The 131,041-nt window shown below is 60.2% G+C and overlaps 12 protein-coding genes across 22 annotated transcripts in view; 9 read left to right on the top strand and 3 right to left on the bottom strand.

Annotated features, from left to right (window-relative positions):
* The first annotated feature begins 5,335 nt into the window (after positions 1–5,335).
* On the top strand, positions 5,336–12,516 carry FAAH2 (fatty acid amide hydrolase 2). Of its 2 annotated transcripts, none has more exons than XM_050310824.1 (11): positions 5,336–5,584; positions 5,759–5,841; positions 6,104–6,237; positions 6,516–6,725; positions 6,972–7,091; positions 7,572–7,707; positions 8,503–8,620; positions 8,955–9,074; positions 10,007–10,118; positions 10,757–10,951; positions 11,533–12,516. In XM_050310824.1, the coding sequence occupies exons 1-11, from the start codon at positions 5,336–5,338 to the stop codon at positions 11,706–11,708; spliced, it is 1,653 nt and encodes a 550-aa protein (XP_050166781.1). In that variant the 3' UTR covers positions 11,709–12,516. The 2 variants fall into 2 exon arrangements, with proteins under 2 accessions (XP_050166781.1, XP_050166782.1); XM_050310825.1 differs by having other exon boundaries at positions 5,336–5,536.
* Positions 12,517–12,629: 113 nt separating this feature from the next.
* On the top strand, positions 12,630–22,834 carry LOC126637495 (uncharacterized). Of its 2 annotated transcripts, XR_007628340.1 has the most exons (8): positions 12,630–15,220; positions 15,628–15,748; positions 16,520–16,692; positions 17,679–17,857; positions 18,290–18,443; positions 18,727–18,854; positions 19,178–21,068; positions 22,610–22,834. XR_007628340.1 is itself a non-coding variant. In XM_050310826.1 (7 exons), exons 1-7 carry the CDS (start codon positions 15,166–15,168, stop codon positions 19,958–19,960), a joined length of 1,596 nt encoding a protein of 531 aa, XP_050166783.1. In that variant the 5' UTR covers positions 12,630–15,165; the 3' UTR covers positions 19,961–21,739. The 2 variants fall into 2 exon arrangements, 1 of the variants encoding a protein (XP_050166783.1); XM_050310826.1 differs by lacking the exon at positions 22,610–22,834 and having other exon boundaries at positions 18,724–18,854; positions 19,178–21,739.
* A 1,482-nt stretch (positions 22,835–24,316) lies between these two features.
* LOC126637509 (chloride intracellular channel protein 2-like) lies at positions 24,317–33,118 on the bottom strand. The gene is made up of 6 exons (XM_050310848.1): positions 32,870–33,118; positions 28,219–28,328; positions 27,716–27,841; positions 26,643–26,749; positions 26,090–26,271; positions 24,317–25,944 (listed from the first exon to the last, which is right to left on the bottom strand). The coding sequence occupies exons 1-6, from the start codon at positions 32,918–32,920 to the stop codon at positions 25,783–25,785; spliced, it is 738 nt and encodes a 245-aa protein (XP_050166805.1). The 5' UTR covers positions 32,921–33,118; the 3' UTR covers positions 24,317–25,782.
* A 1,997-nt stretch (positions 33,119–35,115) lies between these two features.
* LOC126637499 (protein eva-1 homolog C-like) lies at positions 35,116–43,027 on the top strand. Of its 2 annotated transcripts, XM_050310832.1 has the most exons (8): positions 35,166–35,328; positions 37,782–37,981; positions 39,839–39,962; positions 40,156–40,308; positions 40,449–40,592; positions 40,751–40,822; positions 41,149–41,238; positions 41,922–43,027. In XM_050310832.1, exons 1-8 carry the CDS (start codon positions 35,247–35,249, stop codon positions 42,305–42,307), a joined length of 1,251 nt encoding a protein of 416 aa, XP_050166789.1. In that variant the 5' UTR covers positions 35,166–35,246; the 3' UTR covers positions 42,308–43,027. The 2 variants fall into 2 exon arrangements, with proteins under 2 accessions (XP_050166790.1, XP_050166789.1); XM_050310833.1 differs by lacking the exon at positions 41,149–41,238 and having other exon boundaries at positions 35,116–35,328.
* Positions 43,028–47,248: 4,221 nt separating this feature from the next.
* CCNB3 (cyclin B3) lies at positions 47,249–51,189 on the top strand. Of its 2 annotated transcripts, none has more exons than XM_050310860.1 (11): positions 47,249–47,567; positions 47,648–47,731; positions 47,895–48,013; positions 48,393–48,495; positions 48,773–48,874; positions 49,050–49,142; positions 49,400–49,537; positions 49,984–50,139; positions 50,435–50,584; positions 50,778–50,908; positions 51,061–51,189. In XM_050310860.1, exons 1-11 carry the CDS (start codon positions 47,349–47,351, stop codon positions 51,131–51,133), a joined length of 1,368 nt encoding a protein of 455 aa, XP_050166817.1. In that variant the 5' UTR covers positions 47,249–47,348; the 3' UTR covers positions 51,134–51,189. The 2 variants fall into 2 exon arrangements, with proteins under 2 accessions (XP_050166817.1, XP_050166818.1); XM_050310861.1 differs by having other exon boundaries at positions 48,776–48,874.
* Positions 51,190–51,497: 308 nt separating this feature from the next.
* Positions 51,498–71,297, bottom strand: LOC126637480 (diacylglycerol kinase delta-like). 3 transcript variants are annotated; one of them, XM_050310793.1, is made up of 30 exons: positions 71,021–71,297; positions 70,162–70,406; positions 62,275–62,385; positions 62,080–62,160; positions 61,787–61,891; positions 61,461–61,593; positions 61,159–61,265; positions 60,619–60,744; positions 60,370–60,472; positions 58,759–58,921; positions 58,554–58,662; positions 58,229–58,368; positions 58,010–58,091; positions 57,425–57,516; positions 57,071–57,170; positions 56,572–56,812; positions 56,193–56,291; positions 55,982–56,081; positions 55,412–55,519; positions 54,865–54,961; positions 54,679–54,786; positions 54,399–54,512; positions 54,071–54,205; positions 53,821–53,987; positions 53,583–53,700; positions 53,403–53,489; positions 53,175–53,291; positions 52,994–53,105; positions 52,371–52,498; positions 51,498–51,933 (listed from the first exon to the last, which is right to left on the bottom strand). In XM_050310793.1, exons 2-30 carry the CDS (start codon positions 70,357–70,359, stop codon positions 51,859–51,861), a joined length of 3,456 nt encoding a protein of 1,151 aa, XP_050166750.1. In that variant the 5' UTR covers positions 70,360–70,406; positions 71,021–71,297; the 3' UTR covers positions 51,498–51,858. The 3 variants fall into 3 exon arrangements, with proteins under 3 accessions (XP_050166750.1, XP_050166749.1, XP_050166751.1); XM_050310792.1 differs by having other exon boundaries at positions 52,371–52,501; XM_050310794.1 differs by lacking the exons at positions 70,162–70,406; positions 71,021–71,297 and adding an exon at positions 68,980–69,128 and having other exon boundaries at positions 52,371–52,501.
* Positions 71,298–74,918: 3,621 nt separating this feature from the next.
* On the bottom strand, positions 74,919–87,088 carry SHROOM4 (shroom family member 4). The gene is given in 11 exon segments (XM_050310785.1): positions 74,919–76,562; positions 76,641–76,913; positions 77,443–77,626; positions 77,708–78,130; positions 78,366–78,489; positions 78,492–78,961; positions 79,354–79,415; positions 79,624–81,571; positions 82,105–82,236; positions 83,358–83,509; positions 86,739–87,088. Coding segments are annotated over 11 exon segments (4,164 nt in total). The 5' UTR covers positions 86,865–87,088; the 3' UTR covers positions 74,919–76,292.
* Positions 87,089–90,090: 3,002 nt separating this feature from the next.
* On the top strand, positions 90,091–91,680 carry BMP15 (bone morphogenetic protein 15). Its single transcript, XM_050310836.1, has 2 exons — positions 90,091–90,415; positions 90,905–91,680. Exons 1-2 carry the CDS (start codon positions 90,091–90,093, stop codon positions 91,678–91,680), a joined length of 1,101 nt encoding a protein of 366 aa, XP_050166793.1.
* A 2,882-nt stretch (positions 91,681–94,562) lies between these two features.
* PHKA1 (phosphorylase kinase regulatory subunit alpha 1) lies at positions 94,563–114,286 on the top strand. 4 transcript variants are annotated; one of them, XM_050310787.1, is made up of 33 exons: positions 94,563–94,697; positions 94,800–94,958; positions 95,450–95,497; positions 96,045–96,213; positions 96,583–96,665; positions 96,848–96,928; positions 97,364–97,462; positions 97,567–97,713; positions 98,035–98,088; positions 99,350–99,472; positions 99,583–99,678; positions 100,420–100,527; positions 100,722–100,800; positions 101,245–101,379; positions 102,430–102,539; positions 103,067–103,211; positions 103,602–103,680; positions 104,081–104,256; positions 105,922–106,098; positions 106,392–106,486; positions 106,674–106,813; positions 106,939–107,095; positions 107,261–107,340; positions 107,540–107,618; positions 107,707–107,836; positions 108,206–108,307; positions 108,673–108,788; positions 109,104–109,142; positions 110,183–110,227; positions 110,465–110,635; positions 111,120–111,173; positions 111,315–111,515; positions 111,738–114,286. In XM_050310787.1, the coding sequence occupies exons 1-33, from the start codon at positions 94,620–94,622 to the stop codon at positions 111,909–111,911; spliced, it is 3,729 nt and encodes a 1,242-aa protein (XP_050166744.1). In that variant the 5' UTR covers positions 94,563–94,619; the 3' UTR covers positions 111,912–114,286. The 4 variants fall into 4 exon arrangements, with proteins under 4 accessions (XP_050166744.1, XP_050166746.1, XP_050166745.1 ...); XM_050310789.1 differs by having other exon boundaries at positions 104,081–104,160; XM_050310788.1 differs by lacking the exon at positions 109,104–109,142.
* Positions 114,287–114,354: 68 nt separating this feature from the next.
* On the top strand, positions 114,355–125,937 carry HDAC8 (histone deacetylase 8). 2 transcript variants are annotated; one of them, XM_050310663.1, is made up of 11 exons: positions 114,355–114,501; positions 114,864–114,916; positions 116,252–116,382; positions 117,003–117,144; positions 118,099–118,211; positions 119,204–119,281; positions 119,468–119,576; positions 121,075–121,247; positions 122,853–122,947; positions 124,813–124,918; positions 125,395–125,937. In XM_050310663.1, exons 1-11 carry the CDS (start codon positions 114,421–114,423, stop codon positions 125,415–125,417), a joined length of 1,104 nt encoding a protein of 367 aa, XP_050166620.1. In that variant the 5' UTR covers positions 114,355–114,420; the 3' UTR covers positions 125,418–125,937. The 2 variants fall into 2 exon arrangements, with proteins under 2 accessions (XP_050166620.1, XP_050166621.1); XM_050310664.1 differs by having other exon boundaries at positions 114,399–114,458.
* A 141-nt stretch (positions 125,938–126,078) lies between these two features.
* On the top strand, positions 126,079–127,784 carry CITED1 (Cbp/p300 interacting transactivator with Glu/Asp rich carboxy-terminal domain 1). The gene has a single exon (XM_050310665.1). The coding sequence runs from the start codon at positions 127,137–127,139 to the stop codon at positions 127,569–127,571; it is 435 nt and encodes a 144-aa protein (XP_050166622.1). The 5' UTR covers positions 126,079–127,136; the 3' UTR covers positions 127,572–127,784.
* Positions 127,785–129,079: 1,295 nt separating this feature from the next.
* The window catches only part of RPS4X (ribosomal protein S4 X-linked), a 4,072-nt gene continuing 2,110 nt past the window's right edge, over positions 129,080–131,041 (top strand). Inside the window, exons 1-4 of the mRNA XM_050310221.1 lie at positions 129,080–129,122; positions 129,342–129,419; positions 129,824–130,004; positions 130,433–130,530. Of these exons, the coding sequence (XP_050166178.1) occupies positions 129,120–129,122; positions 129,342–129,419; positions 129,824–130,004; positions 130,433–130,530 (360 nt within the window). The 5' untranslated portion in view covers positions 129,080–129,119. The remainder of the gene's footprint in view (positions 129,123–129,341; positions 129,420–129,823; positions 130,005–130,432; positions 130,531–131,041) is intronic.

Below are 131,041 nucleotides of genomic sequence, written 5' to 3' on the forward strand. Positions count from 1 at the left end.
GGCAGAGCTGACCCAGGCAGCCTGGAGGGCCCTGGCAAGGGTTACCCAGTGCCCCCAGGACACCTGCAAAGAAAACCAGAATCACAAGAAGGCAAGTCCTTGGGACAGGGACCAGTGCAGCACACAGCTCACCCCAGTTTGGCCCATGTGCTTGGAAAGGGGAAGATAAGGGGCAGTTAGATCATTGCCAGGACACAAGAATGGCTCCATGGTGAAATGGGGGTGGTGGTGTCTCTTTGGCGATGGTAGGACCCCAGCCCAGCCTCATAGGGTGCCACCATGCCCCAGGCGACCTGACCACCCTTTGCTTTGCCATGTGCTAAAGGACAGCTCTTGCATGGGGGCTTCATTGGGCCCGACAAGCCAGCTGGACATCAGCAGGTAAGTTTGTCTTGCCAGGGACAGTCCCCCAGCGGGGTCAGACACACTTTCCAGAGAGGAGTGGAAAATTCCTCTCACCGTGCAGGCACTCCCTGCAGCCTGGGCACATCAGCTGTTGTCCCGCAGGACTTGGCATGCCCCGGAGTGTTTATCAACACCATTTCGCAAGAGCCATGGCACACAGCCTGGCAGGGGCACGCAAACTGCTTGGGCAACCTGCTCTGCTGAAAGCCCATGCTCTTGGGAAACACTCCTGCAGCCCTTCCCAGGCATGGAGCCAGTGTGGGTCCATATCATGTGAGTGGCCCATAAGCACGTGAGTGGGCATCAGCTCCTGATGGCCATCAACATTTTCTTCTTCTTTCCTCTTGGTTTCAAGGATGGAACTGTGAGCTTTGCTCTTGGCTCTTCCTCAGTCCTGCACACCACTTTCCTTGTTTTCTTCTGACAGGATTGTAAAGTACCTCAACAGGCTGGTCCCCCCTTGCTCAGGCCATGCTGCTCTGTTCTCACAGGGGACATGGCTTGGCAAGGGGTCTGAAGGGGTCAGGAGGTACCAGCAGGAGCAACAGCATGACTATGATGACAACACATCTGGCTGAGGGCTGCCCTGCAGGCATAGACAACACATCTGGCTTAGGGCTGCCCTGCAGGCATAGACCAGCAGCTGCATGATGCCTGGGAGATGACACAGCAGGGCCAGCCTGTCCCCAGTTAACTCCAGATGTGCACAACTGGCAGACACAGTTCCCTCAGGCAGGGAAGGAAGCGGGTACATCCCAGACAATGCTGGCTGGGCAGGACAGGGGACGTGGAGTTGCAGTCAGGCAACCCCTGGGAGCCAGTGCGAGCCCTGCAGTTGCCCCAGCCAGGGCTGGCAATGCCCACCCGACCCCATGGTGCTGTACATGGCCACGATCAGCAGGAGCAGCAGGAGGGTGTCAAGAAGGCAAAGTGTCATGGTGTTCTGCACTCCTGGAGCCCAGGAAATTTCTTAGCTGATCCTGAATTCTCAAGATGCACCCCAAACCTCTGCTCAAGTGGTAGTGGGTTCATGGGGTGGGTGTCACAACCCTCAGGGTAAGGAAGCAAAGCATGACTGCCCCCAGCCTCTAAAAGGGGCCAGGAGCTCCCCTTGGCACCAAGGGGCTCCAGGGCTCAGCCCTCACCAGTAGCCAAGGCTCCTTGCAATGGAGATGGGGTGCAGAGACCGAACGGGGTGTTGCAGGAGTGGGGTCCATCCCAGGAAAGCCATCCAGCTTCTGAAGCATCACACAGACCTTGCCCCAGTTCCAGCGCAGCTGGGGCGGCAGCAGCGAGCAGGCTTCGTGCAGCCGCCAAGATGTTTGTTGGAGCAGAGGCACGCATAAACATTTTGTTTAATCAAGGACTCCGAGTGAACACAGTGTACCCTGGCTCGGTGCGGAGGGAACAGCTGCGGCCCCGCGGGGCAGGGGCCAGGGACAGCGAGCGGCGGTGGCAGAGCGACCTCCCGTGGCACGGGCGGCAGCGGGAGAGAGGAATCCCAAAACATCCGCCTGCCCTGTCCCGCCACCCTGCTCTGTCCCTCGGCTGCCAGCGGGTCTGGCTGCATCCAGGACAGTCCCTCCGGCTGCCGTGCAGTGCAAGGCTGGGTTCGGCACAGCCCTGCTGCAGCCGCGCCGGGATGGAGGGGGAGCTGGGAGAGCTCTGAGCTGCCCTGCCGGTAGGAGGGCAGTGACCCCATGGCAGCGTTGTACCCAGACCTCTGCCGTGCCAGCTGCTGTGTTCCCAGACAGGCAGCGTGGGATCCCCCTCGGGCCCTCCTGCCCCTCCAGGAGTGGGGTGTTCAGGATGGGTACCTCCTGTGTCCCGCCAGGTCCGTGACAGCAGCGAGAGCAAGGCGAGGTCAGAGCCCTTTCTCTGCAAGCCCCGGGCGTGCCTCACGGGCACCCAACCAGCAGCTGCCGAAGGCTGCCGGCTCCTGGGCCAGCGGGCAAACAGACAGCTGATGGAAATGCGGACCACAGCATCCCTCTGTGGTGAATCTGGACAAGGGCAGGCTTGGAAGAACTGCCGTCAAATTCAGGGGGGTTGGTTTGTTTGTTTGGTTGGTTGGTTTTGTTTTGTTTTGTTTTTCCTGGGATCAGCTGGGAATTAAACATCTGAGCTGCTGTGTTTAAACCTGAACCTTTAAACGTCCCTTCCCTCTCTCCCCACCCCAGCACCCTGCTGCACAAACACCAGGTTTATTCTGTAGCTTTATTTTAAGGAGAAGCTTTAAAGGACTCCTTTCACAAAGAATTGTGCTGTCAGGCTCTTTTTCTTCTTTTAATGTCACAAAAGGTGTGTGTTGTCCACTAGGGACAAGATCCAAGAGAGCTTTGGAGGGCACCGTGAATGCAGCCAGACTGATATTGCCTCTTCTTCCCACCTGCCTCACGCTCTGCTGCCGAGCCTGTTCTGTGGCTTCCCCAGGCAATTAGTGGTTACAACATGCATCCAACACAGTCAGCAAAACCACTCCAGCTTTCTGTGTGTCCTTGCTAACTGCTGCTTGTTTCTTAAGCCTCTGGAAATGATGAAATGACTGGGGATAATTATAATTATTATAATAATTCCTGGATCGTAAGACCTGGGATCACGTTATTCTTCTAAGCAGCTGGTGTCCCTTAGGATAAGGCAGTGGGACAGGTTTGGATGGGTGAGCTTCACTCTGTATTTCCAGTCCCCATGCTCTTGGCAATCACTTTGGAATTACCTGGCTTCTTAGCCAGGTTGGTGTTTGCTCTGTCAGATGGTAATTGAAAAGCAGTCCAAATCACTTCAAACTTAGGCTTTCAGACCTTATTGCTTTATTTTCAGAGCACTTTCTAGCCCACTTTTTTCCTTTTCTCATGGAAACAAAGCTCCACTGGGCTACCATGGGCCCAGGAAGCTCATCAGCTTGACCTAATGAGAGCAGCCTGAGCTGCTATCTTGGGCAGCACTGGTGTGCAGCAGGAGAAGCAGGGACAAGGGGAGCTCACAGATCAGCGACCCGGTAGCTGATCTGGTATGAATTTCAAAGCCCTGTTCTTTAAACCCTGAAAGACAAAGAGTAAGGGAGACACTTTCCTCGGCAAATAAACGCCAGAGCTCAGGAAAGGTCTCTGCAGAGCAGCAAGGAACCAGAGACCCAGGACAGAAGTGGCTTGGTTCCTCAGCAGGTGACTCTGGGGCTCCGTGAGCTGCAGTTGCAGAGATGTGGGTGTGAGGAAAGGTTTGGGCCCACAAACAATCCTGTTGTAGCCCGAGGGGATAGGCAAAGGCCACCTAAGGGCCTGGGTAAGGTCACAGGCATTCCAGCAGTGTTGGAGCAGCGGAAAAGCAGCTGTTAATCCACCTGTGCACCATCAGCCACCAGGCACAGCACTGCTGGGACCTGCCCCTGGGCTGGTTGGTCTCTGTGGTCAGGGACAACCTGCCAAAGGAAACAAAGACACTGGGGGATTAAAATCAGCAGAGGACAAGAGTTTCCCTTGTCCTTGAGAGAGCACAGGACACCCCAACCTTTCACAGCTGGGAGTGCCTCAGGCTGGTGACCTGGTGACCAAACCCAGGCAGACAGAGCTGCTGTCCGTGCTTTCCCAGGGCACAGGAAACTAACCCCAAGCAGGAAAGTGGATTTTTCCCTTCCCTTCTCTCCTCTCCTCCGTTTGCACCTGATAAGAGTTTGTGAAAAGAGAACTACTATCAAGATGACTTTGATGAAAGCTTAGGTTTCAGGGGACAGAGGTTGGTCGATGCCCTCTCAGGGCGTGTGAGCTGCAGATTGTCCCATAAATGCTGACATGTTGATTTCACAGTCATAAAAGATTTTCACAAGAAATCCCCTCGCCTGCCCTACTTTGCACTGATAATTCAATCGCCAACTCCGTGGAAGGGAAGCAGTAAGGCTCACTCAGGCGCTGCTTAAATCCTTGCTTTAAAAGGCACGATTTCCCCCCCAGCATTATCAATTCTTATTACTTTTGCCCTGAGGTTTGAGTATTATCCAATGCTCTTCCAGATTCCCTATTGAAGCACCTGAAAACCTCAGTGCATGTTTGACAATAAGTCTGCTAATAGTCACCTTTTATGCGGGGAAAGCTTGAGAATAAGGCTTGGTGTTTAAAATGCAAAATAAAGTTATAATTACGTGTCAACCTTAAACTTATCGGTGTTAATGTCCCATAGCTTGATAGCAGCCCACAAGAGTGTTTGTGTGCACAGCCTGACACTGAGGCCAGGTTTTTGGATGTGGACAGACAACCTCTGCATGAAAGGGAAGTGTCTCCTCCACAGACCAGCAGGCAGCCCAAGGGCACTGCGGGTGCACCCAGCGGTGCTGGGCTCGGCCCCGGTGCTCCAGGGTTGTGCCCAGGGGTGCCGGGATCAGCCCCAGAACCTCCGGGATGCGCCCAGAAGTGCCGGGCTCGGCACCCCGCACCTGCCCAGGCGAGGCTGTGGCCGCAGCCCCGTCCCGAGGGCGAGCTCCGCTGTCCCCGCACACCCCGCGCCAGCACAGCTCGGGCTAACTGGTGGTTACAACACGCATCCGACACAGTCGGCAAAACCACTCCAGCCTTCTGTGCGTCCTTGCTAACCCCTGGTGGGTTTTTCAAGGCTTTGGTAATAACGAAGCAATTGGGGTTCATCGCCGGAGCGGAGGGGCGGGACGGCCCGGGACGAGCAGAGCGGGTGCGAAGCCAGCCCGGCCGCGGGGCAGCGCTGCGCTCCCCGGGGGAGGGTGCGGGCCGGTGCCCGTGTCAGACCGGGGGAGGGTGCGGGCCGGTGCCCGTGTCGGGCGGCCCCAGGCACGGGCCCCCCGCACAGGCCGCGGGCGGGGCGGTCGCGGTCGCCATGGAGACGCGCCGTCACTTCCGGGCGGCGCCGGGGGCGTGGCGGGGCGGTGCGGCCGGTGCGGGGCGGCGGGTGCGGTGCCGCGGGTGCCATGGCGCTGTCGCGCGCCGAGCGGTGCCTGGCGCTGCTGCTGCGGCTGCTGTCGCGCGCCTGCCTCGCGCTGCTCGCGCTGCTCCCGCCGCCCGGTGCGGGGCCCGGTGCGGGGCCCGGCGCGCGCGCCGTCCCGCCGCCGCGGCGCGAGCTCCTGCTGCTGCCCGCGCGCCGCCTCGCGGCGCTGCTCCGCGCGCGGCAGGTACCACCCGGGGAGGGGTGGGGGAGCGGGGGGACACGGACCCGGCAGGTACCACCCGGGGTGGGGGACAGCTGGCACCGGGACCGGCCCCGGGGGGGGCAGCCACGGGACTGTCACCGCTGTGTCCCCCTCGGCGGCGGGAGGGGGGGGCGGGGTACCGGGAGCGTCCCGGCCGCCCCAGCGCGCCCCTGACGGCCGTTCCCGCCCGTGCTCCGTGCCCAGGTGAGCTGCATCGAGGTGGTGGAGGCGTACGTGGAGAGGATCAAGGAGGTGAACCCCCTCATCAACGCGGTCGTCAAGGACAGGTGAGCGGAAGGCGCGGGGTTCCCCTCTTGCCCCCTCCTTCAGGCCCCCAAACCAGGGCGATGCTCCGCTCCGAGGGCACGGGGAGCCCCGTGCGGTGCTCCCTGCGCTGGCTCAGCCGGGATGGTGCTCTCGCCTCCGGCAGAGACCAGGTGGTCTCACCTCCTGTCACAAGCTCTTGCTGCAGGTGGGGTCTGCCCACCCTGTGGGGACCTCGCTGCTCGCCTGTCCAGTGCCAGAACATCACCCACTGCCTCGTTGCAGGTTTGAGGAGGCCCTGCAGGAAGCCCAGCAGGTCGATAAGCTGCTTTCAGAAGGCCCTGGTGATGACTATCTGGAGGAGAAGTTCCCCTTGTTGGGGGTTCCCATCACTGTCAAGGAGGCCTTTTCTCTCCACGGTGGGTTTGCCTTTGTTCCTCTCCGCTTCACAGGTTGTGACTCACTCCCCAGGGTGATGGGTGGCTGTGGCAGATGCTTGGAGGGAAGCAGTTTCCCTTTCCTTGGTCCACACCAAGCGCTGCCTGGGCTTCTGTGTCCGTGCTCACTTGTAGCACACAGGTGCTGCAGAGTTAGTGGTGCCCCAGGGAGCAGCCCTCCCTGGAAACCTCCTTCCTGCAGCCCTGGGTGGTGTCGGGATGCTGGCCCTGACACCTCCCTGTCAACCTTGGCGCTGCAGGGATGCCCAACACCTCTGGCTTGGTCAACCGCCGCAACGTGATCGCCACCTCGGATGCCACGGTGGTGTCACGGCTGAAGCAGGCGGGTGCCATCCCGCTGGGTGTCACCAACTGCAGTGAGCTCTGCATGTGGTATGAGTCCAGCAACAGGGTCTACGGGCGGACCAACAACCCCTACGACCTGCAGAGGATCGTGGGCGGCAGCTCAGGTGAGCCCCGGCACCTCGGCACAGCCCTGCACGACCAGCGGGTTAAAATGCAGCAAGGGAAGGGTTGCAAATCTCTGCACGTGGCTTAATATGTCCCTGGGGGCTCCTGCAGAGCTCACAGGCCTCTTCCCTCGGCACTGCTGTGGACTGCCCCCTCCCCTCTGGGTCACTGTGAGGTGCTCCTGCTTTTGCTGGATGACTTGCACCATAAACCTGTGGGGTTCTGACATGTTTTCTCCTGTGCAGGCGGGGAGGGCGGTGTCCTGGCAGCTGCCTGCTCAGTCATAGGCGTGGGCTCTGACATCGGCGGCAGCATCCGGATGCCTGCCTTCTTCAATGGAGTCTTCGGCCATAAACCCACGACAGGTAAGGGGGCATGGGGGTCTCCTCCTCCTCCTCCCCAGCAGAAGTGCCATGAGGTGGAATGGGGGCTGTGGGATGAACCCGTTTGGGACACCCCAGTGCTGGTCTCTGGTGGGATTGCTGTAAGGGGTCGGGTAACTCCTTGCATGGGACAGTCCCCCTGCGGGAGCACAGCCGGGCTTGGCAGAGGGAAACCTTCTGTGGCAGAGTGCCAGGAGCGTGGGAGACGGGGAGGGGTTTTGCCCAGGTATTGCATCCTCAGCGTGGGATGTTTTCCCAAGGTTGGGATGCTTCTCCGGCACTCATTGTCCTGGCTGGGTGCTTTTCCTCCCTTCCCCACCCCGTGCACCTTGCCATCAGCACTTGTGAGGTGTGCAGTCCCTGGGGAGCCACGTCCCCCTGTGCCCAAAGCCCCACCCAGCAGGGCTGCCCTTGTTTGGAGGCGATGCTCGGGGTGGTACCCAAGGTCTGCTCTGCTCGCAGGGGTGGTGCCCAACGATGGCCAGTTCCCAAACGCTCACGGGGTGCGGACCAGCTTCCTGTGCACGGGACCCATGTGCCGCTACGCCGAGGACCTGGAGCCTGTGCTGAGGGTCATGGCCGGGCCCGGGGTCAGCAAGTGAGTTGCTCCCGCTGCTCCCGGCTGCTGAGCTGGAGTCAGCAGGTCTCTGGTCTGCACAGAGGGTCAGTCCTTTGTGCGAGACAGATCTGCACCCCGCCCAGTTGGTTTGTTACTGGTTTCCTTCCTCTGCCCCTGGCTTCAACGGGACCTTCGCAGCTGGGAGTGTCCTTCCCACCACCCACGTGCTCTGGGGAACAGGCAGCCATGGGCAGACTGTTGGTTCCCTCTTTACTTGCAAGCTACTTCCCAGTGCTGTCCCACATGGCCCTCCCTTCCCGAGGGTTGGCCTTGCTCCTGGCTGTTACAGGGCCTTTTTCCTGTTGCTGAATGATGAGTTTTCCATCCCACACCACAGCCAGTTTGGTTCCTGCGTAGGTCTGTGTAACCAAGAGCCTGCTATGTGCAGGTGCCCGTGAGGAGCAGAGCAGAGATGGGGCAGACAGGGCAGCCCTCCTTTGTGCCACAGCCTGCGAGCGGCTGTTCTCGCCGTTACCACTTCTGTTTTTTCCCAGCTCTTGTGCAATCCCAACCTTGACCATGGACAGGGTTTGTAATCACAAGGTTCTTAAGGAGAGTTAAGGATTTTCCCAACAGGAACTTGCTGGGACTGACAAGGCCGGAGAGCAGCTGGGTAGACTGTGGGTGGCAGGTGTCTGTGTGTCCTCAGGGTCTGACCTTGCCACCCTGGGAGGCAGAGAATCGTCTCCTGAGGACACGATTAATGTGTGTGTGAGCAGTTCTGGCAGCTGGGGAGGAGCCCGGGATGGGTTTGTGACAAAGCCCCTTTCCCAGGCTGAAACTGAATGAGAAAGTGTCACTGGAGAAAATCAAATTCCACTGCATGGATCATGACGGCGGGTCCGTTTTTGTGTCACCTGTGGACAAGGAGATCTTGCAGGCCCAAAAGAAGGTAGGAAGGAGCAGAGGTTGGTTCTCACTGGGGTGAGCCTGAAGATAGAACCTGGGGACACCAGTCAGAGGAGCCCTGGGGAGGAGAGGGAGCTGCTCTGTGTGTGGCTGCTGTGGGGGCTGGCAGGATGGAGGGCTGGGGAGGCAGCTTTCTGTTCCAGTCCTGTGCTTCCTGGGGTTAAAAAGTGGAAAAAACTTTTTCTTCTGTGCTAAAGAAGAAACAAGGAGAAGATCTTGTGAGCAGATGCCCTTGCCCTCTTCTCTGTACTTTCCATGGGCTGATGGCAGCGCTTCAGAACCTTATGGAAATAAACCCTTCCTGCTCTTCCCTTCAGGTGGTGGAGCACATCGAAAGTGACCTGGGGGTCCAAGTTCAGCATGTGTCAATCCACAAGATGAAGTATTCCTTCCAGATCTGGTCAGCCATGATGTCATCTAAGGACAGCAATGGGCAGGTGCGTCAGACCGAGCTGGCAAAGGCACAAATTCGGTGGCAGCAGGGAAGAATCAGCTGCCTGGGGCCAGCCGTGCAGAGCTGTAGGTTTCCCAGACCTGCCTGGGGGCTTTCCCTGCTCCATTTGTCCCCCCAGTCCTCCCTTCATCTCTTCCCAAAGACGCACAGCCCCTTCTATCTTGCTCTCCTGTGGGATGAGGCCGTGGCTCCCAGCAGAGGAGCAACGTGGTATAGGGAGGGAAAGGTCGTTTTGGCACATTGACCTTCATGCAGGTTGGTAAGTCAGCCAAGCAGGGAGCATCCTGCCTCACTCTTGGCTCTGTGCTGCGTCTTCTGACGTTGCTGGCTGGGATTAACACTCTTTAGGATGCCAGGACAAGCAGGGCATTAGCAGCTTTCCAGTACCAGGCTTGCCTGTGTTATTTTTCCCTTGAATTGCAGCCACTGTGCTGTGCTCTGTGCATGCAGGGAAGTATTTTACAGAAAAAAAAACCCTCTCAGGAGTGTCCTACCTTGTGCATTCCTGGTACATGGGGAGTGGTGGGAAACAACACAGCCCCATGCACTAAGGAGGGCACGTCTGGCTCCTCTGCTTCCTTCCTGGTCCCATGGCCATACCATATCACAGGAGTAAATGCCTCCAGGACCTTATCCAGAGCATCATCCCTTGCATCATGTCAGTTGGGTGCTGGAAGGTGCTGCTCTGGGGGCTCTCCCTCCTCCTTCTTGCTGTCTCTGGCAGGCAGAGGTGCTCCTGCTGCCACCCTGGATCAGTGCTAGAGCTGCGGAGCACTCCTGAAGGGCATCTCCTGTGTGAAGATGGGAAGGGCTCACATCAGGATAATGGGACAGCTGGAATTTCACTGTCCCTTTCAGCCTGTGCCTCCCTGCTGCGTGCTGGCAGTGCTGATGGGGGGAGTGTGTGTGTTACAGGAGGCAGAGCGATTCACAGACCTGCTGGGGGACCACGGAAAGCCGGTGTGGCCGCTGTGGGAGCTGCTGAAGTGGCTCGTGGGGATGTCTTCTCACACCTTCCCAGCTATTGGTGAGGCTGGGGGGAGCCTTGGGAAGTGCAGAGGCAGCGGTGGGGCGAATGAGTTGTTAAATACAGGTAGTCCCAGTGACCAGCTAAGGGACTTGGGGTTTGTGCTGAGCAGCTTCAGCCTGGTTTTGTAATGACATTCAGTGTCTTTGAGTCACACACAAGCCCGAGGGAGAGTTGGCTGGATCTTTGATGAATGGGAGTGGGTATCCTGGGAGAGGAAGTGAGGATGATGAGCTCCTGCTGTGAGCCCTGTCAGAACTGCTGGGGACTCTAGAGGGAGCCGGTCAGGGTCTGCATTGATCTGGTTTCATAGCAGCAGGAACCAGAGAACCCTAATCAGTGCAGTTGGGCTGCTGTCTAATGAGTGCTGAGGTGGCTCTGCCAGCTCTGCTCAACCCCAGCAGCTGGAAAAGCTGGAAGTGAGGAGCAGGCTGAAAGCTTTTCCCTTGGCAGAGTGGGGAGGATGCTGCCCACAGAGCCATGCCAGGGTCAATCTGCTGTGGGTACTGGTGGGCAGGGGGACTTGGGGGGTGCACTGGGACTGGGGGATGCTGCGTGTGACCAGGCAATGTGCTTTCTGCCCCACGTAGCCCACAGTCCTCTCACTCTATGTCCCTGTTTGTACCCTTTCCCTGCAGCCCTGGGGCTGACAGAGAAGCTGATGAAGCTCAACCACAGTGGGAACGCCAAGCTGGTGAGCATGGGGAAGAGCCTGCAGGAGGAGATGGAGGCACTGCTGGGGCAGGACGGGGTGCTCCTCTACCCCTCACACCCCACCATCGCCCCCAAGCACCACTCCCCCATATGCATGCCCTTCAACTTTGCCTACACAGGTGAGCAGCTCTGGCTCTTGAGGGGTGCAGGTAGAGCTGTCCAGGCTGGCAGCCAGGGTGTTGTACCCATTCCTGATGGTGGGCTCTAGGGGTCTGGCTGCTCCACAACAAGGGTTGTCACGCTTTGTGCCACGTGGCATCTTTCACCTGCTGTCCACAGCGGGGCAGGGCTGAGTGATGTGTCTGATCTCAGGGGCCACTTTGCCCCAGAGGTGTTCCAGCTGCTGCTGTGGTTTAGCAGGAACCTGAGAGCCAGCATATCTTGGGGTACAGTCTGGGGCTCCCTGCATGGCTTCCCTGCAACCCAAGCACCTTGGTGCTAGTGCTGGTGTCAGCGCTGCCTGGCTTTGGAGCGATGGAGGGGTGGTGTCCCAAACCAGATCTTGGCATGCCGTCCATCGTAGGTGCTATTTGCAGATACGATGTGGACACTGGGAACCTCTGGCCAGTGATATCCGCTTGTCACCACGTCCCTGCTCCACTGTGTCAGGCACCAGCTCCCAGCACCACCTGCCTGGGGTGTATCCTGGTGATGTATCCCGGTCCCTGTGCTTGCTCTGATCCATCCTTCTCTCTTCCAGCCATCTTCAACGTCCTGGGCCTGCCGGTGACGCAGTGCCCGCTGGGGCTGGGCAGTGAGGGGCTTCCTCTGGGCATCCAGCTGGTGGCAGCCGCCTACAATGACCACCTGACGCTGGCCGTGGCCCAGTACCTGGAGAAGGCCTTCGGAGGATGGGTTTTACCAGGGAAAGCTTAGCCTTGGGAGGCAAGGACAGAGAGGGTGGTGCCCAGCGAGGCGGTGGCAGGTGCTGATGTTCCCTTCGCATCCCCCTGCCCTCCCGGGAGCAGCTGGCAGTGCCTCTGGCCGTGGGGCAGCCGGGCTGTTGCTGCTGGAGTCTTCATCCCTGCAGCACCCTCTGTCAGGGAGAGATCTCCTGCCCTCCCCGAGCCCCTCGGGAGCCCCAGTGCTGCAGGCTGAGGATGTCCTGCCTGCAGTGGGCATCCACCTTTTCCTGGCCGTGGAGATGGCCAGTGCTCTAACCCTTGCTGCTTTGAAGATGCTGAGTGTGATCTCAGCACAGGAGATACTGCCAGACTGCTGGGGGGGCAGCCACCCAGCCTCTTTTGGGGGCCCCTGGGCACATGAGGGTCCTCCTTGGCCTGACTCTGCCCACAAGACTGGACTGTGCCTGCTGCACCCAGGCTTGGCAGCCCCCACAGCACCCCCCCAATCTGCTGCAGGTTCCTCCTCCCCTCTGACCGAAAAGGGAGAGGGGCTGAGGGGGCTGGGCTGAGCCGTATGCCCTTCTCACCAGCAGTACTTTGTGGTGTGGGGGGTGCTGGGCTCTGCCATATGTGCAGCTCTGGAAGGAGCTGTTGCTCTGAGAGCATTTGTAGCACTGGATAAAGTATCTCCTGCCTGTTTCTTCCCTGCCACCTGCCCTGCCAAGCTGCCTGGCCTCTGCCCCAGGAGTGGACACGGGCAGGGATGTGGGGAGCTGTCTGGGTGGACAACAAGCACAAGGTGTTCTCAATGAGTGTGGTATTAAAGAGCCTGTACAGTCTGCTGTGGCCATGTGTCCTTGTTCCTGATGGCTGTCACCCTTCCAGCTCCCAGTGGGCACTGGCCCCCTCTCTGCTCAGGATGTTTGGGGTCTGCCCAGTGCTGCTGGCTGTTGCAGCAGTGCAGGGACAGCAGTGGAGGCACTGGCATCAGCCCTAGGGGTGACTCTCAGACGCTGTGGGCCTCTTGTTTTGGAATGCTCCTAGCTGATGGTGACTGCTCTGCCCTGGCGGTGCTGAAGAGTGTCAGCAAGCTCCACATGCTGCCATCCATGGCTCTGTTAGTCCTGTAATGGTTGCAACAGCTCTTGGGAAGCTCGAGTCAGGCTGCTTTCTGTCCCAATGGGCTGCAGAAGGCCTGGGGTTCGTGGGGTGATGCACAACCACATGCAGGTCCCTTGGGGTCTCTAGGGCAGAGCTGCAGTCTCAGCCCTGCGTGTCCAGCCTGCAGCACTAGTCTTGGCAAGGATAAAACTTGGTGTTGGCTTTGCAGGGTCGTCCTGGCCTGTGTCTGCCCTGCTATATGTCACCTCTGGCCCAACCCCAATGATCCTCTCTGTCCCCAGGCCACTGATGGTCCCTGCAGGGGGGTGCAGGGTGCTGGGAGGGGGTGCAGGCAGCATACAGCAGGGTGCTGGCATTGGCTTTGTCTTGGCTTTGGCATGCAGAGGGCACTGCTGAGCGCCCATGGCCCGCAGGGACGCTGCCAACAAGGAAGGAAGGAAGGGAAAAAAAACAACCCAGTCTCAGGAAAAAGCGCACAATCCACCAAAGCCAAATCACATGTTGTTGGACGCCTCCCAGCGCAGGAGCACAGAGGGCTCAGACCTGTCCCCAGTCTGGAGGGAGCCTGGCAGCTGAGCAGACCCTGATGACGCTTCCAGTGAACGCTCAGAGCCGGATGTGGGGCTGCTGAGCTGAGGGTGTTGCGTTTTGCAGAGCGTGGTGGGCACAGGTGGGTTCCTGATACAGCAGGGACCAGCGAGGAACTGCGTGGGTCAAGGTAGGGGGGAGCACTGGTGCCTCAGTGGGATGACAACAGGGATGCAGGCAAAGGAGGGGATGTTGTGGAGAGGGGGTTAAATCCCCACAGTCTCAGCCAACGGGATATCCACTAAGCCATACTTTTACGGTTGCTACAACACGGGGAGGGTTGCTGGGCAGGGCAGAAGGAGAGTGGGTGAGCTGGGGTCAGTATGGGGCTGGCAGGACACCCTCACTGCTGTGGAAGCACTGGCTCCCCTGTGCTGCCTCCAGCAGCTGGAGAAGCCCTGTCCCTGCCTGTGCAGGCAGCCGGTCCATCAGTTCCCCAGTTCTGTGTCCACACAGGTCCCAGGAACGGTCCTGGGGACTCCTTCTCTGTCCAGGCAGAAACGGTGCTGACTTCAGTGGGGTCTTCTGCTGGGTGGGGTCTTCTAAGCTGGGAGGGCTCTTGCTGGCCTCGGGGTGGGGGGAATCCCAAAACTCACTGCCCGTGCTTCAGCTCTGGAGTTTCAGAGGTCTTGCCTCTGAGCCCTCGCCCGCGGTTTGCAGCTGCACGTCCCTGCTTGTTGGCTGCTCCTCCTTGTTTCAAGCTCTGAACGTTGCAAGGGACAGAAAACAAGGAAAGCATTTTGTACTTGCCTGCTGAGGTGGCTGCACTCGTAACACTAGTGCAGATTCGGTGTGAAATGGGGAGAGCGAGAGCAGCAGCTGCAGTGACCCAGCCCTGCGGGTGTCCTGTCTGGCCAGGGAATGCTCCCACCCCTCTGCCTCTGGAGGTGGCCCTGGGCTTCCCACCGTCACAGGGGGATGTGTCCCCACAACCAGTATGTTGGCACTGGTGGCCTCAAAGCTCTTGCACATTCCCCCAGGAGAGGGGTCAACAACAATAGGGAAAGATTCCTGGTAGCTGAGTGGTGGGGCAAGGCCAAGGTAAGGAGGGGCTGGCCAGGTGTCAGGCAGAGGTGCCCAGTGGGACGAGCCTCTGCTGTGGTTCACAGGGCTGAGGTCTCTGCTAACAGCCCCAGGGGGTCCCTCGGGGTGCCCCATTGCACCTGGCTGGGTGCCGGCACACTCGGGGCTCTCCCCATACCACGGAGGGCTGGGGGAGGGCTGAGGGAGTCCTGACAGTGGTGTCACCGGTTGTGCCAGTGTGAGTCATGCCCAGAGGTGGGCTGAGTCACCTCCACAGTGGTGTGAGCATCGGGTGAGGAGGTTTCACAGACCCACATCCCCGTGACGTCGGCAGCGTGGTTTCTCACCGCACGGAGCCAGAGGTGGGTGCAGCAGAAGGTCCCCACAGCATGTGCACAGGGCCATGGCAGAGCATGGCAGCTGCCCACAGTCCCTGCAGCTCCACTTGCCACCAGAGCCCCGAGGGCACCTGCCCTGCTGCTGCTTCACCCATCCCAGGGGGTCGCAGGGGGTTCCCTGCCTCTCCCTAGCGGGCACCTCTGTGCCACGCTGGGCATGCAGACTCCATGGGAAAGGCTTACCTGAGGATGGTGTCGCTGGCTGAAGCTTTTGGAAAAAAATATCCTTTCTCTAATCCCAGGTCCCAGCTGCCCATCATGTCTGCAGGTGGCAGAACAGCTCCAGCACACCCATCCCTCACCACAGCCCCCGGTGCAGCGGCATAGCGTGGGGACAGATGGACGGGCCGTGGCGGGATGAGCCCTGCCCTGCACATCCTGCTGTCCCTGGCCAACTGCTCCCTCCTCTGCGGTAAGCTGGTGCTGGAGCTGCTGCTGCAGGCTGGGGGGACCCTGGCTGCAGAGCAGGGGAGGCACAGGGACACCTCTTAGACCTACAGAAGGTACCTGTGGAGAGGAGGGGACCGAGTGGTCTTCAAGGTGTGAGAGGAAAGAAAACCCCAGGGTCAGCAGCAGCTGTGTCAGGGTGTTGGTGCTTTGGCAGGAGCATGGAGAGGGTTCCCTTGGTGTGCAAGGCACTGGGGGGATGCAGGTGCTGAGCATCCTGCTGCAGAGCCAGTGTTTGCCCACTGTTGCTGGGCTGAAGCTGGGGATTGCGGGAGGGGGAACCTGTGCAGCATAACCACGCAGTGACCAGCCAAGGAGGGGACCCTGCAGAGCAGAGCAGCGCTGCCTGACACACCTCTGCCCCCGTCCCAGGGATGCTACTGCGGCCACGGCGCGTGAGGCTGGAGGCACAGAACTTCCACGTCTGGCTGCGGTGGGAGCCGGACCCCAGCTCGCCCAGCCACACCACCTATCAGGTGGAGTGGAGGAAGCGGTAGGTGGGGAGGGGGGGGCGAAGAGTCTGGTCCCCCAGCACCGTGCCAGAGGCTGTTGGGGACCCTTGATAGCCGGAGGATTGCTGTCTGGCAGTAAATAACACAGAGGAACAGAGCAGTGGAGTTGGCAGCGACCGGCTCGTCCCACCCCTGCACAGGCAAGGTCAGCTCAGGGCCATGTCCTGTTGGGTTTTGAACACCTTCAGGGATGGAGCCTCCACACCTCTCTGGGCAGCTTGGTCCCTTTGCTGGTCACTCTCCTAGCAAAAAACAAAGGGGTGGCTTTGGGGCTGGGGTTGTGGGTTTGTTGTTTTGGTTTTTTTTTTTCCGTTATGCTGAATGGGATTTCCTGTATTTCAACCTGTGCCTGCTGCTTCTCATCCTTTTGCTGGGCATGCTTCATCTTCTTTTCTCCACTGTTGTTGATAAGACCTCCCACCCAAAGCCACCTTTCTCTGAGGCTCAGCAGTCACTGCTCACTTGGCCTCCCTCGTAGCACAGAGCCTCAATCCCTCGGTGGGCTCTCCCTGCCCACGATGTTCCTCATGGCAGAGAGCACAGGTCAGGGTATAGTGCCAGGTGCCATCTGTCCCCAGGAGGGACTCAACTTGCTGGTGACCCCCTCCTCACATATCCCAGGACACTGCTGGCCGACCCCTGGGCTTTCCCACGCTCTCTGCCTTGGCAGGATGGCGGTGGCTGGGCAGCCCTCCCTTTTGGGCTGCGGAGGTGCCAAAAAGGAGCAATCCCTGTGCTTTCTCCCTGGGCAGGACCTCGAGCTGGATCAAGGCAGATACCTGCAGGGGGAACAGCACTGGCTCCTGGGAGTGTGAGCTGTATTTTGACAGGATCCACGATATGTACTGGGCGCGGGTGCGAGCGGTGGCCGGAGGCGAGCAGTCTGAGTGGGCCAGTTCCAGCGAGCTGCAGCTGTACAGAGACAGTAAGGACAGGGGAGCTCCTCCAGCTGGGCTCTTCCTGGGAGGGGAAAAATGGGGAGAGGGATCCTTGAAGAGATCTGGTGGGATACAGTGAGAAATCATATGAGGATACTGGTGGGAAAAGCGCTAAGAACTCTGACTGGAGGAAAGGGATGGGGCAGAGCTGCTGGAGGAGGACTGGGTGAAGAGCAAGGGGACAGAGGAGGCACACTGAGGTGAGGATGATGGATGGGAGGCCTGAGGCCAACAAGACAATATGAGAATTTTGGTTTCTGGAGAATGCAGTGAACTGGGGAAAAGAGGGTGCGCTTTCAGGCTTGGCTTTTGAAAGGTGCTTTTGCTCCAGCAAGATGAAGCTGGTGCAGGAGGGGCAGGCAGGGGCAGTCCCTCTGGTGATGCCTTCACCCTGGCTGCCACGTTTGCCAGGTGCAGGAATATGCCTGTTCTCAGTCACAGACTGTCCTGTCCAGAAAGCCAGGAGGTTTCTTGGAGGCAGGAGAGACTCAGGATCACCAACACCACTCACAGGGGGTTGTCACGTGAACCAAACGTGCGAGCAGCTAAATGGGGTCTATATCGGCTGTTTGGGTTCCCTTGTTCATTCCCTCTGCATCCAACTGGCATGGAAATGGGTGTGGTCACCTAGAATGTGATTGTTGCCTTCAGCAGAGGGTCTCCAGGTCCTGGGGGATGGCTCAGGGGTGAAGGGCTTGGCACTGGGAGCCGGTGGTGCCACAGGTCTGTCGGTGTGAGGAGGAAGCAGAAGCAGTGCTGGCTGTCATGCAGATGTGGTGGCTGCCCTTCCTAAAGCTGGTTTCATGGCACAAAGTGCCATCAGGCGAGACCCAAGGAGCTTCTGTGCACTGGGAGGGGGATGTCAGATAGAAAAATATCATTTCTAGAGAAACAAGATGCCTGCCTTCTTTTGAAGGGCTGAATTTTCTTCTGTGTGGTTTGTTTTTTTTTTGTCTCCCCTTTCTCCCTACAGCAATTGTGGGGCCCCCCAAGTTGTCCTGGCTGCTCCAGGACCAAATCCTCAGCGTAAACATCGTCATGCCGCTCACTCCCTACAAGAGAAGAACTGGTTCCTACAAGCCAGTGGACCGAGTGCTGCTTAAACTATGGTACTGGCTGCACCTGTACGAGGGGGACCTGCTCGTCCAGCAGGTGCGTGGCAGCTGGGCAGGGCTCGGAGCGTGCCGGGCTTGCACGAGATTTCCTGGTGCAGCAAAGCTGCCGTCTCGGGTTGCCTTGGTGGGGGGTGCCTGTGCCCCAGCCCTGCCCACACCCGGCTGAGCACGCAGGTGTGAGGTGCTCTGCTCCCCCGGGCTGGGGCTCGCACCTCAGCAAGGCAGGAGATCCCTTTGCTCCCTCAGACTTGCATGGGTAAGAAGAACCTGTGGTGGGTTCTGTTCAGATGAAAGGTGATGCCACAGCGGTTCCAGAAGGCGCTCTGGGACCTGAACACCTTCTGGGGCGAAGAACCAAGCGCTGGATGTGCCAGGGACCAGGGACTGTGGGGCAAGTGGGACGCTGAGGCTGCGCTGGGCAGTGGAGCCATGCACAGCCACTGTGGTCACCTGTCCCATCGACTTCCAGGTGCCCTGCAAATGGAGCAGCGAGGACGTGCCGTGCACCTTCGGGCACCTGAAGCCCAGGACGTGGTACTGTGTCCGGACGGCAGCCGCTGGCATGGCCAGGGAGAGGAGCCGGGAGGCGGAGCAGTGCCTGGTGACTCCGGCAGGCCCTGCAGGTGGGAGGAGCACTCTCGCCAGCTCAGCAGGCACGGTTCTATCTCGGGACCTGCGGACTCTCATGTGGGTCCCTCACCCCCAGCCATTGTGATCAGGGTTGTGACCCAGCACTGCCCTGTGGGGACCTCTCGAGGCGATGCTTTCTCACCCTCTGTCTTGGGCTTGCCTCCTGCAACATCCCAGACTGCCATGCAGGCTCCAGGGGAAACACGGGCACAGGGTGGGCTGGGAGGGATGTGCTGGAGTCCTTCCACTCATCAGTTTGCTGTGACCTCCCAGCAGGCTTTCCCTGGATCCTTGCTGTGCTGAGTGCATTCTTTGTGCTGCTGCTGCTGAGTGTGGCCGGGATCTGCTTTGTCCAGCTGCACGTATTCCTTAAACCCTCCAAGAAGCACCTCCCAAAAACACTGGTGAGTGACGATCCTCCTCCAGCCTCCGCCCCATGTGTGCCAGCTGAACTGGGATGCCCTCTGTTTGCAGGGGCTCAGCACCTGCTTCCCTCCACCTCTCACCCCACCAAGCCCATCTTGGTAGCCAGGTGCCTCCTCTGCTGTCCAAACCACTGTACCCCAAAGGGAAGGTGCTGGTGGAGGGCATCAGCCAGCCGTGGGTCACAGTGGAGGACAGGTCTTGGGCAGCACGGCCCTCAGTGTTCAGCACAGTTTGTCGCCCTCACACTGGCAGGGGTTTCGGCTGGCTGAGACTGACCACGTCACCGCTTGTGTCCCTGCAGGCTCTCCTGAACAACGAGCTGAGCGTGGCCATCCGGGTGCCTCCCCTCGAGCTTGAGGAGGAGCCGCTGGCCCTGCTCCTGCAGACTGTGCTCTCCTCACGTGGGCCACCTGCAGCTGGACAGGCATCGCCCACGGTCCCACTGTTCCTCCCAGGCCTCGCGCAGGACGTGACCGGCTACTGTGCCAATGGGTTTGGCCCGGACTGCCCCAGGGGAAGGGACCCATCCTGCACCGACAGCCTGCTGGGACATGCCTTAGGCTCCCAGGTCCCATCACAGCTGGAAAAGGATGAGGAGGCAGGTGATGGGGATGATGTGCTGGAGCAGCTGGTGCCAGTGGGACTGATCGGAAACAGCTACGTAGGAGGTGACAGGGACAGCCTAACACCTGAGACATGGCATACCCTGCACCTCCAGCTTTATTCTAAATGCCAGTGCCCAGCCCCGGGAGCAGGCAGCCACCTTCCTCTGCCCATGCCAGGCAGGAGCTGCAGTCAGGAGGACCTGCGGGACAGCCTCAGCACAGCCAGGCACTGGGTCCCACTCAGCTCCGTGAAGCTGCCAGACAGTGAGGAGGAGGAGGGAGGGCAGCTCCTCTGTGCTCTCCGGCCTCTACCTGGCCTCAGGGCTGAGCCAGGTGACAGCACAATGCAGCGAGGCCACTCGGAGCAGGCAGCACTGGGCACCCCCAGCCCCTGCCAGCCACCGCCTTCGCCCTGCACCGTCCTGCGGGCAGCTGCCTTCTCCGGCTATGAGCCACGTGCCCCACCCGGGCCAGCGTGAGTGGGGGCGCCCTGGGAATCTCCGGGAGCCCCCAGCTCCCAGCACAGCCCATGGTACTGCCCGGAGCCCCCTGGCCATGGTGGCTGCCTGCCCCAACCTGCTGGTGCCAGGCTGGGGACGGGGCTGGGGCAGGTGCCTGCGGGCAGGCACAGGCGTGCTCCAGGCTCGGCTGCCACGAATGGGCTGGATCCACATCTCTAGGGCTTCCCTTCTGGGATTTTGGTGCTATGGAGCCAAAGCATAAGGAGAACGGACCAAAGTTCCACCCCCAAAACTCTTACCTATTTATCCATTTGGTATGTGTGTATATGTGGTACAGTATCTATATTAATGCAAATTTATGTAACACTCATATATGAACCTCTTTAATGAAAGAGGAGATTGGGTTTTTTTACTTCTCTGGAAATAGTGACTGTGTGCTGGAGTTGTTTTTAAATATCACTCATTTATTACAGAAAACTGGCTTCTGTGCTCACTGTTTCTGTGTCACAGACCCAGCACGGCCGTGTCTGAACAGCAGTTGGGAAAGGCACTGGGAAAACTGGGGGAAGGTCAGCAAACCCTTTCTGTCTTGACACCTTTCGTTTGAGACTGGTGACTAAAACGTTTCCAGTTCTGGAGCTGCACTTTGGGTTGTTGTTTTCTGTGTACACACGGCCATCTAGTGGAACCGTGGAACGGTGGCGCTGGGGAACGTCCACTAGATAGCGGTGTGCACTTGAAAAAGACGTAAATGTGTCATGGCTCTCTCCAGACTCACCGAAAGTGAAGATCCAAAGTTGAAAACGTCCTCAGTTCAGTTTTGGGAGATGGACTTGCAATTTCGGCGCTGGGCTCCTGCAAGCAAACAACAGCCCTTTCCCCCAGGAAGGAAAGCCCAGAGCCTCGGTGTCTCAGGTGCAGGTGATGGGCTGCCCAGGGCACTCCACGGGCAGCAAGACCTTTGTGTTCTGAACCCTTTTGTCTGGGACTAATCTTCGGCTGTATTCAATTTTGGGAGAGGGGAAACCTCCTTGTGCTGTGCCACAGGCTGGCATCAGTGGAGTTCACCTCTGCTGACAAATCCAGGCTCCTGGACTGATGAGATTTACTCTGGATCTGGGAACAGGTGAGAAACTGGTGCCCACATCCACTGTGTTGGAGGTGCTGGGCTCGCATGGGGCACAGCCAGTGCTCTGATCACAGCTGGCCAGGCCTCTGCAGGTCAGAAGAGAAACAGCTTCTCTCCTGAGTCTGGGCAATGGTGCTGGGATCCCCAGAGGTGATTCAGGCAGTTACTCATTGGCAGCAGAGGCTCGTCCTGGCCCAGGGGTGGCTGAAGCAGCTGGGATGTCCCCACTCATATGAAAAAGCTGTTCATGCAGAGTGGAAAAGGGCAGAAGGCTCGTGACATTTCCAGATGGCATTTAGCATCTGAAGTTTCCAAGTGGATGCAAGAGGGGTTTTTCTGCTTCGCCTCAGAGGTGTAAGCAGCGTGTGGGACTCTGCAGAGCCACGGAGAGAAAAGGTGTGACACTTGCTGGCATTGAGGTCCCAGCACATCCCAACAGAGACCGTGTGCAGCCAGGGGTGTGGGTGCAGTGTCTGGATGAGACCCTGCTTTGGTCTACCTGGCCAGGTATTTTGTGCTGAGCAGGATGGAGCTGGGTCAGGTGTAAGCCCCCAGCCCCAGGCAAGCCCCCAGCCCCAGGCAGGCCTGGCCAGTCCCTCCATCACCACTGCAGCCTCAGGCATGTGCACACACCCGGCTCCTGCCTCAGCATCCCACGCTGCCTCCACAGCCTGGAGAGGGGTGAGCCAGTGACTGGGCCTCGGGCACCCACCCCACAGCACCATCACCTCGGAGGTCAGATGCCATCTCTGGTGCTGGCCTCGGGCCCGAGGCACAGGGCTGTGCCCGCAGGTACTGGTGCGGGGGCTGGTGAAAGCTCTGACTCACCACGATCAATCGGCTGTTCCTGCCTTCTCTCCGTGGTGTTTTCAGCTTCTGCCGGTGCCAGATCAAAGCAACGAGAGGGATGCAGCTGCAAACAGCTCTTTATTAAAAACAGCAGGTTTAGGACTGTGCAAGAGGGTATTTCTTATTACTAATTCTCGGAGAGAGGAGCTGCCAGCCTATGAAAATGCTGGAGAGTGGAAAATTGCTGTGTGGGGGCTAATGGGGCTTTCACAGCCGCTGCATGGGAACCATTGTGCCTGACAAACATGGGGGACGTGGTGGCCCCTGAAACAACAGGGGAAAATCAAGCTCCAATGTTTTGCAGGCTGGCAGTACCAAGGAACACCCCCATTTCCCTTTGAAAGCCACAGGAGGCAGAGCTACAGAGAGCAGGGCCCTGTGCCCACCCTGCTCTGCCTGCTCTCCCTCCTACCTGTCACTGCAGCTGCCCTGCCACCGCTCTGGGACAGCCCAGAGCTACCCCAAATCCTCATAGCCACCTCAAGCACTGTCCAGCACGTGTCTGTGTATCTGGCAGGGACCTAGGACCTCACTGAGTGAGGCCCTGTCACCCAGCCTCCCTGTGCAAGTTGCCTTTGTGATGACTCTGTAGCTCCAGATGGGTTCCCGAAGTGGGACAGAGGAGCAGCGTTAGAGCTGTCGTGCTGGACCCCACTTCTTCAGCCAAAACAGGCTTTGTGGTTTGACAGGTCCAAGCTGCGATGTCCAGGCTCCTGCTGCACCTCCCTCTCAGTGGTCTGAGCTGCTTGGCCTGGCTGGGAAGTCAACTGGGATGTGGTTGGGGACTGTGGGAGCCCCAAAATGTGGAACCTGATTGTGGTGTGTTTGGAGAATGTGCCTGGAGAGGGAACAGGCTGCAGAGACGAGAACTCACTGGCTCAGACCTGTGCAGTTTCTCTCCAGGCAGGAGCTTTCCTGCAGCTCAGCAGGTCAGGACCCAAGTGGGGCAATGGGGATGCCCAGGTCACCCCAGGGCACTGCAGAGCAAAACTGGTCCTACTTTGTGTGCTGGTCTGGGAGTGCCCTCGCCTGGGGATGCGTGGCAAGTGTCTGCCCTCAGGAGGTGCCACGGGCACCCTGCTGAAGCTGAGCTGAGGGAGTCAGTTGTCTCCTAGCTCTGTCAACAGGTCCTCTTGCTCTGCAGGACGACCTCCCCTGCGCTGGACAGAGGAGCCTGATCGCTCGCCTGTGCTCTTCCCAGGGTCTGTGAGATACGGCCAGTCCTTGTGCTTCCCATCCTCCAGATGCAGGTCAGGGGATGTCTGCTCTGTGGACAAGGAATGCTGGCTCAGCTTAACACCTTCCCAGTCCCTGGCACTGCTTCAGTAGCTCTCTGCCCCCCAGGATCACTAATGCTCCTGCTGACAGCCAGCACCAGCAGAGCTGCCCTCTGAGCTGGGCACATCTCATATTGCACTGTGAGTTTGGGGAGAGTTCTGTGCTTTCTCCCCATGGCAGCCCTCTCCTCACAGCACAAGTGATGAGCCTGCCTTCAGGACTTCATTCTGTGACATGAAACTTGGCACCCAGGGGATGGAAAACAGGCTGGATACAGACTTTTGTTTGGAGAAAAGTCCCAGCTAAGTGTCCACTTGGGGTGAGGTAAGCCCGTGGTTTAGGGTAGAGAATGCCTGTGTTTTGGGGTGGAGCATGCCCATGGTGTGGACCAGGGCATTCAGCTCCCAGGCTGCTGTCCTAGAACTGGCTTCAAAGCTAAAGGAGAGCCTGGGAAAAGAAAGAGACATCTCCCTTCCTTCCTTTACAGTTCCTGGTTGTAGCCCAGCACTGCTGCAACCCCTGGTATGAGGATCTTTTCCTTTTTCTCTCATCTTGCTTCTGGAAGTTACCTGCTACCACTGTCCCAGCGCCTTCCAGTGGGCCATCCATGCATGACCCTGCCCCTGGCTGGTGTGCACGGAGCTTTGGAATGTCTACAGTCCCTGCTGGGGAAAAGGAGAGAGGTCTGCAGCAGAGGAGGGGTGTCATGGGGCAGGGGAGAGGCCCACAAGGATCCAGTGTACAGGACTGTTTCTCCCATAGCAGTGGACCTGTGGCAAGGCAGAGTGACCACTGTGGCCTGGCAGGGAGCTGCTGCTGCCAGCAGCAGATGAATAAATCCCTCTCACTGGAGCAGTGTCCTGTGGTCACTCCATCCCAGGGTCCTGCACTCTCCCCCCACAGCATGTCTGGCGTGGGCAGGCAGCAGTGCCTGTGCCCTGGAAGGGGATGTCTCTCCTGCCATGTGAATCCCAGTGATCCAGGGCAGCAGAGAATGGGGCTACAGCTTCATTTCTGCTAAATTTCAGAGGAGGTTCTACTGCAGGGAAGTTCTCTCCACCCCACAGCACCCTCCATGCCAGCAGCCTTGGCCCCTGGCTGACAGCACACCAGCAAGGCATATTAAAATATAGTTTATTGCTGTTCTTAGTTTAAAAAAAAACCAACAAACCAAAACCCACTAATAACAAACCCAGTCCCCAAACCCAGCACTGTCCAAGGCAGGCTTGCGAGGACACACGTTTAGTGCAAAGAGGAAAGCGGCAGTGAGGGCTGAGGGGGCTCTGCTTGCCGTGTTCCCACAGAACCCCCTGCACTCACTGTACAGTATCGATTCGCCCTGGGGTGAATTGTTTGGGGTGGGCTGGCCAAATTCACAAGCTCTGGTGGGAAGTCCTGGGGGAGCTGAAGGTGTCAGAGGGGGGAGCATGGGATGTCGTGGCTGTGCAGAGCAGCTTTGACGCCTCATGTCAGCTACAAGGGACAAGAAAGCACAATGCTGACCAAGGGGTCCCACACCTGCCCACACCTCTCCACAGACACAGCAGTTTGCCAAAGCAGCATCTGCTTGCTCTCCTGGGCTCTCCCGTGTCAAAATCAAACATGTGCCCTATCCCATGGCTGCTCCCAGTCTGCTCCAGTGCCTGAAGAGTTAGTGGGGACCAGGGGTTGTAGAGTTAGAGCATGGTTGCATCCCCTGCAGGGTCCTGCAAGGCATGGAGAGGCTCCTTACTCTCAGGAGCCATGAAGGACCTTGCAGCCAGCAGCACATGGCCCGGGGTGCTGGCACCCATGGGAGGGATGCCCTGATCCTCAGCCCTCCATCCCCAGCCCTCTGTGGGTCCCCTCACCCCCTGTTCCCTCCCATGGCAGGCCCTGGCACTGCTGCACTAGCTGTCACCCCCAGCACCCACCTTCCCCCGTGTCCTCAGGGGTGCTGGCACGTCACAGACCTCAGCAGTGAGCACAGTAGGCCACTGCAATGAGCTGCTGGGGCAGAGCCTTTGGGTGTCTTCAGAGGGAGCTGGATGCCTTGGAGGAAAGGAGGGCTGCCCAAACGCCAGCCCCAGGTGCTATACAGGGTGGCACCAGGTGGATTCAAACAGCTCCAGCTCAGGGGAGGCAGTGGGATCCCGGGATGGGCAGGGGGTGGCTGGGACCACACAGGGCTGGCAGAGCAGCCCCGGCTGCACAAGGGGATGGTGAGGCCAGGCTGGCCCAGCCATTTGGGGGTCTCATCTCTTCCATGAAAGCACTGCTGAGGGGGGCTAGTGCTTAGCTTTTCCCAGGACACATAGTCACAGGCCGTGAGACACGTTTTCAGGGAGCAGGGATGCAGCTGCATCCAGACGGGACCAGTGTATAGGCGTGGTCAGCACTGACAGCACCCAGGGACTGCAGCCAGCGGTGCAGGAGGAGGAGGCAGCAGCAGGGGCTGTGAAGCAAGGCACTATTTCTGAAAGGCAGGGGGCAGCAATGCTGTGAACCCCCTCCAGTCCCTCATTCGGCTGGTTTTGGTTGTGTCAGGACCGCGGAGTCGGAGGGCTTGGCCGGGGCAATGCTGCCAGCCCACCCCTCGCTGGGGTTAGGTCATCTTCCTGGCCACGCTGGCGTAGGTGTGCTCGATCTCCTCATCTGCAGGACAGGTGTGAGTGAACTCATCACAGGCGTAGGCGTTGTTGAGGTAGCGCCACACACCCGTCATGTCCTCCGGGATCTCGAAGTCGCGGTACTTTTTGGCTGCAATCTACAGGGGAAGGGAGGAGGAAGAGGAGGCTGAGACTTCTCGGACCTGGGGGAGATTCATTCTCTGGATTTGGCAGCAGGGACTCCCTGTCAACCCCTCTGGGAGCAGGTGCCCCCACCCTGGCCCTGCAGGCTGGTGCCATTACCTTGATGATGTGCAATTTGGGCAGGAGGTTGCAATCAGCCAGCGTCAGGTGGTCTCCGTCCAGGAATTTCCTCTTGGAGACGGTGATGTCCTCCACACTGTCCTGGTCAATCTCCTCTGGGAGAGGAGTGTTCATATAGACATCCAGGCGATGGAACTCCCGCAGCAAAGCCTTCTCAAAATCTGGCAGGGCAGGAAACCGAGAGCAGTGAGCGAGTGTCCTGGGCTCCCAGCTGAGCCTCGGGCTGGGCTGGGCTGGCTGAGCCTGCCCCAGGCTTTGCAGAGAGGGAAAAAGCCCTCAGGACCACACGAGCAAGGCTCAGCATTGACCCTGGCCAGTCTCAGCTTCCAGGGGACCTCAGCATTATCTCCCCACGCTCTGCTGTTATCCCCGTGGAGCACACAGCTGACTTCATCCTTCCCACCCTCCTCCGCTTCCCAAGGAGCCTTTGGTGGGGCAGGCAGCAGGAACCCTAACCTGATGTCAGGATTTGCCTGCAGACAAAAGCAGCGTGGAGGATTACAGCCCAGCAACCCCCACCCGCAATCCTTACTGATATTTGCTTCCTTGCGTGGGTTCTTGATGTATGCTGAGAACTTGGCAAAGATGTCACTGCCCACGTCAAAGGACTCCTTGTACTTGGGGCTCAGGTGTGGATACCTGGAAAGAGACACTCGTGTGAGTGCAGGCAGGGATGGAGCAGGGAAGCAGCAGCGTCAGCTCCTGGGCCGCCGTGCCCAGGGCTGGTGCTGGAGGATGCAGGGGATGTTCAGCTGTCAGTGGGAGAACTGTGATGCTGTGAATTACTGCAGCTGCCACCCTGTGAGTTGTGTCATCCATCCTGGGTGTTTGCCAGGGGACAATCTCAGGGCAGAAACTCCGTGGTTCAGGGATGCTGGTGGCTGTGGAGCCCCGCAGCAAAGCTCTGCCTGCAGGCAGTTCTGGCCCAGCCCAAAGGATGAACGCTGGCTCAGAGGGGTCTCAGGAAGCCAGAAGCTCCCGTGACTTCCTCAGGAACTGTCTCCTGCTTGCAGACGTGTCCCAGGGCACGCTGGGCAGCTGTGACAAATGCATTTGAACTTCCTCTTGTGCAGCAGGGGGAGGGTGGCTGCAGCCATGCAGGGCACGGGGAAGGCTGGCTGTGAGTTCGGGGGGCATCACCCCCACAGCAGCCCTGCAGACCACCTGCACTGCTGCAGTCAAGCAAGGCCATTTGATTTTGCTCAGCTGAGTGCACCGGGTATGAGCGAGCAAAGGGGGTCTCGTGTTGCCCCTCAGCCTCAACACCAGCTGCCACAGCCAGCAGCAAAACCACCAGTTCCGGGGTCCCTGCAGGGACCTCCCCACACTCCTACTCTGTCCCCGGTGAGGGGGTCCGATGACTGGTGCACTTCCTCTCATTGTTTCCCATTCCTGCCACCCCCACGCCCTCCCTGGGGGACCCAGCCCCTCAGCATCGCAGCCCTTGCCCTGCAGAGCAGGCTCGGGGGATGGGGGGGGGGGCTATTCCCCTGCCCGGGCTGCCCTCGGGCACCTCCTGGCACCCTGCCCCGCTTCCCCAATCTGCCAAGCGCTGCGCAACACCGTGCCGGGGCCGAAAGGGGGGAGGAGGGAGTTTGTAATTACGTGGGCGGGCACAGCGTCTGCTCCAGGAACTCCTCAATCTTGATGAAGTCTGTTTTCAGCTCCTTATTGAACAGCAAGAAGGGTGGGTTGGTGCCCGGCGCTAAATCTTTCAACTCTTCAGGTTTCCTGGAGCGGAGAAAACAAGCAGGCTCAGAGCCAGCAGGCTGTTCTGCCCCCACCAGCCCCAGGTGGAGGGAGGGGGCGGGAGCGGGCACAGGACCGGGAGCATCCCCATTTGCGCGCTCTGCCGGCTTTGGGGAGCTGACGAGTTTCCCCCCATCCTCTCGGCCTGCCCTGTGGTGCCTCCGGCTCACCCTTGCATCCAGCAGGACAGGGATTCCCTGGGCTGTGCACATGCCCCTGAGCCCCGCAGGCTGCGGGCAGTGTGCTCAGGGATTGTCCCTGTAGTGGCACACTTGGCTATGGAGTGGGCAGGGGGCAGAAGTGCTGATGCAGGGGGTGTCTCTGCCCACTGCTGGCGCGGGGCTGCGCTGCCGTCTCACCTGGTCATGTCCACCGTGGTGACGTTGAACTTGACCCCTTTGAGCCACAGCACCATGAAGAGGCGCTGGCAGAAGGGGCAGTTTCCGATGTTTTCTCCATCCAGACCAGCCTGCCGGGAAAGCAGAGAAATGAGGGTTTAACCCTTCCACAGACAGGATGCCTGGAGTTGGAGAGCCACTGGAGGTAGGCACATGGAGGGCTTGGACAGGTACCCTGGCATGGCACATCCCAGCACCGGGGCTTGGCTGTAGCCATGGCCCTGAGGCCACTGGAAAGGACAGAGAGTATCCTCAGGATGCCCGGGGTCTGGTCCTTCCCAGAAATGTGAGATAAATCTGGGAGGAAGTGGAGAAGGAGGCAGGGGAAGGAGGCGGAGGGTGATTGCTAATGGATGAGGAGGAAGGGAGGGCCCGCTTGGCTGAGAGGCCAGGCTGAAGAGGGTGGGAGAAGGGAAATGAGCTCATGTTTGCCAGGAAAAGAGCAGTTTATTTTCATGTGCTGTTCATGTCTGCCTCCAGTCTCATGTGCATTTAATGAACCCAGGCATGACTCCCTCAGGCTGGCGATGGCCAAGAACCACCCAGCAGCCTGCCCCAGGCTGGGGGCAGTGGGGCTGTGCTGGCATCCCACACAGCATCAGTAGAAAACAGACATGACTTTCAGCTGCTGAAGGAACCTCTTTCAGCCTCTCTGCTGCACCTCAGCGCTCAGGGGCTGCTCTGTGACCAGGACAGGGTCAAACAGGAGTAGGAATACAGGAAGGTGAGGGGCTTGGACACCCCGCCTGAGTCCCACAAGGGCTCCCTCACCAAGGTTTCACCCAGGTGATTCCTGTTCACCACAATCCCAAGGGAAGGCAGCAGCAGGCAGAGTGAAGCCCATTTCCTTGCTGTGTAGCAGCTGGACAATCCTTTGCAAAAAGGACTGAAATGCCTTGCAAGGAGTTTGGCAAGAGGAATGTGGCAGGTTCTCCCCCCTGCATAAAAACTGGCCGAGGTGCTGCTCCGAGACGGAAGTTGTGCTGCGGTGAGAGGCAAAATGGCTCACAGGAAACTCAGCTTCTTTAAGAGGGTGAACGTGTTCCTGAGCTGCACATGAGCCATGGTGCTCTGGAGCGGGTGGCTGCCCTGCCCCAGCAGGGAGGAGCAGCACAGCTCTCACCAGCCTGTCACAGAGGGATGCTGCTCCCATGGAGCTGAAGTCCAGAGGCTAAGCAGGAGGGTGAATAGATTTAAGAGGATCTGGTGGAGTCAAATAGCAGCAAAAACATCCATGGTGGGCAGCTGGAGGCGGCTCCAGAGCTCACACCTCTCTGGGGCTCCAAAGACAGGATGGCTGAGGAGGCAGAGACCTGTGCCTGGCTCTCCTGGGCTGGAGGGAGGTGCTACAAGTCACCTGTCTGTATCCACAGCTGCCCAGAAACCTGTGGACTCTGGAGCGCTTGGCTTCTTTAGGGGAGACCCACCATCCTCAAATTCAACCTAAAGGGGACAGTAAACAGATCAAAACAAAACCCTGACGCTCCAGGTGGTGAGCTGGAGCAGGGCAGTCTGCTTTTCCACCATGCTGACACCTGTTAGTCCTTTCAGAGGAAAGAAAATTGCTTTTAACAAGCATTTTTTGTGCTCAGCTGTCATGGAATGATGCTCCTGAGGAAAGAAATGTAAAGAGAGAAACGTGTTGGTTCATTTGGGACATGCCCAAGAGTGAAGCTGAATCCACACACGAGGCTGGTTGCTGGCTATTAATAACAAATGCTCCCAGGGGCTTACAGCTCAGGAGCATCCTGTGTCACTAACAGCAAATAGGGCTTCTTTGGAAAGGGGCAAAACTGGGTCTCAGACTTCCTGTGAAGGAGCTGGAGGGAAGAGTCAGAGAACAGCCTCAAGGGCTGCCTGTGGGCAAGAGCACAAGGCGTGTCTGCTCCCCATCCCCTCTCCATCACTGCTGCCACCTATGACCCCCAAACTGCTGCCATTCTTTGGAGCATCTCCAGCACCAACAGCTCAGCAGGCTCTTTTGTGTTTGCCTAGCATGAGGACCAATGCTTTCCTTCCTTCTCTCCCTGCTGGCTGTGCTCCCCTTGACTTCCCTGGCCTGGCACAAGGCTGGGAATGAGAAGGCTTAGTTTGTCCTGTTGTCCCTCCCGGGAGCTGTTGTGCTGAGCCATGGCAGCCCATAGCTGTGGTGGAGTCCCCCTGGGGCAGTGGTGGGGTGGGGAGGATGGGGAAAGGAGGGGATGCCCCTCACTGGGGCTGCTCTGGGCTCAGACCATGCTCATCTGCTTCAGGCTTCTCCATGCTTGTCTGGGAGCTCCAGCCCCTGAGTAGCTTAGGCTGGTTTTCCCCCTCATCTTTTAAAAATGGAGAGATGGGGAATTTCAGAGTGAAAAGAAAATCAGGATGGCCTCTGCAGGGAGAAGGAATTAAGCCAGGCCCATCCCAGGATGCTCAGAGTCAAAACCTTTATCTGGAGGAAGTGGAGGGGAGTTCCACCAGTTCCTGGGCACTGCTAGCAGAGCATTGGGCTCTGGAATGCTCTCACCAACTGACCATGGGGAAAGCCCTCAGGAGCCAGGGACACTCAGGGGAGACTTGCAGCCACATGCCCTCCCTCCCTGGCAAATGCAGAGCAGCGTGGCAGGCGAGTCATCACTCTGCACTTCCTTCCCCAAAGAGCCTCGCCCGCTCCCGCTGCTACAGCAAGGGCTGGGGTGGGGACATAGAGCCTGCAGCCCCCCCAGATTGATTTTCCTCAGTCTTTTGCCCTCAGATGATGGATAAACCCAGCCTGGACTAACGCAGCATCTCTAGAGGCATGCAGGCTTTCAGCCACAACTCTATGAGGCCTCACAAGGCTCTGCACAGGGCATTCAAACCCCAAAGTTACTTGGCAGTTCCTGTGGTTTCCCCTTGGTGAAACAGCCTGAAATGCAGTGGGAGGACGGAACAGCATTGCCTGCTTGAGGCACTGCTAAATACTCAGCCCCCATGGGATGTGCCACAGCTCCTACAGGCACCCCGAGAGCCAGGAACCAGCTGAATGCCTGGGGGGGCTGCGGGACAGAGCCTCCTCCCAGGCAGGGAGAGCCCCCAGCCAGAGGGACAGTGCTCTTGCCTGGTGAGGAATAGCCAGCACCTTGGGGACACCTACCCCAACCCAAGGGCGAAGCTGGAGCTGCTCCATGCCCTGCCTGTCCTCACCAAGGTAACTCCAGCGTTCATCAGAGTGAAACAGGTTGCCAGGCTGTGCCGTGCCATGCTGTGCCTTGCCATGCCAATGGGTGCTTGCAGGAGCTGCCCCCACGATTTACAGCCGTGTCTGGGGTGTCCCCAGCCCAGGGAGGTGCTGATGGCACAGGAAGGTGCCTGTCAGCAGCCAGAGCCACTGTGTCTTCAGTAAAGATGGGTCCTGAGTGCTGGGAGGGAGTGGCACAGCATCAACTTAGCTGTGAACAGACAAGCCAGGAGGGGTTTTTGGGGTTTAATTAAGGCACAGGGGAAGTCCTGACGACACTGCTGGTTTTCTGTTTCGCTTCCCTCTGAAAACCCCCTTGAACATGCTGCTGCCATTGCAGTCACCTCATGTATCATCTTCCTTTACAGGCATCCCAGGTAGAAGTGCTAAGCAGGGAATTCAATATGCAGATTACTGTCACCAAGAGAACGCTTGTCTGGGTTCAGCTCAGCCAAGCTCCACGTCCAGCAAGCAGTGCTGTGGCAATTTTGGCAAAGGGATGGGGGAGATCCCTCTTGGGAAGGCTCAGATAATCCTTTCTAACAAGCACATTTCCAACTACAGCTTAAGGAAGGCACCGTGCAGTGCCCAGGGAAGCCAGTGCCTCTAGCCCAGTGCCACAGTCCTTTTGTGCACCGAGCTACCCCAGGAAAGGAGGAGCGAAGCCCATGGGGCTGAGCAGCTACAGAGAAACCATCCTTAAAACCTCGATGTGGTGGCACAGGGGGGCACTGCCCCCTGAATCACTGTCCCAGGGCCCCACTGGCACTGCTGCGGGCACACGCAGTTACCAGCCACCACCTCTGGCTCCTCTCTTTTTGCATCCCACGTGCCTGCTGCAGGTATTTTGAACTTGAGCTGTTAAAATGTTCCAAGGAAAGCGTTTGGAAAATTGCTTAACAGGGAAAAACCCAGAAACCATTTCCAGCGAATACCCCTCTGTGATGCTGCCCCATCCTGCCCACACCTGGGTTTCCTCACCGGCTCCCCAAGCCATCCACGCTCATTTCGCAACCCCACTCGCAGCAGAAGCTGAAGTGGCTGCTCCCAGCCCTCCTGCCTTCTGTTCCCAGGCTGGGGCTTGTCTTATCTGGGTTTCGAGAGGCACGTGTGTGCCCGCTCCTTCATCACACCAGCTGCCAGCCGTGCCACTCCCCTGGGGTGCACGACCACCGAGAGACCAGGGCATCTCTCAGGCTGCTGGGCGTGACACCCCACGGTCCCCGCACCACCGCATGCCTGCTCCCTTCCTCCAGGCACCCACCTAGCCAGCCTTCACGGCAAGTAACACCGCATTTGGTACCCATCTCCAGCCTCATGGAACGTGAAGACACTCATGAATTCCCACCAGCTGCACCCAGCTGGATCCTGGTGAGGGTGAGCCAAACAGTCACTGTCCCCCCCGAGACCCACCTTCACAAACAGCTCAATCTCGGGCTCCTTGGCAGCGCTGTGACTGTCCATGCCGGCAGCGTGGGGAGGGCCCGCTGGCTACACACTGCTGTGGCGAGTTGGTCTGTCCTCTGCAGAGCTCTGGCGGGTGAGGCTTTCAAAGGGCTGACGGCTCGGGCCCCTCGGCTGCTCTCGCCCCGTGGAGGGCTGGGGCTCGCCCTTTCCTTCCTTCTGAAGAAGGGAGGAGCAACAGGGTGTGCGCCGGGACCCGCCAGCAAGCGGGGGAAGCTGCCGGGGCCTCTCAGACGTGACTCAGCACGGGTCTATCTGGTCATGTTCACGAGTCCCCTTCCAGTCTATCACACCCACCCAGGCGCTGCTCCAGTGCCTCTGAGCAGTGGGCTGGTGTCCCCAGCACCGCTGCCGTCACTTCCCAGCTGGAGCAGGGGTTTGCAGAGGAAGTGTCTCTCCTGCCGCTCCTCCTGCTGCTCCAGTCTCGTTGCGGACCCTCACCACTCTCCCACCCTCACGCCTGTGCCTGGTGCTCCAGGGCTTCTTTATCTCCTTGGGGTGAACCCAGCTGACCTTCCCACTGCCTCCTGTGGCTGCATTGTGACGGGCATCTGCCTGGAGGGAGGGTACAGCTCCTCTCCCAGCCCACCACCCTCGGGGGACCCCTGGCTGGGCTCCTCTGAGCACCCATCGCTGCAAGGAGCAGGGCTGCACAGGGAAAGTGCTCAGGAAAGCTGAGTGGAGCAGCTTGGCCACCTGCCACCAGGTTTTTTAAGCCAGGGCACAGCCCTTGGGCAGGAAGGATTGCAAAACAGCCGAAGTGGGAGAGCGCAGCGGCTGGAGCAGTGTCGGGGAGCAGTGGGGAACCCCCTGGCAGCCACCCAGCTGGGTGGTGTGCGGCAGGATGGTGGGACGGGATGTCTCCGGCACAGACCCCCGGCAGGGCCCCATTCCTGGAATTTGGGCTGTTTCGCAGGAAGGATGAACGGCTTGCTTTCCTCCCCAGGATGGGAGGGAGATGTTTGCTCTCAGATCGCCCTGGCTGCTGTCCCAGCAGAGACAGCTTCTCAGCACCCACGGGCTTAACTCTTGGGCAAGACCCGCCCTGCACCTCTGGACCCCATAGCTGGTACCATTGCACAAAATGGGGATCCCCGATGCTTGACTCAGCCCCTCCCCTCCCCCACAGCTCAGATAAGCTCCAACTTTCCTAAAAATAATCAACCCTTGATCAGACAGCAATCCCCACTGAAGCAATTAGGATGGGAAATGATTTTGCAGGCTCCCGGAGGAGGCTCAACAGAGATTGGATTGGTCCTGCTCCTCAGTCCAGAGTGATCTTTATGCTGGGGGCTGCAAGGAGGGGTGGAGGGGGGGATATTGGGGAGCCTTTTTCTTTCTGCCCCATCAAAGATTTTGGAGAACTTGGAACTCTCCTCGAGGGGACAGGAAACTGCCTGACACAGAGGGATGCATTTGTGGTGCTGTAAGTGCCCCAGGGGGCCATGTCGGCACCCTGTCGTGCTCACCCATCACCCAGCTCCCGCTGTGGACCCCAGGTGAGGTGTGCCGGTCTCTGCTGCCACCCCTGCCCGGGCGATGCTGAGCCTGCGGGAGCCGCGATGGCTCCTGGCACTGCCGACTGCTGCTGTCTGTGCTGACCTCAGCCCGGGTCAGAGCCAGCAGCTCCAGTCCGTGGCATTTCCCCCTAGCTGAAGCAGCAGGCAGGGACTTGACTCCTGCAGGCGGGGGCACGGTGCCCTCCCCAGAAGGTGCCGGAGTGTCCAATACCTGGCCCCACAGAGGCTGTGGGGCAGAAGGGTGGCAGCAAAGACCGGTACCCTGCCCAAAGGGTTGGGTGCAGGGAGGGTGTTTGTGTTTCTGCAGGAACAGCCGCCTGGGAGGCAGTTCAGGGAGCCTTTCCCTTCCTCCTCACAGGGTGAATGGCCGGACATTTGCCGAGATGGAGATTACAGCACATATGTATCCGGATTTCTGCCTCACCGTGTCTGGGAGAGAGCTGGGGGCACTTTGGAAACTTCTCCAAGCCCTGTCCCTCTGCCCGGGGGGAACAGAGGCAGGATGGAAGGGGCTGCCGGTTTTCTCCGCCAGCAATAGTGATGCCAAGGCATGGCACTCGCTTACCCGTCGCAGAGCGCCTTTGCAAACACGTCCCCTCCCTGGGGGAGGTGTCCCTGTGCCGAGAGTGAACCAGCTGTCCCGAGCAGCCCCTGGCCCCGGGCAGCAGACAAAGAGCGGGTGCACATGCGCCCGCCCGGCCCCGGGCAGAGAAATGAGCCATTGTCCCCGCGCAGTGCCAGCCCCGCCAGCCACCACCACGGACCCGGCCGGCACGGGCTGCCCGCTGGGACACGGCGGCTGTGCCATGGCCAGGCTGGCGGGGCCAGCAGCACTCCTGGTCCTCCTCTGCCTGGCCGTGGGTGTGGAGGCCAGCCCGGAGCTCTCCGGTGAGTCGGGGTGCAGGAAGGGAGGCGAGGGATGCTGGGGACCCTACCGGTGTCATGGGAGGGCGAAGCGACAGCAGGTGGGTGGGGCAGGGACAAGTGAGCTATAAACCATCGCAACCAAGAGGGAGTTTGCCCAAACGCTGGGATTTCTTTATCCCCACGCAGACCTGTGATCTGAAAACACATCGCCCACGTCCCACAGCGCCGGTGTGCGTGAGGGAGTGGCTGCCCAGCTCTGCTGTGCTCCCTCGGACAGTTTGGAGGCAGAAATGCAAAGGAAAAAATATCAAGCCAGTCCCTGAGCTTTGCTGAGCGTCCCCCCTCCTCACCTCCAGCCACCACGCTCATGCCCTCGGTGCTGGGCAGTGTGTGGAGCTGAAGAACACACAGGGCTGCCCGTCGTGCTTTCCCTGCTGTGAGAAGTGAAGGGAGGAGATGGGCTGAAGCTGTACCCGCTCCCTGGACAGAGCTGACAGCTGCTGCCCCAGCCAAAACCACCCATAAGTGGGGGTGCTGCAGGGTGCCCTGGCACAAGACACAGCAAGGGCCAGAGCCTCTCCCCAGGGTCTTGCTGGTGAGGCTTATCGATGTAGCCAAGGAAGAAATTTAGGATCCCTTGTGCCCCAGAATTTGAACTGTCAGGACTGGTGCAGGCAGGCTGGGTACCAGGCATTCCCCAGGGATCATCTGGGAACAGCCACACACACCTTCCCTCTGCTTTGCCAGGCCTGGGTGGGTAAAAGCCTGATGCTGCAGGGCAGGCTGTGGTGAGGAGGAGGTGATTCCATCTGGGCAGAGCCAACAGCACAACCACAGCACCAGGGACTGTGTCAGCCACACTGGCAGGCCACCAGAATCTCTCACAAAGTCTGCCTGCAGCCTCCTTGCTGTGGTGCCACCCAAAAAAAAAATCATCTTCACAGCTGCTCACTGCCCCAAAACAGTGTGATGGAGAAACCTCTGTCCTCGTGGCACTGTTTGAGCCTCTGTTTTAAAATACAAACCACTGGTGCTTCCAGCCAGCAGGACAGCAGGGCAGGGCTGGGTTTGGGAAACCCATTTCTTCTCCTGTTTCTTCCCTGAGTTTCCCACTCTCCCCAGGATTTGACTAAGCCCTCTGTGCTTGGGGCTGCCCAGCAGCAGCGGTTTGGGCAGCAGGGGATGCAGAGGAAAGGGAGCCCCTCACAGCCCCCAGCATCCAGTGATGAGAGACAACCATATCACTGGGCAGAGCTTGTCCTGTCTGCTCTTCATGGGCACTGCATCCTAACGGGCAGAGATCTAGCTCTGTGCCATCCAAGGAGCATCTCTGCCTCACACTGGAGCTTTGACCTGGATAAAACACCTTGTTTACTGCCTCTCCTTTCCTTTCTCCTCCAGCATGCAGAGGAGCAACCAAGGGCTTGCTTGTGGAAGGCTGTGGCCCCCCACTCATTCATCCCAGCTTGGCCAAGGGAGAGAGTAACTCTGGGCCAGAGGCAGCTCCCAGCTGCACCCACTGACTCCCCAGGGAGTGATTCTGGCCGCAGATGCCAAAGGGTTAGTGGCAGCAGGGAAGGTGAAAGGGGCCCTTTGTGCCACTGAGCCTGGCACTGGTTTGCAGAGGGAGAGAGGGGAGAGCTCGTGCTCCCACCTTCTTGTGTTGGTTTGGGGGAGTTTGACATGCTGGGGGCTGTGGGACAGGGTTCATGTCCTGCCCCAGGCCCCAGCTCTAGAGGGGGACTGGAGAGCAAGTCCCTCCAAAGACCCCACAGCTGGGGACTGGGGTCTGAGACCCACTCAGCAGCCCTGGGTTGCCCTGTCTCCACCTCCCAGCCTCAGAATGATGCTTCCTCTTTGCTTTTGTTTTATTCAAAGATGCAAACTGCTCCACTCAGGGCCCTGAACATAGCTTTTCTGTCAATTTTTCCTGCTTCCTCAGCCTTCTCCAGCAATCAGTGCCTGCTCAGAGCACCTGGCAACTTGCAGAGCTGTTACTAAAACAGCTTCCTCGCCCACCCAGCACAGCTGATGCCAAGTGGAGCTGATCTCTGCATGTTAAAGCCTTGGAGAGGCTGGGCAGAACAGTCCCACCTCACTGTGCCCTGGAGGGAAAACAAGAGGGTTGGTGGTTTGTGACACAAACTAGGCAGGAATGAAACAGAGAAGCATTCCATGATGGGAATTCAAGGAGGGAGAGAGGACAATCCCTGGCTTATCCTTGGTGTTTCCCCTCCAGGGATCCATAAAAACCCTGATTTTCTCTGAACACTTGACAGCTCCTCATGGGATTCTACTGTGTATGTTTTCTCTGTCCTGTTGTCCTGCCTTCAGCTGTCTCTTCCCGTTGCTAACCAGCTCAGCTATTCCATGGTGCTTTCCAGCCCCTGGCAGCAGTGCTGTAGGCAAGGTTTGCTGCTGCCACGGCCCTGGCGTCTCCTCTGGCCGGGGCCAACCCCGCTTTCCCCTTCCAGGGTACCTGCGCAAGGTGCTGAGGAACCACACTGCCCACACCTGCGATGGAGAGCAGCTCCTCATCGTCTGCCCTCGCAAAACCACCATCAGCATCCTCGGTGCCTTCTACGGGCGCCGTGTGCCCAGCACCAACCTCTGCCCCAGCCCTGCCAACGCCTCCCAGGAGAGCACGGAGTGCACTTCTGGCACCGCCCACCTGGTAAGGGAGGGGTCCCTGGGGCCGGGCTGCTCTCGGGGACAGCCCTCTGTCCCCGCATCGCATCGCTGCCTGCTCGGGCTGGGGGTGCAGACAACACAGCCTCCCTGCGCCCCGAGGGAGGTTGATGCCATCAGCATTGGGATTCACCTGTGGGGCGCTTTTCTGGGCCGTGTTCTGCCGCGGGCGCCAGAGTAGGGCAGGAGGCATTGCTGCGTCCTGAGGGTGCAGAGAAAGCCCTGGCATCTGGGGCTGGGTCCCGGGAGAGGGGGAGTGCTGCAGCCACGGTGTCGGGCTCGTGAAGCAAGACAGGACACCATGAGATGCTGCGCTCAGCTCTGCGGGTGCATCCCCTGGGCTTAGCACAGAGCTCGTCTCTTCCCCAGCCAGAAGCAGCACCCGTCCCTGCTGGCAGCTCCCAGGGAGTGGATTAATGAAGCAGATCAAAGGGGGCCTGCTCGAGGGAGAGGGCAGGAAAGCAGAGGCTGGCAGAAGGAAAGGGAAGGGATCTCTCCAAAGCTGATGTCTGGGTCTCTCAGCTGGGACACTGTTTCATGTGCTGCTTTTGTACCCTGTTCCAGCTCCTTGCTAGGGCAAACTCACAGCAAACTCAGAGGCTGCAGCTGCCTGCAGGGAAGGGGAATGAGCTGGAGAAGAGGAAAAAGAGCTGAGGGGCCATTTCCCTGCTCTGGGAGCTCGCAAGGCTTTGCTGCCTGGTTCTGCTCCAGCCGTAGATCCCGTCCCGGCATCCTGCATGTCCCAGCAGCTCTGCAAGTGCAGAGCCAGACCATGCTGGCATGGCAGCAGGCTGGCCCCATGAAGCACCCTGCAAACACAGGTCAGGGTACCCCTCCCTGCAGGATGGAAGGTACAGCCTGGCATAGGCATTAGGAGACCGAAGGGCAGGTCTGAGAGCAGGTCTGTGTAGCTCTGGTTCACACAGGGGTGGAGCAGCTGCAGCCAGGGGACGGTGCTGGCACGAGGCTGGGATACCCGCTGCTGCTGAAGGAGCAGGGGTGTCTGGAGGGCAGAGAGCGGGGCTGCTGCCGAGCCTCAGCTCTGTTTAGGCAGCACCTGCAAAGAGACATTGTGTTTCCTTCGTGAATCTCCCTTCTGGCAGCCAGCGAAGAGCAAGGGGAGGCTCAGTCCTCTGCTGGGCTGAGGGGACAGGGACAGAGGAGGGGAAGGAGAGATGAGAAGGTTCTCCGTTCTGGGTGCTGGGATCCTCGAGGCTGAGTCGCGAGGAGGCAGCGAGGGTGGGGTTGAGGGTCGGGAACAAACCTCTCCCTGCCGCCGGCAGCCTCTGCTCCGCTGCGGGGCCGCCGCTGCGGGAAGGAGGTGGATGCGGGGGCAGGGAGCACCGCAGCCACCCGAGCCCGGGCTGCCCGGAGATTCCTGCCGCACCCAAGGGCCTGGCGCAGCCACCCGCGGCTGGGCTGCGTGGGCAGGAGGGGACAGCGGGACCCGAGCGGGACCCGGGCGGCCCGTGGGTGAACCCTCGTCCCCACCTTGCGGCCGAGCGGGGACACTGCGGGGGCCGCGGGCACTCGGGCGCTCGGGGTGCGCTCACCCGCACCGGTGTTACGGATGAGCAGCGCGCTGTGGTGCTGCCGTGCCAGCACAGCAGGAGCAGCGCCGTGCTGGCACTCAGCTCAGCGTGGGTGCAGGGGAGGAACTGGTTCGGGAACAGCCACTGGAACTGGGGTGTCTTGCAGAGGGGGCAGGCAGGAGCAGCCGTGGGAGAACTCCGTGGGGTGAGAGGCTGTTTCACTGAGCCTGGTGATGGCAGTGGGGGACAGCAGGTGAGCACAGGCTCGGGATTCCTCATCCACATCACACTTGCTTCCCTCTGCTCCCCAGAAGCTGCTGGCTGAGTGCCAGGACAAGCAGTGGTGCCAGTTCTCAGTGCACAGCCAAGTCTTTGGGCCAGACCCGTGCCCCGGGACGCACAAGTACCTCATCACTTCCTACAAGTGCCGGCCAGGTGAGGTGGAGCAGGGTCTGGGTAATGCTGCATGGGCTCTTTCTGGCTGCTCAGAAAGGGGCAGAAAGGAGGGCAGGGAGGAGAGCAGGGTTGCTCCTGTACCTCACAGCCCTCCTCCAACCCTGCCATTGGCCTAAGGGAGGGGCTGCAGCTGATTCAAGATGCATTGGGACACTGCGGTGTCACTCCCCAGGGAACCATCGGATCAAGACCGTGTGCGAGGATGACAAGCTTAGGTTGCAGTGCCGACCAAAGTCCATCCTGGCCATTTATTCTGCAAATTATGGGCGATTCCTGCGGGGCAAACCGGAGTGTGATGCCCTGAATACTGGGGGACCCCACATAGGTACGCCAGAAATGGGGCCAGGAGCCACGCAGAGAGTATGGCACAAGTACACCCCTGGGCTGTACCTGTGCCCCTGGCCCCCAGCTGCTGGACAGGGGCAGGCAGCTCTGCCCGTGGGTCCATGCCTCGTGTCTCTGCAGAGTGCTTGGCTCCAGATGCCCTGCGCAGGGTCTTCAAGAAGTGTCACCGCAAGGGGAACTGCACCGTGGCTGCTGACGAGGCCACCTTCGGGGACCCGTGCCTGCCCGGCATGAAGAAGCAGCTGCGAGTCTCTTACACCTGTGGTGAGAGCTCCCCACGGAGCTGGGGGCACAGGGGCACTGGCAGAGCGCCTGCTGTGCCCGCCTCGTGCCAGGCAGGCGGGAGCACAGGGCTCCTCGGGGAGGCAGGGGCTGCTGGGGAGGAGCGGGGTGGTGATGTCTGGTGTGTGCTCTCCTTGCAGTGCCCAAGCAGCTGCTGGAGGAGGTGGGCCCCGACACCTCGGACCCCTTCCTGCTCTCGGACTACATGCACGGTAACGTGGCGGGAGGGAGGTTACGCCACAGGCAGCGTGGCACCATGTCCATGCTCGGGGGAACCAGCCCTTCCATGGCCTGTCTGTGTTCCTGTACCAGCTCCATCCTAGCATCTCTGTCCTGCGGCTGAAGCCACCCCTTGGTCGATGCCCGTGGCTGAGGGACTGGAGATGGGTCTGCTGGGAGCAGGGAAAAGGAGGGCCTGCAGGGTCAGCCCCACGAAGGATGGAGTGTGGTGTGGAGAAGGACAGGCAGGGGCAGGCGGCTGGGCCACAAGGAGCTGGGAGCACCTCGTGTCTCAGCCTGCACCCCCTTGTCACTGCAGGTGGCTGGTACAAAGGGCCCAGGTTCTCCAGGCTCCGGGAAGACCGCATGATTTTTACTAGCTCTCTGGCAGCTTTTGCCCACCTTTGGGGTACGTGCCCTCCCCGGGTCTCACGCAGCACCCAGGGGAGCGGGACAGGCTGGGGGGTGGCTGAGGTCCCGGATGGCCCCAACTCAGCCCAGGGCTCATCTCAGAGGCAGCCAGACCCCAGACCGCTCCAGGCACGCAAGGGAGGAGGGCACCAAGAACCCCTGCTGGGTTTGGGGTGGACAGGTAGGGTGGGAGCTCAGGTTGAACAAGGCCTGAGGACCTACAGCATCAGCAATTGTGGTGCAGCTGTAGTCCTGCCTGTGGATCTTCCTTGTCCAACAGGCCAGATTACCCATTTGGTCTCCTTTCTTCCTGCCTTGTCTGCAGGCACTGATAGAGAACACCTCTCTGCAGGCAAAAACTTCCCTTGCCAGAGGAAATTACTCATTTAATTCCTGAAGAGATGATTCCTTCCCCTGCTCTGCCTCCTCACATCCCAAGGGGGGTTTTCTATGGGGAAAGGCACATTTTGGGACACTGGTGGGTGCTGATGAGACTCTGAGTGTCACTCCCACAATGACTGGGGCAGGGTCTGTCCTACCCCTGCAGCCTGGATGCTGAGGGCATCCCTGCTCCTCTCCTCTTACTCCCATCTGCCTGGCAGAGGGGGTTTGCAGGTGCTGGTAACCTGCAGGCTGCAGAGCAGTCTGTACCCTGGTGTGTCTCCTTGCTCTTCCCCTCAGGCGTCCCAGAGAAAGTCGGCCTCTACTTTCTTTGTGGGGTCTCGGGAGGCCTCCTGCTGCTGCTGTGTATCATCAGCCCCAAAGCGGCCTTCCTGCAGGAGGTGGGGGAGGCTCTCAAAGACCCAGAGCTGGGGAGCAGCTCGGAGCTGGGCAGGACCAAGCTGCGGGATGAGCAGGATGAAGACCTTCCTGACGACAGCTCCTCAGACTCCTCCTTCCGCCGCCTCACCCGCACCTACCGGGCCACCGACAACATCTTCGGCCCTGAGCTGACAGCAGCCATGGAGGGAGCGGTGGATCACCAGGGCTACGGCGGGGAGGAGATCTGGATGCCCAAGGAGTCCAGCCCGTATGCCATCCACAAGATCAAATCGGCCACCAAATAAGGACTGGAAGAAAACACGGGTGGGGAGCAGCAGAGGGGTGCAGGCTCAGCAGTGGGACCCAACATCAGCGAGACAAAGAGTTTGGGCTCCTTGGGGTGCCGCAGCAGGGTCACGGCAGCTCCGGTGTGTCCATCAGCCCACTACTCCACCAGCCTGGAAACCTCTGACCTGGGGGTGAGATGTGGTCCCTGGTTGTGATGAGGGGCTGTGGGATGGCTCCTTTGCCCCAGACACGCCGCTAACCCTAAGCTAACCTCCCTGTTCCTGGCTCGCATCATGTGGCTCTAGTGTTTAACCCTGCTCAGCCGCGCCGAGCCCACGCTGAGCCCTTTGAGGCTGTTTGCTCCCCTTTCTCCTTGGGTGCTGGCTTCCACCCCCGGTGCTGCAAACACATCCTGCACTCAGGGAGCGTGCTGGCAGCAGAGAGGCAGGAATGGCCAGGACACGGTGGGGATGCAGGTGGGCAAGCACAGGGGGCATCACCTAGCACAGCTCCACCAAGGTGCATGCCATGCAGCCCTGGTGTCCCTGGGGAGTTGCTCCCTGGGCTGGGACAGCTCAGCACAGCACTGGCTCTTGCCTCCCTGAGGGCATTCAGGAACTCTGTCACCCTGCCTTGCTCTGTGCTTTTCTTCGTGCTTTCCCCACTGTCAGGAAAGCCCCGGGCTTAATTTGCTGGGGCTTTTTCCAGTAAATAAATGCAACAGCTTTTGGACTCAAGATCCCTCCCTGACCTCGGCCATTAGTGGTGAAAAGAGGAGAAAAAGGAGGAGGCAAAGTTCAGCCCTCCCTGTGCAGAGCAGCTCCTTGCCTTCTACCAGTGCTTCTGGCACTGGGCCATGGGGAGCAACAAGTTGGGCCTGTTTTATCATGGGAAAGGATAAGGTTTCAGCCTGGGGAAGGGAATGGGGAAGAAGCAGTCTGTGTGGATTCCATGAATGATGCTTCCTTGTCCTTGCTGCTTCTCTTGAGCCTGAGGCTCCTTGTCTGGTAAACAATCCTGGAGCTAAGATCCCCATATGCCACGCAGAGGAACTTCTTGGCAGCTCTGCAGTGCCAGGGAGCTGGGCTAGGGCTGGGGGCTGCTCCAGCTCTGAAAGGCAGCACAGGTTCTGTGATGCTGTGGGAAGAGACTGGATGGAAGCAGCGACTCAGCTCTCCTCACAATAGGGACACACTAGGCACAGATGCTCTTGAGTCAGCACACAGCACACAGCAGAGCCGAGTGGGGGGAGCCAAGGACTTGCATCCTGCATGATTTCGGGGTTTGATGAGGGAATGCCAGAGCCCAAGGAGAGCTTGAGGGGCTCTCACCTCCAACTGGCCCCCAGATCCTTTGGTGATGGGCAGGGCTGAGAATCACAGCCTTCCCTCCATGCTTGGACAGCTGGCACAGCTCCTGCTGCAGACCCACATCATCACCTTGCACTCCTTGCTCCCCTTATCTTTCCTCCCATACCCCCCATGGCTCGGGGGGATTTCAGCTCGTGTGGTGCAAGTCACAGCCCCTGCAGCAGGGCTGGGCCTCCCGAGAGCCGCCCAAGCAGCACCAGCACAGCAGCGCCGTGGAAAAGCCAGAAAGAAAAGACTGGAAAAGCCGGCTTCCCCATGCCAAGCCTGGGCAGGACAGGCAGACATGGACCTGTCCCAAAGCAGGCAGCTCACCCCAACCCCCACAGAGCCATAGGCAGACTTGGGTGGGGGTTTTGGCTGAGGATCTTACCCCACAGGCCAATGCACCGTGTTTCCATTGGCGGTGGGATGTGTCCTGGCTCCGCCTGGCTAGTATGCATACATCTCATACCTTTAGCTGGGCTATACACTGCCCCAACATGCATAAGGATCCAGGCAGGCACCTAGATCCCACAGGGATCCCAGAGCAACAGCAAGCAAGCCTCAGAGAGCTCCCAGTCCAGGGACAGTGGCAGCGACACCGGGGGGTGGGGCTGGACAGGACAAGTGGCCAAGGAGGACACAGGGTGGGCTGGAGCTGCAGCAGCCCAGAACCAATTTTGGAAGCTGAAGGGACCCAAGATCTGTGGGACCCAGGTTTAAACCCCCACTGGCCCTGCAAGCACCCCATAGCTGTGCTGCACCCCAAAGCCGTTCTGGTGCTCCTGGCTGTCTGTGTCCCAGGTCTTTCTGCTGGAGCCCAAGCTGTGTGCCTGATCCTGCCCACATGGCCCCTGGGTGGCAGGTTTAAATCCCCTCAGATGCTGGCACTGGGATGCTTCCCTGGCCAGGGCTTCATTGGCCCCACTAGCAAGAGTGACATATGGGTGTGGGATTATACCAAAGAATTTTGTTGGGTTAAACTTAGGAATCTGGAAGGTTTTTCTGGGAATCTGGTGGCTGGGGGAAGCTTTCCTCTGCTGCAGCACTGAGCTCTGATGAGTTTACCTCAGTGGGGGCTTCATTTGAGCCAGAGCTCAGTGCAGTGCTAATGCCCCCCAGAGCTGCTGAGGGCACGGGACCCCCACACGGCACGGGCACGTGAGCCAAGGACTGTGCTAGTTCCAACCTGTTCTCTGGAAAAGCACAAAGGAGCAGAATGATACAGCGAGCATCAAATGTATGAGCTTGGAACATCAATCATGCGACTGACACATGAAAAGTGGGTGACTTTTCCAAGACTCGTTTATCAAGGAACAAAGCGAGCTGTGGGTGTAAGGAGTCTCATGCATTCTTTTCCTGACACATGGAAGCTGACTACAAGCCAACCACATTACCCCATGAGTATGACAGCCTTGAGCGAGCCTTCTGAGCATTCCCAGCTGCATGGCAGGGGTGTCCCCCAGAGCTGCGATGCCCTCGAGGCTGCTCCTTGAGGCACAGGGAACTCTGACCCTCGGCAGATCTGTGGTAAGCAGGCACTATCGTGTGCAGCTCATAGTACAGGGACTGTGAGCTGTGCCTTGGTGACTTTGACCCTGTCCTTGCCACTGTGGATCCCCGTTTGAACGGGGCAGTCCCAGCAAGCCTCGCCACTGAACTTGGTCGGTTGTGCCTGTAGGACACCACGTGAGCGCTGCTCCTGTGGTACCTCCCACAGTGAGAGCAGGGTTAGATTAAATATTAGGAAAAAATTCTTCCCTGTGAGGGTGGGGAGGCCCTGGCACAGGTTGCCCAGAGAAGCTGTGGCTGCCCCATCCCTGGCAGTGTCCAAGGCCAGGTTTGGATGGGGCTTAGAGCAAGCTGGGCTAATGGAAGGTGTCCCTGCCCATGGCAGGGGGTTGGAATTGGGTGAGCTTTAAGGTCCTTCCCCACCCAAACCATTCTGTCATTCTGTGATTCTCCAAGCGATCCAAACCCTCTGTTCCTGACGGGGGTCACGGGAGGCGCACAGCCAGCCCAGGGCACACCGTGAGCCCCAAACCAGAGCGCCCCGAAACCCGCAGAGGTCGCTCACAGAATTAATTAGGTTGGAAAAGATCTCTGAGATCATCGAGTCCAACCTATGACCCAACACCGCCTCGTCTACTAAACCATGGCACTAAGTGCCACATCTAGTCCCTTCTTAAGTACCTCCAGGGACGGGCAGCCAATTGGGTTGGGCATTCCAATGCCCAATCACCCTTTCTGTGAAGAACTTCTTCCTAATGTCCAACCTACACCTCCCCTGGCGCCGCTTTAAGGCTACGCCCTCTGTCCTACCGCTGGCTGCCTGGCAGAAAGAGACGGTTGTTCCGTTGTTCCGTCTCGCTAACAGCCTCCTTTCAATGAATTGCAGAGAGCGATAAATAAGGTCTATCGCTCCTGAGCCTCCTCTTCTCCGAGCTAAGCGACGCCCGAAGTGCGGCTGGGGCCGCTCAGCCCCCCACGCCGCGCGGCGGGGCCGCCATGACACCCCCTGCAGCCCCTCACGGGGGGATTTAAACGGCACCCGCTCCCACCAATCACCGCCCGCTCCGCCGCCCGCTCGCCCCGCCCCCGCCGCTCGCCCGCCCTCCCATTGGCCGCCCGGGCTGAATTTTAAACCCTGCCGCCCTGCCCCTTAGCAACTGCATCGGTCCGCGCCCGCCCATTGGCTGCCGCCCGGCCCCGCCCCGCGCGCTGATTGGGCGAGGCTCGTCCAGTGGGGTCCGGCCGCTGCCGAACTGCTACTTTTGAAAGTGCCGGTGCCGGCGGAGCGGGGAGAGCGGGCCGGGCATGGGTGGGTGAGGGTACGGGGGAGTGAGGATACCGGGCATGGGGGGGTGAGAGGTACTGGGATGGGAGGTGAGGGTACTGGGCATGGGGGTGAGGGTATGGGGTGGGAGTGAGGGTACCGGGCATGGGGGGGTGAGGGTACGGGGTGGGAGAGAGGGGGACGGGCATGGGTGGGTGAGGGTACGGGGGAGTGAGGATACCGAGCGTGGGTGGGTGAGGATACCGAGCGTGGGGGAGTGAGGGACGGGTGAGACGGCATGGGGCAGAATGGGACGGGTAATGCGGAGAGCGGGTACCGCGCATGGGGTGAGTGCGGGTACAGGGTATGGGAGAGAGCGGGTACCGGGCATGGGGGAGTGTGCGACGGGTAATGGGGGAGAGCGGGTACCGGGCATGGGGGAGTGCGGGTACAGGGGCTCTGGGGGGGCTCTGGAAACCCCGGGAGGGCCGGGTGAGCAGAGAATTCGAGCACCCTGGGGGGCTGCAGTGGATTGGGGAACCTCGGAAGTGGGGGCGGCAGGTGAGGGGGGGATGCTGCGACCCCCTGGTGGTGCGTGTGAGTGGGAGTGGGGGCAACTGAGACCCCCCGGGGGGTGCAAGGGAGAAAGGATCTCAGAGGCCCCTGGCTCTCCAAGGGAGTGCAAGCCCTTGCATCCTTCTCTGGGATGCAGGAACCTGGGAACTGCCTCCTCCTTTCCCCCCCCCACCCATGCATTCATGCTGGGGGCTTTAAGTGGGAGTCTTAGGGCTCCATGTCCCCTCTTTCTTGGGAGGTGTACCCCCAACCAGACTTCTTCCCTACGTGGGCTTGTCTTGGGGCACAAGCCGCCTGCCATGCTCAGGGAAGGGGTTGGGGTCAGTCCCTGCTGTGCTACCCCCCCAGGAGGGACAAATGCCCCCCTATTCTGCCCCAAGTGGGGAGGGTGTCCCCCGGGGACAGACAGCAGCCTCACACCCTGCTGTGCCCCCAGCTTGCCCGCGGAGGACCAAGGAGAGGACACCAGTGCCGAGGGAGAGGACGCCGCTGCCCCGCAACGCCAAGATGCTGGCCACCAAGCAGACCCGAGCAGGCAAGGTGGGCCCCACGGCAGAGAATGTTGACCCTGAGAAGGTGAGTCCTGAGCCAGGCCAGGGGTGTGGGGGACTCCTGTGGGGCAGCTGACCATCATCTTCCAACAGCCTCTATTGCAGGAGGAGAACTGTTACACCAAGAGATCTTCGTCCTCACCCCAGGGCGGGCCCAAGAAGAGGTCAGCGTTCGGGGACATCACCAATGTGAGTGCTTCTGTGAGGATGGGGGCTTTGGTGCCCCCTGTGAGCCCCCCTCGGGAGGTGGGGATGTGTCCCACGCCCCACTAGCAAGAGGAGAGGTCTCCCTGCAGGGCACATCTGGCTGCCCTCTGTGCAGCCCCTGTATCCTCTGTTCCGACCCAAACAGGCTCGCAAGAACCAGGCGGTGGCAGGGAAGAAGGAGCCCGTGAAAGTGGCACTGCCCAAGGCACAGAAGGCACAGGGCACACTGGGGGTAGCCAAGAACAATGAGATCAACCTGAAAAAGTGAGTAGCCATGGGCAGCGGAGTTGCTTGCAGGGCAGTGGGCAGTGCCTGTAAACTTGTCCCATAGGGAAGAACAAGTGGCAGTAGAGGCTTCCCTTGGGTGATGGAGACCATGAGAATTGCCATCCCTGGAGGGATTTGAAAGCCATATGGCACTGCAGGACATGGTTTAGTGGTGGACATGGCAGTGCTACAGGGCACAGTTGGACTCTTGGTCTTTGAAGGTCTTTTCCAGCCTAAACAATTCTAAGAGTCTCTATGGGGATATTTTAGGGGTGGTTTAGCCCCTTCCTGAAGCAGGAAGGGGCTCTGAGGAGCCCCTTTCAGCCAGGAGATTTGGCCTCCTCCCAGGAATGATTTATACTCTTGTCCTGCCCAGGTCAATGAAGAAAACTCCCCCAATAGCTCCTTCAGAGCCTGAGGTGGATCCTGTACCAGAGAAACCAGTGCCTGTGCAGGAACTGAAGCCCCACAAGGAGAGGGTAGGTACCCTGGGCTGCAGCATGGTCCTGGGCTCATCTTCACAGCACTGGTCTGTGGCTGCCACCCATGACAACAGGGCACCAGGCAGTGCTCTGGACCTTGGAGAGGCTTGGGCCAGTGTGATGGGAAGCTGGGGCTCTCATGGGAGAGTGGGGCAGGGGCTGCAGGATGATGAGGGAAGGTAGGAAAGGGAGGGCAGAGGGGCAGCAGCCTTGCCCTGGTGGGGTGACCACAGAGCTAAGGGTCTGCCCCTTACTGGTGCCTCCTCCATCCCAGCAGGTAGCAGCAGTGGAGGACATCGACAAGGAGCAGCTGGGTGACCCCTATGCCAGTGCAGAGTATGCCAAGGAGATCTTTGAATACATGCGGGAAAGAGAGGTGGGTAATGCCTGTCCAGGGGGTGGCAGCCCTGTCCAGGGAAGGGGTGACTGTGGGGGCAGGGCCACCCACTGCCCAGAGAATCTGAGCACCTGGTGGGGGCCTGCACGGGGTGGGAAGGGGCTTGTTTGAGGGGGGATATCTGTCCAGTCCCTGATAGCTGGTTCTTTGGCAGGAGAAATTCCTGCTTCCTGACTACATGGAGAAGCAGCCGGACATCACTGGGGACATGCGTGCCATCCTTGTGGACTGGATGGTGGAGGTGCAGGTGAGGGGCCGTGACCCTCTGCAGAACAGCCCCCCATGCTGCCTTTGTCACATGGGACCTTTGTGTGCTGGCAGAAGCTGCTGTGGGCATCCCCAGTACAGAGCTGATCTTCCCCCTCCCTGGGCTAGGGATGAGCCTACACCCTTCCCTCTGAGCCTGGCCCATGGGCACTCCTGGCCCCTGTGAGAGCTGAGGGGGCAGGGTAGGCCAGGCTTCTGCCTGACACCCTGTCCTGCCTCCCACCCGCATCCTCACAGGAGAACTTTGAGCTGAACCATGAGACACTATACCTGGCTGTGAAGCTGGTGGACCACTACCTGGTGGAGGTGGTGAGCATGAGGGAGAAGCTGCAGCTCATCGGCTCCACTGCCATCCTCATTGCCTCCAAATTCGAGGTAAATCCTTGCATGCTGTCCTGGGGTGCAGGGGCAGAAGGGGCTGTGCCTCTCTGGTCCCTGTGGGGTTTTGGAGAAGGCCAGGTCCCAGGCCACTGCCCTGAGAGCTGCTGGGGTGACATGTCTGTTCTCGGGTTCCCTCTTCTTGTCCCATGGCTGTGAATGCAGTCGTGGTGGGCTGGATACCTCCTGGTGTCACTGGAGACCTGGCTCTTCTCTGCTCTGCAGAGACCCTCAGGACACCTGAGTTCACCTCACGCAAGCATGCAGCTCAAGCTAAGGGCTGGGGCAGCAGAGACATCACAGAAGCCCCACGGGGTGTTTTAACGGTCCGTGTGGGGTCCAACAGCATGTGAATCCTGACAGGGCCTGTGGGATGGGTGGGATCTCCCACGTGGGGCCAGAATAAGCCCCCACTGGGGTGCTGAGCAGTTGTGCCCCGGCAGGAGCGGTGCCCACCATGCGTGGATGACTTCCTCTACATCTGTGATGACGCCTACAAGCGGGAGGAGCTGCTGGCCATGGAGATGAGCATCCTCAGCACCCTCAAGTTCGACATCAACATCCCCATCCCCTACCGCTTCCTGCGGCGCTTTGCCAAGGTGGGTGCAGCTGGAGGGTGGGCTGGCACCCAGGTGCCCCCAGGCACCGCTTGTGCTGGCTGCAGGGGCTGGTGACAGGCATTCCCAGGCCTTCAGGCTCCCAGCTGGCAACCAGGAAGGTTTGTCCAGCCCCCTCAAGAGACATAAGGGTTGAGGATGCTGACCTGGGGTAGGCTGTGGAGGGTGTGGGGTCTGTGTCCTGTGCTCCAGGGGCAGCGCTCTTGATCTCAAAGATGCTGGGGAGGGGAGCAGCACTGCTCGAAAGGCTGAGCCTTTCCCTGCCCCCTGGCTGCAGTGTGCCCGTGCCACCATGGAGACGCTGACGCTGGCCCGCTTCCTCTGCGAGATGACACTGCAGGAGTACGACTACGCCCGTGAGAGCCCCTCAAAGCTGGCTGCCAGCTGCCTGCTGCTGGCACTTACCATGAAGAACCTTGGGGGCTGGGTGAGTGCCTGCCTAAGCCCCTGTCCCTGCTGAGACAACTCCAGGAGGTACCACAGGGGTGTGGGGGGGCGATGGACTGGTGGGTGGGGTGATGCTCTAGGGCTATGATCAGATTTGGGGGGGGCTGGAGAGGGAAGATGATGGCTGTCCTGCCACTGAGAGGACCCAGCTTAACTCTGTTGTCCCCTTGCAGACCCCTACACTGGAATACTACAGCGGGTACAGTGCCCAGGAGCTGCATCCCCTGGTGAAGAGGCTGAATTTCCTGCTCACGTATCAGCCCCGTGACAAACTGAACACTGTGCGCAGCAAATACTCCCACAGGTGAGCGTCATGGGGCTCTGTCTCACCCTGGCCCCAGCACAGGGGCTGGCACCACCAGCACACACCCTGGGGTGCCGTGGGCAGCTGGGAGCACTGGTGAATGCAGGGGGCCAGCGCTGTGGCTGAGCTCTAAGCAAACGTGTTCTTTTCAGGGTCTTCTTTGAGGTTGCCAAACTCACCCCCATGGACATGCTCAAGCTCGAGAAGGCACTCACTAGCTGCTAGTCCTACTCTGTAAATAAAGCCTGTAAATAGCGGGGCGCCCTTGGGTGGTGGGGTACCATGTACATAAATAATAGTAATTTTACCTGAAGAAGAGGGGAAAAAAAAAAAAGTCATGTGTAACTGTTAATAAAATGTGTTTGTTAATAAAATGTGTCTGTCACACATGCTGACAGGGGAGAGGATGAGCCCCAGTGCTGTACTTCCCCTTGCTGTAATGGGACAGAGGGTGAGAGCAGGGCTGGGGGTTCCATGACGGGGGAGCAGGGAGATGAGGGGTGAAGGCTGGAAAGGGATTCCCAATTCCCTCCTCCCCCACCCCTCACGTTCCCCTTAGTAATGACACTACACAAACAGCAGCAAGGAGTATCTTCTCTCCAAATATTTACACAGCTTAAATATCCACGTGGGGAAGGGGAAACTTTGCTTTGGCCCCAGCTTGGGCACAGAGAGGGGGGTCCCAGGTCCTGTAGTGACCCTGTTGGGGCTGGACTGTTGGCCAGACCACATCACCTATGGGGTTAGACCTCTGCTTTAGTGTCTCCAGCCCCACAGGCTTGGGGAGAAGCAGTGGCTCCAGGGACACTGGGGACACACAGACACAGCGAGGCAAGCGAGGGGGCTCCACACACATGGGGAAGGGCAGGGACCTGTTCCCCTACCCACCCCAGGTCCCTGTCAGCAGCACCCACCCAGCACCAGGGCTGGGCTGCTGCCCCACTGCCAGTCTAGGGCTGGTTGCTGAGCTCCTTAATGGCCTGAAGGATCCTCTTCATGTGGCCCACTTTGGTGATCCCAAGGTCCTGCAGGAAGGAGAGAAGGGGGGCTGATGTACTTGCAGGGCCCAGCCCTGGGCTCTCACTGACAGGGAAGCCAAAGGGCAGAGATGAGGCTGCACAGCCCAGCTCCCCCTGCTCTCTTTGGCAGAGCACGGTGCTTGCTTGGAGCCCTCTGTCCTCTTACAAGCATGTCCCCATGCCTGGATGCAGGAGAGGGCAGGGTGCTGTTGATCCTGCTTTGGGCAGGTGTATGGAGCCTTGCAAGCTGGAGGAGCAGGGCCAGCCCCTCCCCTGCTTCCAGCCCCTGTGTGCAAGCTGTGCAAGCTCAGCCCTGTGGGGCCAGGTGGAGGGTCAGCACCTGCCCTTGCCCCGCCACCAGGAGGGATGGGGAGAGGAAGGATGGAGGGACACCGTGCTCCCCAGGCCTGGGGGGTCCCTCAGAGGGCATAAGGGGGTTGTACCTTCAGGTCTCTCCTCTCCAGCAGGATCAACTCTGAGCCCTGGATGTCATGCCGAACAAAAATGTCTCTGTACTCCCCTAAACCGAGCGCTTCCAGCCAAGCTGCCACCTCCTCGGAGCCCCACTTGTCTGCTAGCAAGGGAGGAAAACCACAGAGGTGGCCTGGGGCCTGCAGAGGCAGCCGGATGCAGCAGGACAAGCAGCCAGCAGCCAGCATCCCCCCTCCCACCCTTGGGTCCTGCAGGGCCAGAGGCTGCATCAGGCTCAGGCTGGAGAGGTCTCTCCTCTCCTTAGCTTACTTACAGAACATCTGAGCTGCTCCCCCTTGACAAGACCCCCAGCTCTGGCTGAGGGACTTACCCAAAGGGCTGAGCAGCACCACAGCCCCCTTCTCCCCCTTGCAGTGGAGTTACAGGGCTGGGGGGCTCAGCATGTCTGACAGCAGAAAAAGTAAGCTTTAAGGGGCTAGGGGTGACAAAGGTGACACCCTCAGGCAGCCAGGACATGCCCCATCCCCCTTCCCACAGCGTGCCCAGGACAGGAGGCCAAGGGCTAGGTCAGCAGAGGGGGATCCCTACCAGCACAGGCTGCACCTGCCTATCCCTGGCACACTGCTTGCTTTACCTGGGAGCGCGCTGTTGGCCTTCTGCTTTTGCAGCTTGTCCTTCTCCTTCCTGGGCTTGGGGATGTTGAGGCGAAGCTTGAAGCTGCCCTTGTTGGCGCTGCCAGCACCTTCCTGCAGGAAGCCAGGCTGAGCGGGGTGCTACAGCTCCCCAGAGACGCCCCCCAGTCCCTGTGCACCCACCTCCTCAGCGGGGTGGGCAATGGGCCCCAGCCAGTGGATGTCCAGCAGCCGCTGCAGCTCCTGGCCCAGCACATTCAGGGGGCCGTGAAGCGCCTCCTCCTCCTGCGGCGAGTCCAGCTGCGGGGGACAGGGACCATCCCCAGCCCTGCTGCCACCCCCAGAGGTACCAGCCAAGGCACAGGACCCTCCGTTGGGGAATTCTGAGTGCTACCCAAGCCCCCCACTCACCGCCTTCCCCTCCAGGAATGCCCTGGTCTCAGCGTACAGCTCCTTGATGCTCAGCACCACCTCCACGGCCACATTCCTGCTGAGAAACTGGGGGGGCACAGAGGGGTAGCCACTTGAGCAGCAGGGCCCAAGAGGGGGGTGGGTGAAGGAGGCTGCCTTGCACTCCCAGCCCCAGCTCACCTCTGAGGTGCCGGCAGCTTTGTTGGAGAGGGCTTCGCTCAGCGCCAGGGAGCTGGCATTGACTGCATGTGCCAGCTCCTGCTCCACAGCTTTGTGAGCCTTGGCTGCCTCGTGGATCCTGCAGGTGACAGGGGCTGAAGCTGCTCAGGCTCCCCTGGGCTGGGCAGGCAGCTCTGCGTGGCCATAGCACAGCTCTCCCCTCCTCGTGCCCACCACATCCCGCTTCCCGCAGACTGACCTGGCAATGAGGGTCTCAGCAACCCTCGAGACCTGCTGTAAGAGGCTGCTCTCCTCCTCGGTCAGGTACTCCATGGACTGCTGGGAGCTGAGCCGGGGTCGGGCGGCTGCTCGGTAGCTCTCCCCTTTCTGCTTGTCCTCCCAGGACTTGAGGGTGCTTTCAAATGCCTGCAGGGGACAGACACGGCCCCGCCGAGCCTGTCACACCTCTCTGCGGCCCAGCACAGTCCTGCTGTGCACCCCAAACTCACCCGGTCCCTGGTCAGCATCTGGGCTCGGTTCTTGTGCTGGATCTTGATGACCCCAGGTGGCTGGATCCAGGCCTCTCCGTCCACCTGCACGGGGACGCCCTCATCCCCCCGGATGGTGATCTTCACCACGCGGCACTGCGGGGTGGACAGCCCACGGTTGGCATCGCGGCTGGCTCTGCACCTCTGGCTGAAGAGCCTCCCGGGGCCACGCAAGGGCCAGCCAGGAGCTGAGCCAAGTGGAGCCGCACTGCCCCAGTCTCCACTGCTGCCCCAAAAGCTTTCTGGCACCGCCCAGGGTGCTGACACCCCCAGGGTGCCTTGCCCCCACCTGTGCAATGCGATGGTGCTGGAGGTTGATGACCCGTGACACAGCCATCTGGATGCTGCCAAAGACAGCCACCACCTCCAGCTTCTTGTCATCGAAGGATGGAGCCCCAAAGTTCTGTACAAGAGCAGTACAAGTGAGACTTCCAAACTGGGCTCATTCTGGGACACAGCATTTTCCCCCATGTGTGCCCAAGGAAGGAAAAAACCCAACCCTGGGTTTTCCTGGGACTGTGGGAAGGACATCATGCTCCTCCAACCCACCTCATGGCACTGGCACTCACATTGTCCTCCTTGGTGCCTCCCCAGAAGTTGATGCCCCCGGCATAGCTGGGGATGTTGAGGACAGCAATGCCCTGCAGGCTGGGCAGCGAGATGGGCACCCCGTCACACTGCAAGAGAGGGCTGAGCCTGGGGGGCCGCTGCAATGCCACCCCCCCTGCCCTATCTCTGCTCCCCTGACCCTGTACCTCCAGCTGCACCCGCTGCTCCAGGTTCTTGTAGGTGCGCTGCAGGAGCTCCTTGGTGCCCAGCACCCCGTACCACATCATGTTCTTGGTGCGGCTGCTGTGGGGCCAAGTGGGACAGGTCAGGGGGCTGCACCTTCCCCACTGTCTGCCATGGGCTCTGCACCATCCTGGGGGCAATGGGCAGAACTGTGCTGGGCCACTGGCCCTGCCTCAGTTTCCCCACTTCCTCAGCAGGGGCTGCCTGCTGGACCTTTCCATGCCAGCACGGCAATGTCCCTCTACCCAGGTGCAGAGTGAGTAAATCCCACCAAGCCCTCACTATTTCACCCTTCCTGGGGTACTTGCAGCCTGCTGCCCACCCACAGGGTGCTCATCCCAGCCCTGGGTGCAGGTGGAAAAACCTGCTGCAGGCAGGAGATTCCAGCACAGCAGCACCAAGCCACCCCCCCCATGGCTCCCGGCATCTTGACGGTCCCTCCTGGTGCAGGCATTGGAGAGTCAGGGATACTTGTTTTTTCTGGGGGAAATTTGGGGGGTTCCAGCCAACCTGCACTTCTTGGGGTGCTCATCCCGTTTGTTGTTGAACTCCAGGGAGATCTTCGCATCCAGGCCGATGCCGAAGTAGTTATTCATGACGCATTTCTCCGAGAAGTGGCTGAAAGCAGCAGACAGGGACAGTGGGCTGGGAGGCAGCTGCACACTGGCACCACTGGGCTGGCACTGGAGGATGGGGTGTAACATCTGCCAGAGCAGTGGCATGAGCTCCCAGAGGGGCTGGCACCAGGAGGCCTGGCCAAAGCTGGCAGGGATGGCTGCAGTCCCCTCAGTCCCCATAGCAGGACACATATGGCACACCCAGGACCTGCCTGCACTGGGCAGGGGGGAGTTCTGAGCTCCCAGCATCAGCTACAGATCCCACACCAGGCACAGGCAGGCTCTCCCATCATGGGCACTGCGGGGCTGGGAAGTGCCTGGCACCAGGGACGCCACACTGGTGGGCAGAGGCTGGCCCAGCAGCCACCTCCACGAGGCAGCATGGTACCAGCTCTGCTCCCACTCCATGAGGGGCAGCGAGGGTGGGCCAGGGTCCCCGGGGCAGGCAGGAGCCCAGACTCACAGGGTGCCAGGGTCTTCAGGGAACTGCAAGCTGCCGAAGGAGTCTGGCCGGTCCAGGATGATGGAGGAAGACGCAGAGGTCACTGTCACCCGCCGGGAGCCTGACCAGCAGGGAGAGGGAGGGAGCTGCTGCACGGGTGCTCACCCTGAGCCCATTCCATGGCTTACCCTCATACCCCCATAAAAAAGCATATGCCCCACTGGCATCTTACTGAGCCTCTCCTCCTCCTTGTTGAGCTCCTCTGAGCTGTCCTTGCTGGCGCCCGTGGTGCCCCGGTAGGCTTGGGTCTGCTTGTTCTGCTCATCCACAGCTGGATGCAAAGAGGGGCATGACAGGGAGTTTGAGCAGCCCCGTGGCCCTGTGCCCCTTCCCCAGGTCAGCCTTGTGGGCTCATGCCAGGCAGGGTCCAGGGTGGCAGCTCTGCCCTGGGATGGGGATCTCCCTCAACCACACCAAGCATCAGAGAAGGGCTGATGCAGTTCCCGAGGGGAAACAAAGGCACGGGTCCAGCACCAACCCACGGTGGCTCCACAGCCCGTGCCAGGCTGCTGCAGGATCAGGGGAACTGCCAGCCCCCACCACCCCCTCACCTTTCTCCGCCTGCTCGATGATTTGCCGCAGGGCTTTCTTCAGGCTGTTTGCCCGCAGCATGAGCTGCTCCTTGGATTTGAAGATGCGAGGCACGGGGCTGGGGTTGAAGCTGCCACCTTTCTCCTGGTCCTTGGCATCGGCAGGGGCGGCTTGTGCCATTCCCTCGGGGACCACGATGGCCTGAGCCTCCTCATTCAGCTCCCGCACCAGCGAGTCCAGCTTCTCGTTCAGCATGGCACACTGTGGGACACCCGCCCTGCTCAGCACCCGGCACGAGCTGCTGCCCCACACCAGTGCTGGGCGCTTCTCTGGGCACCCTGAGTGTCTGGGCACCCCCAAGCATCTGGAAACCCCATGCCTGGGCAACCCCAAGCACAGCACACCCCAATACGTGCACAGCAAGGGCACAGCTCCCCAGAGCAGCCCCCGCCAGCCCCTCCACTGCCCTAGGGCTGTGCCAGCAGCGAGCCCCAGCTCTCCAGCTACTCTGCAACCCACCTTTCGTGCCATCAGCTCAGCCTCCTGCTTGTTCTCTGTTGCCCTCTTGTAAGCCCGGCCTACTTCGGCCACAAAGTCATTGACAGTGCCGCAGAGGAACCTGCCGAGGGAAGCAGCAGGAGGTGGAGAGGGGACAGCACAGCCCACTGGGTACAGATGCCGGCCAGGGGGACTGCTGGGATAGCATCCCCAACTCCAGAGGGGCAGTGCCAGCATTATCTGCTGGGCACCAGCACAGCTGGCAGCCGCTGGTGGGCAGATGGGACAGCCTGGCTGAGGGGAGTGCAGTGCCCATGGGGACATGACCCAGCCTGGCAAGAGAGCTCTGGCACCCCATCAACAGGCCCTCCTTACTTTGCAGAGGAGATCACCACTGAGTGCTTGTCCGACTCCAGGATCTTGGCCAGGTGGAAGGCAACAGAGTCAGCGTAGTGGGAGATCTGGGCCTGGGGGGCACAGGGGAGGACAGCTGGAGCCCTGCCACCCTGCCGTGTGCCCCACTTGAGGATGGAGCCTTGCCTGGCCAGCCCTGGACTGGGGATGAACAGCCCTTCTTCAGCCTGCTCCCCATCCCCAAGGGCAGCCATGCCTGTGCTGCTGGGCGGAGGGGATGCTCAGCCACAGTAGGAGGGAAACTGAGGCAAGAGGCTGAGGGGGAGGACACAGAAGAGTCCAAAGCAGCTGGCCAGCAGCAGGTCAGCTCTACCTCACCTGCTGCCTGCTCCCAACTGCACATGCTGAGACCTGCCAGACCCATTTCATTGCATGCAGCCACCTGACAGCCCCCCCATAGCCTCAATCCCCAGGGACCCCCAGCATGACCTCTTCCTGTGCAATTCCTTTCTGTGTGCCCCCCAAATTGGCTGATGGGTTGAACAGAAACCTGCCTTCCAGCCTGCCCTCCCCCATCTCAAGCCCCCAAACGCCAACGGTTCCCACCTGGATGTTGGAGTCCCCATTCTCTTCCTCCTTCAGGGCTGGGGAGGACTGCTTGGGGGCCTCGTAGGTCAGCACACTCCACCTGCCAGGCAGAGACCGTGGCTGTCTGCCACCTCCTGGTCCTCCGGCACAGGGACAGGCAGGGAACAGGGACAGGCTGCCTGAGAGGTGCCAAGGCAGGACAGGGGCAGAGGGGTGTGTGTCCCTTGACATGCTCACCTGTCCAGCATCTTGGTGGTGGCCCTTTCCAGCTTCTCCAGGATCTGCAGCAGCTGGGTATCATCATCGCACAGGCTGCCCCAGCCCAGCACCCGCGCCAGGTCATTGCCAGTCCCCAGGGGCAGGACACCCAGCTGGCACTGGGGGAGAGGGAGGCGGTGGGCTCAGAGCAGCCCCCAGAGGCATCTCTGACACCCCCAACCCCACCCTGCCCATCACTCACAGCACCCCAGGGCACACAGGGAGGCCCCAGCTGGGCTGAGAGCCCAGTGCTGGGGATGGTGCCAGCCTGTGCCAGCAGCGGCAGGCAATGACTCCCACTCACCTGCTTGTGGAGGCCAAGGGCATCTATCTCGGAGAGCACCCAGCCCACACTGCCATCCCCCCCACACACCAGGATCCGGAAGGTAGAGAACTTCTGGAAGAGGCGCAGCCTGGGTGCGGGGCAAGGAGAGAGGGGTTGGGGGCTGTGCTGTGTGCCTGCCAGAACCCCGCCAGGACCACCCCTGGATGTCCAGGCTGGCACTTACCCCAGGTGTGGACCCCCATTCATAAGGTCAAAGACTTGGGCCGGGTTGAGGAACTGCTTGAACTTGCGCAGGAACTTGACTCCCTGGTTGTCCCCGCTCTTGGAGTTTACAAAGGCCAGGAGAGGGCTGGAGCAGGTCGAGGGGCAGGTGGCTTTCCAAAACCCTGCAGTGAGCCCTAGCATATGAACCTCGGCTCCCACTCCCCAGGGGACACCTCAGGAGAGCAGAGGCCACGTGGACACCCCGAGTGTGCTGTGCCTGACCCGTGGAGTGCTGGGGCTGGAGGGACAGCGATCAGGGTGCCCAGGGGATGGTGAGGGGCAGAGGGAAGAGGAAGCACCGTGCTTTAAAGGAAATGAGATGGGGAACAAAGTGTGCCTGAGGCAGAGCAGGATTGGTAGCTGGCCCGGAGCCCACACCCGCCTCAGGCACGTCTTGGCCACCCCAGTCCCTGGGCCAGTGCCTGCAGGCTCCTTCCCTTGGCAGACCCAGCGATGCTGCGGCAGGGAACGCAATGGTCACCGCTGCCACTGGCACCAGCCCCGCAGCCACTGCCCTTAGAGCCCACGGGCTGTGACTAGTAGCCCCAGCACCTCCACCACAGCGGGGGCAACATCCCTGCAGCCCAGCCCCTCCTGGCCTGGGCATCGCTCCATCTCCGCTCCCAGCCGAGCAGAGCAGATTGGCAGCGCAAAGCACTGGGGGCTGCTGAGTCAGAGCGTGGGCTGCCGCGGAAAAGCCTGCTGCCAGCGGCACCCATGTGCCGGAGTGGGACAGCGTGGCAGGACAAGGGAGGGCTGAGGCCTCACTGAGCTGCTCCCATGGCAGCAGAGCACGGTGGGGTGGGCAGCAGCAGCAGCCACGGCTGCTTGGGCTGCTGGAGAGAGGCAGGGCAGAGATGCTGCCGGGGATCAGCCACCAGCAGCGGAGGCTCTGGAGCCGAGGAGCAGCCGCGTGATGGTTACCCTGACAGCATCCTGATGAGTAACAAGAGGCAGATGAGCCACCGGCTGAGCTGAGTGGTGAAAAGCATTAAAGAACGAAGAAGGAAATATCCCGAGGAGAAGAACAGATTTTGCTCAGCGGAGGCCAGCTGGGCCCCTCGGGAGAGGGAAACAGTGGGAGGGGTCCCCCCAGGCTCTGCATGGCCTTCTCCCTGCAGTGCCCCATGCCTGGGCAAAGCTGTGCTCTGCACTACCAAAAAACCAGCTAAGGTTCAGACAGTGGGAAATAACCCAAGCAAGAACCTCATCCTGCCTTGTGAGATGCTGAACTACCGGGGTGCAACAGCCACACATCAAGGGGGCAGAGCTGGCGCCACTGACCCCAGCACAGAGGGACCGTGACCGGAACCACTGCGAGAGGTGGCCTGGCAGTAGCAACTGAAGCCACGTGAGGGCAAGAAGTGCCACCCCAAAGCCCATAGGACACCACTGCAGCCCTGGAGCAGAGCGCAAGGCAACAAGCCACCTTCAACCTGGAGCCTACTGATGGTGGTGTTCCTGGTGCCCCACAACACAGGCACAGCCAAACCCTGCAGAGGAGCTCAGAGCCCTGTCCCAAACAGCCTGTCTTCCCCCATAGCCCAGCCCTATGCTCTCCATGACTCACCATCCGAATCAATGCTGTTCAAGGCAGTCGGCGGGATGATGGACACTTTGTACTGGCCCAGGGGGCACCTCTTGCCAAGTTGCTCCTTGCAGGCACTGTGAACCTGCAGACACGGGGACACCTGCATCAGCAAATCTGGGGGACACAGCACCAAAGCCCCCAGCCTCGGCTTCCCCAGTGATGCACCCCGGAGGGGCAGTGCTGTCTGTGCCGGGAGAGGGGTGGGGACAGGGATGGGTACGTCCTTACGATGGCCTTGCACCAGAGGCACCGCCAGTCCTGCAGCCTCCGGACGCTGCCGCAGGTGCGGTCGCAGACGGCGCAGCGTGCGCTGACCGGCAGGTTCCCCTCCAGCCACTGGTGGGGCATGGCCACCTGCGGAGAGGGGCAGCCACTAGTGGTGTCCTGTGTGCCTAAGGGACAGTGTCAGAGGCCACCCCTTTCCCCAGGCACTGTGAAGGAGGTGGGCAGGGTAGGATGCCCAAGAGCAGGCCTGGGACACCTCTCGTGCTCTCTTGTCCTTGCCTGCCTGGCCCCTTGCAGTACATGGGGCAGGCCAGAGGTGTCCACAGAAAATATCTGGGAGTGGCCCCTCTTGGAGAGCAACAAGGGATCCTGATGCAGGGTGGCAGAGATGTCCCCAAGCCATCTCCCTGCAGAGCCAAGCCCAGAGGCCACACAGGGCAGGGGACAGCAATCAGGGACCTTCCTGCTTCCTGATTTGGGCATAACAAGGCTAGCTAGTGGCTCTTTCCTGGTGGGATCCCTGACAGGAACTCCCCTGCTTACCCCGTCCTCATCCTCGATGATTTCAGTGCCAATGGAAGCCAGCGTTGTCCACTTGCAGTTGTTCGTGGCTCTGACAGCACAGCGCTTGTGTGCCTTGAACTTGCAGACTGCGCAGGAGGGAGCAATGAGGAGCGGAAAAGGTCCCCACAGGATGCACAGCCCTGGCCCCAAACCCCCTCTACATCTGGGGATGCAGCTGGTGGGCATCACCCTGCACCCCTCCTGCTCTGGTCCAGTCCCAAGAGGGTGCCCTGCCTCAATCCTGGGCCCTGCCCACCCCCCAGCAGGACCCTGGCACTGACCTTCGCAGGAGAGGCCGTGTGAGGTGACCCCCGGGAGGGCTTCGCGGCACACGTTGCAGAAGGTGGGGCGGGCGTGGGAGCAGGCGTACCAGTTGTGCATGCCCGAGAAGTGCTCCATGTTGAACTGCGTGGCCTGCTGGGGGGCACAGCCCTGCCCCGTCAGTGCCACGGACCCTCACCTGGCACCCTCCTCTCCCTCCTGGCCCCAGAGTCCCCCCAGCCCCACTCCTGTCCTCCTTGTGGGGCTGTGCCAAGGGCAGCAGCTCTTGCCTGGCAGCTAAAGGCACTCAGAGAGGTACCCACCCATAGCCCCCTGCCCACGTCACCTCATGGATCTCCCACTTCTGGACAGACTTCAGGGCACTGATCCAGTCCTCCATCTCCTTCCTGTTCTCTGCGCACAGGATGAGTTTCCGGAACGGCGTGATCACCTGCAACAGCCACCACCACGTCCTCTCACAAGGCCACCACCAGGCCAGCCAGCCCCCAGCACAGCCCCCAGCACACCCCAGGCTCTACAGGGCACCCCATGGCTCGGGGGGGTGAGGGGGTTCCGTGGTGCCTCCCCGTGAGATGCCAAGGTCTCCACGGGGTGCAGTGGACCCCACACCCCCCTCACCGTGAAACTGTTGTTGATGTTCTTGGTGCTGGTCTCGGCCACGCTGGCATCGGACAGGTCCACCTCGTCAAAGATGAGGGACTGCATGGGAGAAAGCAGAGCCCCAGTCCACCAGGCAGGGATCTCTGTCCCCTCCCGGGCTGGCAGGCTCAGGTCCCCCTGCCTGAGCGTGCTGGAAGCTGCCCCACAGCCTACCTTGGCATCCTTAGCGTAATAGAGTGTCCTGCCCCGCAGCTTGAAGTATCGCCTCTTCCATCTCTGGAAGGAGCTCGTCTGCTTCAGCAACAGCCCCTCCTTCACACTTTTCTGCAGAGACCACAGTATCCTGAGCTCCTGCAGCCCCCAGGACCCTCAAGCCACAAATTTCCCCAGTGACACCAGTCCCTGGGTCCCCAAGAGCACAGGATGGGACATTCTGGGGCTCACTCTGTGCTGGATGTAGCAGGGCAAATTATGTCCCCTGCCCACCATCCCCTGGGCACTGGGCACTCCTGGAAGGATGATCCAGAAGGATGCTGCTGGGCATGGCAGGGATGGCAGAGGCAGGACTCCAGTGGTACAGAGGCCCTGCTGCTGACGCTTCCCCACCATCCCCAGCGCAGTGCCCAGAGAGCCTCAACCTGCTGCAGCTCCCCAGAAGCCAAGGGCAGAGCCAGGGCCAGGAGAGCTCCCTGGGAGGGGACACCAGTGCCCCAGAGACACCAGGACTGCATCTTGCAGGTAGCATTACCTGGGGACTGCAGCCCCAGCCAGGCTGGGGACCAGACACCTGGGGTGCAGCCAGCCCTGTGAGGCCCCCACAGCCCCGGGAGGGGACAACCCCCCGGGGCTGAGGGCAGCCTGCAGCGGGCAGAGCATCCCCCACAGCACAGCACAGCACAGCACAGCACAGCACTGCAGCCTGGCTGCCTGTCCTCTGCCCTCCCCGAACCGCAGCACCTGCCAATATTTACCCTCCTCGCAGCGGTGTTTACAAGACTCAATTAATTAGTGTTTGCAACGTGGCTACGAGCCTGTGCTGAGCGGGGCGGCAGAGATGCTCTGGCACTGCCTCATCTTTGATTGTATCTTCTTCACACACCGCCGGCAGCCCCGCTCAGCTGCTCCTCTGCAATCAGCGGCTGTACCCGATCCCGTCACACCATGACAAGCCACATTTAATGGCGAATTAGCACTGGGCACTGAGGGCAGAGCTGGAGAACCGTGGCCCCGGGGCCCTGCACTCCCGTGCCCAGCCCGTGTGCTGCAAGAGGTGGCACCCAGGCACCCATCAGCCTGCAAACACACCAGCGCCGGGGCTCAGCCTTAATCCACTGCCCCACGGCTCTGAGACAGTGGTCAGAGCACCAGGAGCCTCCAGAGTCACAAAAAAGCCAAAACCCCACCTGGGGTGCTCCCTGAGCCTCAGCTCCCTCAAATCCATGACCCCTCCCCAAGCTCCCCGGGGCACGCACTGCGATGTTCCCAGCTCTCTTCCAGCTTGCAGTTTGAAGCCTTTATGGCTCTCTATCAACGCTTTGCCCCCCAGGACCAAGTGCAGAGTTCTGCTGTGGTCGACCACGACGATGCCTACGAGTGTCAGTGCAGGTTCAAACAGCCCCACTGTCCCCAGTGCCAGCACCGTGGGACACACCACGTCCCTTCCTTGGCCTCTCAGCTGTGAGAGTGCAGAGGAGAACCCAGAGCTGCCCTGAGCAGCAAGGGGAGTGTGGCCTTCCAGCAGGGTCCAGCTGTGACCTCCAGATCCACACACCCTAGCACCCTAGCAGTCCTCGTCCCATGCCAGGAGAAGACAAGACAGGGTCTTGCCATGGCCAGGTGGGTTCCAGCCACAAATGCCACCTCCACCACACCTGGCTGCACACTCTGGGTGCAGGTGCTGCATTTGCTGCAGTCGTTGCTGTTGCTGCAAAGGACAGGCAGTGTGTGACAGCAAGGGGTGGCGTGGGGAGCTGTGACAGGGAGGAGCAGCACAATAACACAGTTCCCTACAGCAAGTGGCTTTCAGGTAGCCCAGAGCTCACAGGAGTCAGAGCTGAGCACATGCAGCACAGACACTGCCTCTTCTTCCTGGAGAGCTTTTGGGGGCACTGGCAGCCCCGGCCACCAGGCTGGGAGCTCTGCACTGGCCCCTGCACAGCTGTGACTGCAGTGTGCCACCCACACCTTGAAACAAGCCTGAGCCCCTCCACTCACCCCAGCCATAGCTGCAGAACCCCAGGCAGAGCTGCAGGGAGCCTCAGCCAAGCCAGCACTGGTCCCATACCAGCAACAGAGGCGGTGATGCAGTGTGACAATACCCAGAGCCACGTGCAACCCGCCCAGCAACCAGCACAAGATCAGCTCCCCTCTGCAGGGCTCTCTGCCCCAGCACTCCACTGCCCCATTTCCCGAGGTCCCTCCCTGCTCTCTCCAGCCCAGGGGACTCAGCACCACCTGGGTTGTGCCCAGCTCTGGGGGTATCTCAGATGCAGCTGGAGCAGCAGGGGTAGCAGGGTCTTGGAGATGACACAGCTAAAAATGGCCCTGTAAGGATTGCTGGCCACCAGTAAAGTGCCCTGCCAGGACCGGGCTGGTCCCAGGGGCCATCATGTCACAGGCTGGCTGTATGCTTGGCATACACTGAAGCACAGCCCAGGTAAGTTCATTGCCCTCTGGGACCACATTCCAGCAGGGCTTCTTCCAGGCCAGGGTGCACCCCAAAATGCCAGCCCTGCCCTCAGCCCTAAGGCAGAGCCCCAGGTTGCTGTTCCACTCTGCCTTCCCCCTTCTCCCAGCTCTGCCACCACCACTCCTGGGAAGAGCCCGTCATGCAGCCAGATCTGACCTCGGCTGGGGCAGGAGGGTTTTCCTGCTGGGATTGGCTTGGACAGCAAAGCAGCTGCTGGAGAAGAGCCAGGAAGGTTGTTACTCAGGAATGCTGGCACATATGGCTGGTGAGCACCACACTTGCCTGCCCACCCAGTTGGCAGCCCCACAGCACTCCTGAAGGAATATGCTTGTCCCTGTGACCACACGATGCCTCACTGCAGGGGAGGAGAGGGGAGAGAAGACGGATCACCTGCCAACACACCGACCTGCATCGCACCAGCATCATTCCAGGCAGCTGCCCTCCTCCTCCAAACACAGCAGCCCACCGGGCACAAGCTGGGGTCCAGTTGAATCAGAGCTGAGCCAGCAGATGCCAGGACAGCAGAAGAGAGCTAGCAGCCCTCAAACAGCCCTGCAGTGGGGCTGCCAGCAGCTGCTGGGCACCCCGGGGACTGGAGTCAGTTGGAAACCTTATCAGGCTTTGCAACAGCAGAGCTCTTCCGGGACCAGGCAGACCAGGGGCTCGTTGCCCAGGGAGTGCCGTGGCCCAACAGGCTCATCTGCTCCCTGAGGACCTCTGCTGCCATTGCAGGACCACAAATACCCCTTCCCAGAGCTGGGTGATGCTTGAAAAGAGGTTCCAGCAATGGTCCTGACTTGCCATTACATGGTGCCATGAGGCTCAGATCATTGAAAGGGGACAAAGAATTAACAGAGAGGAATGAGGAAGGAGCACCCAGAAGAAAGGCAATCGCCCCTACACCTCATCCCCCAGCAGCTGCTTTTTAGAAATGAGCTCATGCTTCCCTATCTACAGCCACATTAGTCCCCAAGCATCCTGCTGGCAGGCATCCCCACACACCAGCCCACCCTGTGCTGGTTCCCCCTGCCCCTTGTGTCCCAGTGCCGCAGGGCACAGCCCTCCCACCCTGCCCAGCCACGGACAGGCAAGAGTGACACTTGCATAATGGAAAAAGTGAGCGGGGAGAGAGGGCAGGGCGCTTGAGAAACCTCAAACATCCGGCTGGTGACACTGGGGCTATCTTCACACCCCAGGCACTGGCTCAGTGAGCCCCGATTAATGAGAGCAAGCCCAGCCTCTCTGGTCTCAGGCAGTGTTTTCTTGTGTTCAGATGCAATTTTCTATTTTTTTCATCTATGCCCATTGGCAAACATCAAGAACATGGTTCCCTCTTTGTTGCACCCTCCCCTTCAAATATTGATCCACATCACTGAGGACGCCCTGGTTACAACCTCCCCTCCAGGCTGAGCAGTCCCAGCTCTCCCAGCCTCTCTCCATAGGGGAGATGCTCCATTCCCCCACCAGCATCAGCTCTGGACGATGCACTGCCCAGGAGCCACATGCCACCCTGCTGCTGCAGGAGGGAGGTTTCTAGGTCTGACCCCAGCAGCTCTACCTTGCTTTCCTTGTCTTTTGGTCAGGATTCAGACCTCAGCAGGCAGCCCTCCCTACAGCCTGGCTCTACAGTAGTGCCCCACCAGGCTCCCCACAGCTGCCCCAACACTCCAGCACCCACAGGTACCACTTGCCCCATCCCTGGGGCACCCTCAGCCTGCAGGATGCCCAGTGCCTCCAGCTAGGATGAGAAGCATCCATTCCTCAGGCTACTACTAACCTTGCTGACCTCACCAAGCCCCCTGGGCAGACGCTGGTGGGTCCCCCAGCCCCACCAAGCAGCTGTGATGTTATCTCAAGATCAGGAATTACGAACGTGACCCCCTTTGCAAACAGCAGACAAGCCGTGCCCCTGCCCACCATGGCCCTGTACATCCAACTCTGGATCCCTGGCATGCACCCCAGCATGTCCCTCTCAGTGCCTCCACCTCCCAGTCTGGTGCCAGCACCCCAGAACGAAGCAGCGCTGCCGGATCCCTGCCCGCCTCCGCTCAGCTGCCAGGAGAGCCTGTGCCAAGGCAGTGCTGAGCGCCCCGGCCACATGGGTAGGATGTACCCCCCGCCCACAGCACCTCAAATGTGTTGGTGCAACCCAGAGCCAGTGTCCCCTCTTTCCCCTTCATGCCCTCCCTCCATGCCCAGCCCTAAGGGGAACAGCACCGGGGAGCAGCATTGCATCCCACTGCTACTCTGCCCTTGCACCCCCCTAAAACCTGGTGCAGGCAACTGGCAGCCCCCAGATGCATTGAGGAGGAAGAGAAGGGGTTGACAGCAAGACCCCATGTGTCCTGGGGCCATTCAGTCTGTCGGTGGCACCTGCACCTGGCAGTTGTCATTGTCACTGAGCACAGTGACCTCCCTCGCCGCCTCCAAGCCAACGCTGGCACAGAGTGTCCTGCAGGGCACCCACAGTTCCAGCCTGGAGGAAGCCAAACTGGGGGTGGAGTGGGGGGACATGATTGGTGGGGAGGTTTGAGGAGGGGATGGGGCAATGTGCATTTGGGGTGCAGAGGCACTGGGACTGGGGAGGGGAGATCAGGAAGGATTCAGCTGATCCCAAAATGATCCTCACCTGCTCCTATCCCAGGGGCTGGACAACAGCCTGGCATGGGGGAAGCTGCTCGCTCCCATCACCAGGTTGGATGTGGGGATGGGCAGTGGGGTGGGGTTCCTGACCTCTCCCGGCCCCCCAACACAGGAGGTTCCTGTAGACCCCCTCCAGCACCTCACCCACTGCCAACGGCCAAAAAATAGGCCAGTGTGCTCCCTCCCCCTGCCACTAACCCGGTTGTCTCAGGAGCTGCTGCCCTGGCACCGGACTCTCTCTCCCTCATTAACTGTGTGCTCATTAGTTACCTGCCCCTGGGGTGCAGGCAATGGCTCCCTCCCCTCACCCCAGCCCCATATGGGTGACAGGGCTGTGGAGGTGGCTCAGGAAGGTGCCTGCCATGGTACACACACCGTGCCCATGGCTGGAGTGACGGACAGCACGTGCTGTGGCAGGGCTGTGAGCCAGGGACAGCCTGACCTGTGTGGCAGAGGCAACCTCATCTCAAAACCCTCATCTCCATAGGGAAGGAAGGAGTCCATCTAGCAAGGAGTCAGGCTGGCAAGCGTGGTCCTGCCCATCAGGACCAAGGCAAAGGAATCCTCAGGATAAAACAGTGAACCCCGACACTGCAAACACTTGGGTGGCAGGGGAGGCGTACACGGCTCGCTCTCAGCCCCTCCAGCTCCAGCCCTGCCAGGCTCACACCCTCTCTTCCCGGCTCCGCGGGTCGTTAACCCAGACACGTCCTTTCCGCCTGCCCATCCATCACGCCACCTGCCTCCCCTGGCACGCTGCACAGCATCACCTCCCGCATGGCTAATTGCTCATGCCAGGCAGGATGCAGGCAGGGAGCCGGCAGCTCAGCCTTTCCCCACGCGCAGCCTGTCAGCGGCGAGGCTGAGCCTGCTGATGGCAGGGGGGGCTGAGGTGCCCGAGCTGGGGGCTCAGAGCGCACTCGTGTCCCTGTGCTGCTGCTCTAAGAACCAGGCACAGCCCAGTCATCTGCCCCTTTCTCTCAGGTTTCCGAGCATCGATGGCTCCCTGCAATGTCCTGGTGCCCCACAGCACGGCGAGTGTTGTGGGTGCCTGCGTGGCACCCGGTGCCTGCTGTCGCCCCTCTGGGAGGGTGCTGAGGGCTCACACACAGCACTAAGCAGCACAGGACCCTGCCCACCGTTCTAGCTTCCCACCGTGCCCCCCCACAAAGCCCCCTGAACCTGGCACAGCCCACGGCACCCCCCTGGCAGCCAGGTTGGGGAGGGCACAGTTGGTGCCAGCCTGCTTCAAAGAAAGGGAAACTGAGGCACGTTCCACGAGCAGCCAGAGGGACTCGGCGAGAGCCCCCTTTAGTGCCGCATGCCCCTGAAATGTCTCTGGCCACGTGGGAAAACTCCACGGTGCCAGGTTGGGAGCATGCGATTTCCACACCCCTGGGTAAGTGCCCTTTGCCCCACCTCGTGCCAGTGCACCAGGCTTGGCACAACAGCCAATCCAGGGCCAGCGGGAGGGGAGCCCGTCCCAGCCCCAAGCATCCCCGAGCTGCCACCGGACCCAGCACACCGTCCCATCCCCGCTGCCTCCCCCCGCGCCCGCAGCACGCAACACCAGAACCCGGGGATACCCCTGTGCTCCGCAACTGCATCCTCCTGCCGCGTTTTCAGAGCTGTCCTCCCCTTCCCCGGGGTAGCGCAGCCACCAAATCCCCACCGAGGGGGTAGCTGGCACCAGAAGCCGGCTGCGGGGGGATTTCTGGCAGACCCTGCGCGCCGCCCAGCACTGCAGGCAGCACCTTGACTCACTCTGCCACCTCCTGCCCGCAGCCGGAAGGTGGACGCGAAGGGACCGCTCGCCCGGCACGCCGCCCAGAGCATCCTCCCAGCGTCGTGCCCACATCCTCCCTCCCCAAAACGCCGCCCCCCAAGCCTCCTTCTCTCCCCGCTTCCCACCCGACCACTTGGCCCAGGTTATTTCTCCCTGCGCTGCGGGCGGGAGGTGCCTGGCCATTTCACTGTCCCCACCTGGGACACCAATGGCCACACGCTGCTGCTTGGCCGAAGGTGCTGCACCCCTTATTTTTGTAGGTCCTACCAAAATAGCTTCCTCTGAGCAAACTGTGACACACGCCCACCCCAGCTGCTGTCGGGCCAATGGCCGGGAAGCACGAGTGTCACGTCTGACCTCAAAGGTGTCCCCATCCATCCAGCAAACCACCACAGGGGACTGCATCTAGGGAAGACTGTGGGGATGGGGTCCACAGGGGAGCTGGCACAGCCAAAACGAATCTGGGGCACCAGGCAAGATGCAGGTTCCATTTTGCCACCCACCAAGCGCTGCACACGCAGTGCCTGCAGCAGGGTGTGGGATCCCGGGAGCATATGGAACTGACAGGACCCTAAATCTCAGCCACAGGGCATCCACGGGACACAGCCTCCCTGAAGGAATCCCCTTCCTCCAGGGACACAGGGTGGGAGGACAGAAGGGGAACCCATGGGATACAAATATGGGATGAAGGCAGTACAGGTATGGGAGAGACCCTGTCCCTGAATGGTGGGAAAAAATCCACACTCCACAGCCCCACGACATCAACAGTGACACTACCACTGTGGGGTCTGCACCTTTTCCATGTGCCCTCCTGCAGGGCACAAGGGTGCCAGAACCCTCCTGGCTCTGGCTGGGTCGAGTCTGCCAGCATCAAGTGCCCGGCACTGATTTACACCCTAGGGCAGGTGAACTGCCCTGCCCCACTCTTGGCAGTACCCCACACCCAGCCAGCCCCTCACCCCAGGCACCCCACAGCCCTGACCTTGCTCCTCATCTGCCCCGAGGTGGAAACCTTCCGGATGAGCTTGTGGGAACTGTCCTCCTGCTCGCCCTCGCTGTCGGACGACTCCTCACCGCCCACCTCGGGTGAGATGGGTGCCAGCTTGTCCGAGTCCAGGGAGGACACCGACTCCCGGGTCTTCCTCAAGAACAGGTCCCCAGGCACCAGCTTCTCGGCCATCTTCCCACCCGGCTTGGCTCAGGGCTCTGCAGCCTCCTGTGACAGCCCTGAGAGGACAAGGACACACAGGAGTGGAGGAAGAGCCCTGAAAGGGGATGGGTGGCCCCTCACCCTCTAGGCATCAGCCAGCTGGGAGGTGCACTCCTGGAAATCAAGGGAGATGGCGCTTCCCCGCCCAGGAACGCCGCTCAGGAACGCCGCTCAGGGTGGCATCCTTGCAGGCAAAGTTTCCCTTCCTTGCCTTTTTTCGGTATCCCAACTCTTCCTCAGTTCTCCTGGCATCGCAACGCCGTTCCTGGCTCGGCCGTAGGAGACTGTGGTGGCCCCACGCCCTGGCATTGGTGCAGAGGGGCGCACCCCCTCCCCGCAGCCTGTGCTAGCCCCCCTCGTTGCCCATCCACAGGGTGCTGCTGCGTGGCCGGGGGCTGCGGGGAGTCTCCATGAAAAGCAGCGGCCGCCCCCCGCCATCCACCTGGCTCCAGCAACCGCGAAGGGATGGGAGCACCTCCCGCCCCGTGCGTGGGTCGCCAGCCCCGAGCAGGTGTCTGAGGGCGGGCTGGGATGGAAGGGGGTTGCGGGGTTGCCGCATGCGGGGGAAGCCATCTCCCCACGGCATCCCTGTCGGCCCCAAGGGCTGCGGGGGGACTGGAGGGCCACCTACCTGGACGAACGAGCCTGAACGGCTGCAGGGCTGCCGTGCCCGGGCCGGGAGTTGCTGGTGGGGGCACCCCACAGCGCCGTGCCGGGCCCCACGCGTCTACCGCGGGCCGGCTCCGCCGTTCCCCCCCGCTCCTCCTCCTTCCCCGCAGCTGCCGGCAATCACGGCGCCGTCTCCCCGCGCAGCAACAAGCGTTGCGGGAAGGGGAGGCGGGAGGGAGCGAGCGCTGCCCTGCTGACCACCCCCTCCTGGGCGCATTCCCCCCTCCAGCCTCGGGGCTGCCGGCGTGCCGGGTCCCCGCCGAGCATCCCGCAGCACGCCCGGGCGGGGGGAGGGAGGGAGGGAGGGCGGAGCGCCCCCCGCTCCGCACACACCTTGCGCGACCCGAGCCGCCGCCGCTGCTGGTGCAAGGTCGCTCTTCCTCCGGCCCCCGCCCGCCGTCCGCAGCCCCCGGCCCCGCCGGGACGTGCCTCCGCAGGCAGCCCCGGCCCTGCCCCTGCCGCAAGCCCCGGCCTGCTCGGCGCGGCGGGCGCTGCTGCGCGGCTCGGGCGGCCCACGCACGGCCCCGAGCATGCGGGCACGCCGGGCACCCGCCGCGCGCACCCGTGTGCGGCACCCGCGCGGGCACGGCGGAGCACGTGCGCGCCCGCCCGCCCACGCGGGCACGGCGCGGGCAACACCCGGCGTGGGCGCGCGCGGGCACCGCCGCGCACAGATGTGTGCGCGCTCCCGCGGGCACAGGGGCGCGCACAGACCACCCCCACCCCCACCCCCGCCCAGGTGCTGCCGCCGCGCACATACGTGTGCACACGCCCGCACATGCGGGGGCAGGCACAGCCCTGCACATACGTGTGCACCGCTCACGGGCATGCACCACCACCCGGCACGTATGTGCTGCGAGGGCCACCCCGTGCACAGGCATCACGGCCGCGCACATGTGTGCGCACCACCCATGCACAGGCAGGCACGTGCGTGGCTTCCACGCCCGTGTGTGTGGTCACAGGGCACCACATGCCCAAGCCTGCACATGCCAGGCGTGGGAAAGCACAGGCACCGCGTGCACGTGGGCACGGGCGGGCGCACACACCGTGAGCCCCTCACACGGGTGAGGGCGGGCACACGGCTGGCACGGGTGGGCTCGCACACCGTGGCCACCCTCATTTGAGTGCACGTAGGCAGGCAAGTCCCAGGCACGGGTGAACATGTGCACCATTGCCGTGCAACCATGTGGGTATGTGGCAACACACGCACAGGCACATACAGGCACAGACACATAGAGCACACACATGGACACCTCCACACACGTGCTTGTACACACACTTGCATGTGCATGGAAACATGTGCTGGCAGCCTAGAAAGGCACCCTGTGTCCTGGGTGCATCTCCAGGAGCATGGGAAGCATGACGAGGGAGGGAGTTCTCCCTCCTCTGCTCTGCTTTGGTGAGACCCCCAGGAACACTGGGTCCAGCTCTGGGGTCCCCAGTACAAGCAGGATGTGGAGCTGTTGGAGCAGGTTGGGAGGAGACCACAGAGATGCTCTGAGGGCTGGAACTTATCTACTGTGGAGACAGGCTGAGAGAGGTGGAGATAAGAAAGCTCTGGGAAACCTTAGGGTAGCATTTCAATATATTAAGGGGCTTCCAAAAGAAGGCAGAGTTTTTCCCAGGGCCTGTCATGACAGCACAAAAGGCAAAGTGACGAGTGGTGGGGTTGGTTGGACAGAAAGAGGAAATCCTTTACCATGAGGGTGGTGAGGCACTGACACAGGTTGCCTGGAGAAGCTGTGGCTGGTCCATCCCTGGAAATGTTCAAAGCCAGGTTGGATGGGGCTTGGAGCATCCCTGGAAGATGTCCACTCCCCTCCAGAGCTGTGTTTGCATAGAACATGCTCTGGAGTGTGTGATGGAGTGCACACACATGCATGCACAGATATGGGTGGGTGCTGCCAAACACCCCATGGGCAGGGACAGAGGGTCTGGCATCACTTTCCTCCCCATGGTGTCCTGTGGTCCCCCGTTCTCATCTCACCAACTGCTGCTCTGGGCCCTCATGCTGGCAACCAGGCAGGCCTGGACAAGAGTCCTACATCCCCCCAAGCCACAACCCAGCCCTCTGTTGGGCCATGCCCAGAGGCAGGGAGGCTCCTGCCTGATGCATGGCTTTGCCCTTTGGGCTCCAATGGGAAGCAAGGGCAAGGGGGGCCTACTGTGGAGTTTGGACCTCCATGTTCTGGGACTCCCCATCTCCCACATGGGGCAGGGGTCTCTCTCTCACTGAAGCATCACTACCTGCCATGTCCTCATCCTTCCCCAGCTCCTGGTCCCTCAGGACGAAGTGTATGTGATACAGTGGGACAGACTCAGGATCCGTAAAATGGAGAGATCACAGTGATGGGTAGACAGACTCCAGGGTCAGGGGCTACCCCACCTTTGTGGGTTACGTTTTCACCTCTGCTATGATGGGCCTGCTCTCCTGCAGCTCCCCTGGGGTCCCTTGCAAGGATCCCCAGGACCCCAATCCCACGGCCCCAGCTGAGCACTGAGGGCCCCCATATGCAGCAGTCTGGCCATGCCACCGTGCCCTGGGCCCACAGTCCTGCCTGGCAGCAGCAGGACCTCCATGGAGGGGCAAGGGGGTCCCGAATGAGGCCATGGGGCACAGCCCCACGCCTGCATGCACCCCCCTCCCCATGCCTGTGGTTATCTGTGTGCATGGGCTGGCACGAGTGGCCCTGCCCACTCACACTTAGACACATGTTCACCCACGTATGCGTTTGCTCACCTGCGTGTGCACACCCACCCGTGTGCTTGTGTTCACATATGCACACTGTATATATGGGGACATGTTCCTGTGTTTGTGTGTGTGTGTGTCCACCTGCATGTGCAGCCACCCACTACTGGTGCTTTTGCTGGGGCTGAGCCCCTCTCTGTGCCCTGCGCACACGCACTGACACACATGGCACACGCATGTCTGCTCACACGCGTGTGCGTGCATCCACCCGCACATGTGTGTGCGTGCTCAGCTGTGCGTGCTCACAGGTGTTGTGTGCATCCCTGTGCTCTGACACACGCGTGCCAGTGCGCCCCGCGCAGCCGCACCCTCGCACTCCACACGCGTTCAGCCAAGCGCCAGTGCGCTCCCGTGTGCGCGCACACACGTACCCCACTGCGCGCTCGCCCGCACTCACACTCACCCCACGCTCACGCTCACACCCCCGCTCTTGCTCACTGCGGTCTCACACTCACGCTTTAATTCACGCTCACACTCACGTTCACGCTCAGCCCGCGCGGGGCTCACGCTGGACCAGCCCCGCCGCGCGCTCCCGCCGCCTCCGCCGCGCGTGCCCGCGCACACCTGCGCTCCCGCACCCGCCTGCGCGCGTGCACCGGCGCCGCCCAGCGGCCGCCGCCACGCCCGGGGCCGTGCGGGACTGCGCGGGCAGGGGTTGTCCCGACCCCTCCGTGCGACCCCGCGGGCAGGCTGAGACCCCAGGCGAGGCACCGGGCAGCGCCCCGGAGCCCGCCCGGCACTGCGACATCCCCCAGTGGACACGGCCACCACTCCCTCCCCGCGGCCGCCCCAAAAGCTCCGGCTGCGACGCCGTGGCTGAGTGCCAGGGACAGCGCTACACCCCGCCACTCAGGTGCGGTGGCCCTTCGATGTGCTCCTGGGGAGTGGTCCAGGCACTGCCCCCCGCTCCAGCCCAGCCTGGAAGCACGGTGTGCAGAGGGCTCCCTGCCCACAGCTGCACTCCAGGTGCCCCCTGTGACCCTCTGTAACCCCATTCGGGTCCCAAGAGCTTGCCAAGGCGTGGCTCACCGCAGCTGAAGTAATCCCCCTCCCCCTTTCCCCCCGTGCCACTTGAGGGGGCACAGGGACAAACCACACGAGACACAGCTGGGACAGATGTGCAGCTCCTGCTGCTGCTTTAGTGTGAGGCACAATGGCACGCAGCAACGCGCGGGCACCAGCAGCTCCCCCAGCAGAGGGCCCTGGGAAGGCTGCTGATTCCCACCCCGAGAGCAGTATGGCACCCAGCGGGTGCAGTCTTTGGTCCTAGCAATGATCCTGGGGGTGGTTGAGATGGAGGGAACGTTGGGGACCCCACTCCTGCCAGGCACCATCCCAGGGTACAGCCTGGCAGCTGTGGGGTGTAGTGTTCAACAGGCTGAGGGGGGCCCACAGTGGAGGGCAGCTGCAGGAGCGGGAGGGCAGGCGTGGGTGCTCTCTGCCCCCTGGGGCTGGGCTATCCAGCCATGGGGCCGCCAAAAGGGGATTGGAGGCCACCCTGCCCCCTCAAAACACGACCCCCTGCCCCAAGCTGCTGCTGATTGCATGAAACCCCTGTGCAAAATCAGTAGCAAGGCACCTGCCCGTGGAGACAGATGGACAGTGGAGAGGGTGACATATAAGTGCTATTTGGGGCTGTTTTAGCAAAGAGGAGGGGACAGGTACCCCGGTTCATCCTTAATGTGTTTTTTCCTCTATTAATCACTCCTGGTGTTAGGCCAGAAGCTGCAGGTGAGGGCTGGATGAGACCTGCTGGTTCCCATGGTCATAGCGTGGGTGACACGGGGTAGCCACAGGCCACAGTCCACTGGTCCCAGAACCCCAAGCCCTGACAGGGCACCATCCCAGGGGCACCCACTACACTGTTCCCCAGGAGAGGGGAACACAGCACCCACTGGCACCCACTGTGGCCCCCTGCGGTGTCTCAGCCAGCGGGGAGCGGGTTAAGAACCCGCTGGCCAGAGCCATTGTTTCAGATACAATGGAGAGGAAGAGGATGCCGGGGCTGAAATTCCTTCAGCTCCCACCGGACAGATGGACAGAGCTGGACAAACAGACAGGACAGAGGGCAAGCATGCTTTAACCCTTTCAGGCACTGCATGGATATGCCCCAGGGCAGCTGGGGGGTGTTTAAGGCATGTGGTGCAGCACCGAAAGCAGGACAGGCACTGGTGTCCAGGACGAGGTGGAAGGACCCCTATCAGCACAGAAAGAGCTCTGAGGGTGATGGCAGCATCTATCCATTTGGTCCTGCTGAGCCACAGGATGCTGGGTGGCCACAGAGTCCGTGACAGCTCTTTGGCACAACACCCCCTGTCCGCATCTGGACTGGCAGCCCCTCCCCTGCTTGGTAAACTAGAGAAATAAATAAAAGGCAGGGGCTGGACAGATGGACAGACATAGGGAGAACCCATGAGGGGCTGGATCTGCTTTGGCAGCAAGCTGGGGCCACAGGCAGGGTCCCAGAGGGAGGCCGGGTAGGGGGTTAGCAGCCCTTGGAGGCCTGGCCAAGGCTCTCGCGCAGGCACCGGAGCTGCTCCTGGCCCAGCTTGATCTTCTCCTCCAGCTCCCGCTGCTCAGCAATGAGGGCTGACTTCATCTTGACAAAGTGCTGGTAGTCCTGGAGGTGCTCGGCGGGCAGGTACCGCGCCACCATGGCACCCACCGCCTCCTCCCGCCGCCCCACGTGCTCCTTCAGCTCCTTGGCATCCTCCAGCTGCGCCACCAGCAGCCGCCGCTTCTCCCGCAGGGCCAGCTGTGGGCGAGACGGGCGGCGTTGGCAGGGGGCCCCACGCCCCAAGGCCTCACAGGTGCCTCCCTGCCCCGTGCCCACCTTGTCCTCGGCGGGGGCGTGCGGCCCCAGGCTGCCCAGGGCAGCCTCCACCCGGGCCAGGCGCCCTGAGAGGGAGAGCAGGAGGTTGACCACCTTGTCCAGGTCGCCCACGAAGAGGCGGTACTTGTCGAACTCCCCTGGGGTGCAGAGGGCTTGCAGGCGGGCAGACACGTCCTCGCCCAGTGCCCCGTTGGCGCTGATGTCCTCCTGCAGCCCCCGCTGTGCCTCCCGCAGCACCGCCAGCTTGCGGCTCAGGCTCTCGATCAGCTGCAGCTGCCGGAGCAAAAGGGTCAGGGGCAACTGGGGCCACCCCCCATGGGACTGGGGGATTGGCACAGGGTGTAGGGGTGCTGTGCTGGGCCCCACAGAACACAAGAACCTGGCGGTACCCCCGGTTCCCATGAGCTACTGGCAATGCCCCCAGTCCCCACGAGCGTCTGGCAACTTCTCAGAGCCCGTGAGCAGCCAAGGGATGCCCCTGGACCCTGTGGGCATCTGGGAATGTCCCAGTCCCTGCAAGCACTGAGCATCTGGTGACACTCCCAGGCCCTACAAGCACCTGAAAATGTCCCTGGTCCTCGCATGCATCTGCCATATGCCCTGTGAGCATGCAGTAATGTTCCTGGTTCCCACAAGCACCCAGCAACGTCCCTCGCACCCATGAGCACCCAGTGATGCCCTCAGTTCCCATGAGCAAGCAGCGATGCCCCAATCCCTGTGAAAATCCAGCAATGCCCCCAGTCCCCATGAGTCCCAGGGCAGTGGGGAACCCTGAGGGTGTTGGCCCCAGCAGTGCCTGTACCTTCTTTTCTACCAGCTCGTGGTCCACCTCCTCCTCCTCCTCTGAGCTCCCCTCTGCTACCTCTGGCAGTGCTGTCACCTTGCTGAGCGGCTCAGCTTTGCCTGCTGCTGCACCGTAGTGCACCGGGAAGGAGCTGGAGCTGGCAACACTCCCAGGGGGTGGCGAGATGGGCTCGAAGCCTTGCCTGGGGGGGCAGGGGTCAGTGTTTGGGGTGGCAGGGTGCAGCCTGCCCTCCACACAGCACCCAGTGCTGCACCAGCCCTACCTGTCCTGTGCCAGGGCCTCCAGGTGCCAGTCCTGCTGGAGACGCTCCCGCCAGGCCTGCCGCTCCCCTGACACCAGCAGCTCGCCCATCACCTCAGTGGTGGTGCCAAAGGGGGCCAAAGGGGCATGGACGTTGGCCAGGGAGTGGTCCCTGACTGCGACATCCCACAGCAGTTCCTCTGAGTCCACACGGCGGGGCTGGGGCCGGCTGCCCTGGCAGCTCACCCCCTCCGCTGCCCCGGGACTGGGCTTGAGTGCCTCCGGCATGGCTGGGCCAGGGCCACCATGCAGGGGTGGCGAGCACTCACCCACCCCACGGGGACCAGCACAGCCCCGCTCCTGGTTCCGGATGAGCCTTTGGGGCTGCTCCTCCATCTCCCAGGGTTGCTTTGCCTTTGGCCTCTTCTCCCCAGGCCCTGCCACCCTGCCAACACCCACCCAGGTGCACGTCAGCCCCCCTGCCCATCCTTGTCCTGGGAATAGCGATGGGCAAGGGGGTTGTGGCCATTCCAGGCAAAGAGGTCAGGGACACACCCCACCCCAAAAAAACCCCAGAGTGTGCCCCAAGGGGTGGATTAGCCATGTGACTACAAAAGCACACCTGTGTCAAGGCTTTGCCTGCAGCCCCACTCCCACCCCCACACCACGGCAGCACTTGCCTGCAATTCTCGGTGTTGCCAACATCGGGCCCAGGAGTCCTGCGAAGCGATCCAGGGGGCTCAGGACGGGGCCAGGCACCGGGTGGAGCAGGGGGGCGAGCAGCATGCCCCCAGGACCGGCCCCCTGCTCCCCAGTGAGGCTCTGCGACCGCTCACGCACCACATCAGCAATGCTGCGGGGCGGCACCGGGGCGGCAAAGGCAGAGCCGTGCCCAGCACCATCCGGCGGGTGCTGGGATGCCCGGCGCTGCCTGTACTTCTCCCAGTTGGGGGGAGGTGGGCGGGGAGGCGGGGGGCCCTTCTTTTTGGGGACGTGGGGTTGGTCCAGCTTGGCACGGAAAAGGTCCTTCCGGTCTCGGCCCCGGGGACTGGCAGGTTCCAGGTTGAGGTGGCTCTCGGAGAAGGCTCTGCCCCGCAGCGGGCGGTGCAGCGGGTCCGGGGGGCTCTCAGGCGTGCGGGCCAGGCGGTCACTATCCCACGAGAGGTCGTGCGTGGATGTGGCCCGGTAGCAGGGTGGCCACTCTGGCTCGGCGCTCTCAAAGCAGGCGTGGAAGGGGCCGAGCCTTTGGAAGCCCATTTGGTAGTGGGAGAGCTCACTGGGGAGAGAAGGAGACACCCATTCCCACACACACACCGTCACCCCCCTGGCAGCTCATGCCCACCCCTGCCTCATTTTCCTCAGTTGGAGTCACCCAGCCCTGCTGGTGGGGGAAGCCCATGGTCTCCCCCTGGAGATGCCCCCAGACCTCCAGGGATGGGCAAGGAGGGACCCTCCTTGCTGTGGACACCTCCTCACGCCCCCTGGCCCCGTGTGCCCAAGGTGGCACATGGTCCCGTTTCACAGCACCACGCTGAGACGGACAAGGCATTACAGGAAGCGCTTTGTACATCCCCAACCAAAACCATGGCAGTCCCCACCTCTCCCTGGTGAAAGTCCCCACCGAGTGGCACACACATCCTAGCACTCCAGTACCTGGCATGGGCTCACCTGACAGACTGGCTAATTTTCCTGGTTATCGCAGGTGGCTCCCACTCATCCTGAGCAAATTCCTGCGTGGGGGAAGGAGAGGGAGTGAGAAAGAGGGGTCAACATCCCCCTCCCCAGCAACCCCGTCCCATCCCATTCCCATCCAGGCACAGAAGGCATGCAGTGGGTCTGCAGGGCCAACATGGGCACAGTACTCCACAACCCAACACTCCAGGAGTGCAAGGGGTTGCCAGTGCTGTTCCCAGCCTAGTCCTGGCTGGAGTTACTCACCGGGGCGAAAGCTCTCCGGGGGGCCCATGCATCGCTCTCCTCTCGCCCAGGACGGGGGGCCGGGCAGCAGCAGTCGGGGCAGCGCGCCCAGGGCTGGGGGTGGCAGCGGCAGGGATGACTGCGAGGCAGCGGTGGTGGGCACGGGTCCCCTCCGCAGTAGCGGCAGGGCTCGGGGCGCAGGGGAACCCCATAGGGGTAGGAGAAGCCCCGCACATAATCCAGCTCCCCCGGCCTCCCCAGCGGCTTGTAGCGGGGGGGCTGCTCCCGGCAGCACTCAGCGTAGGGGCCGGCAGAGCCAGGGCGGCTGGGGGACGGGGGGCTGTAAGGCTGGTCCACAGAGAGGCGGCGGACGTCGCGGTGCTCGGGGCCATGGGGCTGGAAGGCACCGGGATCGCCCACTGGGGGCTTGCTGTGCTGGGGCGGTGCCGGCCGGCTGCTCTCCTCAAAGAACCGTCGGCGGTCGGCAAAGGGCAGGAGGACGGCCTCGTCGCTGCCCCGTGGTGGGGAGCTGCGGGCCACCGGGCCCTGGCTGTAGCCCTCCAGCTCACTGGGGCTGGGCGAGCGCTGCGGCTGCAGCTTGCGCTCTGGGGACCAGCGCCAGCGGCCCCTGGCTGTTGGCACCACCCGCTCGGGGGACGGGGGCCCTTTGGGGGCTGGCAGCGGGTCAGGGGTGGGGATACCCCGGTCCCCCGAGCGGCCGGCGTTCCTGCCGTCCTCGCTCGGTGTGGGGCTGAGACGCTCAGCCAGGGCGGGTGGTCCCTCTGCCGGCACGCTGCTCTCAGGGGGCTCCTCTGTCTCCTCCACTGGCTCCTCGCCAGGCGGGGGGGCACCGGGACCACGGCTCTTCTGCAGCTGGGCCTTGCGCCGCTGGATCTCGTTGCGCAGGCTGGTGGCGAAGCGGTCGCTGCGGCGGCGCATCTGAGCAGAGCGGTGGGGAGGACCCCCGGCCCGCCGGGCCCCTGCCCGGCTCTCCTCCTCCGCTGGCCCCTCGGTGCTGAGTGCCGGGCTGGCCCCCCGGCTGTCCTGCCCGCAGGCTCGCTGCGGCTCGGGGCAGCAGTGGCAGGGTGGCGGGCGGCAGCAAGGCTCTGGGCAGAGCGGGGGGTCCTGGGTAGCCCCTGTGGTTCCCCCCCGGCTGCCCTCAGGGTGCAGTGGGGACAAGGTCCAGCGGTGCCCATCGGGGGCTGGCGAGGCTCGCTCACTGCTGGAGCCCACCTGCAGGGAGCGGAGCTGGGAGGCCAGCAGCTGCTCGGGAGCACTGTGCCGGTGTGGCACGTGGCCCTTGAGCGGGGACAGCAACGGGTTGTCACCTGCTGTCGTGGCATCCGGCACTCGGTGCGTGCTGCCATCCAGGTACAGCTGGTCATCAGACTCCATGCTCTCCCCCAGGAGCGGCTCAGCCGGGCACCGGTCCGGGTGGGAGCTCAGCATGTAATACTGGTCAGCAGAGAGACAGTCCTTCGTGGGGTACGGCGCCAGCGTCCTCCCGCCCACCGCCTCCGCCTCCCCATCCCGCTGGCAGAGGAAGGTGTCGGAGATCCACCGGCCCTTGGCATGCAGCATGTCCGCTGACACCGGCGCCTGGTGCCTGTCCCCTCTGCTGCCCGGGGCTGCCCGCAGGCTGTCCCTTCTGACAGGGGGCTGGGGAGGCACAGGCGCCCGCCAGGCCTCGGGGTGCCGGCTGGCAGATGGCTCAGCCCCTGTGGTCAGGTAGCGCCCGTCAGGGGCCTTGCAGGAGCCTTGAAAGCTGGAGTCACTGGACACGGCCTCTTCAGGGCGGAGGGAGAGGGCGCAGTCAGAGGCGATGGAGCTGGCAGAGAAGGAGCTATAGGCTGAGTCCCGCTTGCTGTGGTACATGCCCTGGTCAACGGGTGAGGGGTCTCCTTCATAGTAGGCCTGGCTGGGGTGGTCCAGGCTCTCCATGCTCCCGATGGAGCTGCTCCGGTCGGTGCTGCAGTGCCGGGACAGCGGGTTCCACTGCAGGGACAGCTCACTGCTGCCCGGCCCCATGCCAGCATTAGGGGTGTCTGCCACCCCCTGCCCAGCTCTGCAGAGATCCCACTCCCCTACACATACACCCTCCCCGGGACAAGGGGGCACAGAGCAGCACAGCCCCAACCTGCCCTTCACCCCCGGGTTTGGGGGTAGCCCCAAGATTGGCCCGACACTGGCAGGGAGAGCAGGCACAGGGCACACAGGGTGTGCCTCACTCCAGCCACTCGGGACCTCCCAGTTCTGGCAGCAGGGGCAGTGGGACTAAGCAGCTCCTGGCCGGCTCCGGCAGAGCCACCGCCCCTTCCTGCCGGGCGCTGGGAGTAAACAGGCAGGGGAAAGGGCAGCGCAGTGGAAGGACAGGGGGGATGCCCAACAGTGGTGTGGGGCAGGCATGTGAGCATCTACCCCACACCCCCCGCCCCGACCCAAGCAGGTGCCCTGTGCGCCCTGTCCCCTTGCACAGTGTCATGAGTGCCCCCTGGGTCTCACCTGACATCACACCCCGAGGGCCATGAGAGGCTGAAGGCATCAGTGGGGCAGTGCATGGTGGGGGCGTCGGGGCGGCTTTCGGCGAGTTTGGCCACGTGCCAGGAATGGGGCCGGAGGACGGGCACACTCCTCCTGCCAAGAGCAACAGCGGGAAAGGACAAGAATGGGGAGGAAGCCGGGCCGAGGAACCGGGGCTGAAGTCACTTCCTACGGGGCTTCCTGTCCCCCCAGGCCAGCGCCTGCCCAAGGGGGACGGCGGCAAGGAGGGTCCAGCCCTGCCAGCACCCGGCACTGGGCAGGGGGATCCCACAGTTCACCCTGCTGGCCAGGCTTCCCTGCCTGCAGCATCCCTGTTGCCAGCATCAACAGGGGACCGAGGACGTGGCCTCTGTGCAGCCCACAGGCAACGCCCCAGGCAAGGCAAATGTTGCTGCCGGGACTGGACCGGCTCCGCCAAGGGACCCTGCTGAGGCCACATCTGTGTCTCCACCGCAAGCCTGACCTTCCCCCCTTGTTCCTTGGTCCCTCAGCATTCCCAGCAAGCACCAGCCACATCTGTCTCCGGAGAGGAGGGAGGGTCCCGTGCTGGGCCCCATCCCAACCCCTGGAAGCCGTGGGGCTCTCCAGTCCCCACACCACATGCAGGCAGCGGTGTCCAATGCCACCACACAGGTATGTGGTCAGCAGCCACCTCCTGAACCCCTCAAGTGCCCAGTGCTGCCCCAGCATCTGCTGTCTAGGCAAGGAGAGTGGCAAGGACAGGCTGGGGAGTGAGCACAGGGACTTCCCTTCCCAGAGCCCCAAACTCACCATGGACGATGCTGAGCCCCAGCACAGCCCCGTGGCACCCCTGCCCAGTGGGCAGTGCCCTGCGCTGCTCCTGCCCCTGGGTGCCGCTGGAGCTGGAGTCAGTCAGGATGCAGTCAGGGAATGGATGCACGTTGGGGGTGGGGGGGAAGACTGCAAGGCCCAGCCCTGCCTCTCCTTCCTTTCCCAGGCAGGCAGGCAGGAGGCAGGCAGGAAGGGAGAGGAGCGGCCACGCTTGAGGATACCGCCCAGCAAGGGGGTGGCCAGCCCGCCACACTGCCCCGGCTCCTCTGGCTGGGGAACCCCCACCCACCCAGAGCGCTGGCAGCCACAGGGGTCTGACCCCCTCCCATCCCAGCAAGGGGCACCTCCAGGCTCCTGCAAGCCTCCTGGGCAGGCAAACCCCACTGGCCCTCCCTGTGTCCCTCCCCCACAGCGCTGCCAACCTGCGAACGATCATCTTCAGGGTGCGGTAGGAGCCCTTGATGAGGATCAGGGCCTCCTGGCGGGACCCGTACAGCGGCGTCCCGCTGATGTTCACCAGCTCGTCACCCGGCTGCAGCCGGCGGGACAGCGCAGCCTTGCCCCCATCCTCCACCTGGGCAACAGAGAGGGGCGTCAGGGGGGACACGGCCCCCAGAACTTCCCAGGGGACGTGCCGCTGCCACCGGGTGCCGGGGGAGAAAGAGGCTTCGGAAAGGGGGTGCCTGAGCACCAAGCACCACAGAAGGATCTGTGCGCGCCGGGCTCCCCCCCTTCTCTGGTCACATGAATTTCTGAGCAAGGAAAGGACATCGGGGAGGGGGGAGAAAGAAAAATGTCCCATCCCAGCAGATTCCCCCGCGGGTGCAGGCAGCACAAGGGCCCTTTGTCCGGCGTGGATGCCAGCCCCCTGCCGCTGCTTCCAGCCCCATGTCGGGCCTGCCTGGGCACCCGTAGTGATTTCAATGCCCAAAGCATGCCATCACACCCTATGCGCCCATGGAGAGACAGCTAACAGGGAATGCACTGAGCCCTGGCACATGCCTACCCTTCCCTGACACCCATGGCCAAAATGAGCCTGGTACCCTGGTACCTCCAGCTTGGAGGACACAAGGCCATGGTGCTCCCAGCACGTGGGACACCAGCATCCCCCCCTGCCCCAGCAGGTAGGTGCAGCGTGGGCAGCCCCAGGATGAGCTGCGCCCAGCAGGTGCAGCCAGAGAGCCTACTGCCACCTGGGGTGTCCCCCTTGCCTGGCATGGATGTGGCTGGCCACTACAGCCACCCACAGAGCAGAGCTAACCCGGCCCCATGCTAGGGCTCCTGCACCCATGGGCTCCTCACCCTGCCCAGCTACTCCCAGACTCAGCCAAGGAACGAGCTCTGCTCACAGTGCCTGCAGCCCCAGCCTGGGCAGCAGCCAGGCCCCAGTGACAGGGAGCACCCACGACTTCCTATCAGGCCAGTCATTGTGCACATGCCTTTGGGCACCCCTTTCCAGCCCTGGTGCCAGGCAGGTTTCAGGGGCCGTCCCGCTGCCCCTGGACAAGATGGCACCTTGGGAAGCAGGCAGCAGCAGCGGCAAGGCCTCCTGCCCATTCCAGCAGTGCCCCATGGCCCTGCCTGGCACAGCTATGCCCAGCACCCCACAGCTCTCCCACTTTTTCAGGGACCTGGGCACTGCAATACCATGGCCAGGGCTAGGCACAGCCCACTGTGTCTGCCTGTGCAGGCACGCTGCCTTCCCACCCAGATGCCAACCATGGGGCTGCCTTCCTGGCAGGGGACTCTGGCTGCCAGTGATGGCTCCTAATCCCACCATGCAGTCAGTGGAGCACCTGAGTTTACCCCCTGCCACACTGCTGCCTGCCACTGGGCACTGGCAGAGCAGGCAGGACAGACTGCCCCTTCACCCCACTCCTCTGCCCAGCCACGTGCCCACCCAGTCCTGCCTGCCATGGCCACAGGGCTGAGTCAGATGTGAAGGGTGTCCCCCCTGCTGCAGGGCACCACCAGGCCTGCACCCGTGTCTGGGCCATCACATGCACCAGGATGGACATGGTTCAGCCCTGGCATTGCTCACCAGGAGCTAAATCTGACACAAACAGCCCCTTGTTCTGCCTTCGCCACCAGTGAACTCAGCACTGGCACCCAAATCTGGACTGGGACAGCCCTAGACACTTCCCAAACACCACCCCTGGTGCTCACTCTGGCCCCTAATTGTGGGCACCAGATGGCTCACAGGAATATCTGCCTGCCCCAGGAGAAACTTGTCTTAGGAATCACAGCCAGAGCAATGCCAGAGCTGTGCCCACCCTGCCCCACACCAACCTCCCTTCTTGTCCCTGACGTGCTCAAGGGGACCCTGTGCCAGAGAGCGCTTGCAGCCCCATAGAGGGCCTGGAGCCCCGCCGTGGGACTCTGCCACAGGAAGGGATCCCGCCCGGAGTGGGAGTTTGGAATGGCCAAACTGTGTCACCGAGTGCGGGGACGCCCTTCCCCTTTCCGGCGCGGGGCCCGGGCCCCCCGCGCAGCAGGCGGGGGCCGCCCCCTCCCCGCACACACCTCGGCCGGCCACAGCGGCGGAGCAGTAGCCCCGGGGGACCCTCCCCTGAATGCACAGAGCGTTGGAACAAGCCCCCTTTGTCTGCCGAGCACACGCGGCGGCGGCGCGGCCGGAGGAGCGCGGGGGCCGGCACCCCGCAGCCCGCAAGGACCACCCCCCCTTCTCAGCAGCGGCGGGGAACATCCCCTGGCCCTCCCATCCCCTCCTCCGGCAGCCGGCGAACCCACCGGGACCCACCGCCCCGAGGAGCCCGGCAGCCGGTCGGGGCGCGGGCAGCTGCCCCCTCCGCCCCCGGCTCCCGCCCGCCGGCGGTGCCACCCCAGGGCGCAGGGCTGGGACCGGAGCCACTTTTCCAGCTCCCCCAGCCAGACCGCGCTGCCCGCGTCCCGCCGAGGGCGTGGGGCGGCCCGGGGGCGCAACCAGCCCGGCTCGGGGCAGGGAGCAGCCCCGGGGCCGCCAGCCCGGCCCGCCGCACCCCGGCCCGGCAGGATGGTGGCACCGGGCGGGCAGGCGGCCAAACCGCCCGGCGACAGGGGCCCGTCCGGGCACCGCGGAGGGGCGGGTGCTGGGGCTTCCCCGGCCGCTACCCGGCTTCCTGCGGGTCTCACCGCAGGGCGATGCGGCCGGCGGGGGCCGGGAATCGATGACCCCCGTGCGGCGAGAAATCGCGGCCGTGGGGGTCACCCTCACCCCGCACTCTCGGCTGCGGTCGGGCCCCGCACCCCGGCGTCAGCCCCGTCCCGGGCACGGTCCTGCCCCTGCGTTCCAGGGGTGCCCGGGGCGCGACGGGACGGACTTTGGTCCCCCACACCGTGGCCCTCAACGTCCCCGTAGAGCCCGGTCCCGGAGGCGCCCGCGGGCGCGGCACCGACGGGTGGGCACACGAAGGGGGGCTGACCTCCCCCGGCTACGCCCCGCGGGACGGCACCGGCGAGGACGTGTTGGGGGGGAACGCGGGGGCCGCCCCCGACGCCAGCCCAACGGATGTGCCAGAGGAATTTCTTCCTGCCGCCGGGCCCGGGCTGTCCCTCCGCCCCCCTCGCTCCCGCTCTCCCCCCGCGGCTCTGAGCGGCGGGTCGCGGGGGCCGGGGGTGCGGGGTGGCCGCCCCCGCCCCAGCACGCCGGGACACGCGACCCCGCGCCCGGGGCTCCCCGCAACCCCCGACGCCGCCGCGCCCCGGGTGTCCCCCCTCCCGCCTCCCACGCCCCGCCACGGGCGGGAGGCCCGTGGCGGGGGGATGCCGCGGAGCCCACGCGGGACCGCGCCGGCGGTGCCTACCTTGGAGACGATGAGGGGCTCGCCGTGCTCCAGCCCGCCGCGCAGCGTGAAGCCCCAGGGCGCGCCCCCCTGCAGCTGCACATGCACGTACTGGGGGGCGCCGGGCCGGCCCTCGGCCCGCTCCATGGCGGCTACAAACTACAGCCCCATCCCATCCCGGCCCGGCCCGGCCCGGCCCGGCCCCGCGCCGCGGAGGAAATGACACCCCCGCCCGCCCGGGCTGAGCGGCGCGGGGCGAGTGCGGGGCGGGGCCGACCCGCACCGGGGCTGCTCCGCCGCCGCCAATAAGGCGCGGAGGGACGGCGGCGGCCGGCCCTGCTCGGCACGGCATTGCCATGGCATGGCTTGGCATTGCCATGGCACGGCTTGGTGTTGCCATGGCACGGCTCAGCATAGCGCGGCACAGCTCAGCGTGGCACGGCTTGGCTCAGCACAGCTCGTGGCACGGCTCAGCATGCAATGGCACAGTGCAGCACCTTGCTACTAAGCTCAGTTTGGCTTGGCACACCACCCTTTAGTCCAGGGACCTGCAGTGAGCTGCTTGGCTCAGCTTGGCACAGCCTAGCCAGTGTAGTTCAACTCCGTCCAGCTCAGCCCAGCATGGCATGACACGGAGTGCTGGCACAGTTCAGTGCAGAACAATACAGCACAGCTCAGCTCAGTGTGGGATGACAGGGAGCCAGCATGGGTTAGCTGGTCCAGTATGGCTCAGCCCACCATGGCTCAGTGCAGCTCAGCTGGGTTGGCACGTTCTGGCTTGGCTCGGCTCAGCTCAGCACAGGATGGAACGGTTCAGTTCGGTACAGCACAATACGATCAGGGGCCTCACCTGGTTTAGCTCCATTTGGCCTGACCCAGTTTTGCTCGGTTTAGTTTAGCTTGGGCTGACGTGGACAAGCAGGGCTGACACAGTTCAGCTTGGCACAGCATGGCCTGGCCTGGCTTTGCTTGGCCTGGCACAGTTCAGCTCAGAACAACCCAGTTTGGCCCAGCACAGTATGGTGCCACCAGGGACCCGCAGCATTAGGGCCAGCTCGACACAGCTTAGCCTAGCACAGTGGCACAGTGTGTCTGGCAGTTCGGCAGCACTCGTGTGGGTGCAAGGGGGTGGCAGTAAGTGATGCAGTCCCCCCAGCTCCCCGCCCTGCAGTCACGCTGGCGCCCCGAGCTCTGCTGCCTGCGGGCCAGCACATGCTGCTGGCTCCTGTCTGGCCTGCCCATGCTGGCCTCCACCCTGCCCCTGTCCTGCCAGGCACCTCAGGGCACGTGTGGCAGTGTGGCCCTGCTTCACCTTTGTCTTTTCCCTGCCAGGCCCAGGAGGGGCAGCTGTGCCACCCTTTGGGGAAACTGAGACAGGGGAAGGAGGCGGGTGGCAGCTGAGGACGGTGGGAGTGGATCAGCACTGGTTCCCGGGGGAGCCCGGGAGTCCTGCTCCTCCCCTTCCCGCCCGGGGCCACGGCTCTTACTCATCTCTTTCCCAGACAGCACAGCCGGCCTGGAAAGCTCTGCCCTGCCAGCAACGCCTGCGGCCCACGGTTGCCTGCCACGGCCCGGGAGGGTGGGCTTGCAGCACCAGGCTGACAGGCCACCGCAGGCTGGCTCAGCCCCAGTGCAGGAAGGGTCCCTCGAACTTTTCTTGGCAACCCCCATCCACCAGCGCCTGCCTTAAACTCTGTCTGCATCCTGCCCAGCCCAGCTGCAGGCAGCCCAGTGCATGTGCCCTGTTCTTGTGCCAGGGTGTCCCAGGGCACAGGGTGGGGTTGTACCTGGGCTGTTTGTGGTGCTGGAGCCCAACCAACAGTGATGCAGGGCCCCTCTCATATGGCTACCCACATGACATCAGTCATGTCCACCCCTTGACATGACTCTCCTCCTCTCCCCCATGGCCTTGCCACCACCCTTACCGTGCCCCTCACTCATGGCTGACTGATGCCAGGTCTGGACTTTTCCCAGCCTCCACTGCATCGTCTGCCCCTTGTGCCCTTTCCCAAATGAATAACCAGGGCTGCCTGGCCAGGCGTGAGGGCTCTGTGCCCTGGCTCATCACGTGGCCCCACAGCCCATTAAGCACCACACACAGCCCCCACCACGCCCCCCACACGGCCCTCTCAGCCCTCAGCACCGTGCTCAGCTGGCACCGTGAAGGGTGGGCAGCACCTGGGGCAAGGCAGACACCAGCACACCCCTCAGCCTGCACCCAAACAGGGTGGTTCCCAAACAGTGTGACCATTCCCTGAACCCCTCCATCCCAGCAGGAGAGCAGCAGTGTCCAATGGGACTGGGCACAACACCAGCTGCCCTATGGGGGCATGGGCTGCAGCTGCTCATACCCCACTCTGTAGTGTGCCCACGGGGCCTATCCCAGGCAAGCACCCTGTAAGCACCAGTCCCCAGGATGGACAGTGCCTCAAATGGCCTGTGCCAACGAGATGGTGGGCATCATGCTCACAACCCCCTCAGCCTTGGGCAAGTGCTGGCAGAAAGACCTTGAAGCTGGTCGAGGGAGCCAAAGCTGTAGGCATGGTGATGGTGATGGCATGGTGATGCCTGCAATGAGGTGCCACTGGCTGACCTGGCCATACTCAGAGCTGCTGGTCCCAAGGTTGCTCTGCCCCCCCGTGTGCCTTAGTGTCCATCTCCCAGCTGGGGAGAGTGAGGTGCTGGGCAGCCTGGCTGTCCTGCAGGGCTGTTGGGGAGCAGACCCCCAGGCTCTGTGCCTGCTTGGGGCAGCGTAGACCAGCTTGCAGCAATGGGCACAAAGGTGCCAGGTTGCTGATGGAGAGTCAGCACAGGGTAAGGGAGCTGGAGGGGCTCTCACCTCAGCAGACTATGTTGCCAGGCTCCAGCCCCCCTCCCCTGGGACCCAGGTTGCTCCTGCCTCTTTAAACCCTGATTGGGGCCATGCCTTTAAAATGGGCCCTGGGTGGGTGGACCTCCTACCCTGCAGGAGGAGGCTGGCCAGGAGCAGGTGGGCTGAGTGAACTGGTCCTCCCACCCACTCCACTTCTCCCTCCCTCCACCTCACTTCCCTACCTCAGCACTTTTACAGCCCCTGTAGCCAGGCTCTGTCCCCCTGGCTTTTCTCCTGGTCTAGGTTTTAGTCTAGAATTTGCACCCTTTTTGCGTAGAGTCCTCCCCCCCACCCTTTCTGCTCCTGTGCCAAGCTGAAGCAGCTGGCATGGTTGTCCTGGCTTGATAGCAGCTGGCAGCACCCTTGGATCCTTCTGCTGGTGCCCACAACCAGCTCTGCCTCTCCAGTGGGGAGAAGCATGACTGCAGCTTCTTCCTAATTTTGCTGCTGACCAGCCCCACCTTGCCCCACTCACCCCCCTCAAACACGCACTCACCTATCATGGCATTGCTCTACTCCTCCACCAGCCTTCTCCTCCTCCTCCTTCTTGTTGTGCCCCTGTCCCAGGCTGCAAACCAGTCCCCGCTGCCCGCCAGCCCCCTGCCCGCCGTCCCCACCCTGCCCCTCCTGCAGGCCCTGCAAACGCGGGCACCTGGCAGCCCGGGCTGGCGAGCGGGGCCAGCCAGCGGGCAGCCCCTGCGCTACATGCTGAACCTGTACCGCCGTGCCGCCGACCGCGAGGGCCGCCCCCGCCGCGGCCGCAGCCTGGGCACCAACACCGTTCGCCTGGTCCAGGCCAGTTCCCACGGGGATCAGCCCTGGGCAGGTAAGAGGCAGGTGGGAACCGAGGATGTCACGGGGGTTTAGCAAAGCCAGCAGTGTGGGCTTGAGCCCTCAGGGAGTCTCTTGCCTGCTTCCCTCCCCCTCTCTATAGTGTCCTGGCTGGCTGGCTGGGGTTGCCCTTGCCCAGGGGGTTCCCCTTGGTAGGTGTCCCAGGCTCTCCCTGCCCTGGGGTGAGATGGGAAAAAACATTGCTGGGCCTGTGTGCCCTTCTCCCCTTCCCATCCCACCTGCTGCTGCTGTGCCAGGGCAGTGGTGTTGGTGCAGAGGATGGGAACATTCCAGACTCTCTTTGCCCTTCACCCTACCAGCCAGCCATGGCTCGTGGCTGCTGTTTGCTGTTGCTTCTGTCTTGTGCTAGGGCAGATGGCTGCCACAGGCTCCACTGTGCTGTGTGGGGCTGGGAGAAAGGGGTGCTGCTGCACGATGGCAGCTGCGCTGTGCTAAGGGGGCACTGACTGCTGCTTTCCTGCAGGCCGCTGGTATGTGCAGCCCCTCACCTACCGCCTGGAGAGCCAGCCTGAGGCTGAGCACCTGCTCAGAGCCTCTGTGGTCTATCTGCCCAGCCTGTCACTGGCCCATGGTCGCCTTCTCTGCGCTCTGGAGCTGGTGACAACCGGCGAGGCACCTGGGGTGCTGCTCAGCCCTGCCGCCCGTCCCCGCCATGGCTGGGCTGAAGTTGACGTCACCCCTTACCTGGTCCTGGGGAACAGCAGCACGGGGAGCCTGGCACTGCGGCATGTCTGTGTGCATGCTGGCCGAGCAGGAGGCCACGATGCCCCGGTGGCCCCCAGTCGCCCTTTCCTCCTGCTCTACCTTAATGACACCCAGGCAGGGTTGGCACCTCCGGCAGCAGAGCCCCACCGGCACCGGCGTGACACAGGGACGTTGGCTCAGGACCTGCCCAACTACCTGCGAGAGCAGGGAGGGGATAAGAATGACTGTTCCCTGCGCCCCTTCTCTGTCAGCTTTGCACAGCTGGGATGGGACCACTGGATCATCGCTCCCCACCGCTACAACCCCCGCTACTGCAAGGGTGCCTGTCCCCACCTGCTCCGCTACGACTACCACGCGCCCAACCACGCCGTGGTGCAGAGCTTTGTTCATCAGCTGGTGGACGCCAGCGTGCCCCGGCCCTCCTGTGTGCCCTACCGCTACAGCCCCATCAGTGTCCTCATGATTGAGCGCAACGGAGGCATCCTCTACAAGGAGTATGAGAACATGATCGCAGAGTCCTGCACCTGCCGGTAATTCCCACTGCCCCGGCGCAGCACCCCTGGGCTCTGCCTGTTCCTGTGGATCTGGACTTCAATGTTTATCTTGCTCTGCCTGGGGCTCACTCTGCTCGTCTCCCCTCCCTGTGCAGCGCTGCTCTGTGGGGAGGTTTTACAATGACAGTTTTATGTAAATTGTGGGTTTTTAAAGGCAGGAGCCTGTGCTGGGGTGGTTGCCCTGTGGCATCTGTCCTTCCTGCAGCCCCCATGGCTGCTGCCTGGTTTTGGTGGGCAGGGGGGCTTGGCCTGATATTCCCAGAGATGAGCTGTGTCCCTGAACTGGAGTATGAAGCTCACAGGAGGTTGGTTGGGAGTTTCCTGGTGAAGCCAGGGCAGGGAGGGCGAGCAGTCCATGTGTCTCTGTGCTTGGCACCACATTGGTGCTGTCGGGATCTGATGTGACCGTGCCTGTGGGATTCTTTCCCAGCTCGCATGTGCCCCATCTTGTCTAGTCTCAGCTGCAGTGGCATCTCACTGGGCTGGGAATTTGGGCTGGAGAGGGGGAGGAAGCCTCTCTCCTCCCCTGCAGTTCTGTTCTGGGGAGGGCTGTGACACTGGAGGAACCTGAGCTGCCATTTCTGCTCCCAGTGCTAGGGGCCAGGCAGCTGCCTGTACTGGGCTCTGCCTGCTGCTTCCTCCAAAACACTTGTCCTTCAGCTCCTTGCCTTGCCCTCTAGCAGGGCTCAGGTCTTGCCCTATCCCAGGAGTCAGACTCCCATTGTGGTGTCCCTCTGCCTTCTTGCACTCCTGCTGTCCCACAGGCCTTGGGCTCTGCTGGGCTCCTGGCAGTCCCTGTTCCCAGAAGGGTCTGTGCTGCTCTCAGCACCCCCACTGCCTGACTTTCCTCTATTTATTGCTTGACTGTGAATAAATAAATTGATGGATTTTGCTAAAGACCATCTTGGCTTGTTCTTGCATTGTCCCTTGTGTGCAGCAGGTTCCTCCTGGGACAGGCTGCCCTTGTGCTTGCACTGGGTGGGAGGTGGATGCAGGGGTAAATCTCAGCTGGTTCAAGCAGGAGCAGCACAGACCTGTCCCAGGGCAGAAGGGACTAGATGTGGCTGCAGGCAGCTGCCTCATGGGAACAAGAGATGCCCACATCTCCCTCTATGGGACTTGGATGGGGCAGGGGGTTGTGTGTGCAATGAGCTGCATCTCCCTGGGCTGGCTGTCTGTCTGTGGCCAAGGCATTTGTCTGCCAGGGCTATTTTGGGGAGGTGTCTGCAGGCAAACATGCCTGTTGCTGGGTGTGATGCCCTGTGTTTGCAGTGCTGGGGCTAAGTTTCCCTTCTTTGAGCAGTAAGGCATAGGGTGGCAGCTGTCATCCTTGTCACCAGAGCTTGGTGGCACTGCCACCTACCAGCTGGGTGCTGTCTCTGCATCCTCAGCTTGTGGTTCTTGCCAGGGTCTCTTCTTGCTTGGCCTCCAGCCCCATCTGTTATTGCTGGCCCAAGCTCCATGGAGATGTTTCAGCAGGTTTTTTTTTCCTGTGGGTGTTTGCTGTTGGGCAGGGTGCTGTCAGCTCAAATCCCTCCCCTTCCTACCAGCCTCGAAATTTCTGTCCCATCCTGGCAGAGAGAGAAGCCACAGAGACCCACACTCCTTTCCTGCCCCTTGTCCCCAGTCAGCTACATCTTGGTCATGGGTGGGGAATGACTTCTGCTTTTTTGCAAGCTTACAGACCTGACCCAGGGGGATAGATTTCGCCTTGTCAATCATTAAGTGTGTGGTATTGACTCATTCAGGTAAAGGGAAGATGAAAGGCATGGAGCTGGGCATGCTCCCAGCCCTGGACACCCCTGGATACCAGTGCCTGGTGCTGGCCCTGCCTGGGACCCATACCCTTGCCTGCTGCCAGGCCCCCTTGGACCTGCTGGGCACATGGAGAGAGATGAGCACTGGAGTTTTTCTGTCCCAGCCCTGTGCCCTCGGATGCACTGTGACAATGGGATCTTGTGCCTGTTGGGCTGGGCCCTTTCCCTGGGTACCCCCGCGTGCCCAGAGGCTGCCCCAGCAGAGGGATTTCCTCCGTGCTGGTGGTGGGGCAGGTGCTGCCACAGGGATGGAGGAGCAGCAGTTCAGGAAAGTGCGTGTGTCCCTCTGGGTGCCTGTGCAGTTCCACACCAGTCCGTGTGTCCTTCCACACTGGCACACGTGTGTGTGAATCCACGTGTCCATGTCTCTATTCATGTGTTTGTGTATCCGTGTGTCTGCATGTCTGTGCATCTATCCGTGTGTCTGTGTATCTGCATGTCCATGTACCTGCGTATCCATCTGTCCGTGTATCTGTGCATCTGTGTGTCCGTCCGTGTATCCGTGTGTCTGTGTCTCCACGTGTCCCCATGTCCGTGTGTCCCTGTGTCCGCGTGTCCATGTATCTGTGTCCTCATGTCCGTGTGTCCGCGTATCCACACGTCTGTGTCCATGCATCTGTGTGTCCATGTATCTGCATGTCCATGTGTCCGTATATCCATGTGTCCGTGTGTCTCTGTGTCCGCGTACTCGTGTGTCCCTGTGTCAGTGTTTCCTTGTGTCCGTGCATCCATGTATCCGTGTGTCCGTCCGTGTCCCCGTGTGTCCCCGTGTCCCCCCGCCGCGCTGTTCGCCCTCCGCCCGGCAGGGGGAGCCGTGGCGGCGCTGCCGCTCCCGCCGGTGCGGCCATGGCGGCGGGTCCTGCCGTGACTGAGGGCAGTGAGCGCCCCGCGGCCGCGGGCGGGGCGGCGGCTCTGGGGGCGGCCGCTCTCGGGCAGCGCTGCGGTGCTCGGGCGGTGCTCGGGCGGTGCTCGGGCAGCGCTGCGGGCGGTGCCGCGGGGCGGTGCGAGGCGGGACGGGGCGGTGGCGGGGCGGGGCGCTGGCAGGACTCGTCCCGCCCCGTCCCGTCCCGGCAGTGCCGGTGCCGGTGCTGCCGCCGCCGCCATGAGGAGCCGGAGCAACTCGGGCGTGCGCCTGGACGGCTACGCGCGCCTGGTGCAGCAGACCATCCTCCGCCACCAGGTGCGGGCACTGCCCGGGAGCGGGGGGTGGGCCCGGGACCCCGAGTGTCCCGCCGGCCCCTGGGCACGGGAGTGACCTGGGAACCGTGTGTCCCCTCCGCAGGACGCGGTGACGGGGCTGCTCCCCGCCAGCGCCGACCACCGGGATGCCTGGGTCCGGGACAACGTGTACAGCATCCTGGCCGTCTGGGGGCTCGGCCTGGCCTACCGCAAGAACGCCGACCGGGACGAGGACAAGGCCAAGGCCTACGAGCTGGAGCAGGTCGGGGGGAGCGCGGCCCGGGCGGGGCTGGGGGCACCCGGGGGTGCCGCCACTTCGGGCGGGTCCGCCTTTGGGACAGCCGGGCCAAGGACCCGGGGGGGGGGCGTGCAGTGAGAGTGAGGACAGGGCTGTCCCCCGGCGCGGGAGGCGATAGGAAGGGATGTCCGAACCTGCTCTTCCCAGAGCACCCTGGAGCCCAGCCAGAGGGTCCGGCCCTCTGGCTCCGGGGTGATCTGGGGCCACAGCCGTCCTCCTATGGGCTGGGGAGCCGTGTCCTGCAGCTGTGCCCTCTGTCCCGCTGCATAGCACAGCAGCTTGTCCCTGCTGGCAGGCCAAGAAATCTTCCCTCTGCTGTTGCCCGGGAGCAGGGGCTGTGGAAATGCGAGCAGGGGCTCTGGTTACAGACGCCGAGCCCTGCAAAGGTCAGCGGCCAGCTGAGCCTGAGTCAGGGCTTATGGAGATTAACAGGGCTGTTTTCCTTGTTCCTGCAGAGCGTGGTGAAGCTGATGAGAGGACTGCTCCAGTGCATGATGAGACAGGTAGGTGCTGGGGAGCACCTCTGGGTGTCAGGTGGTCTCCTTAAGGCCCAGCTGTGCCACAGAGGCTGTCAATCCTAGCTGTACCAGCTCTCCCCAACCTTCCCTGACGAGCAGAGGGAAGGCCCCCTTCCAGCAAGTCTTGAAATAAATTCTGAGTGAGCATCTGTCCCTGGCTGTGACTGAAGTTCCAGTGCTGTGGGCTGGTGGCCAGTGGAGCCTTTGCCAGCTGCTGCCTGTCTCATGGCCTGGCTGGCGCTAGGGCTCTGCAGCTCTCCTTCCTGAGGGCATTTGGGGTGACCCTTTCTCTCTGTGTGGTGCAGCTGTGGCATGGGCCCTCCACAGCTGCAGCCCTGCACTGCAGTGGCCTGTGAGCCACTCACTGCCTCGGTGAGCAGAGGGGCAGCCCAGCAATTGTGGAATTTCTGCCCTGCCAGGCCTGGCTCCACATGCTGGGCTCCTGGCACAGGGCAGCCCTTGGCTTGGGAGATGCCAGGCCTCTCTGGAGACAGGATTCTATGAACTCCTGCCTGCCTTTACCCTTCTCTAGGTGGACAAGGTGGAGGCCTTCAAGTACAGCCAGAGCACCAAGGACTGCCTGCATGCCAAGTATAACACCCAGACCTGTGCCACTGTGGTGGGAGACAACGAGTGGGGTCACCTGCAGCTGGATGCCACCTCCCTTTACCTGCTCATGCTGGCGCAAATGACAGCCTCAGGTATTGCTGTTGGGGGCTGCCATCTCAGCTTTGAGCGTGCTGGTCTCCAGGCTCTCCAGAGCCTCAGTTTGGGTGCAGCTTCCTGGGTGCCAAGCTGCTGCAGTGGCTTCCCTGACTCCACTGCTTTCTTATGCTCCCAGCACCCGCAGTGGGTTTGAGCCCCTTGATGTTCATCTCTCCAAGAGCCCTCATTTGTCTGAAACCCCAGTGCAGCCATAGGGATGGGATTGGAGATGGGAGTCAGCCAGGACATGGCTCCCATCGGGCAGGCATGCAGGGGGAAGGAGGGATCCCTGGGTTACTGCAGCCCCATCCTGGGAATACCTGTGGGCTTAGAGTGGCTGATGTGAATTCTTCTCTCTGTTCCAGGCCTGCACATAATTCACAGCTTGGATGAAGTCAGCTTTATCCAGAACCTCGTGTTCTACATTGAAGCTGCCTACAAAACCGCGGTGGGTAGTGCACGCTGGGGAAGGGGAGCATGCTCTGGTGCTGGAGGTGTTGGGCTGGTGTCCAGGGGCAGCTGTGGGTCCCCCATGAGCCCCATCAGCACCTCCTGGAAGCACTGCTGATGGGTGGGATTCAAAGGCTTTCTGGGTGTGTTTGTGAACCAGTGCCTGCTGCCTCTGTACAGGACTTCGGGATTTGGGAGCGTGGGGACAAGACAAACCAGGGCATCACCGAGTTGAATGCCAGCTCTGTTGGCATGGCCAAGGTGAGCTGGGGAGAAGTGCTGGCTGGGGGTGGGGAGCACCAGTGGCCCTGAGCTGCTTTTTGACAGTGCAGGCTGGGCATGTTGAACTGCTGAGGCTCAATGCCCCATGCAGTCATATCTTCCTGGAGAGGAAGACTCTTCTCCTTATGCACTGGGATAAAACTGTGCCTCTCTAGCCTGAGTTTTGCCTGAACTGGGAGTGAAGAGTTAATTGGTGTGGGTGGCAGAAATGTCCAGGGCCTTGTTGATGTCTGGCTACCTGTGGCTTTGGAGGTGTGATCCCATTTTAACCAGAGGTGTTCTGCAGCCACAGCTCTCAGGGTTCAAATTCTTTGAAATTTGGGCAGTGCATTACACGTAGGGACTGGCATGGGGTGAGAGCTCTTACAGAAGGGCAGCATGGCGGAGAACGTACTTCTTTGAGTCTGCTTGCAGGCTGCCCTGGAGGCACTGGATGAGCTGGATCTCTTTGGAGCCAAGGGAGGCCCGCAGTCAGTGATACGGGTGCTGTCAGATGAGGTGCAGCACTGCCAGGTGAGACCTGTGGGGCCATGACACCATTGCAGGAGGAACTGTGATCTGGGGTTGTGGTGTGTCTGGCCTGGCAGCCTAACCACCCCTTGTTCTCCTCTGCGCAGTCCATCCTCCACTCAATGCTGCCCAGGGCCTCCACATCCAAGGAGGTGGATGCCAGCGTGCTCTCTGTCATCTCGTACCCGGCGTTCGCTGTGGAGGACAGCGAGCTGGTGGAAATCACCAAGCAGGAGATCATCACGAAGCTGCAGGTGAGCGGCTCTGCCCTCATCTCACTATTTTCGGGGGACAGCTTCAGTCCAAACTGTTGTAGCCCTTCTCTTCCCAAAAACATCCTCGGGTGGGGGTGCTGGAGGATGCCCTCTCCCAGTCTCCATGACCTGTGGCAGGGATGTGCAAAGAGGCAGCCCTGTGTCGTGTGGCCCTGGGTTGTGATTGTGGTGCCTGAGCGCTGGGTGAGCAAGAGAGGGGGTGTCTGGCTGGAGGAGACACCCCACCCCTGCTTCTGCATTGAAGGTACAAGATGCCTCACATTGTGCCTCCTGCTCAGCATCTCTTTCCCTCCCTTCCAGGGGCGCTATGGCTGCTGCCGCTTCCTCCGGGATGGATACAGGACCCCCAAAGAGGTGAGTGTCCCCAGCCCTGCCACCTGCCAGCAGCAGCCCCTCCAGATGTAGCACAAAGGCTGTGTTGGGGAGCACTGGGAAGACAAGAGCCCTGACTAACCCCAGGCAGTGTCATGTGTCTGGACGAGGCTTCCCAAAATGCCAGAGCTCATTGCAGAGGTGGTGCATTCCACCCATGCCCATAGCAGATGGCCAGAGGCTGGCTCTGCCTCCATCCTGGGACCTTGTGCTGTGTCTCCCTTGGACTGGGGGAAGGTGGGACCAGTGCCCTGCAGGGGAGCCCTGATGAGGTGGGCTCTCCCAGGGCTGCACCAGTCCTGAGCTAGGGCTGGAGGCCTGGGGAGGTGACCACGCAGAGCTCCTCATCTGCTTCAGCTCCAGAGGTCACAAAGCTGCTTCTGCCTCTGCCAGGCCAGCAGGCAGTTTGGGTACTGCCATGGTAGCTCTCAGGAGACTTTCTGCTGCTCTGGGGAGGGAAAACCAGAAAACCTTATAAGCAACAATCTCATTTGATAACGACTGAACTAGGAAATGGTACCTGGAGGCTCTTAAATCATCACCAGCTGCTGGGCCCATAACCTGACTGGGCTCCTTTGGGCACAAGTGCCTCTGAATGCTTCTTGGCTCTGCCTCTGCAGACCTGCCCATAATAGGCAGTGTGTGTGGCTGTCCCCTTCCAGAGCCAAAGACAAGCAGCAGCATCTCCAGTCCAACACTCCCAGCACTTGTGAGCTTTGCTGGTGTGCAGAGCCATGGATTACTTCTGGGGGACTGTGAGGCACAGGAAGGGCAGCAGTGCCTGCAGGGGCACGCAGCTGGCGGATCAGACTTTGGGAGCTTGTAGCTGGAGTGCAGGCACTGTAGAAAACATCTGTTCCTTCTGTCCTCCCTGCCTAACAGTCTGCTAGGGCCAGCACTCTTCCTTCTCTGCAGCAAACAGAGTTAGAACAGTTAGCAGGGAGGGTTGAGCATGGGCCCTGTGGGGCACTACACCACACACAGCTGGGCTGGGAGGGCTCGGCACAGGCAGATCTCCATCCTGACAACTTCCCTTGTGTCCCTGGCACCACATGGCAGGAGGGATCCTGCTCTCTGGCCCTGCACGACCAGCCCAAGCCCTGCACTTGGCTGGGCCAGCTTGATGATGCTGGAGGAGGCAGATGCTGAGGGGCTGGGGCAGAGCAGGCAAAGCAGAGGGGACCCAGTGTGGCACAGGGGATGTCATGCTGTTGCAGTACAACAGCCTTGCTGTCACCTACAGGACCCCAAACGCCTCTACTATGAACCCGCTGAGCTGAAGCTGTTTGAGAACATCGAGTGTGAGTGGCCTCTCTTCTGGGCATACTTGGTCATTGATGGGATTTTCAGTGGAAACATGGAGCAGGTAAGGGGGGTAGGACCTGCTGGGGTGGTGGGAAAAAAGTTCCTGGCAGGCGAGGCGTGCAGGGGAAGGATTCAGGGAGCCATGATCAGGAGCAGATTCTCTCTCCTCAGGTGCAGGAGTACCGGGAAGCCCTTGAGGGGGTTCTCATCAAAGGGAAGAATGGGGTACACCTGGTGCCAGAGCTGTACAGTGTCCCACCGGATAAGGTGAGCGATCCTGAGCTGTGGTGGGAAGTGGGAGTGTCTCACAGAATCACAGAATACTCAGAGTTGGAAGGGAGCCACAAAGCCCAACTACTGAAACTCCTGGTCTCGTTACCAGATAATTAGGTTTTAAGTGCTTATTAACACAAAATGTTAGTAAAGTAGCACATACACTGCATGGAAACCTCATGTATAAAAAGTGAGGCTTGGAGCTCTTATAAAACCATGTTGGATAAAAACTGGTGTGTTTTCCCCAAAGCATTTCTTGCCCCCATGCAGAAGGGTGCTTTGCTGACAGTCTGCTCACTCAGAGAGCTCAGGACAAGTGGACCTGGGCTGAGGAGGTGGTGCTGAGCTCCTGTTCAGTGGTGAGGGAGTGTTGTGTGGGTCTTGGTTGAGAGCAGTGGCCTCCTGGTGCCCAGGTCATGCAGGATAGGTGCTCTCCTCACCAGCACTTGAGAGCAGCTCCCCAGTGCTCCTGGGGCACATTAGTCCTTCTAATGGCCTGAGCTGGGAAACCAAATGTGGTCTGAGCAGCTGATCTGTTGTCTGACATGGGTGTCTGGGGCAGTCACAAGAAGAGGGGAGGAATGTAGCCAGGCTGTTTTGGGCCCTCTCTGACAAATGCTGTTGTAGGCTCTTGTTTCGAGCCTTGAACTACTGGACTTCAAAATACAGTGAGGATGCTTCCTTCAGCCTCCTGTGTCTGTGGATCTCTGCTTAACCTCCTGGCTTGTCTTCCAGGTGGATGAGGAGTACAGGAACCCCCACACTGTGGACAGGATACCCATGGGCAAGCTGCCACACATGTGGGGGCAGTCCCTCTACATCCTGGGCTGCCTGATGGCTGAGGTACAGTCACCCTGGGTGCTGGGCAGGGCTGTGGGGCCAGGCTCTGAGCTCTCAAGGGGGCAAATGCTGCCACCTGCCATTGGGAAGTTGCTACTCCCATCCCTCAGGACCTCTTAAAGGTGGGTTGTCCATAGGCATCACCCATTCTACCCTGCCCACAAGACATTGATCTCCTCGTACCGTTTTTTCCTCAGGGGTTTCTGGCTCCTGGTGAAGTAGATCCCCTCAACCGCCGGTTCGCGACTGTCCCTAAGCCTGATGTGGTGGTTCAAGGTGAGGGAAAGGAGCACTAGTCCCACACCTTTGAGCCTGGCAAGTCTGGGGTCTCTGGCAGTGCAGAATTCACAGGGGTGGCACTGGGTGGCTCTGCTTGCAGTGTTGCTGCCGGTACATCCCGATCTCAGACCTGGCAAGGGGGGTGGAAGATGGGGTGCAAGTCCTTCCATTCTACCCTGTGTTGACTGAGGGAAATAGCAGCTGCTGTAGCCTCCTCTGCAGAGAGGTTGAAAACTGTCTTCCTGCCACTTGGTGCAGAACACTTGGGTGTAGAGAGTGTTAGAAGGGGCAAGGCAGACCTGCAGTGGGAACTGGTTCCCAAAGGGACCCCTGACAGCTGCCTCTCTATGGTGTGGCACCTTGTATGTGTCCCCAAAGGCGTGAGGCAGTGCTGTCACACCCTTGTGCCCCTGTTGCAGTGAGCCTGTCCTTCCTCCACAGTGTGTATCCTGGCTGAGACAGAGGGGGTCAAGGCAATCCTGAAGAAGGAGGGCATCGACGTGGAGACTGTGGAAGATGTCTACCCCATCAGAGTGCAGCCTGCCCGCATCCTCAGCCACATCTATGCCCGGCTGGGTGAGCTGGACTCCCTGCTCCTGCAGCAAAGGGAGTGCAGAAGGGTCTGTTCCACCCTTGGCACTCCTACTCATAGATGTTTATGTCCTGCTCTCTGCCTGGCTGATGAGGGTTCTGCTGCCTATTTCTGAGCCTGGTAAAGCCACTCATGCCCAAGGGGAATGAGGTGACAAGGCAGTGTTGTTCAGGGTTATTTTGACAGGGAAAGAGCTTTGGCACTGTAGTTGCACAGTCACCCCAGGGACAGACGGACTTTGATCCCTCTAGGAAGGACCTGGTGTGTACAGGAGTTGGCTTTTGTTCCTGTACCCAGATCGTGATGGGGGAGGCCAACCAGACCCCAGGAAGGGTCTCCTTGGCTGTCCCTGGTGGAGAGAGCCTGGAGCTCAGGCAGGATGGCTGTTGTTGGGGGGTGGACAGGGCTGAGTGTGAGGGGAGGGTGTGCTCAGCTCTGCACGCATGTTCCCTGATGCTGCAACCCCTCGGGCATCGGGCTTGTTGTGCAGGAGCCAGGGATCTAGCCTGGGCCAAAGGAGACACCTGATCTGCTGTGATTTTAATTTGGTGGCTAATTTAGGCCACCAAAATGCCAAGTGTGAGATGGGCAGGGGAAACAGCCTGGCAGCTGCCAGGGCTGACATGAGCAAGGGGCGATGCTGCACTGCTGCATCCTGGGCTCTGGGAGTGATCTGTGAGCAATGGGAATGCTAATGGAGCTGTCAGCTTTGGAGGAGCAGCCCTATGCAGAGGAGTACCCCTAGCTGTGTTCCAACTTCTGACATCCCTAAAAACCTGGAGGTGTGACGTTGCAGAAGTCAGGACAGGCTGTGTGTCCCTGTTTGAGCATGTCTCTAGCCCCCTGGGCAGGGCTGGAGATGGAGTATCACTGTCACTTAGGGGTTGTACCAGGTCAACACAGGGTTCTGGGGTATCCCACCCACAAACCAGCATTTTCCTGCTGGCTGGTAGCAAGAGGCCTGGCACTGCTTGCTGCTGCAGCCCCTTTCATTAGGAGGCTTTCACTAAAAGCTCCTCTTCCTGCCCTCCCAGGCCGCAACAAGCAGATGAACCTGACTGGACGGCCCTACCGGCACATGGGTGTCCTTGGGACCTCCAAGCTCTACAAGATCAGGAAAAGCATCTTTACCTTTACCCCACAGGTGGGTGACATTGCATGGGCTCATTCCCAGCTGTTACGTGATCTGGAACTGGGCAAGAAGTTTCTCCACTGCCTGTGTGCTCGAGTTATTCTCAGGGGTGGCCCAACAGCCTCTGGGAGTGTGGAGCAGCCCCAGCACTGGCATGAGGCAGCACAGTCAGTGGTTCTGGCTGTGTGCATGCTGGGAAAGGTGGTTTGAACCTTCTGATGATCAGTATTGGGTGAAAATCTCTTTGCTATCCTGACAAGGACACCGGCAGGAGGCCTGGATGCTGCTGCTGAGCTGTGGTGTTAGTTACATCCTCATAGTTGCTAGTGGCCAGTAGCTGCCCTAGAAGTTGAGGGTCCCTTGCTGGACTGTAGTGGCACCTGCCTGTTGAGGTGGGTGAGCTGTCAGTGCAAAGGAGCATGTCCTCTGTGTGCACAGCATGGCTGGCCTGGCTGGGTGCCTGTGGGACGACGTGGGTGGCACCATAGGGACCTGGTGGCTGCACAAAGGGCTGCTCATGTCTCCTGCTGTCCTCGCAGTTCATAGACCAGCAGCAGTTCTACCTGGCTCTTGACAACAAGATGATTGTGGAGATGCTGAGGACCGACCTCTCCTACCTCTGCAGCCGCTGGAGAATGACTGGGCGACCAACCATCACCTTCCCCATCTCCCACATCATGCTCGGTATAGAACCCCTTGTGTACTTAAAATCCTCTTGGTGTCTTGAGCATGCCCTTTGCTGTGGTGCCTCCTGCCCCTGACAGCAGCCCCCCGACCTGCTGCCTCATATGAAAGGCAGGGAGAGAGCAGTGTGCTGTTGTCTGGTACTGTCAGCTTCAGCCAAGGTGAAATCCCAGGAGCCTGGAGTGCATCTTGGCCTCGTTTTCCTGGAATTCAACCTGGACAGTCCTGAGTTTTCCTTTTTGCGTGGCGCTTTTGGTACCACAGCATGTCTGTGTGCAGAGGGTCTGCCCAGGGTACCTCTGGGTGCCTGAATGCCCACCTGTCCCTGGGTTACCTTCTGGGAGCCAGTTTGAGCAGAAAAGCCCGACTGCCTGTGCCTCTTCCCTACAGATGAAACCGGCAATGGTGTGCACCCCACGGTGCTGGCGATGCTGCGGAAGCTGCAGGACGGGTATTTTGGTGGTGCAAGGTGAGCGCACCCTCCTGGGGTGAGGGCTGTTGAGCCCCCAGGAGCCTGGTGGGCAGTGCATTGGCCTCGGGGAAACAAGCTGGGGAGGACACATTGGGGTGTGCTAGGCTGTCAGTGCGCCCTGGGGCTGCAGTCCCAATGGAGGAGATGAAAGAGAGGACGTAGCTGTTCACGTCATCAAACCCGTGGCTGCAGGATCCTTCTAATAGCTTTTGGGCAGCCCTTCCATGCCCACCTGTGGCCGAAGGAGTTGCAGAGAGCTAAAGCAGACACTGGTGTGCATATGCGCCCGACAGGTCCATCTCTCCCTGCCAAAGGGCCTGCCCTGGAGCCAGGAGGTAAAGCCAAGGGTACTGCCTCCCCTTTCCTCTCCCATGTGACCTCCCCATCTCTCGCCCAGGATCCAGACGGGTAAATTGTCGGAGTTCCTGACAACGTCATGCCGAACGCACCTCAGTTTTATGGACCCTGGGCCAGAGGGTAAGGTCTTTGCCGAGAGTTACAGGCTCTGCAGTGATAGCTTTGAGAAGCTGGACACCAAGGAGTGGCTGCATGGCTTGCAGGTAGCAGAGGAGGGTAAGGGAGAACAGGCCAGTCGCTGCTGTGGGGTGGCAAAGGCCCAACTCACCCTTAAACCCCTAACACCCAACTTCCCTAGCATCCATGCACTTGGGTTTTCACCATGTTCCCATCTGACCCTCTGTCAACCTTGTCTGGAACGAGCTGCTCCAATCTTCGTAGGGAAGAGACAAAAGATTGGCAGCTTACCTCCACTGGGGAGATGTGGCTGAGGGTCTTTGGTGCACAAGCAGTGGTGCAATGTGATGGCACAGTCACCAAGGCAGTGGGGAAGAGCCACTGTGTCCCTAAGCAATCTCTGTCTTTTTCCCAAAACCTTTGCCCCTTCCCTGGGCAGAGGTGCTCCAGTGGGTGCCAAACTGAAGCCTTACTGCTGTGTAGAGGGTGCCTTGGCCCATCACAGCCCCTTGTGATGAGAGTCCCCCCTTGTGCTGGGACTGTGACAGGGTGCAAGTTTTACTGTTCCTTTTGCAAGCAGGCCTGGGGACATCCCCTCCTGTGTGACCCAGTGCCGGTCATCATCAGCCTGCCCACCACCTGCTCTGCCTCTGCAGCTCCTGCAGCCAGTGTCTGCACTGCTGTGACTGAATACTCATTTCTTTTGCCCTTCTCTTGCTTTGCTTGCAGCCTCCTTACAGGCTGCATCTGGGTTTGTCCAAGGTGTTTGCTTCCCCACCAGCCCCAGTGGGAGACAGGGAAAAGACCTGCCTGGCCTTTCTACAGCATCTCAAAGATGCTGAGTTTTAAGTTTATCCTGTGGTCAGATGCTGCAGCCAGGCAGGAGGATGTTCTCAAGTCTGGTGCCTGGAGGACTCCTCCAGCTGAGCCTCCAGGCACTGGCAATGAGGCATTCCCTCAAGGGAATGCCAGGCTGCTTCAGGTACAGTCCACAGCTCACCTCCTGGGGCTGACACACTCTGAGTTTGCCAGCTGGAGAGCAGCATGGTTTTGCTGTGGCCCACTAGAAGTGCATCGTCAATTCTGTGTTTTATTGGGGGTATCTTGCCCAGGGGGCACCCCCTGCACTTTTACCTCCCAGCTGAGCAGAGACCTGGCCTCTGAGCATCCGTCTTCCATGCTGCTGTTAGCATGTGGTGCCTCTGGTGCCCCTGATGTGATGTTGAGAGCAGTTGGAGCTGCTCGAGGCTGAGCAAAGAGAAGGCAGGAGCCATAACTCCTCCTCTAACTCCTAATTAGAAATAACTTGCAAAACTCACCCTGCCTTGCTTCTGTGCTGGAGTCCTGCTTGAAAGAGTGCTCCTGAGTGGTCTCTGCTTGGACAGGCTGACTCTGGCTGTGCCTCTGAAGGGAAAGAGTGTGAGGGTTTCACTGCCTGGCTGGAGTGGGACACTCCTGTGCTTGCACAGCCTTGTACCAAACGCATGATGCAGCACCATGGCTTCCTTTGTCCAGACGGGACTCAGAGGGAGCTCCAGTTTGGCCCTAGCTGTCAGCCAGTGTCCCAGGCAGTAGAGTCATGCAGGAACAGGGGTGACCTGGTCGCAGTGCTTTGTGAGCCTGGCTGCTGGCACTGGCCCCACGTTGTCGCTTTGTGCAGCCAGCAAAGCTTTGCCCTTGCTGAGGCACAGCTGGGATCTCTCTGGCCCTGGCGGTGCCTAAACCCACAGTGGCTGAACGCCCCTCTGCTGCCTTCCCTTCCAGAGGACGCCTATGATGAGGTTGCCCAGTACCTGGACCACCTGCTGCAGCACACGAGTCCCCAGTCCAACCTGCCCCCCACTGCCCAGCGGGGAGGGCTGAGCCGCTTCCGGGCTGCTGTCCACACCACGCGTGACCTCATGTCCCTGGCATCCAAGGCCAAGGACCTGAATGTCCAGAGTGAGTAACTCCAGCACCCTCCGCACCTTCCCTTGAGCCCAGGGGTGAGGCTGAGGTGATCTGGGGGCTTTCCCAGCTGTGTGATGCTGGGGACCCCATGGACTGCAGAGCAACTAACATTATGTCCCATCATGTTATTTCTGGCTGCTTCTCCCATAGCTGACTTCTCTGCAGGGACTGCTGGGGGAGCAGTGTCAGGTGTCTGTGAGGTGGTTTGGGGCATGGCAGTGGTGATTGGGGTTGGAAGTGTCTCTGCCAACCTTTGCTGTTTTTTTTTTTTTTTTTTTTTTAAGATGTTGGGATGTATGTCCCCAGCAAGATCTTCCAGGCATCCCAGCAGTCAGTTAACCTGCTGGGTTCACCCTACCAGCACGACACAGATGGCAAGGTGAGCCCTGTCCCTCCCAGACTGAGCACTGCTACCCTTTCAGGTGGAGCCAGAGTGTCCTTGCAGGAGTGCATGAGGAAGGCTTGGTGTTTGTTGAGGGGGAATATCCATGGGTGAATGTCCTTGGCTCCATTTGGGGCAGGGTGCTGGTGGTGCTAACCAGCAGCACGGCTCTCCCTTCCCCCAGAGCCATGCAGTCTATGCAGAGATGAACCTGCCCCGTGACGAGGATGGCAGCGTGGACTGCAAGGCACTGGTGGACCAGCTGCGCGTCTGCCCCACGCTGCAGGAGCAAGCAGACATCCTTTACATGCTCCACATGCTCAGGTGGGGTGAACTCTGCATCCCAGCAGCTCACTGAGCAGAGAGGGGGTTGGCACAGCCCAGTGGGGCTGCTGGGGAGCTGCCACAGACAAACTGCAGTGTATAACCCAGCACCTCCTTCACTGCAGGGGGCCCGAGTGGCACACGGGGCTTGATAGCGAGCCTGGCCCCACTGTCAAGGAGCTCCTCACTGAGCTGTATGTGCGGGTGGGGGAGACACGCCAGTGGGCCCTGATCCGCTACATCTCTGGCATCCTCAAGAAGAAGGTTGAAGCTCTGGATGAGGTAACAGCTGTGCAGCCAGCCTCTAGCGGGCTGAGGTCTGTCGGGGAGGAGGCAGCAGAGTGAGCAGGTGAACCATGGCTGCATCAGCTCTGTCTCCCTCTGCCTTGTGCTGAGCCTCCAGACCCTCAGTTTACAACGGCTGGGGTTAACCCTTTCTGTCCCCAGGCCTGCACTGACCTCCTGTCTCACCAGAAGCACTTGACTGTGGGGCTGCCCCCAGAGCCACGTGAGAAGACAATCTCCACGTGAGTGTGGTGCCTCTCACTCCACCAGAGTGCTGGGCTGGGTCTGGATGTGAGCCTGCTGCTCTGGGGTCCGTGGGCAGGAGTGGCCCTGGCTGTCTGTCCCGAGCCTATATCTTTCCTCTTGGGGCTGTACAGACCAGGGGCATGCAGGGCTTGCTCTGCTGCCTCTCACTTGCTCTACTGTTTTTTCGTGCCCCAGCCCGATCCCCTATGAGGAACTTGTTCACCTCATCGATGAAGCCAGTGAGAAGAACCTCAGTGTGTCCATCCTCACCCAGGTGAGGGAACAGGGTATCAGGGGGGACCCCACAGCTGGGTGTCTGCCCTGCTGAGCAGCAGTGGGGTGATCTGCCTCTGCCCCTCCAGGAGATCATGGTGTACTTGGCCATGTACATGCGCACACAGCCTGCGCTCTTTGTGGAGATGTTCCGCATCCGCATCGGGCTCATCATCCAGGTGATGGCAACAGAGCTGGCTCACTCCCTGCACTGCTCGGGTACGTGTGGCAGGGGCAGCTCCCCAGCTGGGGTGGGTGCTGTGATGCTTGGGGCCCTGTCAGCCAGAAAGGAGTACTGTTGAAATGTCCAGACCTGGACAAGACCCTGCATGGAAGTGCCAGCATCTGCAGCTGCACCTGTTCTTGGGCAGCACAGGCGAGTGATTGCACTGCAGTCTCCATCCTGGCATGTGTTGGGCTGGCATAGGGAAGAGTCCCCGTTGTAGGCAACAACAGGAGCTAGTGTATATCTTTGGAGGATGAGCTCCTCTGCCAGTGTTGCCCCTGCTCACAGATTCTAGGGCTGGGTAGAAATGTTCCAGGAGAACTATGAGGCAGGGTACAAAATCCCAGTTCTGTTCTCTCCAGCTAGAGAAGCCACAGAGAACCTGATGAATCTCAGCCCATCAGACATGAAGAGCCTCCTCTACCACATCATCTCTGGCAAGGAGTTTGGGGTGGAAAAGAGCGGTGAGTCAGCAGAGAGCTGGGCAAAGCTGGGCCCATATGTAGAGTGTGGTCAGATTTACGTGTCTGTGTCCTCCCTCATGTTCAGCACAGCTGCTTCTGCACTGCAGGGGTCCAACAGGAAGCTGTGCTTTTCATAAGAATGGTGCTGAGCAATTTCCAGGGATCGAGCCCTGTGCCTAATTGGGCTTTGCTTAGTTTGGTACTTGACCTGGTCAGGTCTGAATTGAAGCAGTATGCACTCATGGATCTCTGATGCTGTTGGGATAGAGAGCAAGGGCATGCAGAGATACCAGTGCCTGGGCAGTGACAAGGGACAGGCATGCCCTGAGCCATGGTGCCCACTCCAGACCTCTCTTCCCCTGCAGTGCGTTCAGTGGACTCGTCGGTCACCACTGCCGTCTCCATCCGTGGCCTGGAGGCTGCTGGGGCCACCAGACCTGAGCGGTCCGGCCTTGTCAGGCTGAAAAGTGAAATCAAACAGGTGAGGGCAGGCAATGCAAGCTGCTTATGACAGGTCTTGTGGGTGACAAACAGCTACAAACCAGGCAGAATTGATGGAAGAGTAGGAGAGATCTCGGCTGCTTCCAGGAGCTAATTTTAGCTCTGGTCCCTGCCCTGGGGGGAGAATTGGGGTGGATCAGATAGTGGGTGGGGGTTGCTTTGGCAGTGCAGAGGGAGCACAGGGGTGTTTGAGAAGGTACAGGGGTGGGGAGGACCACGCAGTGTCCCAGGTGTGGGTAGCATCTTGGAGAGCCTCTTCCAACAGCAGAACCTTCATTTCCTTCTTCTCTTGCAGCAATTGGATAAACGTAGGCAGTCTCTGCCTGGGAGTAAGGTGAAGCCCCCCTGGTCCTGCAGCCTCAGCTTTTGCCCCTCATGCCATGCACCAGGACAGCTTCCCCACATGCATGACTCAATGAGCTTCCCTCAGCTGCTGCAGCAATGAATTGCTTTCCCCTCTGTAGGCAGGCTCAGGGCTGTTCTGTTCAGGACAGGGAAGGAGGCTGGCTGCCTGGGAAGAGGTCACCATGGCTTAACATGCTGTGGGGGCCCAAGGCTGGCACTGCCCCACAGGAGCTCCCCTTGGACTAGGACCTGCTGTGTTTGGATTAGCAGGAAGGAAGGCTTCCCTAAGCTGGGGGTGTACTGCCATTACAGCCAGCTGGGAGCTGTGCTCCAGACCTTCTGTGGCCAAATACATTCCATTACACTCACAAAATCCGCTGAGCGGGATGGCACAATGCTCCCAGTGCCACAACCAGTAGTGACCCTGCCAGACAGTTCACTGGATTCTGCCTGTAGCCTCCCCAGCTATTTCTTCTCTGGGGGAAGAGGCTTCTGGTCAGCTACAAATGCCAAGGACCTCTTCATGTGTCTGGCACGTGTCCAGAGGAGTCCTGAGCTTTAGAAGGGGTCCTGCCCTCAAATGGAGCTTGCAGGGACCAGGCTGATGCAGCAGGTTTAGGGCCAACTTGCTGCAGTGTGAAACCTGATATTGCAGAGGGCTCTCTGTGGGCAGTGACCTTGCTAGTGGCCCTCCTGTCTGCCCAAGACTCAGTCGCTGCCCATGCCAGCAGCCAGCAGAGCAGTAGCAGCTCTGCTCCTGTGCGCAGACCAGCACAAACCCACCTCTCATGCACCCCACCAGCATGTGGGGCCCCTCAGCTGCTCCATGCCCTGGTACAATCCTTTCCCTGTGATGGTAACGTGGGACTTGCCACAGCTTTCCTCTCAAAACTGCATCTCCAGCTAACTACAGCCCTGGGATAATTGCCCTGTGACCTGAGCTTGATCTGTGCTGCTGCTGCTCCGTTTGCTGTGACCGCTGCCCTTCTCTGGCATGGTCTGATTTCCTTCTCTCCCTTTCTCCTTCAGCCCCTCAGTTTGCAGTCCGGGGACATCAGCCTCAAGTCTTCTCTGGTAACCTGTGTTTGTTGGCTGCATGCACGGGGTCTGTCCTGTTAGTGACTGTGGGAAGGAGCTGTGCTCCGGGGGGTGCTGTGGGGAGCCGGGGCTGGAGGGTGGGCTTTGCTGGGGGCAGGGGGTGGAAGCTCTGTCAGACCGGAGAACCAGAAACTCTTGAGCAGCAGCAGGGTGCGCTCTTGTGGGGTATTTAACTTTGGAGCTGTCTCTGTGGTCCTTGTTTTGCCTGCCCAGTCTGCTAGGCATACAGAGCTGCTGGACAAGGACTCCTTTTCAAGCATGCTGGAAGACCAGGGCAGTAAGGACAGCCGGCAGGGCCAGTGGCAGCGGAGGCGGCGGCTGGACGGGGCCCTCAATCGTGTCCCTGTGGGCTTCTACCAGAAGGTCTGGAAGGTCCTGCAGAAGGTGAGTTGGATGTCCAGCTGGTGCCTCTCCTGTGGTCCCAGGCACCAGCCTTGCCAGGGGACTTAGGCACTGGGGGCTGCTCCTTGATACAGTGTAGATACCTGCTTCATGGACAAGGCCTGCAGCTGGCCCTGGAAAGCTGGGGAAGACCTGGAACTGCTTCATAGTCATGTGGGACCTACCTCATCCTGTGCCCTGCAGAGGGGAGCATTAGCCAGACAGGGGCAGAGCTGGAGCCACAGCTGAAGGAGGTCCAGGCACAGTTCATGCTCAGCATGGTGAGCCAGGGAGCAGAGCCCTGTGCAGGGGTGCTCTGGCTGATGCTGAACTGGTGGGAAAGGAGTATGCTGTGCAGTCAGGAGGCAGAGCTGGGGTGTGTAGGTAGCACACACCAGTGCTTAAGTGAGTTGATGGGCTGGACCTATGTGTCTTGGCATGGTGCTTCTCCAAACTGTAACCCTGATCTCTCCTTCTTGTTCTGCAGTGCCATGGCCTCTCTGTGGAAGGCTTTGTTCTCCCCTCCTCAACAACCAGAGAGGTAGGAGGTTCATGTGAAGGGAAAAGGGGTCATGTGTGTTGTTGTTGGATGCTGGGTTGCCCTGGGTGAGTGCCCAGCGTAGCTCAGGATTTGTGCTGGTGATATGGTGCTCTTGGTACACTTCTTTCTACATCCTCATAGATGACCCCAGGGGAAATTAAGTTTGCTGTGCATGTGGAGTCTGTCCTTAACCGCGTGCCTCAGCCAGAGTACAGGCAGCTGCTGGTGGAAGCTATCTTGGTGCTCACCATGCTGGTGGACATGGACGTGCACACCATCGGTGGCATCATACCTGTGGAAAAGATCTTACACAGAGCCAACGACCTCTTCTATGAGGAGCAGGTAGGGGCCAAGCCTCACCCAGGGCTGCTGGCTGCATTCTCCACAGCTGCCTCCTGTCCCCATTGTGTTCATGGGGCACAGCAAAGCTGTAGTGTCCTCCTCTCACTGCTCCCTGTCAACTTGTCACACCTGCGAGTGCAATGGAGCGTGCTTGCGTGGAAGCTGGTGACGGGGTTGGCCTTATTCTAATGTTGGCTTTCTCCTTCCCTGTCCAAAATCCAGAAAGCCCTGGGTGCTGATGACCACATGTTGGAGAGGGATCCTTCGACAGGCATCTGCATCCTGCTGTACGACAGTGCCCCGAGCGGCCGGTTCGGCACCATGACCTACCTGTCCAAGTCGGTGGCCTTGTACGTGTACGACTTCCTGCCCACGGACGGCTGCTCCATGCAGTAGCTCTCGCAGCTCCTCGCTGGGTTGCAGATGCTGTGGGAGGGTTGTTTCATACAGCTTGTAAAGATGAACACTAGGTTAGTTTGCAGGCAGCCTGCGTGGCCATCTCTCCTCCCAGCCCCGGCCTCTTGGTGGGTGAGCGGCCCTCTGAGGAGCCCTGCGGGAGGCACGTGTCCTAAACTGACCTGTGCCTGTGGAAAAGGGAAAGGCTGAGCTTTGAAGCCTGCCTGTGTTAGAAGTGTCTGTCTGCACGGCTCCTCCTGAGCCATCACCCCCAGAGGGACCTCTGTTTGAGGCAGTTGACCAGACCTGTGTGCTCAGCACTGCAGTGCTCCCTGACCGGCTCACGCTCTCCCTGCCTCCAGCAGGTTCGCAGTTTTTAACTGTGTTTTAACTGTGCTGCTTTTTATTCCAATCTGCAGGACTTACACTAGTGTAGGATGGAACTCTTCCTGCTGCTGGAGTAGCTTTGCTAGAGAAATAGGGGATGATGCCTGAGCTTCTGTCCCAGCACACCCAAAATCAAAATGATCCAGCCCAGCCACAGCTGTGCTGCATGGAAATAGGCAGCCCATCACCTTTCCCTCAGGGGTCCTGTGTGGGGAGCTGGAGAGGTTGTGGCAGCCAGGATCCCTGTTGCCACCAAGATGTGAGGACAGGGCTTCAGGCTGGCTGGGGCATGCTGGTGGCAGCCCCTCTGTGCCATATACTTGTCCCTGGCAGCAGTGCTGGTGGCCAAATCACAGTTTCCCAAGTTCACATGTGCCTTTTGAAGCAGCTCTGAGCTGGCTGCTTGGTGTTACCTGTGCAATCACAGCTGTGCCCTTAACTCTCAGCTCCCAGAGCCTTGCACAGGGAGGGGTAGGGACACAGTGGGTGCCTGCCCCACTCTATCCTGCAGGTGCAGCTCTGAGCAAAGATCCCTTTCCCCTTTGAGGAAGGGGGATTGTATCCAACACCACTGTGCCTGGGGCTGTGCAGGCTGTCCTGTTATTGAAAATCTGAAATCATGGCAGTGACACCAGCCACCAAGCCATGTATTAAATAGACTAGGTCTGTCACTTCCAATGTCACTCCCTACACCTGGAGGGACAAAGGAAAGAACCTGTGTTTCAGAATCATTTACCAACCATCCCCACGCCCTGAAGTCTTTTGATTGCCCTTGGACTACGTGTTGTGGCTTCATTGCCGACCACATGGAAGGCCAGCAGTGGGTAACAGTCCAAAGGCTGAACCAGGCTGGGAAGTTTCCTAGGGCTGCCCTTAACCTGGGCCTCAGGGAGGCAGCAGACTTTCCTGAGAGGACTGTCTGTGTGGCATATTGGACCCTCTGTGCCCCTCAGAAAGGAGTAACCTACAGCTCTCACCCATCTTTCTTGTAGAGGTTGCCAGGGTCTGGGAGGTATCACAGCCATGGCAACACCTCTGGTGCAGATAGACTTAACATGCACCTCATCCATTGCCTGGCCTTCCACAGCCACAGCTTCATACCTGCTGTACAGAGGCACAGGGAGAGGTGACGTGGGCAAGGAGGGGATTTGCCTCCACCCACTCCTTTCCTTTATTCCTGCCTTCACCTGGCAAGGGAGGATACAGGATCCGCTTGAACCTGTGTATTTTCGGGTGGCTGTTCCTATTTCTGTCAGGGAGGGCAGAGCCTGATTCCACCAGCCTCTCTCTCAGACTCCCTTCTGCTCCTTAATCTTTCTACATCCTCATAGCTCAGCCCTAAGGCTGAGCAGATCACTGTCCCCTTGGCCACACCGAACACAGCTGTTCTCACCACTGCCATCGTTCCCAGGGAAAGGCACTGGCCCTCCCTGCACCCAGAGGCCTGGATGGCTGCGTGTTCTCTGGGAGCTCTGTCAGGGTGGCCACATTCACTGGGCTGAGCACAGAGGATGTGGTCTGTGCCAGGTGGATGCCACAGCAGAGCTCCTTCTGAGAGGGTGAGGGCCACCAGCTCAACTTGCCTCTTCAGCTGGGCGGGTGACAGTGCCTATGCCATGTGCCAACACCGTGCTCTGCCCGCGCTGCCCGCAGTGCCCCTGGGGTGGCTCCAGAGCCAGATGTTTTCCTGCGTGTGTTCCTGTGGTTTTTGATTTCCAGAGGCTGGTATCGCCTCCGAGGTATCGGCTGTTGTGTACGTGTAGCCGATCCCTCCCTGTGACCGCTGCCCCGCGCAGAGGAGCCTCGACAGACCCCATTCCCGGCGCGGGAGACCCGGGGGAGCTGCCGGGGCTCAGCGGGGCTCGGGCACCCCGGGCAGGGCGGGCGGTGCGTGCAGGGCTCGGGCCTTTTCTAGTGACACCTAACTACGTTTTTAGAGAATAAACACCACCCCGAGCCGCGTGGGGGCCCCAATAAAGACATCTCTAACAGCGTGTGCGGCCTGTCCTTGCCGGGCCGGGCTGGGAGGGAGCAGGGCGGCGGGGCGGGCCTCCAGCTCCCGGCGAGCCGCGGGGCCGGAACCGCCCGTGCTGGTTCCGCGGCCCCGGCCGTGCGGGCCGCGATGGCGGCGGCGCCGCCGGTCTACGTGTACAGCCCGGAGTACGTGGAGCTCTGCGACTCCCTCTGCAAAGTGCCCAAGCGGGTCAGCGCCGCGCCGGGGGTGGCGGAGCGGGGCGGGGGCCCGGCACGGCGGGAGGGAGCGGGGAACGGGCGGCCCCGGCGGGAGGAGTGTGCGCTCGGAGCGGGGAGGGCCGGTCTGTGCCCGCACATCCCGAAGCGCTGCGCTTCCTCCAGGCTGTGCCTCCGCCCGGGACACCGGGAGGCCTCTCACGCACCCCGGGATGCCCTGCCCGGCTCCGGCTGCGGCTCCAGCCGTGCCGGGAGAGCCGCTGCTGGGGGCAGTCACAGCCTCAGCTCGGCTGCGAGTCCTTCCTTGGGTCCCCCCCGCCGCCCCGGTTGCTGCCCCTGTGTCTCCTGCGCTCACAGCCGTGCTCTTCTCTTTAGGCCAGCATGGTGCATTCGCTGATTGAGGCGTATTGCTTGCTCGACCAGATGAAGTAAGTGCTCCCGTTTTCTGCGAAGGGATGTTTTCTTCTCCGCTAACGTTTGAAGGGGCTGAGTAACTTCAGGTTTCACGCTGTCCCTGCTGGCAGGGAGCCCCCACAGTGTGTGTATTTCTAGGATGTAAGGAAAAATGCTTGTTTTGCTACGTGAACATGGTACAGTGGCAGGTGTAATTCGTGGTTACTCTCCTGGTCTGGTGGAGCACAGATTGCCTTGTGCCTTCTCTGCAGAGTGTCTGTTACCCCCAGGCTTGTCACTTGGGTGACAACCTTGGTGCTGCTCCAGAGCCACTGCTCAGTCAGTGCTGATGCTGAGAGGGACTGTGTTGTTTTGCTGTGTCGTGATTGATCTGGGAGACTTCTTGTGGGGTCTTGGTGCTGTTCAGGAGAGAGGACAAGGTGAAATCTGGGGCAGAAGAGTGAGATCCCTCCTGCCCCATTTGGCTTTTGACACTGGAGCGTATGAAGGGAAAAAAAGAATGGCTTAGCTCAGCCTCTTTATGTTCTTAAAAAAAAATCCTGTGCTCCAGTTGAGCAGGGCCAGAAGGTCCTGTTGGGGCTTCTTTTTTAAAAGAATATTTTTTTCTAGCCATTTTGGCAGTGTGCTTGGTGCCTGGCTGCAGGTACCATCATGGAGCAGAGCTGAAGGGCAGTTTGCATTGGCATGGGGTGGGAAGTGCCTGGCACCGGGACCAGCCTGGAGCTGGGAGCTTCCTGAGGTCTTCCCATTCTTTCCTGTGCTGTGCTGCCCATGTGTGTCCCTCGTGTCTGAGGTTTGGAAAGGGTTCAGTTGTAGGATTTATTTAGGCAGACTGCAAAGCACCCAGACCCAGGAAGGTGCTGGGAACAGCAGGGGTCTCTGCTTTGATGCAGGTGTAGGTCAGAGCACATGAGAAGTGCTGTCCAGCTCCTGACCAGGCAGAGTGAGGTCCTGCTGCAGCAGCTGGGCCTGGACTTTTCCCTCTGTTAGTGCCTCTGTGTGTAATCAGAATGTTGGATCCGCTGGGGATTGCTCATACTGGGAGAACGTGCAGAAAAGTGGTAAAAACACTTGAAACATCAAGTAGGAAGGTTAATGTAGGCAGCCCCTGTAGGTGTTCTTCCCTGGGCTGGGCACAGCAGGCAGTGCCATACTGGGGTCCAGGCCAGCTCAGCTGGGTGTTTGCTCACTTGAGTGGCAGTCCAGTGCAAGAGGAAGAGGGATTTTAGTTTGCTTTTACCACAATAACTGCCAAAAGAAGGCTCCTAGGTTAAAAGCTAAAGCTGAGCATTCCAGCCAAACCCCAGGCCCTCTTGTTCTGACATACTCCCTTCCTCCTCTCTGCCTAGGATAGTGAAGCCAAAAGTGGCCTCCATGGAGGAGATGGCAAGTTTCCACACAGATGCTTACCTGCAGCACCTGCAGAAGGTCAGTGAGGAGGGGGATGATGACCATCCGGAGTCTGTGGAGTATGGACTGGGTAAGGATGTGTGTCTTCAGTGGGCTTAGTTGAGTGTCAGGACCAGGATGCTTTTTTTACTGGAACTGCAGTTAGATAGGTTGGTGAGCTCGGGCGTGGGGCCCTTCTATGGGGTCAGCCCTTCAGGAAGAAGCTGTTCCTGCACAGCCCCCTGCAGAGTCACAGGTCCTGCCACCAAACCAGCTGCAGTGTGGGTGCCTTCCATGGAGTTCCAGCTTTGTTCAGGCACACTCCCCTGATTCCAGGACATAGGGTCCTCCAGGGGCTGCAAGGGCATCTGCTCCATCACGGACCTCCACGGGCTGCAGGATCACAGCTTGCCTTACTGTGGTCTGTACTGTGGGCTGCAGAAGCCACCCCTGCAGCCCCCCCAGCATGAACACCTTACCATGCAAACCCACCACAACTTTATTCCCACTCAGGCCCCCTGAATCTGCTGTGTGAGCCCAAACCTGACAGCTGTTGTGAGGGTTTGTGCTGCGGCTTTTGCATCGTGTTTGGAACAGAAGGTCAGAGCCGCACTTAAAGAAGGTGGTTCAAACAAAAGGAATGTGCTTCCCCTGGAGGAAAAGGCCTGTTGTGTCTGACATGGGGACTCTTACCTGGACTTTTACCTGCAGGTTATGACTGTCCAGCCACTGAAGGGATCTTTGAGTATGCGGCGGCCGTGGGAGGAGCCACCATCACTGCAGCCCAGTGCCTGCTGGACGGCAAGTGCAAGGTAGCGATTAACTGGCCTGGAGGGTGGCATCATGCAAAGAAGTAAGAAAACAATCTCTTCCCTTGTGTTTTCTCACCTGGTGTCTGAACCCCGCTTCCTAGCTCCCGGCTCCCCTGCGAATCCAGCTGGGAGAGAAAGCAAGGTGTGAGGGAAGGCAGGAGGCAGAGAGGGCAGGGCAGAGGCCTGAGAGGAGGCCAGTCACTGCCCAGTGCTGCTGCTGTCATGGACAGCAGGGAGGGTCTGGAGCAGGTATACTCACAGGTGTCCCACCATTCCTTGATACTTGGTTATCTCCGGCAGTTCAAGCGAGAAGGGATTTTGTGAGGTCCATGGAGAAGCACTGTGGAGAGGCAAATGATTGGTGCAGCTTGGAACACAATGGGAATGTGGCAACATGTTCACCAAATTGTTATGTGTGGCTTTTTTGATTTCTTAATAAGATGTTTGAAACGGTGCAAGACTGACCTTGGGTTTCCCCACACTCCGTGGGGGGCTGTTTGCTCTGAACTCTAACGTCAATAATGATCTTCCAGCACAAAAGTAGAGGAAATAAAAGTTTTGTCCCCAAATCTTGTGGTTCTGTAGTGGTAAAATAATTTGTGTCCATCCCATTTTCCATGGATGTATATTTTATTTAACTTGTGTCCCCCATCTCCCAAAACATGGGGCCCGTCTGCAGTGCAGACAAGACAGTACCCTTCCTTGTCCACAGCCAGCTGGCCTTTGCAGTGCTGTTCTGTGTCCCTGGGGAGCCCCAGGAATTTGCATGAACCCCGTGTCCAACCTTGAGAGCTTGACACATGGATGTGCAGATGCCTCTCCTTGCTCCAATGACTTTTCTGACCTGTCAGAGGACCTCTGGAGGTGTAACAGTGGTGTGCCAGCTGGGTTTTCATCCTCCTCTATGCCCCTGTGAGGTGGAGACTTGCAAAGTCAAGGTGTCAGCGCTGAGGTTGGTGGTACACTGGCAATGTTCATGGACATTGTTTTCACAGGGATGAAGCTTCTGGCTTCTGTTACCTGAATGATGCCGTCCTGGGGATCCTGCGGCTGCGTCAGAAATTCGACCGTGTCCTTTACATCGATTTGGATTTGCATCACGGGGATGGTAAGGCCCAGCAAAGGCTGCAGACAGCACAGCTGCACAGACCCAGGGGGAGGAACGGGAGAAGTTAAGGCCTGTCGGTGCAGCAGAGCTTTACCTGCTGCCACAGCTGTGGCTTTGCCTCCTTTCAGTGCAGCTGAGTTCGCTCAATCCATTTCTGCCTTGTCTTGCTTTATGAAGTTGCCCTATGCTGCTCTTCAGACCTCTCTTGAGGGTCTGGGCAGGAGTCTTGTATCTAAAGCAATAGACAGTGTTGTCCCAGTCTCCCATCCTGGCAGAGCAGTTGCTGACAGGGTTTAATTGTTTAATGCTCCAGTGCAAGAGGGAAGCAGCCAGTAGTGCTTTTAAAAGAAGGCTTGATACTATAAAACTAAAGTCAGAGCTGACCTTGCTGAAACTGCTCTCTCCTTCAGGAACATGATTTCAACACCATTTAACATTTCCCGCTCTTCTAAATTTTATGGTGTGTTTCATTTTGCTCCGTTTTCTCCCTGCATTTGGTTTCTGTTAAGTTTCCTGTTACTTCTTTTCCCTCACCACCCACACTATTTTAATGTGTCTTTAAGGAAAAAAAAAAGGCATGTTGAACCGCAGCAGCACTGAGAAAAAGCAAGAGAGAGCCTGATAGCACTGGTTCTGATCAGAGCCAAGCTCTGGCCAAGGCAGCCCTGCTCGGATCCCTCTCCCAGCCTCGCAGGCCGAGCAGCGCAGGCGAGTGCTGCTGCCCTGGGCACTGACGTGAGGTATCGAGATCCGTTCAGTACTGATTAGCATGAGACCTGCCAAACTCATTTCAGTTGCGACCTTTGCTGCAGTTGAACCCGGGTCTCTGTGAATTGAGAATGGATTTATGGAGCCACATCTGCATTTCTGCTTCGCTCACGCTGCTCCTGCTGTGCTTGCTGCCCCGTGTTTATCAAGCAGCTCTGTTTGTGTGTTCAGGCTCTGTCACTTATATGAATGATGCATGAAAGCTGTTTTTCCTTTCCTGATAGGAGTTGAAGATGCCTTTAGTTTCACCTCGAAAGTCATGACTGTTTCTCTGCACAAGTTTTCACCAGGATTTTTCCCAGGCAAGTCAAACGTGTTGGGCAGAGGAGAGAACTGGGGCCCTCCCACCCTCCTTTCTTGGTGGTGGCAAGTGGACTTCTCCATTAGTGTGCCAAAGGTCCTGGCTTTCAGCTCTCCTCTGAGACATCCCACACATCTCTTGCTGCCTCTCTGCTTTCCCTCGTAATTGGGGTGTTTCTGTTGTGCAGGCACTGGTGATGTGACAGATGTTGGCCTGGGGAAAGGTCGCTATTACAGCGTGAATGTGCCCATTCAAGATGGCATTCAAGATGAGAAATATTACCAGATCTGTGAAACGTAAGCCCTCTTGCTCCAATACATCTTGCTTGGATGGGATTTTAGAGAATAAGACACTATGCAGCTTTAATTACTGTCCTTTCTTAAGGCATGTCCCTTCCCCTCTTACACCCTTTGATTGCAATGACCATAGGTCGTGAGAGAGTTCTCAGAGGTCTTGTCCTGGTCCTTAAGCAAACTGAATATACAGAGACATTTGTGGGTGGCTGGATGCTCTCTGCCACAGGTCAGCTTTGTGTGTCTAAGGAGAGACTGAGAAGGCACAAGTATTTTTTAGCTGTGGACTTAGGGCTAGAGGTTTTTCCTTCAAATAAGTGCTCTGAATCCTGACATTCTGTGGGACATATGCCTGGGGCTTAGCTGAAGGTGTTTTCCAAGCACCCTCTGTTTGTGCTGGAAGAGTGAAAGGCTGAAGGCTGAACATGTGATGGTCGTGGAGCTGCCTCCTGGCAGGCCCCTCTGTCACTCAGCTGGTGATGGACCTCACAAACTGTTGCCCTTGTCCAAACTGGGCTGCAGGGCTTGTTCTTTTCCAGGGGAGAGGAGCCTCAGCGCCGGGCTGCAGGACACGGTGGCCCATCCTCCTCTCAACTCTAACACTTGAGAGCTGAAACCTCTCCAGACTTGTAGGGCAGTCATGCTGAGGCCATGCCTCCTGCTGGCTTGTTGACGCTTGCCACTGCTGGGGTAGAGCAGCCCTCTTTTGTCGGGGAACATGCTTCCAAAAAGCAGCTCTGGGGTCTGAGAGGGCTCAGGAGCCTGGTCAGGAGGAACCTGCTGCATGCATTCACAGCTGAAGGACATCATAACCTGCCTAGATTCCAAGCTGTGTATAACCAAAGCTTCTACAAAGAGATTTTGAGATTTTGGGTTCTTGTCTGGGCTGGGAGGCAGTTACAGGCCTGACTGTGGACGTCTGATTGTCTGAGAGTGATTGCCTGTGCTTCCCAAAACTGTGGTGGGCTTGAAGCACAGGGTTCCCTGCAGTGCAGGCTGACTACACCTTGCACAGTGCCTTTCCTCATATTTTTGCCTCAAAAGCCACATGAGAGTGAGAACCTTGCCAGAGCCTTCCTCTGTTTGTTCTGACCCAGTGAGAGGTGTCTGAGAGTTCAGGATTGTTGTTTTGCCTGATTTTCATCGCGACTTTCACAGGGGAGGAAAGCCTCTGGATTTGTCTCGCAGCCAAAGGGCAGCCAGTGCAAATGTGGGGTTTGATGCTACCACTAAGCTGATGAGGACTAGGTTCCCCTCCCCAGCGTTATCAGTGGTGCTTTTGCCTTCATCAGCCTGGTGATGATAAGTTCTCTGAGAGCTAAACTTGCTGTAGGGGAGTAGCAGGGGCAGAAGGCTAAGTGGGAGCAGAGGGAGTGTGACTGGTACAAGCTGGGTGGAAGCAGAGAATGCAGAAACCCCAAGAGGCACTGGTGGATCTGAGGGACCAGGGCTGTGCTGCCAGCAACCCTCTGGCATTAACCCCCAGTGCTCCTCTCCCCAGCGTGCTGAAGGAGGTGTACGCCGCCTTCAACCCCGACGCGGTGGTGCTGCAGCTGGGGGCTGACACCATCGCTGGGGACCCCATGTGCTCCTTCAACATGACCCCTGAGGGAGTGGGCAAGTGCCTCAAGTATGTCCTGCAGTGGCAGCTGGCAACTCTCGTCCTGGGAGGAGGTGAGTGTGTCCTGCTGGTCTCAGAGAATGTGTTTGTCCTCCTGCGACCCTTCCTCAAGTGCCTCGAGTTTAGCAGGGTGACTGCTGGGCAGTGGCAGGAGGGCACGCCATGGCACAGTACTGTGTCCTCACACCTGAAATCCTTGATACTGACAGGTGCAAGTCTCAATCCCGACTCTCACATCTTGTTAAAAGCTGCATGGCTCCTCTGGAGAAGAGGAAAGGCCGACAAACTGATCATGACTTCTCAGTGGCACCTCTGATTCCCGTCTCTGCTCATCAGCCCTCCAGTGCTTCTCTTTAAAAGTGAGCACTGTGTTCCCAAACCTACCTTGGGCACCTGGCAGTGGATGGTTTCATTTAGATTCAGGCAGGGGCTTAGGACAAGGACTGGCTGCCTGCAAAGTACAGCAGGGCTCTGATACCCAGTGAAAGCTAAGGTGGACTTGCTGTGCTGCACAACCAGCTGCCTGTCCAGTGGGGAGAGCACAGCACAGAATTTATGTAACAGAGCATTTTAGAACAAAAAAAAGCCACTGTGTGCCAGAGAGAGCTCCATGCCTGGAGCTGGATCAGCTCTAGCTGTCCTTTCTGAGATGGGGGAAATCAGTTCTAATGATGTCCCTGGTGCTCTTTGTTTTGGAAAGGTTATGAGTGTTCAATCCTGCTGTGACCTGTCTGTGGGTATGCTGGGGATGTCACCTTTCAGACAAAAAACTCCAAAACTTTTGTCAAAAAATGAGGGACAACTATTTGTCACTCTTGAAAATGCCAAAGCAGTGTCCCACCACTGCAGACTGTGGAAGCATTTGAAGAGGAAAGTGGGGAAGGAGTGAAAAAAAGAAGGAAAATCCCCCACAACAACCAACACAAACAGAAGGGAATGTTGAAAAATACGGTCTCCCTGTCTTGTCGAAGTGTTTTTCTCTCTTTACTATTTTAGTCATCTTTCCTGAAAAAAAAAACCAACTTACCTGAGTTTCTTGCAGGACTGCTCTCAGCTAAGGTTTCTCCTTGTGGGCTCATGTTCCATTACCATGGAGGTGACCATTTCCTACTGACTGTGAAACCTCATTTACCTGTAAAGCAGTTGCGGGTTGTGCTGATGAGTTTCACATTTGTCCTCTCAAACATGACAGTGCCGAAGAGCTCACCAGCAGATGGCCGGGCATGTGTGTTTTGCTTTATGGGTCTAAGGCTGGCATTAAAAACCTGGCATTAAAACAGGAAGCCCCTGTTTCTGCTGCAGCCCTTGCACTTCCCTCCCTGCTACATGAGAACACCTCTCCTTGTTGCCAGGAGAGAGTCCAGCACATGGGGCTGGGAGCTCATGCTGGGTCTGAGGTGGTGGCTGGAGGACCGACCTCTGCCCCACTGGGTGTAAGTGGGGTTCAGTTTGGGAGGTCTGCTCTTGCACACAGGGTCATTTGGACCTGGCCTTGTGTAGCCAGCAGGTGCAAAATGCAGATTTTGGGCACAGCTTGAGTGGATGAAATAAGCTGAGTTCATGTGAACTGTTCACGTTGCCTCCGCTAAAACCTCTCCCTCTCTCTTCCCTTTCCCCAAACTCTTCCCCCTCAAAATCCCAATTCTTGCTGGAGACAGGAGGTTACAACCTTGCCAACACAGCTCGCTGCTGGACATACTTGACTGGGGTGATCCTTGGGAGAACGCTGTCCTCGGAGATCCCCGATCATGAGGTAACGCTGTGAAAAACCCTCCCTTCTCTTTGCAGAAGAGCCAGTCGTTCCACCTAATAATCCACACAGCGTCCTTGCCACTTAGTGCTGTTTTGTGGAGGCACTCCTGTAGCAAAACCACCCTATCCCAGCAGTGTGATGGGGGCTTGTTGCCCAAAAGCAGAGGCTGCAGCTCTCTGTGAGGGATCTCAGGCACTGATAAACTTCAGTCTCTGGTGGTGACAGAGAGGATGGGCAGAGAGAGACACCGGTTGCTCAAAGAGCTCTTTAGGATGTGCACGTGCTTTTGCCTTCCTCAAGGCTTTAAATTTTAGCCCTGCTTTCATCAACCTACAGAAAGGACCAGGTGCAGCTTTGAAGCTTTGGCTGTGGGGCCAGGTGCTGTCTCAGAGCCAGTGCTGGTGCTTTTCATGTCCTGAGTGGGGCTGGACAGTGTGTATTAATTTCTGTCTGGTGAATCTGTTTCCCCTGACTTGGGAATCCCAGTTGGTTGATGAAACTCATGGAAGAGTTTCATGGAAGAGTACCCTGCCAGGTACCTGGGAAGCCCTCCCACCTTGGGGCTGTGGTTCAGCTGTTCAGCACATTGCTCTGTGTTCTGGGGAGGAACAGCCCAGGGGTTGGCACACCAAGAGCAGGAGTTTGAGATCCAGCACCCTCTCACCCTTGAGGCAGCATGAGCTTTCACTGTATGTGGATGGACTTGTGTGCACACAGGGTTGATATCTTTTTGTCAGATTCCCAGGGTTTTTTCCTGCTGCTTTTGGCAAAGAACCACTAGTGGTTTAATAGCTTATCAGTGCCTGTGCACAGAAACAAAGGTTGGTACTTCCTGGTTTCATGTTTTCTTTGCTTTAAATAGGAATTCCCATTCTGATTAACACGAAACATGGAAACTGAGCTGTCAGCTTTTTGAGATCAGTGCAGATTCCTGACTGTGAGCAGCTTAAAGGCAGTCCCAGCTCTGCTTTCCTACTGTCCAGCCACAGGGCTCTGCTCACCTCCTGAAGGAAACTCCTTAGAGTTTGTGGCCTGGGACAAATTGTTGCTGAAGCACTGGCTGTGAAGTGGGTAGGCTGTGCTGTTCTGTCAGTCTCCAGGTTTGTCAAACTTTTTCAGTGATGATGGGCCAAACTCCACACAGCTGTATTCAGCACTTTGCTTCTCCTAAAGCCTCGAGGTTCTTGACAGCTCCAGGTTTTGAAATCAAGTTACTGTGAAAGAAAGTCAATATTCAGAAACCTGGCCATGAGTTTGTAGAGAAGGGCTTGAAAACAAGACAGCTGTGGTTTGGAGACCCAGAAACAATTGACTGAGCATCAGTGTAATGGTGTTTAAATAGTCTGAGGATGTCTGGAAAGACCAATGTGGAATTCCTTGAACATCCAGTGCTGATGGTGCAATGAGTCATGGTCCCATCACAGCAGGTTCCACCAGTGAATTGTTTGTCCTAGAATCAGGAACAGAGTGTGGACTTCTGTAAGATGCCTAATTTTTTCCCGTTGGCATAGAACTTGTTCTCAGGTCTGGCATTATTCAGTAGAATAGGTAGCACTTGAATTTTGTTGACTAAAAAATCAGGTTCACCGTGTATAAAATGAGTGTCAACAGCTTTCCCAAATTAAACACTGGGATAGACATTTGACTGCTTTTGGCTGCACCACTGGCCTCTGCTTCCCAAGCCCTCGAACTGGGAAATGGTTGAAAACTCCAGGTGGGCACAGACACTGCAGAAGCACCACCTTGATGTAGTGAAGCCACATGTGGCCCTCAGGTGGAGAAAGTGTTTTTCCCATGGGGAACCCTGCCTCCAGCCTCAGCCACCAGAGGCCTCTCTGCTGACTCTCCCCTCCTCTTCCCTCCAGTTCTTCACAGAGTATGGTCCTGATTACGTGCTGGAGATCACCCCAAGCTGCAGACCAGACCGCAACGAGCCGCAGAGAATTCAAGAAATTCTGAACTCCATCAAAGGTGAGTTGTCCAAGCCAACAATCCTGCTTTGGGCTTCCAGGTCCTTTTAGAGAGGGCTTCAGAACAGCTCACTGGAGTCTTTCTCACTGACTAGAAAGATGAGCCACGTTCACTTGGCTGCTCATTAGTGCAGAGTCATCTGCCTCCTACTTCCCTTGGGATTCTCAGGGTTGATGATGCAGAGCTGTGGGTCCCTGTAGCCGTGTCTGGATGGGCAGAGGAGCACAGGGCCTTGTCCTTACTGGAATCACGGAACAGCCCAGGTTCTAAAGGATTTCAAAGATCACCTGGTCCAACCTTTCTGTGGGAAAGGGAGCCTGGACAAGATTATCTAGCACCCTGTCCAGTCACATCTTGAAACCTTCTGACACTGAGGCGTCTATCATGTCCCTGTGGAGTTTGCTCCAGTGGTTGTTCTCACTGTAAAAAAATTCTTAAAATAAGGTGAAACCTCTCCTGCTTCCTTTTATTTGCAGGGAATCTGAAGCATGTTGTTTAGCAGAGGAGGAAGGCTCAGGTTTCTGCAAGAGCATTTCCCATGGGGAAGACAGCGTATTTACGTGAGCAACTGAAATTTGTGGCTGCAGGGAAAATTTGGAAGAAATTACTGTTGGTTGGTAATTTGTTCTCTCTTTAAGAAGAAAAGCTGCTGCACATCACGAGCACTGTGGCTCTCCCCAGGCAGGAGTGTGGGCCCTCCAGCCACAGCCTTCCAGTGCCGGCAGAGCCTCCCTTGCTCCTTCCCCTTTCCTTTTTTAACACCACAGAGTTTGTTCTCACAACGGGTTTTAAATGTTTTTTAAGAGAGAGGCTGCTCAGAGCTTCGAGCCCTCCCCAGCTGGAGCCCAGAGCCACGTTACCTTCCTGGCAGGGGCACAGCCTCGGAGCTGCCCGCCCGGGAAGCAGAGCCGAGGGCCAGCCTGGGGCACAAGCTGTGTCTCTTACCCACAGAAAGGCACAGCCATTGTGTTTTTAACTGGGATTTTTTTTTTTAATAAAATGTTTGACATATTCCTCCAGCCCTTTCCTTTCTTCCTGCACCCACCCTGCCTTGGCAGTGCTCTTTTCCACAGCATCCTCCCTACCCTGCAAGGCCATGGGTGGGGCCCTGAAATCCTGGACAGAGGGGACTAGACCCTGGGGATCCTCTCCGGAGGGTTGAGGGAGATTCAGTGTGGCAGCTCCTGTCCCAGGAGATCTTGGATGAACCTCCAGATGTCCCAGTGCCCCATGTGAGTGGCCACAAGGCATCTAAGCAAGGGAACAGGTAAACAGGTACACAGGTATCCAGGGCAGATCTCTACTGGTGCCTCAGGCCATGGAGCCTGGCCTCTCCTGCCCTTGTCCCCTCATTCACTTGGCCCATGGAGCTTTTGTTGTGCTGGGATTTTTTTAAGATGTCCAGTCACTGTGGGAAAGCATATTTCCTGTGGCTTTAATTAGATTATGCTGGAATAAATAGCAAGATGAAGGGGCTCCCAGCCTGGCCTTGGCTTTGTTTTGCTCTCTTGTTTTTCACTGTCGATTGAAACAACAGGAAGTCTGGCGTGGAGGGAGTTCGGCAGGATGTGGCTCCCATGACTCCTGACCCCTTTCCCTGCTTCCATATACCCCTGGCACCTGCTGTGGGGTGGGGTGGTGTGGTGTGGTAGGGAGAGACCAGTCTTGTGTGGTGACTGCTGGCAGGAGGGTTCCAGTGTCCTGGGGACTGTTCAGCCAGGGGAAAAGTGAAGAATGAGAGAGCAGAGAAGCTGGGCAGCTGCCTCCTCTGACCCACCTCGGAGCCCCACATGCTCTTTCCCTGTGCCAGGCTGAGGGCACCAGCCCACATTGCCCTGGCAGCCCTGCCACCGCCTGAACCCCACTGTTGTGCCCCAGCCTGGACAGGGGGAGATGAGGTGGGGTCCCAGCCAGACCGGGAGGGCACGCCCCTGGAAGGGCAGGACGCGGGGGTCCGGTCGGGGGCCGGAGGGACAGGCAGTGCCAGCACCGCCGCCGGGGGCCGTCCCGCACCGTCCCGTCCATCCCTCCGTGCCCGCCCGGCTCTCCCGGCGGCCCAGCCTCCCCTCGCCTTCCCCCGCGGCGTGGCCGGCTATAAATCAGACGGCGGCGGCTGCCCCCGGGGAGCGGGGCCACCCAGGCGAGTGCGACCGGGCTGCCTCTCCAGCCTCCCTGCCCATCTGGATACCTCGCCGGAGCGCCCCCGCAGAGCCCGGAGATGAGCTCTCCACAGTCCCCTCGCCGGGGCACGAAGGACCTCGAGGTGGCGGCGATGCTGCGCTACCCCTGCGGGGCCGGGGGGCTGCCGGGGTCTCCGCCTGCCGCCGCCGCCCCTGTGGCCTCGGGGGCGGGTTCCCAATTCCTGGCCAGCTGGCGCCTGCAGAAGCTCCGCACCCCGCACCGCACCTTGGGGCGAGCCCGGCGCCGCACGGAGCCCCGCTCGCCGCCCGCCTGGGGCCTGGGGCTGGGGGGCGCGGGGAGCCGCCCCCTCCAGCCCGCCCGCCCCGGCCTCATCGACTCGGACCCGGTGGACGAGGAGGTGCTCGGGGCGCTGGTGCTGGAGCTTGGCCTCGACAGGGCGGACGAGCTGCCGGAGCTCCGGCTCGGCCACCACGAGTTCGACCTCCCCGCGGACCTGCCGGCCGGCTGCTGAGGCTGGAGGGCTCCAGCTGGGGTGGGGGGCTCCCGCCTCACCCCACCCACCGGGACCCCGTGGGCCGGTGCTGCTGGGCGCGGGCAGCGCCCCGGCTTTCCCAATGGGCTGGTGCTGCGGGAGCAGGGAGCGCTCGGAGCCCGGCCGAGGGTGGGAAGGGGCAGGAGAAGGTGCTGGGGTCACTCTGGGCGCCCCACAAAGCGCGGGCATCACTCTGGGCCAGGCGGCTCACGCTGCTGTCTAATAAAATCTGGGAGGACTGTTCACCCCTGGTTGTGCCCCTTTCCTTTTCCATCTCCATGGAGGACACCGTGGGAAGCGGCCCCGGGGCGGAAGGAGGGTCAGCCCCCCTCAGCTCTTGAGCCTCCTCTCGGATTACGGTGGCAGTACCAGAGGTGCCACCTCGGTGGTGTGCCCTCGGGAGTGGGACCTCTGTCCCACCCGCTGCGGGAGCGATGCTGTGGGGCCGCTGCACTGGGCTGCCTGGCGGGGCGCGGGAGCCAGGGGATGTCCCGGGGACTCCGGAACGCTGTGGGGACACGTCTGCCTCCCGGGGGGGGGGGGCGTAACCGGGACCACTCACCCCCCTAAATGCCTTCGGTAGCGGGCGCTTCGGCCCCGAGTCGGGTGTGGGGTCTGCGTGGGGTCCCAGTTCCACCCCTTGAGGGGCTGCTGGCTCAGCTCCCGACACCCTCTCGCTGTCCCAAAGCGCAGGGGCACAACGTGGGGGAGCTGTCCCACGGGGACACCAGCGGGGGCCGGGAAGGAGCTGATCATTCTCCCCCGTGCGCCCCGACACGAGCGCGATGTCTCCGAGCGGGGTGTCCCGAGCGCGGTGTTCCAGAGCAGGGTGTCCCCCAGCGTGATGTCCCTAAGCTGGGTGTCCCCGAGCGGGGTGTCCCGAGCGCGGTGTTCTAGAGCAGGGTGTCCCCGATCGCGGTGTCCCCGAGACGGGTGTTCCCGAGCAGGGTGTCTCCCAGCGCGATGTCCCTACGCTGGGTGTCCCCGAGCGGGGTGTCCCGAGCGGGATGTCCCCGATCGCAGTATCCCTAAGCTGGGTATCCTTAAGCTGGGTGTCCCCGAGTGGGGTGTCCCGAGCGGGATGTCCCCCAGCGCGGTGTCCCCGAGCGGGGTGTCCCGATCGCAGTGTCCCTAAGCCGGGTATCCCTAAGCTGGGTGTCCCTAAGCGGGGTGTCCCGATCGCGGTGTCCCTAAGCTGGGTATCCCTAAGCTGGGTATCCCTAAGCCGGGTATCCCTAAGCGGGGTGTCCCGATCGCGGTGTCCCTAAGCTGGGTATCCCCAAGCGGGGTGTCCCCGAGCGGGGTGTCCCGATCGCAGTGTCCCTAAGCTGGGTATCCCTAAGCGGGGTGTCCCTAAGCGGGGTGTCCCGATCGCGGTGTCCCCCTCGGATCCCCCTCGCCCTCCCCGTCACCCCGCAGGCGGCGCTGGTCCTCCGGGCCGCCAGGGGGCGCGCCCCGCCGCCGCCGCAGCGCCGTGCCGAGGCGCGGCGGGCCGGAAGCGCGGGCCTTTCCCGGCGGAGCGCAGCCATGGTGAGAGCGCGGCGCGGCCGCTCCCCGCCGCCATCCGCCGCCATCCGCCGCTCCCCGCGGGCCGCGGCCGCCCCAGCCCGGGGCGAGAGGCGCGGGAGGGTGCCCCGCGCCGGGGCCCGGGGGGCGGGAGGCTGAGGGGGCCGGGGAGGGGCGGCTGGGAGGGCCCCGCGATGGCGGCGGCCCGTAGCGCATCAGCCCGTAACGCGTCCCGTCCTGCAGGCCCGCGGCCCCAAGAAGCACCTGAAGCGCGTGGCTGCGCCCAAGCACTGGATGCTGGACAAGCTGACGGGCGTCTTCGTGAGTGCGGGACGGGGTCGGGGTTGGGGTTCATGAGGGGAAGTGCTCGGTCGCTGGTGAGCTTGGGCGGTTGGGCAGCTCGGGGTGTGTTCGCTGCTGGGGGCTTTGCGAACAGCGTTCGTGTTTCCCTCGCTTGAAGAGGATGCGGTGGTGGGGTTGTTGGCTGCTCTTTTTTTAACCTGCCTGTTGCGCTTTCCCCTCGCTGAGGTGCCATAGGTGGTTGTGCTGTGTTGGCTCTGTAAAGCTGGGAGGGCATGGGGGAAACTGCTGCGAGTGCCGAGAACGGGGAGCTGTGGCCGATTGCTGCCTGTGTGACAGCAGCGCTCTGCACCTCTGCCCTCGGGTTCCTTCTCTGGGGGTGGTCCGTGCTGCTTGAGCCCCCAGCAGAGAGTTTCTGCCCGCAGGCACCCCGTCCATCAACAGGCCCTCACAAGCTGAGGGAGTGCCTTCCCCTCATCATCTTCCTGCGCAACCGGCTGAAGTATGCCCTGACAGGGGACGAGGTGAAGAAGATCTGCATGCAGAGGTTCATCAAGATCGATGGCAAAGTCCGCACCGACATCACCTACCCTGCAGGCTTCATGGGTGAGCGGGAGCTGGGGAAGGACCTGGGGCAGCTCTGCACTGGTGGGGGGAGTGTTTTATTGGGCTGGCATGATTTGGGAGGGAAAGGTATTTCCCTGGTGGAGCTGAAGACAAAAATACGTGTAAGCAGTTGTTATTTAGTTTGGAATTGTGCACTGCAATGAATACCAAAGGCAGATACCTGTAGCCTGTAACTGCCTGCTTGATCTGCGTAAATTGCTGTTCAGACCCCACAGTTGGGCAGTTTTTGCTAATTTGCAGTCTTACCACAGCTGAAGATGTGAGCCTGTGGTCAGGGGAAGATCCCAAACTCATCATTCACATCCAGAGCTTTATTTAGCAGTCCCTGGCTCTTCTTAAACGTGAGTTAAGAGTCTTGGGTTGTGAGCTGATAACAGCTGCTGTTTTATTTCCCTCTCTGCAATCAGATGTCATCAGCATCGAGAAGACAGGCGAGCATTTCCGCCTGGTGTACGACACCAAGGGCCGCTTTGCTGTTCACCGCATCACAGCTGAGGAGGCCAAGGTGAGGGGCTTGGTGTGAGCGTGGGCCCCGTTGGGTTGGGTTGGGGCAGTGGTTCCTCTTTGGCATCTGCTGAACGAGAGCTGTTGTCTCTCTTCCCTGACAGCTGAGGCCATGCTGCACTTGATCTTCGAGAAGATCGGGGCGTTCAGGGTTGGGGTGAAGCTGGTGGCGGGGGAGGTGCCGCAAGAGCAGCTCCCAGGTGGCTGCAGGTGCTTTGTCTGGTGCTGGAGATGATGCTGCTGGCATGGACTGGGTCACCTGCACAGGGAGCTTTGGGGTGGGGGTGAGCCTTGGCTTTGCCAGCTAACAGTGATCAGAAACGTGAAACTGCCCGTGGTGTAAAAGCCTTGAACTCTTGGATCAGTTATGGAAGTGTTACTAAAACTGCCTTCTCACTTGGGTGCTGGGGAGCAACTCCCACATGTATTTCCTTAACCCAGGCGTGTTGTGCCTGAGCTGTGAGTCTGCTCTGCTTCCTTAAGGCAGGCTGTGCAGGCACACAGCAGTGTGG

Source organism: Myiozetetes cayanensis, unplaced genomic scaffold (genome assembly GCF_022539395.1).
Source record: "Myiozetetes cayanensis isolate MyiCay16 unplaced genomic scaffold, myiCay2020 scf15, whole genome shotgun sequence".
Taxonomy (NCBI): Eukaryota; Metazoa; Chordata; class Aves; order Passeriformes; family Tyrannidae; genus Myiozetetes; species Myiozetetes cayanensis.

What these genes read in the sequence shown, in the direction of transcription:
- LOC126637480 (XM_050310792.1), bottom strand. Translation starts at nt 70,359, where the DNA reads ATGGCCGAGAAGCTGGTGCCTGGGGACCTGTTCTTGAGGAAGACCCGG. An exon ending in AATGGGGGTCCACACCTGGG is followed by an intron (nt 58,663 to 58,758) that starts GTAAGTGCCAGC and finishes CCCCGCACCCAG; the next exon opens with GCTGCGCCTCTTCCAGAAGT. An exon ending in AGATGCTGACCAGGGACCGG is followed by an intron (nt 53,988 to 54,070) that starts GTGAGTTTGGGG and finishes TGTCCCCTGCAG; the next exon opens with GCATTTGAAAGCACCCTCAA.
- BMP15 (XM_050310836.1), top strand. Translation starts at nt 90,091, where the DNA reads ATGGCATTGCTCTACTCCTCCACCAGCCTTCTCCTCCTCCTCCTTCTT. An exon ending in CGGGGATCAGCCCTGGGCAG is followed by an intron (nt 90,416 to 90,904) that starts GTAAGAGGCAGG and finishes GCTTTCCTGCAG; the next exon opens with GCCGCTGGTATGTGCAGCCC.
- LOC126637495 (XM_050310826.1), top strand. Translation starts at nt 15,166, where the DNA reads ATGAGCCCTGCCCTGCACATCCTGCTGTCCCTGGCCAACTGCTCCCTC. An exon ending in CAGGTGGAGTGGAGGAAGCG is followed by an intron (nt 15,749 to 16,519) that starts GTAGGTGGGGAG and finishes CTCCCTGGGCAG; the next exon opens with GACCTCGAGCTGGATCAAGG. An exon ending in GCTGCAGCTGTACAGAGACA is followed by an intron (nt 16,693 to 17,678) that starts GTAAGGACAGGG and finishes TTCTCCCTACAG; the next exon opens with CAATTGTGGGGCCCCCCAAG.
- LOC126637509 (XM_050310848.1), bottom strand. Translation starts at nt 32,920, where the DNA reads ATGGACAGTCACAGCGCTGCCAAGGAGCCCGAGATTGAGCTGTTTGTG. An exon ending in ACCACGGTGGACATGACCAG is followed by an intron (nt 27,842 to 28,218) that starts GTGAGACGGCAG and finishes TCTCCGCTCCAG; the next exon opens with GAAACCTGAAGAGTTGAAAG. An exon ending in CAGACGCTGTGCCCGCCCAC is followed by an intron (nt 26,750 to 27,715) that starts GTAATTACAAAC and finishes GTCTCTTTCCAG; the next exon opens with GTATCCACACCTGAGCCCCA.
- PHKA1 (XM_050310787.1), top strand. Translation starts at nt 94,620, where the DNA reads ATGAGGAGCCGGAGCAACTCGGGCGTGCGCCTGGACGGCTACGCGCGC. An exon ending in GGCGCAAATGACAGCCTCAG is followed by an intron (nt 96,214 to 96,582) that starts GTATTGCTGTTG and finishes TCTCTGTTCCAG; the next exon opens with GCCTGCACATAATTCACAGC. An exon ending in CGTGAGAAGACAATCTCCAC is followed by an intron (nt 107,341 to 107,539) that starts GTGAGTGTGGTG and finishes TTCGTGCCCCAG; the next exon opens with CCCGATCCCCTATGAGGAAC.
- FAAH2 (XM_050310824.1), top strand. Translation starts at nt 5,336, where the DNA reads ATGGCGCTGTCGCGCGCCGAGCGGTGCCTGGCGCTGCTGCTGCGGCTG. An exon ending in GGAGGCCTTTTCTCTCCACG is followed by an intron (nt 6,238 to 6,515) that starts GTGGGTTTGCCT and finishes TTGGCGCTGCAG; the next exon opens with GGATGCCCAACACCTCTGGC. An exon ending in CGGCCATAAACCCACGACAG is followed by an intron (nt 7,092 to 7,571) that starts GTAAGGGGGCAT and finishes CTCTGCTCGCAG; the next exon opens with GGGTGGTGCCCAACGATGGC.
- CCNB3 (XM_050310860.1), top strand. Translation starts at nt 47,349, where the DNA reads ATGCCCCCCTATTCTGCCCCAAGTGGGGAGGGTGTCCCCCGGGGACAG. An exon ending in AATACATGCGGGAAAGAGAG is followed by an intron (nt 48,875 to 49,049) that starts GTGGGTAATGCC and finishes GTTCTTTGGCAG; the next exon opens with GAGAAATTCCTGCTTCCTGA. An exon ending in TGAAGAACCTTGGGGGCTGG is followed by an intron (nt 50,585 to 50,777) that starts GTGAGTGCCTGC and finishes GTCCCCTTGCAG; the next exon opens with ACCCCTACACTGGAATACTA.
- LOC126637499 (XM_050310833.1), top strand. Translation starts at nt 35,154, where the DNA reads ATGAGCCATTGTCCCCGCGCAGTGCCAGCCCCGCCAGCCACCACCACG. An exon ending in GGCCAGCCCGGAGCTCTCCG is followed by an intron (nt 35,329 to 37,781) that starts GTGAGTCGGGGT and finishes TTCCCCTTCCAG; the next exon opens with GGTACCTGCGCAAGGTGCTG. An exon ending in GCGAGTCTCTTACACCTGTG is followed by an intron (nt 40,593 to 40,750) that starts GTGAGAGCTCCC and finishes CTCTCCTTGCAG; the next exon opens with TGCCCAAGCAGCTGCTGGAG.
- HDAC8 (XM_050310663.1), top strand. Translation starts at nt 114,421, where the DNA reads ATGGCGGCGGCGCCGCCGGTCTACGTGTACAGCCCGGAGTACGTGGAG. An exon ending in AACTCTCGTCCTGGGAGGAG is followed by an intron (nt 121,248 to 122,852) that starts GTGAGTGTGTCC and finishes TGCTGGAGACAG; the next exon opens with GAGGTTACAACCTTGCCAAC. An exon ending in AATTCTGAACTCCATCAAAG is followed by an intron (nt 124,919 to 125,394) that starts GTGAGTTGTCCA and finishes TTTTATTTGCAG; the next exon opens with GGAATCTGAAGCATGTTGTT.
- CITED1 (XM_050310665.1), top strand. Translation starts at nt 127,137, where the DNA reads ATGAGCTCTCCACAGTCCCCTCGCCGGGGCACGAAGGACCTCGAGGTG.